This window comes from Punica granatum, chromosome 4, assembly GCF_007655135.1.
Source record: "Punica granatum isolate Tunisia-2019 chromosome 4, ASM765513v2, whole genome shotgun sequence".
Lineage (NCBI taxonomy): Eukaryota > Viridiplantae > Streptophyta > Magnoliopsida > Myrtales > Lythraceae > Punica > Punica granatum.
This window is the reverse complement of record NC_045130.1, coordinates 37,954,695-38,070,777: the sequence shown is the minus strand read 5'-3', so window position 1 is coordinate 38,070,777 and position 116,083 is coordinate 37,954,695. Positions and strand designations below refer to the sequence as shown.

Sequence of the window (116,083 nt, the reverse complement as noted above, 5' to 3'; positions counted from 1 at the left end):
AACTTATATGCCTAGTCCTCATCTTACCTTTAAATTACCAGCAGAGATAGGATTTGCGACCATATAATTCTTTTCTTTCGGTAGTTTGGGAGGCCGAAACCTTGAGTATAAGAAAAATAGTTAAGCTATACAATGACAGGATATGGAGACTCTAGTGACATCACTTAAAAAGAGTGTTTCAATACCAGTCGGAGACTAGTTATAGATGTGCGTGTGCGACCATATTTCTTTAGCAAGTGAACATGTGAAAAATAGTATGCTTGAGTTTCCTCCTCTAGGTAACAAAGCTCACACAAAGAAGAGTCTTACAAGGACCCCCATTTGCTTAATCTTGATTCGTTTGCTACACCGATCCAAATTTATCTACTTAATAAAAGCTATGTAGTATTTTATTTATACTAGATCCATTAGAACGTGTTAGATGGTTTGCATTACATTGCATATACATATATGTTTACAGTACACGTGCTAGTATTCGGAAGCCTAATGAACCACTATTAATTCAGGTATAATCGGAGTGACCCACTAAGAAGTAAAGCTCTTTCAATTTGAATTTTTTTTCATTCACAAGATTCAAAACTGAGATTTTACTTAAATAAAATAAGCGCTAAATTGTTTAAACTAATTTACATTGATTACATTACATATAGTGTCCGCTTTGGTGGTTATGATGTTGAATGGAAGTCAACTTTTGAGCAAGTTTTATGGATTCGAGCGAGTTCGAATTCGAGTTATCAGTGAAGTAGCTCCAAAAAACCTGACTCGCTCGGATCGATTCTCTCTTTGGATTTGGATGGGTTTTTGGATCCTTGACCCGGCAAAGTTGGTTCCTCGACTTCTATCTTCCCAACCTCCACTGGACCCGACCCGTGATAAGTTCCAACTGTCAGTTGGTATGGGCCGGCCTGGTGGGACACTTCAACTTGGGCCGACAACAGTGTGGCCCAATTCAACTCATAGCCCAGCTCGCCCAGTATAGTCATACTTAATCGTCCCATAGGCGCCACAGGGCAGCTCTCTCGCACGTACCATGGACTCCCTCAAAGTCCAGTTCATCTCCTCCACCGACTCGCCGGAGTTCGCTCACCTGACGCGGGCCCTGACTCAGTACTCCATCATCGGACTCGACGCCGAGTGGAAGCCCACCCGCTCCTCCCAGCTCTCCATCTTCCCCACCGTCTCCCTCCTCCAGCTCGCATGCCGTCTGAGCCACGGACTGGAGGGTTCGGCCGAGTCTGATGACTCACCGGTCTTCCTGCTCGATCTGTCCTCCATTCCTCTGCCTTCAATCTGGGAGATTCTGAGAGACGTGTTCACCTCGCCGGACATTCTGAAGCTCGGATTTCAATTCAAGCAGGACCTGAAGTACCTCTCCTCCACATTTTGCGCGCAGGGATGTGATCCAGGCTTTGACAGGGTAAGTAATTCGACCGTTTGGAGCTCCGCTTCCTCTGATAGAAAGGAATTTAAGCTGAGGAAGGCAGTGGCACAAGGCGTCGGCCTGGAACCAAGAGGTCCTGGTTCGACTGTTTTTGTTTAGCCTTATTTCTTTATGTACCTCATTTATTACCGAAAGAAAGGAATTTAAGCTGAATTTCGCTCTCATATGATAATAATTTGGTGGACTCATTTGCACTAAAAGGGTAACGTTATCTGCAAATGTCGAGGAATTTCCTGTTTAGGCATCACGGTCATTTGTCTCTTTTCTCAATTTGCGATAGCGTCTGGTGTTACCATGTTTAGAAAAGCTCGACATTTCTTTTTAGTATAAGTACTAACTGACTAAATTTCGTCGAGGACATATCGGCATTTGATGGTTGCAGCTTATCGGAAGATTCAGAACATTTGCACCATACTTCCATCAGCTCCGCGAATGTGCATTGTGTCGTGCAAGTTCGGTTATTTATGGACAGTTAATGTGTTGGACGATAATTTTTAGCTATTGCTGATTGAGTTTATGGGCATGAATTCCTTACTGACAGGCGGTAAATAGGAATGCAGATATCATGCTTTTTGCTGAGTGGTTGTGACTTGTCTCACACGAAGTCTCTCAGCTAGTTTATTTATTCAAATACTCGAGTTTATATGTGAATAACTATGTTGGTGAATTTTGGAATTGAGATGTTAATGAAAATGATGCTGAATAGGTGGAGCCCTATATGGATATTATGAGTATCTACAGTTTTCTGCAACAAAAGCGTGTGGGAAGGAAGTTGCATAAAGATACAAAGAGTCTGGCAACTATCTGTGAAGAAATTTTGGGCTTTTCACTTTCCAAGGTACGGCTCTTGTACAATCACCTGTTTGGTTTACTGCCAGTAGGAAATTGGGGGAACTTGTTGCCATGAATTTATCATAATAAATTGATAATGTAATTGAATTTTCTAGGAACTTCAATGTAGTGACTGGTCACAGTGCCCCCTTACAGAAGAGCAGAAAGCATATGCAGCCAGAGATGCCCACTGCTTACTCCAAATATTCCACGTCTTTAAGACCAGGGTTGCTGGTGAAGGTTGTTCTGCTCGAACTGCCAAATCTCCTGTAAAGCATCTTTCCTTAACTATCACTGCGAAGTAGATTTTCATGCACTTGAATTTTATAAGGGCTTAAGAAACCTGCAAATTTTTAATACTTATGGTGGTGCAATTTGTGAATGCATTGTTCTCTCCAGTAACATTGGACTGATAGCCGATTGATATTCATGTGCTGGATGTGGTAAACATTTTGTGCATTTCTTAGACCTTTTTAAGGCTCTGACTCTACAGAATTTTACAAACTTAAGTTAGCAAATTTGTTTTCATTTTTAATCTCGTGAATACCCTTTCTTAGCTCACACCTTATTAAGCTGGTTCTTGTGCTTAATTTCTGGTTGGTGTATTGTAGACATGAAATTTTTTTGTTCATTTTAAAGGTGTGGGAATGGAAATTATGAATGGTTATTGCACTCTATGATTTTCTTAAGAAGTTTGTTCTTGCCATTACAGGCCAATGTTTGAATGGTGACACCACAGTCTATTCACACATAAGTCGTGGGTTGAAAGAGCTTCTTCAGGTCCCTGACAAAGATAGTACGATCTTAACAAACAAATTTGTTGAAGCTTTACGTATAGTTCAAGCTGCCTCAACATCTGAATATCCTCATAGAGTAGCTGTGGTAAATGGAGCAGTTCCAAGGTCATCCTGTACAAACACCAGGCCCATGGATGAGTCCCTCTTGAGAATTGTAAGGAAGTATGGAGATAAGATTTTGCTGAATGAATCTGATAGGAAACCTAAACCCTTCGGAAAGAAAGGCAAGAAACGGTCTTCGGTGGTTACAATCAGCAAAGAAAAGCGGGAAACTTCTGATGAGTGGGAAGGGCCTCCTCCATGGGATTTGGCGGTTGGTGGTGATGGTTGTCCTAAGTTTCTCTGTGATGTGATGGTACGCATCTCTTTTCCTTATGACTAACCTTCAATTATGATAATCAGCAGCTGGTCATTTATTGCCGAGGGACTGCAGTAGAACGGATAATTCATAATTTATCATAGCTAACCTAACGTGGTTGTTCATAGGTTGAAGGTCTGGCAAAACATTTGCGCTGTGTTGGCATAGATGCTGCAATCCCCTATTTGAAAAAGCCGGAACCACGGTGTGTTTCTTAAGTGTCTTCAGGGGATTGCCCTTTTGTTTCTCCACACGCACTTATTTACTATTCAGTTCATGGGTTGCAGGGACCTGATTGGTCAAGCACAGAGAGAAAACAGAGTTCTCCTTACAAGAGACGCAAAACTTCTGAGACATGAATATTTGTTGAAAAATCAAATTTACCGGATCAAGAGTCTCCTGAAAAATGAGCAGCTGATAGAGGTAAATACTAAGCAATTATTGCAAATTTTCATGTGAAGCTGAAAAATCTATTGAGCAGGGTCAACAATGTCCTCGTCATGTGGAATGTGCAAATGATGCCATAAATTTTGTGATTTTAGTATGAATGTGTTTTGTTGTCTAAATTCTTACTGTGAGGTTTAGACTCCTTGATGAGAGCCTGATGAGGAAGTATTTCTGCAGGTAATAGAAACTTTTCAGTTACAAATATGTGAGGATCAGCTGATGTCAAGGTGCACAAAATGCAATGGAAGGTTCATACAGAAGCCTCTTACAATGGAGGAGGCTGTTGAAGCTGCAAAAGGTTTTCAAAAAATTCCGAACTGCCTCTTCGACAAGAATTTAGAGTTTTGGCAGTGCATGGACTGCAATCAACTGTACTGGGAGGTAGGATGTACATCTCCATCTCTCTGTTTCCTGATCTGAATTTCCATGAAATTCCTGCACCGCTACTGGCTTATCGCGAAATCATCTCACGCCTCCCATCGGTTCATTTCTTAATTACGAGTTTGCTTCCCGGTTCTGAATATACTTCTCATTTAAGTTTGACACGGTATTTTTAGTCTGGTGTAGCAATGAAAGTTTTGAGATGTGAAACAGAGCATTATCGATACATTTTGTTGTTCGGTTTCGGACCGGCACTAAATTTTCTCCTTGGATGAACTTCTGGCAGGGCACACAGTACCACAATGCGGTTCAGAAGTTCATCGATGTCTGCAAGTTGAATGAGTAATGTGTCTCCATTCTATTTCGATCTCTGTTGTCATCATAATTAGGTACATATATAGACATATACCCAGACCGTCCTTTGACGGGCATTGGATATGTTCTGCAGTGATGTCTTATATTCGAATGGATATTCTTTGGAGTCTCTCTTCTGGTTGAAGGAGCTTTTATCCATCTCGTCTAAACACCGAATCAAATTCTGAGTTCTCTGTGTCCCACCCAGGCCTCTGACATGTTATGTTCCAACTCTTCCGCGTGGGGCCGTTGTAGCACAAAGCTCTAATGCCATTCGACCGTGGCTGCTGATATCATCCAGTAGTTCGATTCCTCGTCTTTATAAGAGGTGATGAAAGCTTAGACGGTCACGTCATTCAAACTTTGAATGATTTACCCGACTGTGCTGGAAATTCCAACCGATGATGAATTAGGGGGCGTTTGGTTTCAGAGTTAAAGTAACTTTGATTTTGATTTTGATTTTGATTGTGAAAAAAAGACAAATGAGATGGTATTATAAATTTGACTTGAGAAACGTGGGTTTTTGTTGTGCAGTGGATAGAGTTAAAATCAAAATCATGATTCTAAAATCTGATCATGAAACCAAACAGGCCCTTAGATCCTGTTTGACTCTGCATCTTCTCGAAAACCCTTGTGATACTGTCGAGCACCTTCTCGGTGCCCGACTTCGAATAGGTTATCTTTGTCGTTGTGCCGTTGTTGCTATATTGGCATAAAAGCTGATTCAAGTTGGCAGCGCACCATTTCTATATCGACATAGAAGCCGAGTCAAGTCGACATGGCATGCAGCACGTGACCAAGAGTACAAGGCGACGTCGAGACGGTGTGGAAATACAAGTGGGTGTTTGTGAATGATGGGCCCCTGCGATCCATTACTCTCTTTCTGGGACCATCAACTTGAGTGGGCCAACCCAAGGCGGTCCATGAATCCTCATCGTGAATTATCCTACGGTGCGGATGAAAAGTCTATCCTCAATTCCCGTGGAAACGATCGCACCGTATGACTGCTATTCCTGGTCTGGTGGGGCCGAGCCTCGACCGTTGGTTCTTCTTTGGAGTCAGGTAACCATATTCTTCCGTTTGACGTCAGCGACGCGTCTCGCTATCGACTGGAACACAGGCAGACATCAATTCATGCGGGGTGGGTCCCCACGTGGGGTTGGGGCCTGTCGGCCTCTGCCGTGAAGCGCAACGCTCGAGCCGGCTTATGATTTTCGAGCCGCCGCCGCCGTCACTGCACGATGGGAATTCTGGCGGCAAATATAGAGAGGCCCGACCACCGGCCGAGTACGTAAAATAAAAGAGGCGAGCAAAACATTAAACAAAAATACTGATTATTATTATTATAAAAAATTAGTAAATTCAAACAATTAAATGCGTTGGAATGGAAATACGTCTGCAAACGTTGAATTAAGTATTGCACTTTCGTAAACAAGAATATATTCGTATGACTTTGTGATATGCGCTGTGTCCGTCTGATCGACTTATTATCAAGTGTGTGACAGCAGGATCCGAGCCTTACGACCATGAGAACAATTTCGTGGGTCGCACCGTCAAAAAATATATATTTTACAAGTGCGGGTAGGTGCTTGCTAGTCGAGGTGGTCAAATATATATGCTTCAGAAAATGGCCATTCAGATACTTTTAGAAAATATATGAAACATTCTTCCATTTATCATTTCTTTAGTCGTTTGATCTTCTTGTGTTGGCTGAGAAGGAAGCGTCTTCCTCCTCTTTCTTCTTCTTTACTTTCCGACTCGAATAAATTTATATTCATAATTATTATTACAACGTTCGAAAAAAATATACAACATAATGCTAGTAGATAAATTTATGTTTGTTTCATAAAATAATATATTAATTTCTCTGCAAGATAAGATGATAATAATAATAGTATAATAGTAATATAGTGGACTGACAAACAGGGCGACTGCCACTTTCACACAGCAACAAAGCGCCAAAGTTCGGTTCACTTTAGTAATGGTGGTGGCGTGGGAACAGAACATCTCAACTCTACTTGAATCCTCTTTCATTCTCCTTCCTCTTTCTCTATCTTGTGATAAAATATCATAAAGAAATAAACATAGTTCATCATAATTTCATGAAAAAAAAATTATAATATTTCATACTCATATATATATATATATATATCATCAGTATATCGATTCTGGAGATGAGACAATTCATGAACTATCTGGGTTCGACTATATGAAAATTCGAATTTGGCTTGATTTCATCGAGCTTGAGATGAATTTAAGTTGAACTCGTCAGTCCGTCGACCGAGCCGATCTCAACAGTGTCAGCTCAAGAAGTTCGCAAGCTTAATGGAACTTTTATTACATGTTTATAATTATCGATTCTATTTCGAATCTAAATGAGTTAGATCCCATCTGAACTTGTACGAAGTTCGAGCATGGTTGAGTCGGAGCTTTTTTACTTCACTGGTCAAATCCTCGTTGAGCTCGAGCTCGAGTCTTTTTTTGTAACAAGCCAACCTCAAGTTTAGATATTCAGACTTGAGCGAGCTCGAGCCTAAGCCGGAGCTCATGAGCGAATGATTGAGCGGAACTTGAGTCTCTCATATTCGGGCTCGTCTCACTTTTACCCTTGATTCCCATCCGACTCTGGTCCGTTTTATTTTGCAATCTGATTTTAAGATTTTAACTTTACTTACTACATAACAAAAATCAATAACATAATTATTACTTTTTTATTTTTCTTCAAATTTTTTAACCATTCAATTCAATTTTTAATAATAAATTATCTCAACTATTCATTATTATTTTTTTCACAATTCAATAATATAATTATTACTTTTTTTTCAATTATTCATTACTTTTTCACCCATTCTCTCATAATTCAACATCACAATCATTACAAACCAATTAAAATCAAAACTCAACTCCACTTAACTCTAAAATCAAGCACACTAGAGTTCATTTTTCATTACCTTATTGTCGAGTTGCTCAAATTACATGATGTATCATATCCTCATCTCAAATAATTGTACCAAATCGATGAAGTAGATCCCATAATTATTATCTTTAGTGGTAAGAAGAGATAATATAATATAATTATAATAATTTTATAAGTGAAATTGATTATTTAATTTTTCGAGGAGAAGGAATGAAAAAGAAATTTCTTGTTCACTTCCTAGTTCCTATAGTTCTCTCGCTCTCTCCCTCTCTGTGCTGATTAGAATAAGAATAATAGTAATAGGATTAAAAAAACCCCACTCAGAGGGTCAGTGGGATTCGCAATGTAAAGGGAACAGCCACACAATTAAATAAGAAAAAGAAAATTGGAGTGATTTGGGTGAATGAGCATTGACAATCCCAAAATGATACTGATAGGATATGTACAGTACAGGGCAGAACCCTCTCCTTCCCTAATCTCTCCCCCTATAGTAAATGGACATGGACATTCTGGGAGTACGCACACATGACATGTTAGAATAATTGATTAGACTCTGAGGTCCACCTTTAGTCATAATTACTGGGGGAAAGTATTATATGATGGATGTATATTTCATTTTCTTTGAGGTGATCATGATCCTCCATGAAAACCCACCTTGAAAATTCATATATTCATCATATGGAAGATCAATTAAATGTAGATGCACCCAATACAGGGTTTGTCGAAACCCTAGGTTTTCGGGAATCTCTCTGTTTCTATCTCACTGTCAAGATGTTTGAGTTGGTCCAAAGCTAAGATGTTCATAAACAAATTTCATGAGCTTGGGGGTATAAGTGCCAAGACCTAGTGGAAATATTAATTTTCTTTACATGATCACGAGTCTATGAAAATCCATCAATAAATTTATATATGCAGATACAAATATCTATCCGACCTTTATCGGAATTTTATTTTATTTTTGGTTACAAGAATTTCTTTATTTCTATAGTACCGGCGATATGATGTTCGAGTCGATCCCGGAGCAACTTGTTAAGAGAACATTTTTCATGAGCTTGGGGTATGCGTACGGTGATTCCCAAGAATTTGTGAACCCTTCATCACCATCACCATGTGGAGCATGAAGCGTATATACTATATACACATGAAATGGCAATCAAAGGCTCCAACAGTAGTGTTGTTGGACAGAAATACCCCTTATGCCTCATTGCCTTCTCTCTCTCTCTCTCTCTCTCTCTCTCTCTCAGCTCAAATAACATATCTTTTCCAAGGGGGTCTGTGTGTAACTGTGTATACGCAGAAATTTTGCTTTAAGAACAGCAGCAAGGAGAGGTGGACAGCTTCTTCTTTTTCTCTCCTCTCCCTCAAAGACTTTGCACAAACAAGGCCTTTTCACCTCTCTCTCTCTCCCTCTCTCCCTGTGCTTTATTCTCTCTCTCTCTCTCTCTCTCAATTAATCCATGGATTATGCATCTCAGTGGCCTCAGGTATATATATAGAAACTTGAACTTTGTAATTATTTCTCCTTTTTTTCCTTTCCCTTGGAGATAAGCTTTTGCTTTGATGCTAAAGTTGAAAGGGTGTTTTTTTCACCTTTCTTTTCCCCATATGAGATGATGATGTCTCAAGCAAAGCTTACCCCTCCCCACTAAAATGTTCTTTTGAACCTTTGTTGCTTGTCTTTTGACAGATCTCTCTCTCCCCCCGCTCTCTCTCTCTCATTCTCTTTGGTTTTGAATAAAAGTTTGCAAAACTTTTCCCTTTTCACCCTTTTCCCTTTTGTTTCTTGTAATCCTCGAAGTGTAAAAAGCAGCTTTCTGCTTTGTTTGCCTCTGCCTTGTTTGTTTCCCAATTCTTTCCCATCTTCCCTTCTCTGTCTTGCTTTCCTTTACCTTCCCTTGAAGATGATGATGATGATGATGATGATGTAGTTATATATATATGTGTGTGGGTTTCCTCACTTTTTTTTTTGTTGGTGGTACCAATTTTTTCTTTTTTTTTTTGGTAGGGTAATATTAATGGGGTTGTTAGTAGTAAGGCCATGTTGGAGTTGGAGAGCTTATCATCAGTGCCATCTTCATCGAGGGAAGCCCTAGAGGAGAGGGCAATTAGGGCACAGAAGGGACAACAGCAGCAGCTGCAGAAAGAGGCTAACTTGAACTGCCCAAGGTGCAACTCAACCAACACCAAGTTCTGTTACTACAACAACTACAGCCTCTCCCAGCCCAGGTACTTCTGCAAGACTTGTAGGAGGTATTGGACCCAAGGTGGGTCCCTCAGGAATGTCCCTGTGGGTGGAGGTTCAAGGAAGAACAAGAGAACATCATCATCATCACCATCATCATCCAAGAAGAATATTATGATGATCACTAACAATCATCCCAATAATCTGAGTACCCCACCAATTAGTGGCTTGATCCAATCTGACCCTCAAAACCCTAGTTCAGTCCAAGGCCATGATCTCAACCTAGCCTATGATGGAAACCTACCAATGCTTCCTCAAAACCCTAGCTTCATCACTTCAAGTGAACTGACTTTGGGCAATTTCATGGCTCTTACTGTCCCTCCTCCGGGCTCGGCAGATCCGATCGGCAACGTTTACTCATCGGGTGGGTTGTTTAGCTCCTTGCCAGAATTGAAGCCAACCCTTCATTACTTCTCTCTTGGTAGTGACAACAATAATGGGTTTGGGAGTGGAATTGCTGGGAATAATAATGGTGAAAGTGCTCCAGAGAGTGCCAATGCAAGAAGTGGTGATGATGATGGTGATGGGTTAATTTATGATCAGCGTGATCATAATAGTAGAGGGCAAGAGGATCATTCTTCAAGTGGGTATAATTGGAATAACAGTGGGATGTTTGGTGGAGGAGGTGGATCATGGCAACTATAGCCGTGCTTTTGCATGTGTGACAATCAATCGTATTTTAACTGTACGTAACATGACGTACCGTAGTCATATCGGTAATTCTCTGAAAGTATTGGTTATACCGTTATTATGGTTCTTCGTCGTGCTCTTGCGGAGGAGCTTCGTGCCTTTACTCTTTCTTTCTCCTTTTGTTTTCTTAATTTATTTTTCCTTTCCTTTTTCAATGAATTGATAGGAGTGTGGCTTGTTAGAATTTGGTGGAGGAAGACTAACAAGTAGAAAAAGGAATGCGCTTTCGCTTTTGCGCTAATTTTTCATTTTTCACCTCTATAATGAATTTCTTGTTTGCCTAATTTCTCTAATGTATCATACATATATATATATATATAGAGAGAGAGAGAAAGACAGAAAGAGAGAGAGAGAGAGTTCTTTATGCATGACCAATGGTTGTGAATCTTAGAAAGGGGTTCCTTTTTTCGTGTTGGATTGGATATGGCACGTGGGAATGTATATCATGCATGATTGAAATAAAAAGACTGATTTTTTCGCTATATCAGTTCTGTACCCAATGTGTGTAATTGGGTCCCTCAAGATAATAATCAGCTCGAAATGTATGTTGTACGGACTTCCTGTCATCATCGACTGTCTCTAAGGTATAATGGGAATGTTGTCTCCTTGATTGAGATTTGAAGGGATGGAGGGAGGGAATCTCTCCAATTTGTGTCCTTTAGATAGGATGGGGGGTTTGGTGGATTTTATGGTAAAAAATCGAAGTGACACCATAGGGGATGGACTATTAGAATTATTACAATTATAATTGGCAACAATAATTCTTCTCTCTCGTCTCCCAAAGTGGGCTGTCAATACTTTTACCGCAAAAACTCCTCCTCTCTCTCTCCTCTCTCACATATCACATCTCCTTTTATGTTACCAAACATAGGGTTCAGAATATGTCTGGTCCAATCAACACCCATCTGTGTGTCGAAGATTCTCTTTGTTGTTCCATTTGAACAGTCTCACATTCCTTACTATGGAGGAACAGTTATTCGATTTATAAACAAATAAATAAATGTATAATTTGTAAATGATGTGAGGAGGTATAAAAATGAACGGGTGATGAGTTGGGCAAATGGCAAAAGGGAATAATAATCAAGGACCATGGAGAGATGGAGATGAGGGTCCTTTGAGCCTCACGTGGCCTCCCACTTTATGATAGCCAGTAAAGCTCAAATTAAGATAATTCTGATTATGTAAAGGATATTTTAATGGTGTTTAGTTCAATTATATGTAATTAATTGAAATAATTATATGTATATATGTAATTGTGGGCTTTGGTATACGTATATATACTTGTACTTAGTACGCACGCAGAAATTATACATGCATCGCATGACCCCTTATGCTTTAATAAAGATATATATATAATATATATGTACATATTAAGTAAATACTATCATAAAAGGACAAGAAAAGCAAATGAAACTTTTTTCTTTGGTAGAATGACTTTCATTCTATCAACCAAAAAAAAAAAAGACACTTACTCTTTTAACGTTCCGTATGAATGGGAATATAAAATTGATAATTATCATATTATGAAGAAGTTGTGGATAAATCAGGGGGTTTAATCACTATAATTGTCACTTTTTTTTTATAACTCTCTTCGACTGTCTCTCTCTCTCTTCCCCTCTGATCAACTCGACATTTCCCTTCTATATTTTTTTTCCATTAATTAATATATTTGATTAGCAGAAAAAAGGGACTTGGTGCAATTACACGTGTCCAGACCTAAGAACCAAATGGTTATGAGTTCGAATATTACCAGTAGATATACATGTTCTCCTTTATTTAAAATTTTTATTTTATTGTATTAGATCTATGAGCTCCTTTATTATTGAAAAAAATATTTTTAATTAACAAAACTATGTTATATCTTCTTTTTTTAAAATAAGATTATCATATAATCATCAATATTGTAGATGTAATATTGGCTCTGCTAAAAACTTAACATTTATGTAATTACGCGCTTAGTACGGATACAACTCTAAAATCCTAAAACGAATATAAAAAAGATGTTTATGTAACAGTGCACGTAATGGGGGTACATCAGTACGGCTATAGTATATAGAAATACAGAAAGGGTTTTGATTCTTTTCATAGATTTTGTTTCCTTCCCTTCCCTTCATGAAACTCCCATTTGTCCCTTTTTTATTGCTTGGCTACTACGTATCGTGCGGACACTACTCTAATATGTATATTGTGCAACCTATGTTGGGCGATTATATATTGGCAGCCTATAGTGGGATTAGGAGGGTTTCAATTGTTCATGCCAAAGTTACGAATGCAGAGGGGGGTATCCGCTGCGGCCCTATAAAAGGCATTACTATTGTTGGGGTTAGGGATGTACTCAACCAAACAATAACGCAGCGATTAATCTTCCTTCCCTTCTAGTGTAATCGAGATAGGAACTAATCAAATCAACCAACAAGCAGTAAAGTAAAACAACACCAAGAATTTTACGTGGAAAACCCCAATGTGGGGAAAAACCACGGGACCAACTCCGAATCAACGATCCACTATGAAGGTTATACAATGTCTTTCATCAAGGGTAAACCCTTTGATCACCAAACTCAAGAGAAACACTCTCTTGGATCACCCAAATACTAAATTCGTCACCCACACCGGGTGGTTCACAAAATCAGCTGAAACAGCACCTACAGAGCTCGAATAGAAATTCTGACCGTTCAGAAGTTAGCCCCACGTGTTGTGAAGCTGCTGTCAAAATTTCGTCCCAATCGGAGTTCGTTTGATGTCCCGATCGAGGTTTGATCTCCAGCTGCGCGCTGCCCCTACTCTTCGAATTCTGCTGTCTGCTCTTCCCTGGTTTTTGTGCTGCTATGCTGCTGCACTTCTGCCGCTCTACTCTAATCTGCAGCTGTTCTGCTGCTATTTATACCTCAGCTGATTTGCTGAAACAAAAAACCCTAATAAAATGGGTTCTTGGGCTTATTAAGGCCCGATAAAAGCCCAATACAATTTGAGCCCAACTTCCTCCAAATTGGAGGGATACCCAACAAACTCCCCCTCCCGACTATTTGGAGGCTTCAAGCATACCGGCTATACTTCGGCAAACATGAAGTTTCTCCCTAGCGAGAGGTTTTGTCATCATATCAGCTCCATTCTCATCAGTGTGTACTTTGTCTAGCTTCACCAGCTTAGACTCCAACACATCTCTAATCCAATGAAACTTGATATCGATATGCTTCGACCTCGAATGGAAAGTGGGATTCTTGCAAAGATGAATGGCGCTTTGACTATCACAGTGTAGAACATACCTTTCTTGCTTCAAGCTCAACTCCTGCAAAAACTTTTGCAACCACAACATCTCCTTGCAACCTTCGGTCACCGCAATGTATTCGGCTTCCGTTGTAGACAAAGCGATGCACTTTTGAAGCCTTGATTGCCATGAGATAGCTCCCCCTGCAAAAGTCATCAAGTATCCCGAAGTGGATTTCCGGGAATCGATATCTCCTGCCATATCTGCATCCGTGTAGCCCACTAACTCCGGCTTACCAGTGCCAAAGTGTAAACACCTTGGATGTTCCTCTGAGATACCTCAGGATCCATTTAACCGCATTACAATGCTCTTTCCCCGGATTGGAGAGAAAACGACTTACCACACCAACAGAATGAGCGATATCTGGTCTTGTACAGACCATGGCATACATCAAACTTCCTACAGCTGATGAGTAAGGAACTTTCTTCATCTCTTCTTTCTCCTTCTCACTTGTAGGACATTGCTTCGAGCTAAGTTTGAAATGAGAAGCAAGTGGTGATGAAACTGGTTTAGCATTACCCATGTTGAACCGATCCAAATCTTCTTCGATGTACTTCTCTTGAGAAAGCCAAAGTTTTCCACTTGATCTGTCACGAGAAATATGCATCCCAAGGATCTGCTTTGCCGGTCCCAATCCTTCATGGCAAAGGACTTGCTGAGCTCTTTCTTCAACTCTGCAATCTTGCTCATATCATGACCGACAAGCAACATATCATCCACATATAACAGTAAAATGATAAAATCACCATCCGAGAATTGTTTCACGAACACACAATGATCTGAAGTTGTCCGTGTGTAGCCATGGCTCAACATGAAAGAGTCGAACTTTTTGTACCACTGCCGAGGTGCTTGCTTAAGCCCATACAAGCTCTTTCTCAGCCTGCACACCAAATGCTCCTTACCTTTAACTCGGAATCCTTCAGGCTGCTCCATATATATTTCTTCCTCCAAGTCACCATGTAGGAAAACTGTTTTTACATCGAGCTGCTCGATCTCCAAATTTAGACTAGCTGCCAGTGCGAGAACAACTCGGATCGATGACATCTTGACAACAGGCGAGAAGATCTCCTCGAAGTCAACTCCTTTCTTCTGGTTGAAACCTTTCACTACCAGTCGAGCTTTGTATCGAGGTCGCGAGTTCTCTGTCTTCAACCTGTAGACCCATTTGTTCTTCAATGCTCTCTTACCTTGCGGTAGCTTCACTAGGTCATACGTGTGATTTTCAGACAAGGAGTTCATCTCCTCATTCATCGCCTTCAACCAGTGCTCCTTGTACTCATGTGCCACAGCTTCATCATAGCACTCAGGTTCTCCCCCGTCAGTCAGTAGCACATACTCATGAGGCGGATATCTTGTAGATGGTTGTCTTATTCTATCAGATTGTCTAGGTAGATCTGCAGGCTCTAACTGTAACCGCGAGCCTGTATCATCCGTAGTCACATCATCATCTACCTGAGGAATCTCACCCCCAATCGTGGTTTCTTCATACTCACCAGGTACCTCTTCCACTGGATGCTCTACATCAACCGGTACAGGAATAGAGATCTCGTGAGGATTGCCTACACTGGCCTTCTCTAACTTTTGCAAATCCTCGATTGTCTGGTCCTCAAAGAAGACACACATCCCTGCTCCTGATGATCTTCTTGCTATCAGGGTCCCAAAGCCTGTACCCGAACTCTTCATGTGCATAACCCAAGAAGATGCACTGTTTTGCCTTGGCATCAAGTTTTGATCTTTCATCTCGAGGAATGTGAACAGATGCCCTGCACCCGAATACTCTGAGATGCTTGTATGATACTTTCTTGCCGGTCCACACTGCTGGGGTACATCTCCATCAAGTGCAACTGACGGTGTAAGATTAATAAGATCAACCGCTGACCTCATTGCCCTCGCCCCAGAAAGGCTTAGACAGTTTCGCTTGAGAAAGCATACAACGAACTCTCTCAACAATTGTGCGGTTCATTCTCTCTGCAAGCCCGTTCTGCTGTGGTGTCTTCGGTACCGTCTTCTCAAGTTTGATACCGTGAGTCCTGCAATAGTTCTCGAAAGGACCCCTATACTCACCACCATTATCAGCTCTGACACATTTCAGTTTCATGCCTGTTTCTCTTTCCACTGCTACATGGAAGTTCTTGAAAATCTCAGTCACCTGATCTTTAGTTCTCATAGGGTAAGCCCAAACTTTCCTGGTGTGATCATCTATAAATGTCACAAAATAGAGAGCACCACCAAGAGATCTATCCGACATAAAACAAACATCTGTATGCACAAGATCAAGTATATGATGGCATCTAGAGGGACGACTTCTGACAAAAGAAACTCTCCTCTGCTTACCAGCTAAACAGTGATCACAAGTGCTCAAGTGCATACCTTTAACGGGCAAAGACTGCTTTCTAGCAAGAATTTGAATACCTTCTCGCTGATATGTCCGAGTCTCCTGTGCCATAGCTCGATAGGATAATCCTCAGCAACATTAATTTGACCGGAATTGTGTATGGCACGCAGCCTGTAGAGAGTGTCGGTCTTCTGACCCCGTGCCACAATCAACGAACCCTTGGAGAGCTTCCATCTCCCATTGCTGAATTCATTACTGTAGCCTTCATCATCAAGTTGACCCGTCGAGATTAGGTTAAGGCGAATTTCTGGAACATGCCTCACCTTCTTCAAAAACAACTTGCAGCCAAGCTCGGTCTCTAGACAGAATCACCAATACCGACAATCTTGCATGATTGTCCATTCCCCATTCTCACATAACCATAGTCCCCGGTAGTGTAAGATGAAAAGAAATCCCGATGAGGAGTGACATGAAACGAGGCACCTGTATCTGCAACCCAGGTAGAGTCCTGACATGTGAAATTCACATAAGCTTCATCACAAATGATGTAGGTCTCTCCATCACATGCCACTGCTGTAGTGCCTTCTTCCTTCTTGCTCTCACCGTTGCCATTCTGATTTTTCTTCAGAGCTCTACACTCCCTTTTGTAGTGTCCCTCTTTTCCACAGTGATAGCAAGTGACCACTTTCCTCGTCTTCGACTTTGATCTACCCCTCGATTTGCCACGTGAGTTACTATGCTTGGAAGAGAAATTTCTGCTTTGACTTCTCCCCCGTTGTTCAGTAACCAAAGCTTCAGACTGAATGGAAATCCCCGAGCCTTTCCTTCTAGTCTCCTCATTAAATAAACTGTCTGTCACCGTGGCCAACAATAGCTTCCCGTTTGGCGCAGAATTGCTTAATGCAACCACGAGTGTGTCCCAATTATCCGGTAGAGTCCCTAAAAGTAGACAAGCCTGCAACTCATCGGGTAATATTATCTCCAGGTTCGTCAACTGGTTAATAATATCCTGGAAATTACTCATGTGCGCAGCCATATCACCTCCATCCTGAAAACGAAGATGAACAAGCTTCTTCACGAGGAATGCCTTATTTTGCGGTGTCTTCCTCGCATAGAGATTTGTCAATTTATCCCACAAAGCTTTTGCATTTGTCTCCTGAGCAACATGATGATAAATACTATTGTCTATCCACTGCCGAATCAAACCAATAGTCTTCCGATTTGTGCGTTCCCAAGCCTTGTCATCCTTATCTTTGGGTTTCGCGGAATCCCCTTCAATGGGATCGTACAAATCCCTGCAAAATAGAAGATCCTCCATCCGAGACTTCCATATAGAGTAGTTGGTTGCATTCAACTTGAACATAGATCCTGTAGATTCCTCCATCTCGAAAACACCGAAAAACTCAAACTTCTCTAACCCGAAGCTCTGATACCACTTGTTGGGGTTAGGGATGTACTCAACCAACAATAACGCAGCGATTAATCTTCCTTCCCTTCTAGTGTATCGAGATAGGAACTAATCAAATCAACCAACAAGCAGTAAAGTAAAACAACACCAAGAATTTACGTGGAAACCCCAATGTGGGGAAAACCACGGGACCAACTCCGAATCAACGATCCACTATGAAGGTTATACAATGTCTTTCATCAAGGGTAAACCCTTGGATCACCAAACTCAAGAGAAACACTTTCTTGGATCACCCAAATACTAAATTCGTCACCCACACCGGGTGGTTCACAAAATCAGCTGAAACAGCACCTACAGAGCTCGAATAGAAATTCTGACCGTTCAGAAGTTAGCCCCACGTGTTGTGAAGCTGCTGTCAAAATTTCGTCCCAATCGGAGTTCGTTTGATGTCCCGATCGAGGTTTGATCTCCAGCTGCGCGCTGCCCCTACTCTTCGAATTCTGCTGTCTGCTCTTCCCTGGTTTTGTGCTGCTATGCTGCTGCACTTCTGCCGCTCTACTCTAATCTGCAGTTGTTCTGCTGCTATTTATACCTCAGCTGATTTGCTGAAACAAAAAACCCTAATAAAATGGGTTCTTGGGCTTATTAAGGCCCGATAAAAGCCCAATACAATTTGAGCCCAACTTCCTCCAAATTGGAGGGATACCCAACAACTATATCGATTGAGAGTACACAATGCGAGATTGATTTCACTCATATCGGTATTTGATGCATTGCGGAACCAGATGTGTCGTGATAATCCGAGACCATGTGATGTGAATGAGCCGAAAATAGCTGAAGAACTTGTATAGTTCATCTGGTTCGTGTGAGAACTTCTCATATGCCACTGACAAGCATTGTTCTTTCTGCGGCCCTCTACTGGGCCCACTTTGCAATTTCTCAAACTGGACGGTGGAATAATCAATGGATCTAAATTCAAATTATTGTTGGCTTGAAATGGAGAGGTTCATCAATTCTACTGAGCAACTGTACTAGAATTGATGTATTAACCTGTATGAAATTTGAGCTGTTTCGACAAGGCCGATGCATAAGGTCTACTTCGAGAGATCGGCCTTAGTATACATGACAAGAGTTTGCATTGCGCTCCTATCGTGTAGCATAGAGTTGGTCATTTAAGGACACGAAATCTCGATTAGTCTGAATCTCGACTATTGACTCAATGTTATAACATACTATGATGCCGCTATCTCTTCCAAGCATTTTAATTTTATTAATTATTAATTAGCAAAGATATAATTCCAGGATTCTTTCTGGGACTTGGGAGCGAGTGGAGAAATTCTCCACTCGCAGCTTTCTTTTTCTTTTTTTAGATTTTTATTTTTAAAATTTCACATTTTCTTTATTGTATTTTAATTCGGCCTGAATAAAGTATTAGGTAATATGTTCAACCCGTTATTATTGGTAATCTTATCGATGCGTTAGACTAAATAAATTGATCATTATAGTCGAATCAATCTGTGTTTGAGTTGGGTCGGTCAAATTTAAAAATATTAAAAAAGTGTAACTTTTGGACCTATCGGATCATTTGACGTAACGTGTCGACTGGATCACATGAAACCTTATTAGGGTTGGATCTGAACACGCTAAAAAGGTGTAACGCGTCGACCTTATGATCAGAACTTTTGGCATAACGCGCGATCGGATTACGTGGGACCTTATTCGGATTGGATTTGAAAACTCTAAAAAAGGGGAGAAATTTTACAAAATGAAAATTTAAAAATGAAAAAAAGGGATTACAATCAAATCATTTGGCGTAAAATGTCGATCGGATTATGCGGTACCTTATTCGGGCTACATTTGAAAACATTAAAAAAGCATAAAGTTTCGACCCAACGATCGAATTATTTGGCGTAACGCGTCGACTGAATTGCGTGAAACCTTATTGATGTCAGGTATGAAATCACTAAAAATACGTAATATGTTGACATTACGATGGATCTTTTGGCAGATCGAATTATGAGGTACATTAGATCGTAGTGTTTTCAAATCCAACCAGAATAAGATATCGGATAATATGATCGACCCGTTAAGGAAGTTGATCCGGTTGTTACAGTAGGACCACTTATTTCCAAAAAAATACTTCTTCTCTTATTTTTATTTTCAAAAAATCAAAATAAATTTGGTATTACAAGTATTAGATATATATAAATTAGGATATATGCAATGTTTTCGTTTTCTGAATTTTAGGTTGTGAGTGGAGAACTTTTTATCTCTTATGTGTCTTCTTCTTTTTATTTTATTTTATTTTAATTTCTTCCTTTTGTCTAGTGGTTTTAAGCCCTTGGACAATGTAGCGATATAACTTGGTTGACCCGTCATATTTAGACTAATTTTTTTGTTTTTCAAATCACTTCTTATGTATATTTTTTCTATTACGTGCAATTCCTTTTCCTTTTTTTTTTTATGAAAATAATGTCACTTATGAAAATAAACATTTAGCATTTACAAGTAAATATAACGTCATGTTTTTCGTCGATATGATGTGCAAGCTTTTCTCCCCTTTTTTCTATGACTACTATAGGATTAGACACCATGCATTTTATATTATTCTCCTTATCTATATTACCTTCCTAAAGAGTTACATGCATGCCTTATACATTGTTTTTCTTTACAATTTTTTTTCTTTTTATTGTATCTTTTTTAAGAAAGAATACTATTTATGCACATCATTTTTTGAATTACAAATAATAATTTTTTCTTCCTTTTTCCATACTCGAAGACCCAAAAAATGAAAATTAATTTCGCTGTTAATTTATTTTTCATAAATTTATAAAATGTGAGCGTTTTCATTTTCTTAAAGTACATCATGTTCTATTTTACTTAATATTGAGTCGACCCATTTAGCGCATTCAAGACATAGTCCGTGAAATAAAAATAATAATATCATATATGATAATATGAATTACATATGCAATTGAGTTATAAGTTAAAACTCACATTTAAAAATTAAGACGAAAACATTGACATATAAGAAGAATGGGTTCCATCATCTATTAACTCAGGATTTTAAGTTGAACATTTTGACAGATTATCCCTCATTAAATCGCTTATATAAAAATATATGGAATAAACTTAATTGAATTGGCGTGATAAATTATAATAAATAGAAAGGTCTCACATCAATAAAAAAAGTCAATAAAAAGAATGATTTAATAAGGATCATGACATTAAATATATTGAAAAAGTTTCATAAATTTGAATAAGTCTGTATAAAAAGAACATATTTAAAGATAATATAAAATTATAGATATAATTTTGTTTTTTATCGTCTAAATATATAATTAGTAAAATCTTTGTTACCGTTTAAAAAAAAAGACTCACAATAAAGCACGGGTTGTACAAAGTACCACATTATGTTTTGGTCATTTTTATATTTATTGTTTCAAATATGTGAATTTATAGGGTTAATAACAAAATAAAGTACAAACTGTTCACATTTTAATAATTCTAGTACGAACTTTTTCCTTAATCTAAAATGCACAAACTTTCAATTTGATAACAAATCTAGCACGACGTCAAATTTTTCGTTAATTTGGATGAAATCGAGACCACAGAGGGCGCCAACGATCCCAATCAGAGGGAGGCCGCCGGTGACCCCATTCGGGATGGATGGGTGGGGAGGGGTGATGGCCGTTGTCATGGCTACTTTCGCCGGAATCGGGAGAATCCTTGGGTTCTCCCGATTCCGGAGGGTGGAGGCCCGTGATGAGATGCCTGTCTTCTTTGGGCCCGACATTCGACATTCATTGCATGAGAGAGCAGAAACGCTCTGCCAGTTCTCCCCTAAAGAACAGCATTGAAGAGAACACAAAGATTGAAAACCTCAAATTGGAATGCAAGATTCTATTAAGTAGATGATCTGCCCTGTTTCTATTGTCCCGATAAACTAAGTTCATCTGGTCCCAATTAAATTTTCTCAAACAATCAACAGTTGCCCCAAAACAAATGCAATTTCTCTTCATCCTCAGATCATTACGACATGTTTCGTGTCCCAACCTAACCTCGAATGCCATGGAACACCGTTGTTCATGACTCATGCTTTCTAAGCATCTATTTGAGCTATTCCTCTTACCGAACACAAACCAGAGCTCGAACATTGTCTACAACAAAAGAGCATCAACTATTTACTGAAAAAGATATGTCCTTACTTGCAATGGCAGTGTTCCTAAGCCAAAGAATTTAATCAGTTTCCGAACTACTAACTGAAAAACTGAGAAAGATGTCTTCAGTTGCAATAACAGTGTTTCTAAGCCAAAGATTTTAATCGAATCGGTGTCAAACCCATAATGCCCTGCCCGATCACCCCGTTCCACGATCTAGTGTATACAATCTCGACAAACACGAAGCTCAAAGAAGCAATCTTGATACACTTGCATTGCAGACCAATCAACAAGGAGTTGAAAGACCAACCTGGAATGTCTTCAGACAAACAGGGTTTCGACAGTTAAAAGCAGCCGTATACCCGAGGCCGGACGAGCTCCGCCATCAACCGAGCGAACGTTCGAGCTGCCGACTCATTCATCCGACCCTGCAGCGGGCTGTGAAAGAAATGCAGAGATTTCCTGGGACCAACGACCCCGATCGATCGTCAAGAAATCAACAGAGTCAACCCATGAAGAAAAGAAACCATTACGGCCCAAAAGTCAGCACTAAACGCAAGAGGATTTCTCGTGCAAGAATACTCAGAAGTAGGTCTGCCGAGATTGAGTGAAGAAATTGAGCAAAATGGACAGCGACGGATTCGGCATCAATCAAGAAATGAAGAATTCAATTGCGTCAGAGTGTTGATTCGTTGCTTCATTTCATCTCTCAGAGAGAGAGAGAGAGAGAGAGAGACCTGAGCAGTGAGAGTGGCGTATGGTCTTAGCCGAAACGATGACGGGAATCACAATCATCCATAATAATCCATTAACATGAGCGGAATAGTATCGATATTGAAGTTTCGCATTAATTTAATTTTTCCTCAATCTTGTCATTGACTTAAAATATCGATAAGTTGAATTGTGAGCTCAATGGTCTATTAGTCTTTTAGTAAAATGTACGATATTTGCGAGGCTCATACGAAGAAATGTCCAAAATACAACATCCGGTTCGGTTTGATTTCCTTTCGATTTTTAACTCGAAAAACCAAAAATCACACCACATCCGGAAATTTTAAGATAAACTGCACCATAACCAAACTATGTTTCCGAATATTGGGTTTTTGAGATTGGTCTTCGATTCGATTTTTTCAATTTTCCGGATGATTGGTTGAACGGTGTCAGGCCGGCCCATAGTGGACTAGACTCTTCTTTCAGGCCCACGCACCGGCATTGCTTCATTCTTTAGATTTGGTTCGCGTTATTATACCAATCAAATATCAAGAATTTCGCTTCATCTGTGTATACATTCAATTATATTACCGTTCAATGTACAAATATAGTTTTCAGTTTCAGTGCATTTCGTCGAGAACAAATCGTCAACATAAGACTCGGAGCCACGAATTAAGTCTCCACCTCATCTGCGTGGGAGCTACTTAGACGGTGCAGTGCCACGAACAACCTATGTTGCTTGTTCATACATATCATACTTGTTCCTTTTAATTATAAATTTGGGATTCAAGCATCGTGGATGATAAAAATTCTTGATTGGGAGAATCAATCCAATAACGTTGTCGTATAAACTAGTTTCTCCTTTTTCTTATCTTATATTATTTTATATTTGTCATCTTTCCATTATTGACAACCAGTTTCTGTCTAGCTAATTAAGAGCTGGAACAACGGATCTTCCTTATCCTTATATTGTTCAAAGGTCGTCGTCAACCATCATACATATATACCATCGGAGCCATTGATGAAAGCTTCAATTATTTGGCTTCACCTTAATTTGATCTTCTCCTCTCTCTGCCTTAGAGGTCTGCAGTTTCGGTTCTAATGGCGGAATTCTTGGGCAATCCTTTCTTCAGCTGCAGAAACTGCCGGAACCCTCTCGCCCTCCGGGAGGACCTCCTTAACAAAAATTTCCTGGTTAGCGATTGATATACTCATAACACTCGCTCATTTATGCTGCGAAGTATCGATCGGGAAAGATGATCTTACCTATATACCACTTCTCTTGTTCTTCCTTCTCATAAGTAATTCCCCGATAAGTAGATTTTGAGTGAATCAATTCAATGAGCTGACATATCCTCGGATCTACGGATTTTTTTTATAAATAGTTGCAAACACGTTGAATCAGGCGAAAACCGGTCAAGCTTACTTGTTCACGAATGTGGTGAACATAGCGCTCGGAAGGAAAGAGGACAGACAGTTGATCACCGGGAAGTTTGCGATTGCGACCATCTATTGCAGCAACTGCGGAGTGGAACTCGGATGGAAGTACCTGGCTGCTTACGACGTGAAGCAAAAGTACAAGGAAGGAAGGTTCATAATCGAGAGGTCCAAGATTGTCAAAGAGTATTGATGGACAACCTAGTTCCCCGTATTCTGGCATCACTCGGTCTCGCCTATGTATATTCATCTTTGTTCGTCCCCGACAGTAATACGGCCGCGAGTGGACTTTATTTCTCATTTTCGGCACGTCTCGTGTGTATGCAATCTTCACTTTATATACATCGATTTCTTTCAAACCGGCCATGAGCTGTCTTTTGCTGCTCTCGAGGCTGACTAAGCAGATTCTTGCTCTCGAGGCTTCGTGCGATTCAGCTGTCCCGTTTAGCTTTGCAACTCGTTTTAACTTGTACTTTGATATTAGCTTGATCAATGGTGAAGTGAAATAGACGGCTGATCATTTTCCATGCTTGACTCTGCCTCTCTAGCTTCATTTGGCTGATCATCTTTGTGTCTCTGCTGAAACAATTGATAATGTTGTCTGCTTCGCGAAGGGTGTCCCTGGGGTTGACTTTGATGTATGGCTTCTGATGAAAATATTTTGCATGTAGTCCCAACATGGTCTCCGCATGATAGCATTCCGTTACGTAAATTCTGATTTTCATTTATTACGCATTCGCCACACGGTGGCGTTTCGTAACGTAAATTCTGATTCTGGTTTGTTAGGTATGCTAGCAAGCCTATAATCATGTTGTTTGCATATGATTTGGTGATGATATGATATAGTATGTTCGAAAAGAGATTTCCAAGATAAGTTAACTGAAAAAGATGTACCAACACGGGATTCTCGGAAAGTCATTGATCGTATTTATTTCGTTAATTCTCCAAGCTCGTCCTCGTCTTAGGATTCGGACACGTGTTGGCTGGTCGTCTCGATAGTAGTCTATGCAGTTCTCTAAATGATCCCAGCATTAACATTGACGTCTCTGTAATTTTTTTTTCTTCATTTCGAAATATTCGACCTTTTTCCATTAAGATACGGTAATTTCATACAACAATCTTCGACCAATTTATCTATTAAATGCTTTCCCCTCTGCTTTATGGATGGAAAGATCTTCCTCTCATTGCTTTTTGCATTTAATTATATTAGCATTTATACACCAATTTAATGGAACGAAGCAACTGAATGGAACTAAGATTTCTGATCTGTGATTGGTAATGTTTGACTGAGAATCTAATTTGGTAGCCTTAAATAATGCAGATTTGTTGTTAATTTGATAACTGATATTGTGCTTTTAATGGTTATTACCTGACTTGAAGTTCTTGCATAGTGGTGATCTTTAAGTGTTGGAACTTTTGGCAGTCTTCAATATATATACACACAGCATTTTTCAAACAGACGATAATAGTCGGTATGATGGAGTAAACCTTCACTGTGGTTCGGGATGATTCGTGACATGCTTGACGAATCTATCCAATCTATGTCCTTCCTCATCACCATAGTTGCTTACTGTGATGAACTGCTTTGCTATTGAAGAGTAGACTGTCACTTGTATTTTCTACTCTAAAATAGTATCACATCGTGATCTTGGTCTTATGCCAAGCATTCTCAAACTAATTTATGCGTGTTTTGCTTAGTTGATACATTGTGGTCGTGATGTGACTAGTTCTTAGTTGATACAATGATGCGATTCATTGTTGTTGAAGTTACCTTGTGAATGTGAACACTATAACTTAGGTCCTTTCATCTGTCATGGAATCACTTGGACTAGTGAGAATGATACACAATACTCCAAAAGACAAAAGATATCTAACTTATACTCGTAGAAGGAAGGATTGTATCTTCAATCGACTCATGTGACCCTGAATGTGGTTGATCCTTAGCAACAGTTGCCATTGGCTGCAACCTGTTCATAGTTTGATTCTTGCTGTTGAAAGAATCACCAATTGTGAAATCTAAAGATCGCCGATCTGCAACATATCATGTATTTCCATTTTGGTCCACGTTATAAATTATTTTGCTATCTTTGCACTCATGTGTAATAATGAACTTCTCCTTCCCCCTTTACCTTTTAATTCTTGTAGATGACGACAATGATCTACCGCTATAAATTCCCAGAATTAGAATCGTTCGTGGAGGAGAATTGGATGGAACCGAAAGTACAGAATCTGTTGGAGCATCCTCTACTCGTTACCTGCCTAGCAATGTAAGTCATCACACTTTGTTTATATGCGTCCAAAGTTAACAACATCGACTTAATCTGATTCGCAATTATCTTTTTTTCCCAGCAGCCTTCATCTTATGGCTAAGGGCAGTATGGAATACCTGTAAGTGGAGGAGGCTTTCTTGATCGTCCTAATTATAATAATCATCCTGTGATTGCCCTTGCTGGTCCACACCCAACTGCAGCAGTGCAGGAAAGGATTTTGAATCTCGAAGGTCAAAGGGTTGACCTTTCCGTTGTTCCTTCCCAACGCAACTCTACATTAATTGTGGAGGGATTGCCTGTGAACTGTAATTGTACCATTGATAGAAAATGGGGAGCAAACAAAGACCATTTCTTATTAATACGTCCAGCCCGCTATGATGGAAGCCCAGCCCGGCCCGTTGTTTGGAAGGAAAAGTCCATTTGTTATTATATATTACGTACTACATCAAGTCCAAATGTTCCTCTCTTGTCCCCAGAGTCCCAAATAAAATTACCAACATTCACATCCGTTACGGTAAGCAACGTAGGCAAGGTGCGCAACTATAGCAATGTAAACTCTCTACCAATGCAGTTCTATAATGTAAAAAGATTAATGCAATTGAGTTTCGGACTCTAAATTCACCACAAAAAAAATAAAGAATAAGTGAATATATATTCACCAAGTATAATTTTTCCCGCGTTGATCGACATCTTCGTCACTAGTTATAAATTTATGCGAACCATGTTGGGTGATTTCCTCGTTTTCTTTATATATGTGTTTGCACTACCCAATAGGAAATTAAATCTCACACCATTAACGAATCTTAGGGTACGTAAATTGCACAATTGGCACGATATGGATGTACTATAAAAATTAAAAACCCTACTAATCATGTACTAAAAGTTTTAAAGTTGAAATAATGTCATACAAAACCCTCAATTTTCACCTAACGGCATCGATAATTGGATTGCTGACATATCTCCCACGTGGCTATGTGACATTTTAAGTTTGAGGGCGTGCTTCTTACATGACCGTGGTTATGTGATAGACATGTCAAGTATGAGGGCGTGCCTCTTACGTGATCGATGACTTGACATTTTTTAAATTAAAAATAAAATCATGGCCTACGAGTTCCTATGAGATTACATGTAAACACGACCTTAACCTCCACTGAAGATTTTCCCATATGCAATTCTAACCGCATACAGTACGTATGTTTACAATTGCTGCGGGCCAGAAAGGGCTCTACGAGCCCCTTGGTGCCATTAATATCAAAGTCTGACCTGGAGGACCAACATGGAAAATCATTCTATATATACCAACCACAAGATAGATGAACAGCCAAGACTTAATCAGTGCAATAAGTTAATGAATATGCGTGGGAACATTGAGAAAACATAGTAAATCAATGGTTCTATAGTTTATATGAAGAAGACGACACAATAAAATGTTTCCTGGCGATGTCCCTTCCGATTCATTGTATGATTCTTTATTTTGGTCACTGCCCACAGCCCTGCGGAACAAGATTCATTCCTTAGTATGTAGATAATTCATGCAGCATCCATGAAGAAATGAACGGTAAAGGATTAATAAAATGGAAATAAAACAAAAAAAACGAGCGATAAATCAGTCGAAGCAACCGCATGAATCAGCGTTTTTCCCTAATGGGGGAGCTTGGGTCGGTGTAATCGAACTTATAACCTTCAAAAGATGAGCAAGACTATTAATGCAGTGGGAGTGACCCGTCTCCAGGTGAATTAACAATGCATAAACTCGAGAAAGCCATCTTGTTCGATATAGTTATAAATCGAAAGTTCTGCCAGCAAAAAAAAAAAATTGGAAAAGGGCAGAACCTAAGTTTAAAGGTGCAATTTAATTGCTTTTGCCTCGACGAAATTTAGACACATTTTACATGTTTGATCATCCAAGTAACAAAAACATATAGCAACAACAGCTTGTGAACAAATATCGATCGCACAAAGAGGAATCTATGATGTGCCTGAAAACAACTCTACCGACGAAGAACTCTTATATAAATGCCCATGAAGATAATACACTTTTAGCATCCACTCTTACATAACACAAGAATATATGGAAAAAGAATAGACTGGCAAAGCTTACCTTGTACTACGTCGATTGCCTTAGTTGCCTGGTCTTGGACATGTGAACTCCACAAAGCAGAGCACAGTCCGATCTTTCTTGGGCTGTAATGATTCATATAGAATCAATTTATCGGTATGTGATAGCAAAGATTGCCCAAAACAACAATGAACTTACGGGTTTTGGCTCCTTGCTCACAAGTCTGACATCCTTAAAGCCAATAAACGAACGAAAGATATCTAAATTCCTAGGTAAAGGAGAGAAACCTGGACAAGGGGTATGATGAAACATGATATGTAGGGAGGAAAAGGATACGAGAAACCTTCACGTTTGGTACACTTCACAGGCAATCCCTCCACAATTAATGTAGAGTTGCTTTGGGGAGGAACAACGGAAAGGTCAACCCTTTGACCTTTGAGATTCAAAGTCCTTTTTCCGGTGTTATTTAGGGCAATCTAGTGCAACGCCTCAAGGTCAATGAATATGATGGCAAGGGATTAGGCAGGCAGAACTCCCCTCCTACATATGAACTCCTTTCCACCCAGTCACCTTCAAGCACAACATCGTCTTTCTTCCATTTCTCCTGCACAATGGCGGACAACTAAGGAGAACAGGGGCAAGGTCGAGACTCCTCAGTCCTCCCTTCTAAAAAAAAAAATTCTTTGAATGAGAAAAAAATTGTTTCTTTTGGTTGGTATTTCCTCATCAAATGAAAAAAAATTCAAATCGTTCTTTTCATTGTGTAATGCGTCGTAGCAGCATGAGTTGCTACGATAAGAGTGGAATGCAATCTCTGTTTAGCACAACTCTTGAATTTCAAAGCTCTGCTAGATCATCAAAAGACCAAACATCGTAATTGAAAGTTTATTTGCAAAAATTGTGGCATCCATTTCCGCTACAGGCCAGAGCTGCACGCACACGAAGTGGATCACAACCGCCACCGTGTTAGTAGATCATCTGATACAAATCCTTTCATCCCTTAATGTTATTTCAAACTAAATGATATTCAATGAAGAAGATTAAATGATATCCATGTAGACCGGCAGGAACTAACTCAGCCCATATAAAGAACAAGATTGAAGGAAAGAATTATTAATGAAGAAGATTGAAGTTGAAGAGTTAATTAGGTATTTTCTTTATAACTTAGAGTAAAGCTAGGTCTGCTTTTTAAAAATCATGTCGATTGGTTAACATCGAAAAACACCAAGATCAAGTTAGTTTGGATGATGCTAGATTGAAGTTGTAACGGAGTTCATGAATTTGACGGGCTAATCTATGGTTTGTTTAGGCTCTGGTATTTTCTTCTTATGAATATATATGCGCGCGCGCGCGTGTGTCTTATGCTCAACTCATCAATAAACTTAGTGAGTGAAGAATGATAGTTTGATCAGTCTGAAACAAATGGTTTTATCAATTGCTCCAGGTTCCCGACTGTTATCTACATGGTAACTTCCTAGTTGCTGGAAATGGTTCATCGCTTCGGGCTATTTGCAATCTTATACAATAGAACTAGATGGTGGTTATGCAACATACGTATCGGGAGAGTAATGTGTGTTGATTGGCTTTCGAACAATGCATTCTCCTTCTCTGTTATATTAGAATCCTCGCGATCTTCTCGGTGTTTTGCCATCGAGTGATTTATCTAAAATCTCCACGCCTCGTTTTTGACCAAAAAGAAGGAAAAAAAATGCAACAATTAGGCCCATTAGTTGGCATTATGAGCTTATTACAGCCCATGTCAAAGCAGCTGCCCAGACCAGACCAACCCAAATCGGATATGTCCCGCGAAACCTCTGCTTCTTATCACAATAAATATATATGTATCTACATACATATTAAGTATGTGCATTATGAGACTTTATTTAGTGTAATTTAACAATCTTATCACAATATACATATTAAGTAAGTGTATATATATATATATATATATATGTCAGTCTCTCCCTCCTCACTCATTCTTCTCCCACTTCATTTAATTATTTCTCGTTGCATCTCCGGCACCGTCACTGGAATGCCGCCTCCATAGCATTCAGCAAACCAAGGAACATATAGGCGGTTTTGGGTCACCGTTCAACCCCGTCTATATCTCCTCTGCCATTACTTTTTCCTTTTTGCTATTTTTGCCTCTCCCTCCTCTATCACTTTGTTTCAAACTCTCTCGCTCAAAGTCAGTGTCTCTGTCAGTGAAGATCATGGCAAGAGATAAGGCAGGCAACACTCGCCTCATGCATAAGAACTCATTTCCACCCAATCACCTTCAAGCACAACATCGTCTTGCTTCCATTTCTCCTACACAATGGTGGACAACCAAGGAGAACATGGGTAAGGTCGAGACTCCTCAGTCCTCTCTCTCTCTTTTTTTAAAATTTTTCTTTGAATGAGAAAAAATTTATTTATTTTGGTTGGTATTTCCTCACAGAATGAAAAAAAATTAAAATCGTTCTTTTTCATGTGTAATGCACGCAGCAGCAAGAGTTGGTGCAATAAGAGTGGAATGCCATCTCTATTCAGCACAACTCTTGAATCTCAAAGCTCTGCTAGATCATCAAAAGATCAAACACCGTAATTGAAAGTTTATTTGCAAAAATTGTGGCATCCATTTCCGCTACAGGCCAGAGCTGCACGCACACGAAGTGGATCACAACCGCCACCATGTTAGTAGATCATCTGATACAAATCCTTTCATCCCTTAATGTTATTTCAAACTAAATGATATTCAATGAAGAATATTAAATGATATCCATGTAGATTGGCAGGAACTAACTCAACCCATATGAATAAGAAGATTGAAGGAAGGAATTACTAATGAAGAAGATTGAAGGAAAGAATTACTAATGAAGAAGATTGAAGTTGAAGAGTTAATTAGGTATTTTCTTTATAATTTAGAGTAAAGCTAGGTCTGCTTTTTAAAAATCATGTCGATTGGTTAACATCGAAAAACACAAAGATCAAGTTAGTTTGGATGATGCTAGATTGAAGTTGTAAAGGAGTTCATGAATTTGACGGGCTAATCTATGGTTTGTTTAGGCTCTGGTATTTTCTTCTTATGAATATATATGTGCGCGCGCGCGCGCGTCTTATGCTCAACTCATTAATAAACTGAGTGAGTGAAGAATGATAGTTTGATCAGTCTGAAACAAAAGGTTTTATCAATTGCTCCAGGTTCCCGACTGTTATCTACACGGTAACTTCCTAGTTGCTAGAAATGGTTCATCGCTTCGAGCCATTTGCAATCTTATATAGCAGAACTAGATGGTGGTTATGCAACATATGTATGTGTGTTGATTGGCTTTCGAACAATGCATTCTCCTTCTCTATTATATTAGAATCCTCGCGATCTTCTCGGTATTTTACCATCGAGTAATTTATCTAAAATCTCCACGCCTTGTTTTTGCTCGAAAAGAAGGAAAAAGATGCAACGATTAGGCCCATTAGTTGGCACTATGAGCTTATTACAGCCCATCTCAAAGCAGCTGCCCAGACCAGACCAACCCATATCGGATATGTCCCACGAAACCTCTGCTTCTTATCACAATAAATATATATGTATCTACATATATATTAAGTTTGTGCATTATAAGACTTTATTTAGTATAATTTAACATTCTTATCACAATATACATATTAAGTATGTATATACATATATGTCAGTCTCTCCCTCCTCACTCGTTCTTCTCCCACTTCCTTTAATTTTTTCTCGTTGCATCTCCAGCATCGTCGCTTGAATGCCGCCTCCACAACATTCAACGAACCAAGGAATATATAGGCGGTTTTGGGTCACCGTTCAACCCCGTCTACATCTCCTCTGCCATTACTTTTTCCTTTTTGCTATTTTTGCCTCTCCCTCCTCTGTCTCTTTGTTTCAAACTCTCTCGCTCAAAGTTAGTGTCTCTGTCAGTGAATATGATGGCAAGAGATAAGGCAGGTAGCACTCGCCTCATGCATAAGAACTCATTTCCACCCAATCACCTTCAAGCACAACATCGTCTTGCTTCCATTTCTCCTACACAATGGTGGACAACCAAGGAGAACATGGGCAAGGTCGAGACTCCTCAGTCCTCTCTCTTTTTAAAAAAAAAATTTCTTTGAATGAGAAAAATATTATTTCTTTTGGTTGGTATTTCCTCACAGAATGAAAAAATATTAAAATCATTATTTTTCATGTGTAATGCACCGCAGCAGCAAGAGTTGGTGCAATAAGAGTGGAATGCCATCTCTGTTCAGCACAACTCTTGAATCTCAAAGCTATGCTAGATCATCAAAAGACCAAACACCATAATTGAAAGTTTATTTGCAAAAATTGTGGCATCCATTTCCGCTACAGGCCAGAGCTGCACGCACACGAAGTGGATCACAACCGCCACCGTGTTCGTAGATCATCTGATACAAATCCTTTCATCCCTTAATGTTATTTCAAACTAAATGATATTCAATGAAGAATATTAAAAGATATCCATGTAGATTGGCAGAAACTAACTCAACCCATATGAAGAAGAAGATTGAAGGAAAGAATTACTAATGAAGAAGATTGAAGTTGAAGAGTTAATTAGGTATTTTCTTTATAACTTAGAGTAAAGCTAGGTTTGCTTTTTAAAAATCATGTCAATTGGTTAACATCGAAGAACACAAAGATCAAGTGAGTTTGGATGATGCTAGATTGAAGTTGTAACGGAGTTCATGAATTTGATGGGCTAATCTATGGTTTGTTTAGGCTCTGGTATTTTCTTCTTATGAATAATATGTGTGCGTGTGCGTGTGTCTTATGCTCAACTCATCACTAAACTGAGTGAGTGAAGAATGATAGTTTGATCAATCTGAAACAAAAGGTTTTAGTAATTGCTCCAGGTTCCCGACTGTTATCTACACGATGACTTCGTAGTTGCTGGAAATGGTTCATTGCTTCGGGTCATTTGCAATCTTATACAACAAAATCGGATGGTGGTCATGCAACATACGTATCGGAAGAGTAATATGTGCATATTGGCTTTCGAACAATGCATTCTCCTTCTCTGTTAGATTAAAATCCTTGTGATCTTCTTGGTGTTTTGCTATTGAGTGATTTGTCTAGAATCTTAGCGCCTTGTTTTTACCCGAAAAGAAGGGAAAAAATGCAACGATTAAGCCCATTAGTTGGCATTATGAGCTTATTACAACCGATGTCAAAGCAGCTGCCCAGACCAGACCCACCCAGATTGAATATGTCCCACGAAACCTCTGCTTCTTATCACAATAAATATATGTATCTACATGCATATTAAGTATGCGCATTATGACACTTTATTTAGTGTAATTTAATATTCTTATCATAATATACATATTAAATATGTATATACATGCATATTAAGTATGTATATACATATATATCGGTCTTTCCCTCCTCGCTCACTCTTCTCCTACTTCCTTTAATTATTTCTCGTCCCATTTCCAGTACCGTCACTGGAATGTTGCCTCCACAGTGTTCAACGAACCAAGGAACACATAGGGGATTTTTGGGTCATCGTCCAACCCCGTCTACATCTTCTTTGCCATTACTTTTTCCTTTTTGCTATTTTTGCCTCTCCTTCCTTTGTCTCTCTGTTTCAAACTCTCTCGCTCAAGGTTAGTGTCTCAGTGAATATGATGGCAAGGGATAAGGCAGGCAGCACTTACCTCATGCATATGAACTCCTTTCCACCCAATCACCTTCAAGCACAACATCGTCTTGCTTCCATTTCTCCTGCACAATGGTGGACAACCAAGGAGAACAGGGGCAAGGTCGAGACTCCTCGGTCCTCTCTCTTCTTCTTCTTTTGTTTTTAAAATTTTTCTTTAAATGAGAAAAAAATTGTTTCTTTTGGTTGGTATTTCCTCACATAATGAAAAAAAATTAAAATTGTTCTTTTTCATGTGTAATGCGCTGCAGCAGTAGGAGTTAATGCGATAAGAGTGGAATGCAATCTCTGTTCAGCGCAACTCTTGAATCTCAAAGCTCTATCGAATCCTCAAAAGGCCGAACACCGTAATTGTTAGTTTATTTGTGAAAATTGTGGCACCGTTTCCGCTACAGGCTAGAGCTGCACACACATAAAAGTGTATCACAACTACCACCGTGATAGTAAATCATTTGATACAAATCCTTTCATCCATTAACGTGATTCCAAACTAAATGATATTCAATGAAGAAGATTAAATGATATTCATGCAGGTCAACAAGAACTAACTCAACCCATATGAAGAAGAAGATTGAAGGAAAGAATTACTAATAAAGAAGATTGAAGTTGAAGAGTTAATTAAGTATTTTCTTTATAACTTAGAATAAAGCTAAGTCTGCTTTTCAAAAATCATGTCGACTTATTAACATCAAAGAACACAAAGATCAAGTTAGTTTGGATGATGCTAGATTGAAGTTGAAACGGAGTTCATGAATTTGACGGGCTAATCTTTTTTTTTCCCATTATGTGAGGAAATACCAACCAAAAGAAATAATTTTTTTCTCATTCAAAGAAAAGAAAACGAAAAGACTGAGGAGTCTCTACCTTGCCCCAGTTCTACTTGGTTGTCCGCCATTGTGCTGGAGAAATGGAAGCAAAATGATGTTGTGCTTGAAGGTGTCTGGGTGGAAAGAAGTTCATATGCAGGAGGGGAGTGGTGCCTGCCTTATCCTTTTCCATCATATTCACTGACAGGGACACTAACCTTGAGTGAGAGAGTTTGAAACAGAGAGACAGAAGAGGGAGAGGAAAAAATAGCAAAAAGAAAAAAGTAATGGCAGAGGAGATGTAGACGGGTTGGACGGCCCTTAATGGGCCGACTTGGCCCGATTGGATTAATCGAGGTCGAATTGGGCTTTCGCATATCAGGATTCATCACACCAAAAAATGTTAAATGAAATGGACCATAAATTGTGAACAATTAATTAATTTATTTATTAAGAGATCTTATTCCACCGAAAAATATTAAGAGACCTTATCATCCTTAGGAGTTGCGCTAGATTGCCCTAAATAAGACAAAAAGGAAAGAATAAATTACTCAATTTAGTTCGAAGAACCATTTAAGTCCACAACTAATAAAACTGGGCAAATATTTGGTGAATATATGTATACGTATTCACTCATTTCTTTTTTCCTTTTAGAACGGTATAGGTGGGTTGCTATAATTGCGCTCCTTTGCATTGGCTACCAGGTGGGTGGATATTGGTAATTTCATTTTCTTTCTATAACACCACTTCTATCCGAAAATCTAGTGAGACCTAATTAATCCAAATTCGAGTACGGTGGACCACCCATTAAGTTGGAGTTGTGCAGGCCCGCTATTTCGTTTGAGACAGTTTGGAGTACTTGGGCTTTTTGAAGATATTATTAATAAATGGGTTCCCTTTGGATTAATGGACTGGAATGTGTTGGTTGTGTTGGCCCACTATATAAACGCAGAACCAGAATTAATAATGCACGCCGTGGTTAAAGATAAACGGGCAATTTGGTGAATATATATTCACTAATTTCTGCTCATAAAAAATATATATATATATATATATATATTTCACTAATTTCTTTTTTCTTGTTGATCTGCATGTTGCTATAGTTCTGCGGCTTATATACGTTGCTTACTGACAGGACAGGTCAATGTTGGAAATTTTACGAAGAACCGAATAAGGCCAAAACATCTGGTTAATTTTTTCCTTATATGAATCTTTGATGTCTTCAAGTTTAGACGGGCTTCATCCCGATAGCGTTGAGGCAGAGCAATGCGGACAGGCTGCATCATCGGAAGGAATTGAACATGACCCATCGGCCCATAGGCACGGCCCTCCGGTTTTCGGAGTCAATATGTATAGGATATTCCTGGAATCATACATAAGGCTTGCAAAGGCAGCCTAAGGATCATCGGAAATAGTCCGGGAAACCATGCACATCTTTTGTTATAAAAAAAAGAGAAAATACAGGGCATGTCTGGAATCGTTAGATTAGGAAAAGCCTATTTCTTTTTTAGGACTTTCCACGGTCCGATAATTTTGGAATTCCTTATTATACAGTCTAATATCATAACGAAAAAAAAATAATCTCTTGAAAAGTAAATACTATGCTCTTTTATACGACGATTTTATGCTAGGTTAAATGAGATTTTATGCTTAAATCATAAGGTTAACTATCATACTTTGGTAAGTCTGCTCTTATCGATTCATCTCATGATTCTCATCAAAGATGCTAATTTTTCTTCGGCGATCTTATCTATCATATTGTGTTAATAGTAATCTCGTACACATAGCTGTCACATTTCGAGGAAAAAGCTTCCCAGCCATTGTTAATCGATAATTCCGATTGAAAGAGTTGCAATCGTTCTATCTTTTTTTCTTCTTTTATTTGGGCCACTAGCTAAAGTGGAAAAAGCTTTTGACTGATTCAGCCGAAAAGAAGTACTTGGATCAAGCCCTCCACCTTGTCTCTTTTTTTTTTCTTTTTCTTTTTTTAAGTATCAACCATAGTATCAAGAAATTCTATTTTACTCCGACTAATCCAGTCGAATTAGGTCGGTCCACTAATAGGTAAAATTCTCACAGCGTAAATTTTTTACATTTACAAGGACTCGAACCCGAAATATTACTTAAGCGAAATAAGCGTCGAACCGCTTGAACCAATCCATATTTGTTGTCCAACTAGTCATTTACTTCATAGTTTGTAATCCTTTATACACACATATACATATATATGTATATTCTGGTGTGTCGGAGAGTAGTATTCCTTTTCTGGTCCATCTTAGCCACTTCCCCTGCCCATTTAGGAAAGTTTCAATATTCTAGCCAAAAACTTCATTCGAGATAAAAACTTCATTTTATCGGAGTCTTCACTAAGCTGAACGTGAATCTTTGATCTCTTCGTACGGGGTGTAACCCTGATAGCTTTGAGGAAGTGCGATGCAAAGGGGCTATCGGGGACGTCGCTAAGCTAAACATTCCTATACTCTATTGTCGATTTTTAGATAGTTCAATTGATGGGGTACCGAAGTTGAAAATGGCTCATTTTCGAGAGGACTCGAACATGATTTTTGGAGTCGATGCATGGTGCATGAGTTATTGAACTGGATAGACACCAAGAAGAAACAATCGAAACAAAACTCACTAACGACTTGCAGTGCGTTTGATTTCAGAGTTAAAATTTTGAATTTGTAACTTTAATTTTAATTGTCGAAAAAGAAAAAAAATGTAGGACCTATGAACCCCATCAGTTTTATTGTGTAGTGTATTGGGTAGTGTATGAGATTGTATATTGAATAATATATGAGGCTCACCAGTTTGACTTTGGAAAAGTATATTTTGTTCTATAGTGTATTGAGTTAAAATTAAAGTTAAAATTAAAATTTTAAACCGCGACTCCAAAACCAAACGGAGCGTTAGACGTCCTGTGTTATTGATGCTGGGCGAGGTGGAGATGAAGACTTAAGTGGACCCAAAATGGAATCCAACTTCAAGGATATATATATTTTAAAATAAATATCAATGATGTGCCCCATACTTTCTTACTTGTTCGTTTTTAATTTTTTTGATGTGGATCCTAGTATCTGAAAGTTCAATTGGGTCCCGACTAATTCAATCAAATCGAATCGATATATTAACGGGAAAAACTCTCCTAGCGTGAATTTTCTACGTTCACAATAACTCGAGTTCATATGAAAATACCTGCGAGCTTATGATGTAATGCAAAAGGACAAGGAAGGTTGGTTCATAATCGAGAGGTCCAAGATCGTCAAAGAGTATTGTTGATGGATAACCTCTAGGTATCCGGGTATCACCTGCTCTCACCTATGTATGTTCATCTCCGAAAAAAAACCCATGATGTCACGTATCTATGCTAGTCTTCGGCGATATTATGGCCAGAGTGGATATTATTTCTTATTCTCAAATGTTATCGATGTTTGCTTTTATTTATACATTTAATTTCTTTCAAACCGAGCTCTTGGGTGGATGCATGGTGGATGACTCATTTTCAAAAGGAATGGAACGTGACCTACTCGTAGGTAGCAGTCCTCCGAGTTATGGGTCAATGCATGGTGGATGAGTTGTCGAACTGGGTGGACACCAACGAAGATAAAATCAAAACAAAACTCACTAACGACGTTAGGCCGAGATGTAAGACTTGAGTGGACCCAAAATGGAGTCCAACTTCTAGTAGATATTTAAATTGAAATATATATCAGTGCCCCGCCCCAACACCACGTTACTTGTTCTTGTTTGTTCATTAAATTTGTAAAACTGCTGGATCAATTTATTTATAATTTTTATAATATAATAACTTATCTTTTCTAATTGAAGCCCTGCATGCTTCAAGCTTCAACCCATGTTAATAGAAGCCTGAAAGCCATGATTTGGTGGCCAATCAAAGCCTTATATCTTATTAATTATATTATATCATGAAAATAAGCAAATACACTTTTTTTTTCCTTTATCTTTCCTTCTTCTTTTTTTCCTTGCCTGCAAGGCTATATTGCGAAGTAAACTTCAACTCAAAAACTCGAACTATCAAGTCGTGAGACTCAATTTCATATAAACCTCCCTAATTTTCCTTTCATTGCTGATGTGGGATTGCATTTCCCATTGACATTTTTATATGGACCCAAGCCTATGTAAGCCTATTGGATTTTCAATATGGTATCGAAGCCTAAGTTATGCATATGTGCACCCATGCGTTTATGCGCACCCATACCACCCCAAGCCCAATACGTCCAATAGCAACCAAAAGAGCGCATCGTGTTAATTCCCCTCGCCCGAGCACGGAAGATGAGCTTGACTCGAAGTCAGTTATTGAGGGCGGGTGTTTAAGGGCATGTGACAACGTATAGGTAGAAATAAACCACACATTACACGTGAAGGCGGATGTTGAGGAGTAAAATGGGATAAATCACACATTGAAAAAGAAAAAGAAAATCCATTGATTAATATATGGTTTGGGTACCACAACTTATCAGTTTGAAATTTTAAGTGGAACCGAGTCTGAACTCGTATGAGTCCAATTGAAAATCAATAATTACAAACGCTTTAGAACGATCATTGCACCACATAGCCTCTAATATATTGAAATACATTGATAAAATCCTTCTATTTTAGTTAATCAGTTAGGTTTTACCTAACTGGATGTACATGAGGAAACTTCTTTGCCTACTTATCTCGAAATATGATTTAATTAATCATAACATGTACTAAAATAAATTTGTGTGCATGAAAAATTGAAGAACTCCAGTGATAATAATATTTTTCAAAGTTTATGTGCGATACATCCACCATTTATAACGTATAATAATAATATAATATAGATAACACATCATATTTATATTTATAAAAAAAGTATTATTTGATTTGATTTTTGAAAAGTAAATATATAGCACATGATACCTATGTAAATATGATTTAATTTATTTTTCAAAAAGTAAATATGATCTCATGTGATTCGTTTCATCTAAATCTTTATTTTTCAAAAATGAAAAAATAATGACCGGTCTTATAAATCTATAACTATATATTTTTTAGAAAATTTTAAAATTCGTTTTCTAAAAAAAGCTCAAAACCCGAGAAAATAAGGACCGACCTCACAAATCTATATTATATTAATATGTTTTAAAAATTTTAAATATTAGAAATTTGTTCCTAGAAAAGCTCAAATAACCGAAAAAATAATGATCGTCACAATCTATATTTATATATTTTAAAAAATATTAAAAATATTTTTGAAAGAAATCTCAAAATTGATAAAATAATGAATACTCCAACAAATTTATATTAATATATTTTAAAAACTTTAAAAATTATTTTTTAAAAGAAAGGTAAAAAATCGAGAAATTTCATTAAATAACCGAGTATTGTGGGATCTCGTAACTCGTTGGGCTCCATATCTCTGCTTTATATTATATTATTATTATATATAGTAAATATATATATATATATATATATATGTAGATATGTGCATACGTGGACCTAGATTCATTCACTAATGATTCAGCTGATTAATTAGTCTGTCCGCTGGAGTACGGGGACAGTGCATGGGGCACCCTGTCAAAACTTGTAGTTAATGGCCACGAAGAAGTGAGTGGGATTATCTTTGCATGAACATGTAGTGGGGACCACCCCCCACTTGTGCTATTTTCTCTGCTAAGACAAATAATTTACACACATATGTTAATGATTTAATTGATCTTAGAAAATGCAATATCATGTTCCTGGAACAATATCACATACATTTATCCTGTGTGTTTATTCGATATCGCTCCTTTTTACCGCTAGATCAATTTTAAAAAGGTAAAATTCAAATTAATCCAAAGGCTCCCATTGGCCTTCGCGTCAAGGACCAAATAAATTTCCCCATCTATGTGAGTTAGATTTATCTTGTAATTTTGTTTTAATTATAATTTAATGAGATAATATCTTTTAATTTGATTTTGCTGGCAATTCATGTACTCAATCATACATTCACACGCGATGACGAGGAGGAAAGCTGTAGACCAAACATAATAGCCAAATAAATTCAATATATCATTATGTGACCCGCCCATACGTGAGTATAGAAAACTTTAAAAGGAATTTTAATAAATTAATCACATCATCGAAATATTTCATACATTAAATAGCGTCTGCATATATAGATATTCGGAGAAAAACATTCAAAATAACTTACAATAATTAAGTACCATGCATTATGCAAAATAAATAAGACAGATTTCAAAAGTCCATGATTTATTAAACGATATTATAAAAAAGAAAAACCTCAAGTTCGAGAATTCGATTATGTCATCCACATATAATATATTTATTTATTTACTTAGGGTCCAAAGACCTCAAGAATTAGAGTCAAAGGTATCACCATAAATCATATAGTAATGATTCTGTTTTTTGTACTTAATGAAGTATAATTATCCCCCACAAATTCATAATGATAATGACATGAGTGGAAGGAAATTGAGTTGCGAATGACTGAATCTGAGAGAAAGAGAGCTGAGTTCGCCATTAATGCGTTGAGTGAATCTAATCACGTTCTCTTGCATTATTCAATACATACATACATACATACATACATACGTACGTACATATACATATACACACACGAACCAGATTATCATCAAGCCAAGAAGATCTAAGCTGAACAAACAACCGCCATTGGCGCCTCTGATTTAGAATCTTCAACAGATTCTTCAAGAGGAGCAGTATCCCAACTGCAACAACATCCCCCATTTAACTCCTCTAATCCTCTTCTTCTTCTTCTTCTTCTTCCCCAACTGCAGTACTCTCCATCGGGCCGACATTTGCTTCTCAATCTTGCCCCGGAAACAGGAGATCGAAGTTACAGAGCAGCTTTCCGATGGCGGCAGCTGCTGCAGCGGAGGACATCTTCGAGGTGGAGGGCAAGAAGGTGGAGGAAGAGGACGACGACGATGTGTGCCCCGTCAAGCAGGTCGATCTGACCGTCCCTAAGACGGACGACCCCACCCTGCCCGCGGTCACGTTCAGGACGTGGGTCCTGGGGGTCGGAGCGTGCGTCGTCCTCTCCTTCGTCAACCAGTTCTTCTGGTACCGGAAGCAGCCTCTCATTGTCACCTCGATCTCAGCCCAGATCGCCGTCGTCCCGCTCGGCCACCTCATGGCTCGGGCGCTCCCCACCAGGGCCTTCTTCGAGGGCACACCCTTGGAGTTCTCATTGAACCCCGGCCCCTTCAACGTCAAGGAGCACGTGCTGATCACCATCTTCGCCAACTCGGGGGCTGGCACGGTCTACGCCACTCACATACTGAGTTCCGTGAAGCTGTACTTCAAGAGGGAGCTCACTATCCTCCCTGCCTTCCTTGTCATGCTGACCACTCAGGTTCGTTTCATCGAATTCCCCGGCATTTCAGTTTCTCGATACAGATCGAGATGAGTTATAGGTAGCAAATATTATTTCTGAACTATCTTGGGACAAATTGATTGGAGGGAAAGTTTCGTAGTTTCCGGATTTGGCTAGCTATTCCGGCAAAATGCATAATCTGTATAGTAATAATGTGACCGATTGCAAAAACTGACCTGGCTGATGTTCGGTCTCGGTAGGTTCTTGGGTATGGCTGGGCCGGGATATACCGAAGATATCTCGTGGAGCCGGGCGAAATGTGGTGGCCCTACGATCTGGTTCAAGTCTCTCTTTTCAGGTAGTTAGCCTTACAAAATAAGAAAGATTGAAATCTTTTTCTATCTTGTCGTTATAGATTGATGATGTTTTATATTCATGTAGGGCTTTACATGAGAAGGAGCCAAGGCCGAAAGGTGGCTTCACCAGGAACCAGTTCTTCCTCATAGTCCTCGCCACGAGCTTCGCGTACTGCGTCTTCCCGGGATACATGTTCTTGATGCTAACTTCCATGTCTTGGGTCTGTTGGCTCGCCCCCAAGTCTGTGTTCATCCAGCAGTTGGGGTCAGGCCTATCGGGCCTTGGAATTGGCGCCTTTGCGATCGACTGGTCCACCATCTCGTCCTATCTGGGGAGCCCGCTCGCTAGCCCATGGTTTGCAACAGCCAATGTGGCGGTGGGCTTCGTCCTGGTGATGTACGTGATGACGCCCTTATCGTACTGGTTCGACATCTACAATGCCAAGACATTCCCGATTTTCTCAAACGACCTCTTCATGTCCAACGGGTCCTCATACGACATTCTCAGCATCACGAACTCCAAGTTTCACCTCGATAGGGAAGCCTATGCAAGGAATGGGCCCGTGCACATGAGCACCTTCTTTGCCATGACTTACGGGCTCGGGTTTGCCACCCTCCCTGCAGTCATAGTCCATGTGCTGCTCTTCAACGGAAGGTAATCACGATGCACATTGTTTTTTTTTTTTTTTTTATGTCTACAATGCCAAGACCTACCCGCATTCGAACTTTCGAAACATTCAAAAAAATCCAGTTCTGCCGATAGTTGTGAGCTTTGTGGTACGATTTGCACTTACAGGGAGCTGTGGCAACAAGCCAAAGGCGCCTTCGGAGGGAATCGGAAAATGGACGTCCACACTAGACTAATGAAGAAGTACAAGTCAGTCCCGACATGGTGGTTTATTGCCCTCCTTCTTGTGACCATCGCCTGCATAATCTTTACCTGTGAACACTACAAAGAATCCCTTCAGTTGCCTTGGTGGGCCGTGCTGTTAGCCTGTGGCATCGCTTTCTTCTATACCTTACCCATCGGTATCATCTATGCCACCACGAACCAGGTAACCCCCCAATCCTGATATGATTGTGGCGTTGTCGTCTCCTCTCTTCTGCTTCTTGTTTTGATACTACTAGTCCTTAAGCCCGGTGTTAAAACGTCATATATATTTTGTGGATATTGTGTTTGCAACAGCAACCAGGTCTGAATGTCATCACAGAGTACATCATTGGATATATATACCCGGAGCGGCCCGTCGCAAATATGTGCTTCAAGGTCTATGGGTACATTAGTATGTATCAGGCCACGACCTTCTTGCAGGACTTCAAGCTCGGCCATTACATGAAGATTCCACCGAGATCAATGTTTATGGCACAGGTCGATACTTCATTCTCTTTTAGTCTCTCATGTCCCTTTCTCTCAATCAAAGATCTAAAAAGCTCTTAATTGGGGATTAATCGCAGGTCGTGGGGACGGTTATATCAGTAGTAGTATACACCGCGACGGCCTGGTGGCTCATGGAGTCTATTCCTCACCTCTGTGACACGACCCTCCTGCCCAAGGACAGCCCGTGGACATGCCCAATGGACCGGGTATTCTTCGATGCGTCGGTCATATGGGGCCTCGTGGGGCCCAGGAGGATATTTGGAGACCTCGGCGAGTACGGGAAAGTGAACTTATTTTTCGCCGGTGGGGCTGTTGCACCTTTCCTGGTCTGGCTCGCTCACAAGGCCTTCCCGAAAAAGACATGGATCAGACTAATAAACATGCCTGTGTTGCTAGGCGCCACTGCTATGATGCCGCCTGCCACGGCCGTGAACTTCACAACTTGGATCATTGTAGGGTTCATGTCTGGGTTCCTGCTGTTCAGGTACAGGCCCGAGTTGTGGAAGCGGTACAACTACGTCCTCTCTGGGGGCCTCGACGCTGGGACCGCTTTCATGACAGTACTGTTGTTTCTGTCTCTCCAGTCGCAGGGTTTCGGACTCGACTGGTGGGGTAACAATCCCGAAGGATGCCCCTTAGCTTCTTGCCCAACCGCTAAAGGAGTCGTGATCGACGGATGCCCCGTAGTAACTTGAATATGAAAGATGCACCTTCGTTTTATAGTTTAGTTTTTGCTTAAATGTTTAGGTGTCATGATCTGTATATATATTCTCTAGGATTTCATTGAAAAAAAAACTTATTTTTGTCTCTGCTCATAATTCAATGAATGTGCATTGAATCAAATCTAGTGAAACACTATAAAGATACAAGATAGAATTGGGATACCTACAGCGAAACTAATTGAATTGCTATACGCAAAAGAATTTTTCTTCTGTATAACTGTCGAGACTAACTAAAAGAAGGATGATTGATCTTGCAGAACATCTAATTGGGCAAGTACCCTAGCAGCCATTGATTTCATCCCGCTCTCGTCCTTCTGAGTGATCTCGACTAAGGCCATGTGGGCCAAAACCCCAAACTTTTGCCGGATCTCGGCCAACCCAAACAGTCTATGCAGAGCCCTCAAAGACTTGTCCTGCAGCCTTGGAGAAGAGGAACTCAATAACTTTATAATGGGAGCTATCCCTTTTGCTTCAGCTAGCACCTTACTTCCCCTCAGCAATGCGTCCCCATCGATAAGAGTCAAGAGTGCTTCAAGAGAAGCTTCACAGACTCCAGGGTCGGTGGCTTCTAGCAGCCTGACTAGATGCTCGAGAGCGTGGGCCTCAATGAGACAGAATGAGGACTCAACTGAGCAGATACCCCTGTGGGCCGGGCAAAAAGCCTCGGGGGGCGCCCGGCAGCAACCCCCAAGAAGCCCGGCTCTCTTAACATGCCTGCTAAGTGCGAAGGAACTCTTGGACAACTGTTTCAGCGAGATGGCTGAGGATTTTTTCATCAACCTTGTCCCACTTACAAGGAACTTCACAAGGACAGGGATAATGCCAATATCAGCCACTCTCTTCTGGAATTCCGGGTTCTCAGGGGCTGTGAAACGACAGAGGGCCCCAAGGGAATTCTCCACAACCCGCCTCTTGTTCGAGTCATTTCGATTCTCATCGGAAAGGAAATTCACAATGACGTTGAGAGCCTCAGCATCCAGAAGCCACTTGGTTATCTCGGGATCTCTGGGGAGGTTGGAGATTATGCCCATAGCTGAAGCAACCTCGTCCACATCAGCTGAAGATTCTGTTATTCTGAGCAAGCTCTCCACACATCTCTGGTCCGCGTGCTCCGAAAAGCTGGCATCATCGCCGTCTTCCATCAAACAACAGAACAGCTTCACAGCATTTGCCCGAACCGTAAGGTTGGGGGCCTCGCAGAACTGGACTAATAATTGGATGGCAGAGAGCTGAGAGATGAACGAAATGGAACGAAATTAAATTAACCAAAAGCGATTTACTTTCTTGCCAAGATTAATATCAAAAGAGGAGAAAGAACAGATACCTGTCTTAACTTTTTCCTCGTGTCAGTACCGAACGGAGATTGGCACATAGCGTGAAAGGCCCGGAGGATGTTCCCTTGTATATTGGGCCCCGTCAGGGATATCAACGAGAAAAGCTTGAAGATATCATCCTCTGATTCCAACAATGGGACGACATCAGACTGATCAGGTTCTCCTCCCTCAAGCATGGTCGACTGGGCAAGGTGCATGATGGTTGCTGCCACATGTTCCCTTAAGGTGGGCGATGGTAGGCTGTGACGGTAGAGAAGTTCGAGCAGTGGGCCCATGGCTCCTTCCTTGATCATCTGCAGTCCGTTCCGTGGTATGCTTGATAGGCACTGGAGGCACTTCACGGAGACTTGCTTCATGTCTAAATTATTTTGAGAGAGCAAATGTAGAAGTGGGCCAAATGCCCCAAGCTCAAAGAGGGACAGCTTCTGGCGCTCGGTTAGCTCGATTTCAGATAGAGTCTTGGCCATGGCCATCTTAGTATCGTCCGCTCCTGCATCAGTATGCAAGTTAGCAATGTGAAAGAATATTAATTAGTGCCCCTCACCTATGAACTGCAAACAGCTTAAGGTCCAATACATGGAAATTCAGTAATTGGATGACAAATAAAGCTCTTTAGGACTCTAATCCATTAATTTTTCAATGACTGCAATCAGTTACTCTAAAGGCTCGATGATACAAATGAAGATATGGACCATATGTTCTATGGTAATATATTAGATGATGGTATTTAACTAGCAAGCCTCGGTGAAGATATTCGACCAACAAAATTTGACCAACTATAGAGGATAAACATGGTATTGATAAGATGCATTGTTTAAACACAAAGAACAATCAAGTATACTAATAGCTCTGAATTGAATTGGCAGATTTTGTGGGACAAAGTTCGAGATCACTTAAGCCGATTGAATTCTAAATAGATAGATCAATTTATATCTTTGTTTAATGGATGATGTCAAACTCCGCAATGTATTACCTGAAGTGAGTAGATGCAGCAATGGTTTAAAGTAGTTAGCATTTGCCATGTGCACCACGTTCTGATTTTGGGAAGCGAGAATCTCCAAAAGGCATCGAGCATCTTCAGAGACCTCATTATCCTCTTTCTTTGATAGCGTTACCAGTGAAAAAATGCAACCTCGGACATCCCCCATAGTCTCCCGTGCTGCAGTACACTTCGATAGTTCCAGAAGCAACTGCACTGCTAATTTACTTTCCCGCATGTGCCGTGAGAGAGACCGAACAATACATCCGAGAGCATTCTCTACAGCACAGATCTTCTCCTACATATATAATTTAAAGAAAATAAAATAAATCAGTGACAGGTCAAAATTAGAGGAAATCATCAATATTTCTGAAATTAAAAGCTGGCTTCTCTCGATCCTATATAGGAAAAGTTATTATGCCAATACATTTTCTCTCTCTCTCTCTCTCTCTCTCGAAAGGTAATGAAGTTATTATGCTAATACTGCAGGTTGGTCAAGCATGAAGGTGAAGGAGCGGACAGAAATATGGCAGGCCATCTGAGGTTCGACCCCCCGAGGCCTCTTTCAGAGTCTTTTGGAGTGTTGATTGGCCTAAGGTTAGATCCCTTGAATACCCTTGTTTCCCCGAGGGACAAAAAAAAAAAGAACAAATACTATGCGGATACCTTATTCTCGTTACTGTCTTTAGCAAGAATATGAAGCATGGTCAGGGCATGCCTCCTGACATCGGCATTTTTTGAGCTGAGAATTCTGACAAGAACTGATTCATAATTCTCAAGAGCAACCCATTCTCTGTGCTGTTCTTTGTCTAGGCAAAGCTCTTCGAGCTGTTCAAGGCACTGAATCACCTCCTTCTCATCATCCAAGCTGAGTTTAGGCTTAATTGAAGCAATCATGATCATTGTATTGCGATCCTTCCATTCCTCAATCGACTGCCTCAGGTTCTTATTCGGACGAAGGACTGTGTTCTCAATTGGTATTTGAGTCAAGGGACAGGTATTGTTCCCGAGGGCAAACCACTTCTCAATTGCCTGCCTCTCAAAAGTCATACCAGAGGATGTTTCCACGGGATCCACCATCACATCAAGCGTGATTGGGCAGTAGAATGAGCAGAGTGGTTCCAAAGGTTGTCCCCTGACAAAGTTCCTGGTCTCCAAATACTTCCTCTCCTTGTCTGCATGAGACATCACAACATCAGCCTTCTCAAGCAATGCGATGATCTGCTCCATCTGAAGCTGCTCAGCCCTGTCCTTTCTCACCTCAACATCCTGTATCTCCTTCCTGAACTCTTCAAACTCCTTCCTTATAGCCAAGTTCTCATGATCAATCCCAATTGCCTCGGCTATTTGAGCCATTAGATCATTTGCATAGGCCCTGTCCATTCTCCTCTCTCGAATTCCTGACTCAATTTTTAAAAGGATCTCTTCTTCTGATAACGCTGCAGAGTACTCGGCTTCGAGCATTTTCTTACAGAGACTGTCAATTTTTTCTCGAATTCCAAGTGACACATCTAACGAGGCCAAAGGTAAGAGGCTCAGAGCCTGAGCAATCTCCCTCGTGCTTCTTTCTATGGACTCGACAATTTGTCTACAATGAACTAAGAGATATACCTTGTTTCTTCTGCTGCAATCTCTAGCAAGCCCCTTAGATGCCTTTACTTCTCGATCGAGGATCTCTATGGCATTCTTCAAGCTTTCAGAACAATCTAGATCATGCCGCAACAGCTCTTTCAACATAAGCCCCGTGTTTTCTAAGTAGACCGAGAATCTCCTGAAGTTCTCCTTCTGTATAAGGACTTCTGTAGCTGCATGAGCGGTTTCATATATAGCGACTATAACATGAGAGAGTAACTCAGAGGCAGGAGCAAGTGAGGCGCTGAGAATCACATCCTTGACCATTCTTCCGCTTGAGACAGGATTGTTTAATCTAGAAGTTGGAAATCCTTTTAAGCGCTCATTAAACTATTAGTAGCAGGTAAGTAGCTATCATACACCAGATGACCTGAAACCAATGAAAATCAAACAATTAAGACCGACTTTGAGGACGAATCACTTCTTTAAAAAGAAACCACGGAAACAATCAGTAATACCCTCTAACCAACAACAAGATGATTTACCACCACCCTTTGAAATATAGTACGATTCTTCGGTCGAAAATCAATTCTTTTTATGGCTTTTGCTCTGGAATCGCCGCACGGTGCGAAACTTAATGATTCCAGTTCATCAGAGTTTAAAATATCAGGCAATTGATTATAGGACAGGAACAAACTACTTGCCGACATCGTCAGTGCTGTACCTATAATCACAAAACTGTTCCAGAAATCGGAAAACACACGAGACGTTTATGGTTGCAGAGCTAAGACTTGCATCAAACATGTCCCAGAGAGGTCACATTAACGATTTTGAATTTTCCATGCAGGAAAACAAAAAACACGGAGAGAGAGCGAGCAGAAACTCAATTCAGCTTCAATCCGACGGAGCAAGAGCAAACTCTGAGCTCGACAAAGCTGAAACTTCCATAGTGATCGAACCGAGTAGAGATTTCACGTAAAATCTGGGCAGATTGACTTACCTGTTGGTGCTAGTCAACAAGCGGCTTCGTTAAGGTCAACGTTCGAGCTTTTCCGGGAGAATTGCGGGTCGATTTCCCGGGAGAATCGAAGAGAGACGATTCAGCGGTGAGCTGTCGGAGAAATGATCCTCCGAAGAAAATGCTTCACTGGCCGTCTCCTTCTTCTCCTTCTTCGTAAGTTCCTCTCTGAGTCTCACTCGGTTCAGTCAGAGAAGGAAGCAGTCAAAGAATGGAGTTCGAATAAATATAAAATAAATAAATGAATGTAAATTAATTAATTAATTAAAATTAAATAAATAAGCTCCGGCTCATTGAATTTTCTAAAAACTTATTTTTGCAATTATTATAATTCTAACTACAAATAAATACTATAATTCAGGTTTCCCTTTCAAATTACAAGATGTGATCCATTATTACACGAACATATGTATACGAGTCGGATTGTACAACCCTCCATAATGCGTCACGTGTTTCAGTCTTGGAAATGCCACTTCTATCGCCCCATGAATTAAAGGGATTGTAGAGCCACTGACAACATAACCAACAGGGGCAAATCGGAAGAAGCTAGTTACTAGAAACTAGACATTATGTATATGTCGATAATCATCATTATTGTTTGAACAAAATTATAATGTCAGGACCAAAATTTCAGATAATGGTCCCTAAACCACTACTTTAGGGTCACGAGGGTTAAGCAATTCGTCTTTAGATTAATGTAATATTCAAAAAAATAAAATAAAAAATCTAACATATATCAAATTGTATTATTTCTAGTTGTTTGTTTGATTGGTGTGTGTTAGTTAACTATCCGCTTCAGCGGTCCCGGGAAATTTTTGGCGCCAGGTAACGGTAAAAGCATCAGACTCAAAAAAAAAAAAAAAAAAAGGGGTAAAAGCGTGCTTGGTCATTCTTGGGCTGGGGCTTCCTTAATGGGCTAATATACGGCCCGATAGCTTTTCAAGCCCAATTGATATCCTCTTATTTCTTTCGACCATTGATTAATTTACATCTTTACGTTTTTCTTGAGCAGACGCATCACATTTTTTGCCCAAAGAACAAAATTGTGTGCAAATACAAAGCAAACGGAAAGGCATTCAAGCCCTGGACTCTCGAAGTATAGTCTCTCGGCGGACTTGCTTGGAAGAACACGACACTTTCGTCTTCACTTCTTTTTGTCTCGGGGAAGAGATCGTTCGATGATGAGTATGCTACACGAGCACATGAAGTCTATGGATGAATGGCTTACTATTATTAAATATATCTCTCGATTTTCAGATCCCGAGTACAGGATTGAGATTTAGCAAAAGGTCAGATCTGCTTCTTCAGCATCAATCGGGTTAGAGACCACGTGATCGATATACGAAATAATGCATAAGACTGAGGATCACATATATTTTTCCTTTATGCAGAGCTTGAGCTCACACTCACAGATCTGATGAACCAATTAAGGTTTCAAAATATAGTTGTATTTACTGAACTACTAATTAATCAAACCGCACTTCGACTAACTAAAAGAATAGTTTAAACTTATCACACCAATAAGAAGGCATGGAGATTTTAGGATTGATCAGAGTCAGGTTTTGTTTGAGAAATATAAAACCAACTTGGAAAAGTACTGATTATGTGTGTGTGTGTGTATATATATATATATATATATATGGCATCTGCAGCATATATAATTTGCATGAATGGATTTTCAAAATGATTGAAGAGTGATATTGGGGAATAGAAGGATAAAATCAAACAATACAGAAATTTAACGATTCACACCGTCGTATTTTTCGGTCCGGACTTCGATCAAACCATACCTGGAGCCTGGAGGGAAGGGAATGCGTGTACTGACTGGTTTGTACGGGCTATCCTTGGAGCTCTTTTTGGGACTTCATCACTGCTATTCTCCGCTCGAAGGCCTTCAGAATCTTTCTTTCCTCGATATTATTGGGGTTGCCTTTACCCAGCTTTTGTTTGGTTTAATATTTCTTTCAAGCTCAGGCTCCCATGTTCACAGGGAAAAAAAAGAGAGAGACACAGATGTATTGGATAATTTCCCCCTGTGTATATAAAAGACAAGTACCTAATATACATAGATCCAGTGCGTAGATTAATAATATGTGGATTCAAATATACCTTAAGAATTGTATATATTGATTGAATATATATACGCACACATATACTATACAAAAAATTGTGTTCAAACCCCAGAATTTTAGCATAAGTTAGCAAATCTAAGATTGTACGAAACGTATAACACAATATTGAACACACTTAACCCGCAGAATAATCAAAATCTGACAATTAACACAAGGAGGAAGAGACTTAAATTGACCCAAGTGAGATTCAAGGAGCCTGTTCGAGTTCGAGTTCCCGTTCCAGTCACAGGGACAAAGTCATTGTACGGATGACTGACTGTTCAAAGAAAAGCATACAAGAGTGATATTGATTCGGCTCATCTCTCATTCTCAAGGAGACCTCCGAAGATCGGGAAAGATGAGCCGAACCAACATCACGCCATGTCTACTTCTCCGAAGATATAGGGCGAAGCTTCCGAAAGAGAGACATTGTTGTTTCTTGTCCTCTCCCTCTCTCTTATAACTTAAGGGCAACTAAAGCTTCTTCTGAGAGTTATGGTGTTTCTGCAACTCAAAAGAGCCTTCTTCCCCTTTTATAGTGGAAAACGAGGGTTTCTCTGCAGATATCTCTAGCTACTGTGCATGTATGGCCTCATCGGTGTCTAACTGGCTGAAATATATTTTCCGATTACAAGGAAAAGCATGATTATATTATAAAGAAATAAAAATAAAAAAAGCTAATAAAGAGAGGACACGGATAGTTTTATGATGAGAACCGAGACTCGAACGTTACAATCTAAAGGACTACATAAAGGTAATACACATATCAAAACTCATGATTTGATATCTCTTCATTTTCTATACATATATATATATAAATATAAAAACAAATATAATTTGTCGTGGAATTAAAAATTGCAATGTATTAGGGATTATTGCCCCTCGATTTTCCACTTGTTCTATGAAAATTGCATTACATTTTTTCTAGCTTTGGTATTATGCCACGTGAAGAGGTTGTACAACTCCGGAGGACAATAATGACGAGAAAAGAAAATTAACCAAGAAAGGGAAAGAGAAATATTGTTTGTATAGGCTTTGACGTTTGAGATAGGTACTCGATGAAAATTACTGAATGATTTCAAAATTGGTTTAAATATTAACACACTAATTTAAAACATCTCAGATGGAAATAAATAATTGACTATTTGTAAGATTAAAATATAAAGAAAAAAGAAGTAATTTTCACATTCACCAATTAACATGCTTAGAAAAATTATGTTTGCAGCGACCAAATTTGATACAAACTATAGTCTAAAAGTTCTCACCGCATACTTTACAAGACCAATTATGGAAGTGTGTTCATGAAAATTTAAACCTCCCACCGTACTCCCATATAAATTATGAATTCTATTATAGTTATATCATGGATAAATGCTACATGCAAGGTCATGTCTATGTAAAGCTTGGAATAGTTTCTGGAGCTTAAAAATCGATGGGTTCAAGTGATAATTAGTTTTGACTAATAAATTGAAGATATTTGGTGTTTTCACCCGGAATAAAAAAAAAAAAAGAACTCTTGGTGAATCGCGTTACAGACTTAAATTATATATGGAAACGTGCTTAATTCTTTTCGGTTACTAAACGCGCTTACTTTTATTTGAAAAATATGTAGCTTTTAATCTGTTTTTAGTAAAAGTTGAAATAGTGGTGAAGGAAATGCCCATGGTCTTCCACATATAATTTCAGCCCCTACAATAATTTGATTAAGATATTGGGACACGTAGAATGGGGACCATGCATAAAGTCGAGGATATGGATAATATTATTATTTATTGGAAAACAGTGTCTGCCATTTCTAATCTAGCTTTGTGATATATATATTGATTTCTCGTACATTATATATGTATATATATATATAAGTATGTATGTATCTTCACTCATCAAACCCTAGGGAAAATCTAAGGCCTCAAATCTATGAAAAGAGATTGAAGAATCTTCTTTTGTAACCACAGCAATTCTTAGATTCTTTTTCTACTTTAGCATTGGTTCATGAAATACCATTGATTAATCACCGTTTGGAAAAGGCAAAGTACAGACATTTTTTCCCAGGGAGATAACAAAAAAAAAAGTCAAATATGCGGTATTGATGTCTCAATAATAATAATATTGCTAAAGACTGAAGATTAAAGGAAAGAAATATAGGAATGAGGTTCTCATAAAAAGAAAATGATTGATACAACTTCACAAGCTAATTCTTTGAATATTTATAGATTATTAAAGAGGGTGTAGTCAAATAACAAAGGTTTTCAATTGATAATAAAATACCTTTATATTCGATATTTATTATAAGACTATTAGCATCCCTTAATTAATTATTAGAATTTCTATTATATTGTATTAGATTGATGAAGTCCCTTTATCTTTTGTGATGAGAAAAAAAAAACCTTAAATTTATGTTCGGTCACTCAATATCCTTAAATTTTATGTTTTGCCATTTAATTATAGGCCTTTTTTTCCTTAAAATTTAATAATGTGTCTTAATTTTGTTAATGATGTCAAATCGCGTATTGATCATTTAAATATTTTCTTCTTTTGCATGGTATCAATATCGAAGCCAGCTAATTGTCATGACTAACAAACCTTGTACAAATAATATATATGTCATGCCTTTTTTTCTTGTAATACGTAGTATATATAAACTAATAGGGTTCTCAGTGCAATGTACGGGAAAATTAATAAATAAAATCGTGCACAGTATATATATGATGGAAAACATATATTACTTGTTTCATAATTAAATTCTACTTCAATTTGATACAATCAATCACTATAAAATATTTAAAAAAATTGACAATTTAATATCCTTATTAAAAATACATTATGTATTCTTCAATCAATTGTTATTATGCTATTATATTATATTATATTATTATCTTCTAATATTATTATTACTACTTACTTCATGGTTAAGTAATGTCTATATTTATCTTAATTTATTCGCATTTTATAAAATAAAATTTAAAAAAACCTCGAGAGTATGAAAAACGAACGCAATCTTCGCGAGAACTTTTGAAATGCTTCCAGTTTATATATATATAGATAGATATTTATGTCATGTACGTCTTCTTCTTACCTTTTTGCTATTAATTAAAAATATATTGCACATTTCCTGCCGGAATATTTAAAAATAATATATGCATGTAACTAATATATTATAAGTTTAGTGTTAAAATGTATTTAGCAAAAAAAAAAAGAAAGTTTAGCATTAAAATGTGCTTACATTAATTTCATTGGGTATAAAGATTTTTGAGAAATTTCATCAAAAATCATGAACTTTCATAAAAAATTCTTAAATCTAGCATCAACTTTTTTTCCTCAAATCTAGTAGCAACTTGTCAACATAAATCCAAATTTAACATCCGTCCACAAGTCCGTCGATTTTGCTGATATGGCAAGGTAACAGCGGGTGATGTGGTTAATGATTTTTAAGCTCCAATAAAATAATGACATGCGGATGTGTGCTCCCACTCGCTTTTTTAAGAAGACCTCAATATTTCTTATTTTAAAAATTTGGCCCCACAGCCTTCATCTCCTTCTTCTTCCATACTTCCCTGTCTCTCTCTTTCGACCAAAAGACAGCACACCGCACACCTCACCAGCAATATCACCCTTTCCCTTTTGTCCATCACCAATCCAACATCTCCTTTTCTTTCACTCCTTCCTTTCACCTCTCACACATGTTGGGAAGGGATGTGCTCAACCAAACAACAACGCAGCGATTAATCTTCATCCCCTACTAGTGTAATCGAGATAGGAACTAATCAAATCAATCAACAAACAATAAAGAAAAGAACATCAAGAATTTTACGTGGAAAATTCCGATGTGGGAAAAAATCACGGAACCAACTCCGAATCAACGATCCACTATGAATAAAGGTTATACAATGTCTTTCATCAAGCCCTTGAATCACCAAACTCAAGAGAAACACTCTCTTAGATCACCCAAACACTAAATTTTTCACCCACACCGGGTGGTTCACAAAGTCAGCTGAAACAGCACCTACAGAGCTCGAATAGAAATTCTGATCGTTCAGAACTTAGCTCCACACGTCGTGAAGCCTCTGTCAAAATTTCGTCCCAATCGGAGTTCGTTTACCCATTCAATTGAGGTTTGATCTCCAGCTACATGCTGCCCTCTGTAATCCGAATTTCAGCTTTGTTCCTCTCTATTACGTACTGCCTTTTGCTGATCTGATATCCTATTAGTTGTCGCCTCTTACCCAGTTAATTTAGCTGAAAATTAACCCTAACAATAGTGGGTCCTTGAACCTATTAAAATCCGATAAAAATCCAATACAATTTGAGTCAAACTTCCTCCAAATTGAAGGGATACCCAACAATACCTTCCTCTCACCTCTCACGGCTACTGCCATCCCATCCTCTCACCTCTCACGGCTACTGCCATCCCATCCTCTCTCTTTCACGCCCTCTTCACCTCCCTCACCCTATGCCTCCTTCATCGACACCACCATCATCATCTCATTGATTTTCAGCTCCATCCTCTCCCTCCCTTTCTCATCTCCTCTCTTTTTCCACATCCTCTGCCACCTCCATAATCGCCAGCCACCATCATCTCTTTTACACCATCACCATCCTCGACTCCCTCTCCTCCAGTCCTCTGCCTTCATCACCAACCATCATCATCACCACAGCTCCTTGCTCTCAACACCATCACAGCCCCTCCATCCTTCCATCTCTTCCTCCTCTACTCGTAACTCCCTTCTTCATCTCCAGTACCATCACCATCTTCAACACCTTCACTCCGCAACCATCATCAACCTCTACTATTATCATCTATCGCCCTCCTCTCAGCTCCTTTCCTCTCCCGGCTCCAACACACAAACCGGCCCTTCCTTCTCCACTCTATCTCCATCATCAACACCAACTTCATCTTCTTCTTCTATCATCTGCCTCCTTTCACCACCGACAGCCATCTCCTTCTTTTTCTCCTCCTCCCTACTACGTCACCTCCTCAGCCATCAAGACCATCACATCCTTCTCTTCTTTCCTTTAATGCCATCAACACCACCACCCATCACCTAGCTCCTCTCCTCAAGTCCTCGAGCTTCCTTTGCTGCTCCTTCTCCTCTCTTTCATCTGCCCAATACTGCCATCGTCGTGCTCCATCTCTTCTCCTTTGTCTGTTGATCTGCCGCTGTTGTCCCCTCCTCGAAGTTCCTCGAGTCCATCCAATGTCGTCCTTTTCCCATAGTTGCAGCTTCCTGTGCTGTCGTTTACTCCTTCTTCAAGCTCCGAAAGTCGCTGTTGCGCCACTACTGCTGCCTCTACTCCTTTTGCCGCTTCTGGTTTGCCGCCTCTCCACGAGCTCCCGAGCTTAATAGCCACAGGTCTTTCCTCCGTCCTCTGCTGCCTAGTTGTCGTCACACTTCCTCAAGCTCCTACAACCCATCTAGGGGCTTCCCCACCAACCCTCGACCCCACTGCCGACGTTTCTTCCTTCTCCTTCTCCCTTCCCTTTTGGCCACAGCTCCACAGGTGGGCCAAATTTCAAAAATAAGAAATCTTAGGGTCATTTAAAAAAAAAAAAGAGTGAGACCACAAGTCCACGTTTCCTTGTTTTATTATAACTTAAAAATCGTTAGCCGCGTCACCCGCCGTTACCTTGTCATGTCAGCAAAATTGACGAACTTGTAAACAGATGTTAGATTTTGACTAACGTCAACAAGTTTTGCTGGATTTTTTTAGGGAGCAAGTTGTTAGATTTGGGAATTTGATGAAAGTTCATGATTTTTGATGAAAATTTCCCAAAGATTATCCTTCGACATAACATTTCCAAGAATGTACTTAGGAGCGAATCAAAAGACTAAATTCTAGTAACCATCAGGTGAGTGTTAACCGTGTCAGGCCTTTACCACTTGCGGAGAATTGGACATATACATGATAAGATTACATGGTATAGAGTTACATAAAAAGTTGAAATTTAGCAGATTCAGCGTCGTTGCTTGCGAAGCTTCTGATATATTGAAGTGGTACAACATTGTTGTTTGCTCAAATTAGCCCCCATTATTTGTCGCTAATGGGAGATATTAAAACATCAATTAACTAGTGATTAATTATACAAAAGCAGAGGACAGATTCCTAATTATCATGTCAGGAAAAGACTGTCCGTTTTAGGATTTTATCAATTTTTTAGCAATAATAAAAAGTTCTTATCAGCCGAATAAAAAAGGACATAGGCTTTAGCAATTAGCACACAGAGAGGAGGGGTTAGCCTTAGCCGTTAGCCCAAATCGTTAGAAACCTACTCATATGTAGTGAGAGATCCGAGATTTTGGTCAAAGGCGACAGTTCCTTGCAGTTGGGGGTTCCATGATATTGAATTTTCATTTGGATTTATACGGGCACGAACTCATATTCATTTAAAAGTTAAAATTGATAAGTAGTGGTACGCACTGCTCTCACGTGCAATGTGTGATCATTTTCCTACACGTTGTCACGTACCCTCAACAATTGACCTCGAGCTAGGCTCATCTTCCATACTCGGGTAGTGAGGGGCTAACACGAGGCGCTCTTTTGAGCACACTCGGACACACTGGGCCTAACGTGGTATGAGTGCATGAGCATACGCGCATGGACACGCGGAAGTATAACTTGCTATGATATAATATTGAATTTCCATTAGGGATTATATGGGCTCGAGCCCATATCCATTTAAAAGTTCAAATTGATAAATGTGGTATCCAATGCATATATTAACCCATGAATTTTTTTTTTCGGTGTGAGAATTTTTATTCAATTTCACTCCTCAACGCATGGGAAGGTAAATAATTCATCAAGCAAGGAGTCTGAGATCGGTAATTGATTAAAAATTAATACGTATGAATCAAAATTTTTGTTTTTAGATTTACTTTGCATCTGATATCTGTCCTGTGCTCTATGAGACCATCAGATATTCCAAATTTATTAATTTGAGATTGATCCACAATGCGCATCGATTGTCTCTAACCATGAAGTGATTCCTTGTAAAGCCCCCAACTCATTAGAAAGGCAACATAAATAAATGAAGGTTTCATAAAAATTAACGAGAGAGAAAAAAATGGGCTTAATATGGTTTTCTTTAAATTACACTCCAGATTACTCGCGCATACCACGAGTACAATTTAAAAGTAAATTTTTAAAAAATTCTTCTATTTGCTAGCTTTCAATATTAATTTCATCACCGATTTGTTATATTCGTTTATTTCCTAAGCTAAAACCTTAATCATATACATGATATCCTTTATTATACAAAAATAATTATAAAACCCTTATAATTTTGATTAAAAAAAAAAGAACCCCGTTTTTGGAGAAAGAAAAGGAACGCCACGTTCTTTTTTTTTTTTAATATGGTTGTTTGATTAATGGGAGAGAGAAGCAAATTAAATAGAGACATGAGAGAGATAGCAGGTGATTATTTTTCAAAATTGCTCTTGTGGTCCTAATTAAATGCCATTATTAATTGAAGAATAGGAAGTATGGGCATTTTGGCAATGGAGATTCTATAGTAATTGGCTTTAAAAAAAAAAGAATTTTAGTAATTATTTTCTTTTTTAACCATCAGATCTTAATATATTAAATCTGAACTGTACACATATCTATACTTTTATTACATGAAGATTATCCTCATATTACTATCTTTTATATGTTCGGCCACACATCTTTTCGGCGATATTTGGTCACACCCAAGAATAAATTGATCTCGGTTCGTATGACTTCCGGACCAAATCGGCAAGTTAAATACAACAAAAGATTTATGAAAAAAAAAAAAGATTATGGTTTTCAAAAATAGAAAAAAAATACATATCAATTAAAAAGTAAAACAAAACGAAACCATTTCAATACTATGACGCAAATCATCATCATCAAAATTTAGAAAGAAGCCGGCAAATGATCGTCATCATCAACACTTCGTGACTCGACCTTATTCTCCTTTCAATTTCAATTTCCTTTGATGACTACATGTATGTGTGCGTGAAGTTTGGAGCAATTCCAACTTAACTTTTACTCGTGTCAATCAGAATTATATATATATATATATGCGCGCGTATGTATAAATAATAAATAAATAATAAAAGAAAAGGCCAAATCGAGATTGATCTCATTGCAAATAGAGGGACGGGGCAGCGGGGTTCCATCGCTGGCCCCTGTAGCAACCTTGACAGGGGCTGTGCGAGCCAACGATGGAGACCCACCCCCCTGGTCTCTCCCTCTCTCTCTCTCTCTTCAATTACGTGCCAATCGTTAAGTGCATTTTTTACTTAATTATATAGTTTTCATTTTCTTTTGAATTAAACAAACAAGTCGAATGAAATTAAATGTTGAAAATTTAATTTAAACGCTCAATTGGAGTAATCGAACACCAAGTAAGTTCGGCAAACAAAACACCAAACTAAATGTTGGGCTTAGATAGAGGCGAACTGGTCCATCGAGGAGGCCCAAGCTAGGGCCGTTTTCCACACACATAAAGCCTCCCCGTTCTTTCAGAAATGGGCCTTGAGATACAGTCGGCCCACCGAGAAATATACGGCGTATATTGGTTCTCTCCCCTTCCTCAAATGAAACTTCTATTTCTATACGACCTCCCCTTTCCCACGTAAATAAATATAAACATTATTTCACTTTTCGCAGTAAAAAGGACAAGCACACGTGGCATGTCTGAAAACATCGACGACACCCCTGGACTGCGGAGAGATTGCTCACTCGCGCTGCTTTTCCGACACGTGTCCACTCCGCCTCCGAGACCGCGCATGTACCCACCCCCCAGTATAAGCTACTCGAGAGAGTTGATAATATCCTCTCTCTCCCTCTCTCTCTCTCTCTCTGTTTTGCTCTATCACTCGCTACGCCGTCGAAGAAGTTTGTCGGAAGAAGGGACCGGAGGAATTGGATTGGAGCTGCCAAGGGAGCGAGGAGGTCGATGGAGAGTTTGCCCGTGGAGCTCTGCCTCAAGATATTCTGCTGCTTGGATCACCAGGACCTCGCTGCTGCTCTCCAAGGTCTGAGCTTTGTCTGAGCTTTGCCTCGCTTTCTTCACTCCATAAAATGTGAAATTTCGTCTTTGGATCTGATGAGAGATTGGAATAGAGTTGTCTTGATTCATTTTGAATTCTCTGCCTTCGATGACTCGTGTTGTGATTATGGGTGAAAATATTGAATTTTGCAATTGATGGTGTTTTGATGCGTCTGCTGATCCTACTGTCGAGTGGGTTAGTTTGTTTAATATTGTGCTGTGATGAGGGGTGGAATTCGATGCTCTCTGTGGCCTGCTGTCTCTTATACGCGGGAGCAAGCTCAGAGATAAAATCGAAGATCTAAACTGGAGGATTCCGTCCTCGGCAGGGTGTTTGCCTTTGACTTTAGATCTCTTGCTTGATTAGATTATGCTGCAAGAACTTAAGAAATGCAAAGGGTTGAGGGTTAAGTGTTGCCAATCCTTCCAGGCAACAGCGAAATTGGATGATTGATTGTGCGATGGGATCTCATAGTTATGGAGGCATATATGGTAATCACTCCGAGATGGTGTTTTTTCCTTTGACCAAAAAAAAAAAAAAAAACAGAGAGAGAGAGAGAGAGATGGTGTTTCTTTCGCCCAGGAAAGTGAAGAGCATGGTTAGCAATTTGGGTGTTTATTCTTCAAAAATCAGGTCTTTACCCTTCTAAGTGTAGGCAATTTGATTCCTTAGCTAGCAGGATCATAGATTGTGAACCGAAACATTAACTTTTCCGGGAAATGAAATAAATTGAATGGCTAATTCTTATCCTTAGATTTTGAGAATTCATTCACTTGGCGTAGTCTGTTTCGATTTTGCTGCTCTGACTGTGTGGCAAGATGGACCTAGAATGTTACTCTTACTCTCTCTAGACTCAAACATCTCTATGTATCTCTTTTGATCTTTGCTATTTGGTAACAACTATAATTGTTAAAAAGGGTGATGTTGAGATTGTTTCAGTGCTAATATTTACATGCATAAGTAATGCCTAAGCGCATCAAAGCCCGTTTAAGAATCAAAAGTATTATGTCATCGAAGTCTGCAGGAAGTGGAAGGTCTTGGCTTCAGATGGTGCCTTGTGGTCTAATCTATTCAGGGAGAGATGGGGAGAGGATCGGGCTATTTCACATGCCCCTGCCGGCTCAGAATCATGGAAAGATGCGTACGAGGTGCAGGACCGACGGGACCGTGTAGGACAGTGAGTCTCTTTTCTCTTTTGCTTTGATTCTTTGTTTAAAATTCTGGGTATGTCCTCGCTGTTTTCGGACCCATGGGAAACATTTGTAACTGTTAGGGGGTTGAAGATAATCCGAGAAGGGGAAAACTACTACCTTGTTTGCCAAGGCAAAATCCAGCGCTACTTGGGCTCGAGGACACAGAAGAGAAGAGTAATGAACTGGCCATCAAGAAATCTGAATGGAGAAGGCCCCACGCCAGAAGAGATCTCGTCCCGAGGGATTCTGGACAGGATCATCTTCTTCATCGGGGACTTGGAAGTGGCCTCATCAGAAGCCAAAGCTGCCAAACGTAGTCGGGTGCTGTAAATGTTAGTTTGGTATTCCTTAGGCCATAAAATTCGATGCATCACATTTTGCGTGTTTCACATGGAATGCATGGATGTGAAATAATTATGGCCTCGTGTAAAAGGGTTTGTAGAACTTAAAATTTGTATGTATTCACTTTCATTCGACATGTGTTCCTTTTCTGTTGTCCACTGAAAAGGTAAACAGTACAAAAAGCATTTCATGGTCAAGGCAAATCAATATTCAAGCAGATATTAGTTACAGGAAAATATTAGTCCCAGGACAAGGCGGCAAATCGATCTCATCATCGCACCAAACTATGTATATATCTTATAAGAGTAATACAGAGGCATAGACGCAACAATGATGAAACCATCTTCCACTGGTAAAGCTGATGAAAATAAAGAATGATAATAATGGAATTACATAAAAACTTTGGATGCATATAGTCAGTTTCCTACCGAGATATTATAGCTGGAAAAAAGATCGAATCCAAATGGTACTAATTTCTTCGCACTATATGGTTTCCAGAAGATTATTAAAACAGGCAAGAAAAAATAAACCCAATTTTAAAAGAGAAAAATTTCCTTTAATTTTTTGACTTGAGGGAGACCCAAAGCTTCCAACAGCCCTCCCCCCAGCATTTGTTTGCTCGGCAAGGAAAGATCACTGGCTCCATCTTCCACATATTTCTCGAAGTTCCATCAAATGTAAACCCCTTTATAAACAGCTATAAATTCGGCACAGATGATAGTTACTCCGTAAGAAATGAACTATTCGCAAGATTCCAGGAGTCCTCCGGTTCTTCCCGTACCGGAATCGATCAAATGTTCAGTGGCTCCATCTCCGGGTCCCTTTCCTTCAGTTCCCTGCCTTCTGTCTCTGTGATAACAAACATAACCTCTGTCAGAAGAATTACAACAAAATGCACTAGAAGGATAGTAAAAACACAAGACCAAGATGGAAACCGTATTAAAGACAAAAAGTTATAGCAAGATCGGTGAGGATCCTACTCACTTGGCTTGTCAGAGATCACCATGAGGCGCCTCTGCAAGAGCGAGGCCACAAAGAGGAAGATGGAACACATGCCAAACATGACGGTGATGGGGAATGCGTCAACCTATAAGAGTAACATAAACCACATCTCTGTCAGAAAGGAGAGAAGCATAGCAGAAGATTTCTATGAGCGCGCCATGTCCTTGTTTAGGACAATTTGTATAGTGGGACACAGTCGAGTATGGAACATACATTGTACAGGACGATGCAGACAAAGATGTTAAGAGGGATCCGGAAAAAGTTCATAATGGTGCTCCTTGCTTCCTCTGGGATGTACTGGGACCTCATCTTCATGATGGATGGCCAGAAGATGCCAACACAAGCCTCAAAGGTACAGAACCCAAGCAGCTGGAGACAGCCCGAGAATGATATGCCCCCACCTCTGACCTTAGAAGGAGTTACCAGGAACTATTCCAAATTAACAAACTCGGATCAGTATGGATCACTACTAGAGAGAGAGTAACATAGAAAAGGGTTTCAATTGGAAAAACGACATACGCTGGTCATAATTGGAAGCAGCAGAGCGGCAGATGAGATGACGAAAACAATCTGCATGTAGCTCTCAACTCTTGGTGTTGACCGGGCCATCAAGCGAGAGGCAAGGGAGCTACCCAGCATAGAAGCCAGCATGAATGTAGCGAAAATGAACCCATGGGGAATCTCCTCATCATTTGGACTCAGAGCGGGTGTCCAAAGAAAGACAAAAGTGTACATTGAGCCTTCAAAAAGGGACTGTATAGCACCAAGCAGCGCAATTTTCTCATCTGGAAAATTTAATAAGTAAACTTCAGGATATGGATAACTAATAAGTATAATGACGACAGAATCACTTGGGCAAAAAAAATCCTGACATAACTTGCTCCTGCAATCATGATCACTAATTCATGATAAGACGGGAGAAAGTTGTTAAACCTAGCTCCCCAGAAGCTACCTCACATGGAAAACTTTCTAGTGCACCAAATGATTAGCCCCAAACATCAGATTGCATGAGCAAAGGAAATTCTCTCAACACAGATTACAAGTTTGCATAGAATGATACAAGATAACATGTCTCTACCTGAAGCAATTGCAGTAGCAGCGCCCTTAAATTGAGTAAGCAAGTCCTTGCTCTCTGAAGGATCTCCATAATTTTCTGTCCATGATGACATGATAATAGCCATGCCAATTGCTAGGAAGCAAGCAGCAGCATCAAAGGGGGCCACTGGACCAAGAGCAAATGAATCTACAAGTAGATTTCCAAACAGTCCAGAGACAATGGCGACAAGACCATTGCCAAGAAATATTGCTTTCGAAAATGTTATTGATAACCACTGTTGCTCGAAGCCCCTCTGCAAATACGGCAGCAAAAGATAAGCATTAACATCCAGGTATGCTCCCAGTATCAGTATCAGCTTCTGACCAGGCAGTCAGATTGGCCACAAAACGAAAATGTTGTCTAGGATTGGAACATCTTATCCATGTTATGAACTCTACTCAGTGGTCTCCAATTCATGTAAAAGCCAATTTCACATAACAAAGATTGATGTTTACACTTTTTTCACACCACGTGTAGAGTAAAATAAATTATCCGCAACCTGTGATTGAGCCAAAAACAAGAGCACTTCAGAACTGTAGCTTGTTTTCAATATGAATGACGTATTGTCTTTATAGTTCGAGTTCGCATGGTAATAATTTGGCATGTCGTGAACTAATGGGGTGCTGGGCTCACTCCTCACAATTTAATACCAACAAGGATTCATCTAAATTTTATATTTAACGAGTGCAATAGTTCTCACCTTGTTGTGCTCAGCAACAAGCCACGACTCAAATGCCGAGAACAGAAGAGATGTGGCAATACCTCCCAAGACACGGCCCAGCATCAGGACTTTGTATTGAGAGGAGTGTTTAGTGATGCAACTCAGTGTGTAAGTGATACAATAAGTCACACAAGCCCTTTTCCGACCCCTGATTGCAAGCAGAGAATATTCATTTAATGACGATATCCACCAAAAGAAGAGAAACTAGGCAGAAGGCAGGTATCAAGACTAACTGTTTGTCTGCCAGAGATCCCACAATTGTCCCAAACAGCATGGAGGATCCAAACCCAGCAATGAAGAGCTGCCCTATCTCGCCCTTCCCGAATCCGTACTGACTGTACAGGTAGTATACATACGGACCCTGCAACCAATCGCCGGCTTTTTCCCAAAAAAAAAAAATGATCCACATTAGATGAATAATACATAAACATACGTAAACTACATCGACACGGTCACTGAAACTGTGGAAACCAAATTCCATTTGCACAAGAAGATTTTCAAACTTCAGAAAAGAGACGTATACCAGCAGTGAATATGACTAGAATATGAGCAAAATGCCGCATTACATATCTCGAGTATTCGTCACAATCAAAGAATGCTTCAATTCTGAGCAACAAAACATCTTCACATCAATGCATTCAACTCCAGCCATCACAAAGAGTAGTGCAGATCCAAACTTATATCATATTCAGCTCATATAGGAACGAGCACAAATCATAACTTTACGTTCCAACGATGGATAAATCCACTAATGCATTGGATCCCGACGAGAATTAATCGGAATGCATCAGATCCACATGGAATACCTAATCCCCGAACTCATACACCACATTCTCGGCAGGGATCGAGCGAGATCTAACGAATTAGAGGGTGATAACAAGCGGGGGGAGCTCAGATCCAGTGTGGTTACCCATCATGAGAGAGTAGACGAGGAGGTAGTTGTTCTTGAAGGAATTGAAGGCGGGGGAGGTGTTGATGCGGTCCTTGTTGTTCTTGCTGAGCTCGAGGGCCGCCACCACGGCGCCGAGGGCCCCGAAAGCCAAGTAGTAGAACAGCTCCATTGCTGCCTGCCGAGGGGAAGGAAATGCAGAGTGGGAGTGAAGCTCAGCTCTCCTTCTTTTGTCCGATTCCCTACTCTCTCTCTCTCTCTCTCTCTCTCACTCTCTCGACACAGAGAGGTAACGTAGAGAGATAAAGGGCGAGAGCGATACATAGATGCAGAATGGGAAGAGAGCTGTTATCCCCTGCAAGCCATTCTACCTCGCAACCTACTCCGAGCTTTGACTTTTGTCGCTGTTGGACCTTGGGGCCCACGGCGGACGTTGGATTCGTAAAGGCACGACTTTCCCGCGGGGCCCGGCAACATGAGATCAGCAGAGAAGTGCCCCGCAGCGGATCCCAGCCCGAAGACGCGGTTTCTGATCTGCTGGGGGAGGTGAAGCTCATTTTACCTAAGGTGGACACGTGGCGAGATCTGGGGCTGTGAGTGGGATGATCGGGTGTCGGTTGCTCGCTCCTGGCGTCGGTACACTAACGGCACGTCTTCGGATGACGTCGTCCTTCCCGCTACTCCGGCAGACGTTGGCCCCACTAAGAGGCTGTGTTCGCGCCGTACGATTGATTGCAATAAAAAAAGAAGGCCGCATTATGGTTGGCAACAATTTCAACACAAAAAGGCATTTGAACTTGTACCCAATGCAAACCATTGTCGACAACGAAGCTTTTGTCAGCCCACAATATCCTAAGTACACGTTAATGTTGCTCATAGATGCTTCAAGCTATGGTCCATAGCATACAGCAGAAAATCAATAAATATCCAACAAAACACGAGGCCGTGAACAAGTCGGCACAGGTAGCTCAGTACGTCTTGCCATCCGCCACGCGCCAAAGGATGGTGCAATGGTTGAACCGCTCTCTGCTGCAAGAACTCTCCGAGGGACACCGCGTGCGTGAGCCACCGTGCATGGCATGCACCCATTCCCATGTGAGGGCGAGAGGTCCATGGGGATCCGAGATTAAAGCTCGGTTATCTAAAAGAGAGAGAGAGAGAGAGAGAGAGAGATTAATTAAAATCTATCAGAGCCCCCATTGATTTGATCCTTCATAATACAAAGTCAAGGAGACAGCGAAGCATCCAAAACAAAGTTAGTTTTCTACAATAAGCTAGTTATCTCATCACAAAACATCTCAAATATCGTATCGAGTCACATATATAGATGTCATATGATTGGTTGGTACATGATCCTATCAAGAGAAAGGGCAGATCAAAAACGAAATATTGCCCTACCTCAGCAAAACCTGAAAGCCCCTACTAAATGGCTATTGAATAGAATATTAGAAAGAGATTGGTTTCCTACAGTTCGGACGAGAACTGCAGGAAGAGATAACTTATCAGGATAATCCCGCTACAATTTTCTACAGAAGCTCAGGCTTTGAAGTTTAGAATTCATGGGTCCTGTGATTCGGGTTGAAGGTTCATCACTTGGGAAAGAACAAGCCTAGAGAGCTCCTGAATGGCCGCTTGTACCGGGTAATCGTCAGGGTCTCTAATCGTCGGCCAGTTCGCAGACCGAGAGGTCAAACCCGAGTACTCGCCCGCCGCGACCCGTGTTTTCTTCGAGGTGGTAAGGACTCTCTCCAAATCCGCTTGAGATAACGGCCTCGGAGGCTGAAAAAAGAAAATTAATTATCTCAGATCAAAGGTGGTCAGTGGTCATCAACAGCTTAACTAACATAAGCTTAATAGACCAACTTTTGGCAAGACATTCATTCAATATCTGGACTGAAATGCGCAGCAGGGCAGATACGGTACAATAGCATCAAAGAAGAATACATGAGATGAGATCCCTAACATAATGACTTTAATATTCTAAAAAATGTCACTGATTTATGAACGGAAGTAACATGAAATGATTCTATGGTGATGGGAGTCAATAAATGGAGGAGTAATTATAGGATTAGGAAAAGGAAAAGAAATATGTGAGTTCAGTCAGTCATTGAAGGAGCACATGGAACAATGGTAAGTCTATCTAGTTGATTACTGTTTTCCATTTTCTTTTTCTTGAAAAATGGAGATGCAATTAATGTGGGACTCTTCATTGGTGGCCCGTTTGATTTCGCAATCTGATTTTAAGATTTTAACTTTAATTTTAACTATATTCACTACAAAAAGTCAACAACACAATTATTACTTTTTCATTTTTCTTCAATTTTTTTAACCATTCAATTCAATTTTTAATAATAAATTCTCTCAACTATTCATTACTTTTTCTACAATTCAACAATACAATTATTACTTTTTTTCAACTATTCAGTACTTTTTTCACACTTTTTCTCATAATTTATCGTCACAATCATTACAAACTAATTAAAATCAAAACTCAACTCATCTCTACTCTAAAACCAAACACACTAGTATGTTTTCTGGGACCTCCAATGGATACTTCAAGTGACCATTTACTGATAGGGGATCTTGTGCCCACAACTGAACGATCCTAGCACAGGATTGTACATAAAATGGTTGTCTGAATTATAAGTTGGTTCTTCAAAAAACCTGAAGAGGTATATGTACACAAGCATTTTTCAAACGAGTAAACTAGGAACCTCTTTGAGCCTAAGGTTCTGGTCCTGCTTAAGCTATCAAAGTCTCTATTAGGACAATCAGAAGTGGTAGAAGTTGACAAATCCCAAAACATTGACAAACACAAAACAAAAAGATCGTGCACATATCGGCAATAGAAGAACTCACCCGAGACCGCTGCCCCTTCTTCTCATCCTCTAGTAGGTCTCTGATGGGAAAATAGGCTGCTTTCTTGCAAAGCTCCAAAATGTCAGAGCCAGTGTACCCTTCGCACAAGCTAGCCAAGTAGTCGAAATCGATATCGTCTTCAACCCTCTCACCCTTCAAAATCACCTTCAGTATCGCAGCTCTCTCCCTTTGATCAGGCATCCCAATCTCAAAGGCTTGAGAAAAACGGCGTAGTATTGCTTCATCGAGTTCTGAAGGCCTATTAGTTGCGGCAAGAACCATTACCCGTGCACTCTCTGCAGCACATCATAGAGGAAAGAGCTCTAGCTGAATTCATGTTGATGAAAGAAACCTCCCATACTTATGGAAGAACGTGCACATTTCACAAACATTGCAGTGTATGGAGAAAAAGAACTCACGGTCTGTGGTGAAACCATCCCATAAGGCCATAAACTCGGTCTTCATGTTTGTCAATGCCTCGTGATCAGAAGTTTTTCGTTGACCCAAAAAACTATCTACTTCATCAATAAATATTATTGCTGGCTGAAGTTTGTATGCCAGGCTAAATACAGCAGAAACTGCAGAATATCGTAATCAGCGCACATTCAAAAACCATTGTAAATACAAATATCATAACATAATTGAGGGACCAGATATAATTTCACGCCCACATACTCCAGTCTTCGGCAAGAACTGTATACCGAGAAGCATCATGAAAGGACTCACTCACCGAGCTTCTGTGCATCTCCAAACCATTTGCTCATCAAATTTGATATCCTCACATTAATGAAAACAGCCCCAGATTCCTTTGCAATAGCCTTGGCAAGCATGGTCTTCCCAGTACCGGGAGGTCCATACAACAGGACGCCTTTCTGTGGACTGAGGAGTTTCCCGTGGGAGAACAAGTCAGGCCTCCTGAGCGGAAGAATCACCAGCTCGAAAAGAGCTTGCTTGACGGTTTCTAGTCCTCCGATGGATTCAAATTCGACATCGATGTGATCAGGATTGACAACATCACATGCTATCACATCCTGCAATTGATTAGAAAGCAAAAGGTCAAAAGAGTCCCAACTAAATCAGTGCAAGACTCGAGCTTGTGAAGTTCAAATCCAGTTTCCGATGTTTCCTTACCTCGTAAGGGTTGGTGTTGACGAGAGGGCGGCCGAGGCGTTTGGCAATCTCCTTCTTGTGCTCCAGAGCTTTCTTGGATGACTCACGGTTGGGGTCGAGATGCCGGAGCCCGGCGAACAGGACGAGGCAGCTAAGGGCGGCGCTGGCCGCGTACAGCACCAGCTCCTGCAGGAACCTCGTCTGTGAAGATTCTCCCATGGTCGCTTCCGGCACTGTCCTCGGTCGGATTCTAACTGATCGTTAGGGTTTGGGAAAGCAGAGAAGTTACGTAGGATTGGGATTCTTGCAGGGGAAGGCAGGAGGGGGAAGGGGGAAGGTCCTGGGCCTTCCGGTTGGGCTTCACTTCCCTCTTTGGGCTTCGTGGGCCAAAAGTGGCAGTGTCTCATGCTGGCCCAATCTGAGGATCCGGACTATTTCCGGCCCATCACCGTGGGCCTTCTCGAGACTCCAGTAGCCGTAACATTGGCAAGAAATTCTTTAGTAATCTCCCGTTGCAATATGGGATGCGAACAAATGGGAGAAAACTATCAATGTCATCCTTTTATTTTTCTCGAGTCACCATTATAGTCCATTATCAATTTTTGCGACCAATTTGGCCCAAACATTGTGGTTCCGTCTATCAATTTCATTCTCGCCGTCAATGTCGCTAACGAATGTTTGATGTGGCTACCTTGTTGGAGAAAAGACGTCAAAAAATTATTTTTTAATCAGAATTTTCAAAACAAAATCATTTTTGCCAATTTTTTTTTTAAAAAAAATTTAACGGATGAAGGGTAGACTAGCTGAGGCCTCCTCAGCTAGCCACGACCCCTTCAGTCGAGGTTGTCGGATGTTCCTCTTGCCTCCGGTGATCTCAACCTTGAGGGGCTAGTGGTCGGCTGGGGAGGCCCCAGCCGATCATTCCCCCTTCCTGAGTCTCTCTATTTTACTCTTTCAATGAGGGTTGACTGAAAGAATAGCTGCAGCAACTCATTGGAGAGGAGGAAACTACTCAGATGGGCTTGTGGCTAAGCTGCTACGATGGAGGAACACCGAAAAGGGACTGAACAGGCGACCTGAAGCTGGTTACTGCTCCCAAGTAAAGGAAATTAAGGCTAGTTGTTAGAGCTGGACATGAGGCTGAACCAAGAGTGACTTCGAAGTTCGTGATATAGCTAATCGGATAAGGAGATGAAACTGAGCTCATGTACTCCTGGGATCGTCACAGTTGCGAGAGGGGAGCTCACGAAGGTGCTTGAGGATGTAGTCGGAGCTCGATAAGAGGAACGTAGAGGCAGAACTGCCTCGGAGTTGCGGAGTCCGCTGCGGCAGCGATGTACTAGGTGGAACCGAACCTGGCGGCTGAGATTTAGACAGAAAGTAACCGAGGGAGAGAGAGAGTGGGAGGAAGGCTTGATCGGAGCCCCACTGAGAGATGGAAGGAGGTCGTCAAGATGGTCGCCGAGGTGATGAGCCCGTGCCGGAGACACCATTGGAGCTCAAGTGGCGGCAGAAGCTTCCTAGGAAGAAGATAGGGAGCTAGGGTTCCTTTTCCCACTTTCCCTCAACGTAAAAGAAATAGAAAAAAATAATAATGGTAATAATTATTATTTTTCAAAAATTATCAAAACGACGTCGTTTTAGGGAGTCATATTTAAAAAAAAAAATTTGATATCGTTTTGTCCAATAAGATAGCCACATCAGACATCGTTAGTGGTATCGACGGTAAAGACCAAATTGATAGAAGGAACCTAAGTGGTGATTCGGTTAAAATAAAGGGATGACAGTGATAATTTTCTAAACAAATGAAAATGCTAGCAGATGCAAGAAGACCACGACAAGCACACAAATATTGGGGATAATGTTTCCTGGTCGCATTATCTTGTTAAAGAACCGCTTCAATTTTCTCTGCGACGGTGTGGCATGACCAAAACTAGCTACACACATCGAAAGCACGCATGCCGAGTTATGGGGATTCCCTGGCATACGGCATTATAGAGTGTTGTGTGTTATCTTAAAGGCAAGTAAATATTAGGCAGTTACAGACAGTAATGTAGTCATCTTAAATGATCATAGCCATCATCGTTTATAAGAAAGATGAGGGATTCACCGAGCTTTCGATAAAGAATAGCTTTTGGATATCCTTACTCTCTTAGCAAATAAACATAGTATCTGTCAAAAATTGATCACTGGACGAATCAGCCACCAAATTCCACTTTCCACGGCCGATTGTTGTTTATAGTATGCGCACGTAGTTTCCTACTCTTCTTCAGTTTTTTTTATGAGTACGTAGTTTTCCACTTCAACACCACGTGTAGATGGTCAATCATGCTCTACTACATAAATATGTATTGTTGTTTGACTTTAAAAAAATAATAATAATTTTCTTGCTGGAACCGTGATTTACTTCATCACGGGGTCCGGTGCCGCAGGGCGCATACGAACCGTAATGATCTAAAAACCACTACTTAAAGCCGCGATGGAGTAGTAAGTGTATTTTTTGCTTTTATAGGTACAATCTCATCCGGTATTGATAAAATTTACGAATAGGGCGTATCACAATAATCTATTGGATTTTTTTCCCGATTAATTTTCTACTGCCACGACGAGTCTCATCGACTGCGAGTATTTATTGGCCGGCATTACTGTATACATCAAGATGCAATTAGTAGTAGCTTCGTGCGATATAGCCACTATAAGTCTACTCTACATGGTTTGTGCGTATTTATTAACTACATATTAAAAAAAAAAAAAGGCTCGTGCGTACAAAATTACGCTATAAAACTAAAAGTGAAAATGAAAACGAGAAAACAAAGGAAAACGTTTTTTAATCTAGAAAACCGGTTTTCCGGAAAACAGCATCCCTCACCCGCCTCAAGTCCCTACCTTTCAGCGTCCGACCCGCGCCTTCAAACACCGAAAACGCCGTCGTCGCGTGCGACTGAGCCACAATCTCGTGCGGCGGCACTATCTTCTCCTGCGTGCACCCCAAGTCCCCTTCCTCGTCCCCAAACTCCCCGGATATCCGGCCACCAGGGCCCTCCTCCTTCCACTTAGGCCAGACGGGGACGTTCACCGGAGCCGACATCCTGGTCGGCCCGGTCATCACCCCCCGACCCGGCGGGGACTGGTGGGGGATCGGCCTAGCGCCGGAGACGGCAGACAGGGCTGGGTTGATGGCGGGCCGCTGCCGGACTAGGGACGGGTTGCCGGAGATGATTGTGGGGGAGTTCGGGGTCCGGGGGGAGACAACCGGGTCCATGTCGGAGGACCAGACAACGTCGGATTCTTGGAACTCGAAAGGGTCGGCTACGGACTCGGGCTGCTTGAAATGGCCGAGGTATCGGATCGGCGGAGGGCGGGCAGCGGCCTTGAGCTTCAGCCCTTCCATGGCGGTCGGAATCTTCCCAATATCGAGGAATAGGAAATATGCAGAGCTCGAGCTTGAAGTGAGAAGATACTAGAATCTAATTATTTTTTTTTCTTTTTTGCTTCTTTTGTGAGGGGAAATTATTATTGATTTTATGTTGAAAAATATGGTGTGGTGTAAATTATCAGATGATTTGGTGCCACACACTTTAGAGTTTAGACATTACATCCACATATTTTTTTTAAGTGTACCTTTTATTAATCAACACCAAAAAACGGTTACAGAAAAAAATGCCCAATCAAAAATTACAAGAACGGAACAAATGGTTTATCCATCGAGCAAACTACAAAGGATAATAGAAAAAAAAAATAAGAGAAGATGAGATACAACATTAGTTCACTATCTTGAAACCATAAGCTCCGATCACTATATGCTAATAATATGTCATCATTGACCCTGATAGTAATAAGGAACGAGGACATCCTAAATCCACAATGAAATTCCACTCCGTAATAAGGTGGGGTAGTTAATGTGTGTCAGGCCGATATCCGAGCGCAAGATCTACCAACAACCACTACCAATAGACGTAGTCAGTCTACCAATCCCTACGTAATCAAACCAAGGAAGCTCAAGGCCCCTTGATCGGTTCAGATCAACGATCGCCGCAACCCAATCCCTAAGTGGACAAATCAAGAAAGCTTGAGGCTCCTTGATCGGTTCAGACCAGTGCTCACAACAAGGGAGCTGTAACCTACAATAACCAATAAAAAAAGAGCAAGCCACAAATGGTGGGTTTTTTTAGGCAGGAGGTAGGACTAATAGACTGATAGTGTGATCGTGTGTCGAGGTGGGCGAGGATACTATTGTCGGGAGGAGATGGGGAGCTAAGACAAGAATCCGTCGCCTGAGAGAAGGGTGAACAAACCGATCGAGCAGAGAGGTCGGGTTGGAGAGGTGCGACCACTGTGCCGCTGCTCTTGTTTTGACTCGCCACCAAAACGGGATAAGACATATCAGATTTGGGCTACATCCACATGTATTAGCCACAAGCTTTGGTTTGCTTTGGTATATGGTTTGGCATACATGTTTTATGGATGATGATATCTTTTAAGTGCAATAGGACTAGTTCGATGTGAACATTGTTTTGACAATATTTTTAGTATTTTAATGAATCTCTCAAAAAATGCTACTACTGTTAAATCTTTTGAGTACAACAAAATAAAATTTTGCCCAGAAATGCAATGATTTAAAATGAAATCGATTAAACAAGTCCTCATTACTCTAAATTAATAGAGTAATGATGTATTGCCTTCCACATTTAAGTTCTAACTATCACTTTACAGGTCTTGTTCTTTTTGAGTTTATAATAACCGAAAATCGATTAGTGGGTATAAAAAGCATAATCATTGACAATTTGTTGCTATGTAAGTTCTCATTTGATTCAAGTATTTAGTCAAGCTATATAAGGAAACATCCACCGAAGTACGCATAAAATAGATAAGGAATTACACTTGCATTTTCCAAAAATTAACAATTAATTCACGAAAGTGGTTATTATATATATCTAATTTAGGATGATTTTATTAAGTTATTCAAAATTTTGACTTACTAATAAAGAAATGGAATGCAGCTTTTGGCCTAAGATCACGCAATTTCTATTCAAGCCACCTAAAGCAGAAAAAGTAGCTCAGAGCTTAATACTACTTTCCAATGACGCCCTCCCGACCCCAATTCTCCCACCCTATTCTAAGGCGAAATATTAAGGGGGCGTTTGATTTTAAAGTTAAAGTAATTTTGATTTTGATTTTAATTTTGATTGTGGAAAAAGACAAATGAGATGGTATTATAAATTTGACTTGGGAAACGTGTGTTTTTGTTTTGTAGTGAGTAGAGTTAAAATCAAAATCATGATTCTAAAATTTAACCCTAAAACCAAACAGGCCCTAAATAATCCGTCCTAGAAAAGGAATTAGTAAGTAAGAGCCGGCAGAATTTATGTAGTCGAGCGAAATTTTGATCCATTATTCTCGTAAATAGGAGTAGTTTGATGTATTCTCGACAATTAAATTACTAATATTGTACATTCCCTACAAGGTGAGAATCTCCACCTTCTTACTCCCATTATGCTAATCTACATTACTATTGGAAGTGAGAATATGAGAGTGACAATGTGAACAGTTATGATTTAACCAAAGATGAGAATCTTGAATCAACCGAAAAAAAAAAGATGAGAATCTTGAGGGTCTAGGAAATTTAAATCAATTTTTCTAAAAATTCGTATATTTATCTACGTACCAAACGTTACCTTAAATTGTTTTCTCGTTGTTCATTGTAATTGGTTCGGTACTTTGACATGTTTTTGTTTTTCTATTTTTTTTGGCTGAATAATTTAGCACGTTATTTAAAATACAATCATTGACGAATTGTTGACGAATCTAGTAGTTTTAAACATATAAAGCCGTAGTAAGATCCAGTAGCTCATGGCAATTTCATTATCACGATATTAATTATATCATAGTTAACGTACAACCTGTGTTAGCATTGATATTCCGTTTTAAACATCTAAAAATGATTACCATTATGTTGCATAGTTTGAGGGTAAAAAAGAACACTATATCCGTATCATTCGATCCAATTTGTACCGGTTCGACTTCTCTGAGAAGAGACTCATTTTAACGGAATATGAACCTCATGCACTTATTAATTCAGCTTGAACACTCAATCAGTAGGAGCATCTAATCTCATTTATAGAGCCACGTAAATCATTTTATGCTCACCATAGCTATTCACTGTGTGTGTGTCTTCCATCACGATCTGGAATTCTAAGAGCATGCGATATTATCCTTCACGAGTCTTGCTATATGTGCTATTAGTAATCAACTAAAAAAATCCTCCTAATTCAAAATCACATCCACAAATAGTATGTGTTATAATTTACTTAATATTCTAAATGTAAGTAAAATTTTAAGTTAGACGGATTTTTCGATATGTCAGATATTTTTAATTTTTTTTTGCTGTGATACATTGATATTGAAAAGACCAACCGGACCCTAATTAATTTAGTTTAAACCCGGTCAACCCACTAAATGGGCAAAATTCTCCCAATTACGAATTTTTTTCATTCAGAAAATTCGAATCCGAAACTTTTATCAAATGAGAATAAGCGTAGAATCGTTTGACCAGCTTTTATGGATCGCATTTTTTTATTTTTCTTTGAGAGTAAAATGCACTTTGCCCCCCGACCTACGAGGAGAGTTTGGGTTTGCCCCCTGACCTTTAAATTTTTGCAGAACACCTCATGACCTTATCGAAAAATAAGCAAGATGCCCCATCGACCAATTTTCGATCAAAATTCCGATAAAAAAACATATGCCACTCACATGTCAAAATAAAAGGATAAAATTATCTCCATAAAATAATTATGTGGGTAAAAAAAAGAGAGAGCATCTAAACCAGAGGAATTAAGGCGTCAATCTCCCACTCGTGCCTTCTCCCACGATGAGCAAAGAAGCCTATACCATCTCCGGCCGCGGCAACCCATCATTCTCACCGACGAGCAAAAGAGCCTGCAGAGTCAACCATCTCCATGAACCCACCCCGTGCAGCATGCAGCCTTCTCCTCAAGTAATTGCAACCCATCTCCCAGTGGTGACGATCTCCTACCAAGCTCCAGCGTAAACAGTGGCGACCCATCTCATCGACTAGACTTCACTGCAGACCCATCTCCTCGACCCATCTTTCTCATCATGTGGGACTGGGCATTCTTTTGCAAGAATACCTCCAACTCGAGGATCCTCTTGACTTCTTTCGGCCAGAAAGCCACCTTGTAAGGCTTTTTATGGCAAGGATCCTTCTGGAAAGTGATCGCTTTATTTCCATACATGTTCTCACTCTTTTCCTTATTACCATCCGCCTCGGCATTCATACCTATAACAAGCGGCTCATTGTTGATGACAATTTCTTCTTTTCCAGTAATACCAAAGCAAGAATTCCCAGAACATTCAGAATCTAAAAACCGAGCTTTCCCTTCTCGATTTTCTTTAGGGATGATCATTGGGATTGATTTGCTTTTATTGTGTCCATTTTGAGTACTCTGCAGGCTTTTTTGCTCATCAGCAAGAAGGATGGGTCGCCGCGGCCAGAGATCGTGCAGGCTTCTTTGCTCACTGGGTGAAAAGACGCGGGTGAGAGATCGACGCCCTAATTCCTATGGTTCATATGATTTTTTTTTTCTAGGTAATTATTTTATGGAGATAATTTTACCATTTTATTTTGATATGTGAGTGACATATGCTCTTCTTTGGCTGGAATTTTGATCAGAAATTGATTGAGGGGCATCTTGCTTATTTTTCAGTAAGGTCGGGAGGTGTTCTGTAAAAATTTGAAGGTCGGGGAGAAAATTCAAACATTTTCGTTGGTCGTAGATAAAGTGCATTTAACTTATTTTTTTCATATAAACGTTACAATGGAACTTGAGGGGCATTTTGGTAATTTGGACAAGCTTTCAGCATATAAATGCAGGATCCTCGAGGGCAGCAGAGTACACCACGGATTTGACCGGCCGTGATAATATCGAGAGAGAGACAGCAGAAGCAGAGACATTTGCATTCTCTCTCTCTCTCTCTCTGTGCGCGTGGTGGTAGGTGATGAGATTCTCTTTTCTGTTCGATTCTGATTTGGGATCTCTTTTGCTCTCATAGTCCTAATTGGAAGCTCGTTTGATGAGTTCTGATCCCAAATTCCTGTGATTTTTCCCTTTTTGAGCTGATGATTTCGGTGGTGTGGTGATCAGTCACAGCCAGTCAGCGATGGCGTCGGACAAGAAGCTGTTCGCTTTCGAGGAGGTCGAGAAGCACAACAAGACCAAGGATTGCTGGCTCATCATCTCCGGCAAGGTTAGATCCCTTGCTCCTCTCGCCAATTGGGTGGCCGAGCTATTATCCGCCCTCTCGATTTCCTCGAGCTTGAGCTGATTCTTCACTTGCTTAATCCCTAAATTGATTCGCCATAGACGAAGCATTAGCTGATTTCTGTTTACTGGGAGTGCTTTGATTGAAAGAGCTGTGATGAAATTGAACGCATTCGGAATTGAATTTGATTTTGAATGAATAGGCATATCTGTGCTGGGTAGAACCCCCTGAAGCTTTTGATCGATCACTTCGAAGTTATGGTAAAACAAAATCATGGCAGTATGCTTCAAGTAGTGATTTCCTGTACCCAGAGTCCTAAAAAATCGACAAAATTTGCAACTGGGCAATGATGAATTGTTATGAATAATGGAAGCAGAGAAGAGATCTTCAGAATTTTGTTTTCTGATGTGATTGGAGGACTAGGGTGAACACTTGTTTGGTATTCTTTTTCGTGTCCCCTTGTCTGGAAACTCTATCTGTTAAAAGATTAAAAAAAGTGGACTGTAGAGATGATTCGTTCTTTTTTGGCAAGTCGGCAACTAAGATGAGGTGAAAATCAATATGCCTAGCGAGGAACGGAAAGATAAATACGAAAGATGGAAGCATAAACATTTTCACGGCATACTTTCTGCAACCAAATGCATCCTGCCCCATCCGCTGTTGAGATTATTTATTAATATCATTGTTGTCATTGTTAAATGGTATTTAACTGGTGAAATGGTATGATATGGTTGCAGGTATATGATGTAACACCTTTCATGGATGATCATCCTGGAGGAGATGAGGTCTTGCTCTCAGCTACTGGTAATCTATAACCTAACTCATTCCTTCCTTTTCCAAAGAATGAGTGAATGTTTGCTCAGGCGGCGTGCATCTTAGCTTAAGTTATACCATAAAAGCCGCGTACCGAGAGCTACCTACTTCATCTTTACTCTTGTAATTGTTGTAAAAATTGCAGGGAAAGATGCCACAAACGACTTTGAAGATGTCGGGCACAGTGACTCTGCTCGGGAGATGATGGAAAAGTATTATATTGGCGAGATCGATGCATCAACTGTCCCAGCAAAACGGAATTATATTCCACCCCAACAAGCCCCTTACAACCCCGACAAAACCCCGGAGTTCCTCATCAAGATCTTGCAGTTCCTCGTGCCTATTATGATCCTGGGTTTGGCTGTGGTGGTTCGACACTACACCAAGAAAGAATAGTGATTCATTTTGCCTGCCTACCTCGATGAGTAGAAAAATTGTCGTGCCCGCCTGAATTGTGCCTGGTAGCTATTTAAAAAACATCATAGGTTCCTTTTCCTCAAGTCATAAGACGCTCTTTGCATGATGTAAACTTGGGTCATGCCTTATTCGGGACTTCTTTTGTCAGGACCGTCTATTGTGCCCTTTACTTGTGAGTTTTCGCAATTCTTGCTTGAACTTTTGTGGAGATCTTTTATCTTCGTAGTCTATATAAATCCAATTGGGCAACGTGATCGAGCAGTTCTTTGTCTTTCCATGTTTGTGCTAGTCATCATCTTTGTACGTGTGAAACTGTCTTTCATGTCAATCTTTGGGCGCTGCTGACTAACCACTTGGTGGTATTCTATAAAATTTGATTTATGACTCTCTCGAATTTGACTTGATCATCTCTCAAATTCGACTCCCCCGCTTCTCACCGCACGGTCAAAAATAGTCAAATAAGGCAAGCAAATCCAGCATGGGGTTATCCTATTAAAACACGTGATAACCCCATGATGGTGACTTTTGGATTAAATTTCAGGCGTTTCTTAGGCCAAGTCAACCGTGTTAGGTCTATTGAGGATTACCAGCTGGTTTGAATGTCAGTTATATTTCCAGCTATAAACGTCAAATATTAATCTTAGTAATAATAATTCCTGCAGGTGATTTAATTAATATAACAAGACCAAGACTTACTACCAGTCAGTATTAATTTCTCCTCCCAACTGAAGTAATTCCAACAGGCATGGACATAGTAAAGAATAACACCATTCCTTTGAATCGTCGATCTCTAGTCCAAGATACAACAGAGCAGAGAAGTGATACTAATCGAAACTGCCACGAGAGTTTGAGAAAATAAACCATCCTTTCCATTCTTAGAGAAAGCTCGAGTAATTACATCTCGATGCTGACCCTTCCAACCGAGATGAATTACAGGACCAAGGATATAAACAGATTCTTGAAACATTGTTTAGTCTCAATTGCTCGGAAACCCAAAGAAGAAAAAGGAAAACAGGGGACCAGTATATGTGTTAAAACAGTTCCTACTTGCCTCGACTGCCTTCATAGTTCTACCGAGCAAATATTCTGTACGGTATACAGAAGGGATTGTATTCCATAGCCGATAATAAACTGGTATTCTCTGCTCAATGCCGCCTCCACCGCTACTACGAACCTTAAACGAGAGCTGTGAGCAGACAGAGCAGTGTTTTGTCGAGATGAGGGTCTCTTGTGAAGAGATTTCAAGATCTCCCACAATTGAGACCACTCCGGAAATAAATTAGCAAAAATTAATTGTTTTCTTGCCTTCTCAGCACAAAAGATATCAGAGAGACGACTCTATCTTGTCGTGGAGGGTGACTACCAAGTCATGAGCATCGTCTAGAAGCTTCCACACATCGAGCTGCCCAGCCATGCTATTGCACTCCCTCAATATCTCCTCCATGCTGTTATACCTCTCTATGATAAGCTTCCTCCTCTGCAACACCGAAGCTGCAATAGCATACAGCAGCAAATCGTCGGTGGGCGGGGCTCGCTGTCTTATACGGCTCCAGGCAGACTTCCCAATCCCGGCTCTGATAGCTGCCTGATCAGCCCACATGACCTCCCACAGGCACATGGTTTGCTCGAAAGTGAGCTCCCTCCTAAAGAGGACCACCACCATCCTATAAACAAAGAAGCAATCCTCCGCTTGTAGCTTCTGTAAGTGACGGTAGAGATGCGAGTCCTTGAACTTGATGATCATGGAGACAATCTTAAGCTGCTTCCTGATACCCACCTCATCAAGCCTAAAGTTATGACGAGCCTTCCTCATGAAGCCCACGAAGCACCAGAAGGCCTCATGGTCCTCTGTTATGATGGCGATTATTGGGGAGAGCAAATCGCTCATCCCCTGGCAGTATCCAATTTCTGGGTCGTACAGCGCATAGGCTTCGAGAATCGCTACTAGCCTGGCCGCATGGAAGATTCTATGTGGTTCCAGATGATCATAGTCCCTCAACCCAACAGCCTCAGCAGAACGGCGGGCCCGATTCTCTGATACTGTAGCCTGGCAATAGGAGTATGGGATCCATTCAGTGTTTGCCCGGACCGCATCTACACGAATGATCCGCTGCCACGTGGCGAAGTCTTCAGTGGTTCTAACTGGCGACTGAATTCCAGTCTTTGTGGAAGGAGAAATCTCCTCATTGGTCGGTACATCTGACTCGTCATCTTCCCTGCTGAGAAAGAGCCATTACAGATTTTAGGAACTTATTTTATACACAACATTAAGAAATATTTCACTTTTTCAACTATTTTAGTTTTAATAGTCAAATTAGCATACTCTTATTTTCAATTTTTGGTTCCACGCTTGTGCTAATATCTCAGTCAGCCTCCACTGAGTTCCCTCACTCCAGAGGTTTTTATGACTGCGCCGGTTAGTGTTACATTACCTGCCGTCTGAAGCAGGTGAAGCTCTTATCACTTCAGCATCGTCAGAGGAGTCTGTCTCCGAAGAGTCGGTGTTCAGGGTTGAACCACCAGCATTCGTAATCCTTCTCGAGCTATTGTCTCCTTCCAACAGCATGCTACTAGAATCATCCACCGTCCCATCGTCTGGGGTCCTTTCTCCACTCGAAAGAGATTCTCTCGCACTCTCCACTTCTTCAGAACTAGGAGAATGCACGTCTTGGATAAGCTTCCCACTTAATTGCTTGCTGCTATATGTCCGATCATATTGTTTCAACAGCCGCCGACATTGCCTGCGGAGTTTTTCATATTCCTTTCTGCACATAATAATAGGACGCCATTATGCACACTCATTCCTATAGTCGCTTTCCTGCTTCCCACTGTATGACTAGATCTATATAAGCAATCCCAATGATCTAATGCAAGGTAGTTAAACTACTTATAACAGCAATGATGAAGATATCAGTTTCATAGGTTAGACAAGAAGTACCTGTTTTGAGTCCTTATTGCATCTCTTTCCTCTTTGGAACTCTTCAAGTCGTACCTGTTGGATTGGACAAGATTAACCAAAAACTGCCTACAGTAATTCTAGCCACTAATTAATTATCTATTTCTTTCTATCTGTTCAGTAGGCAGCCAGTTGCTGATTTCGAGAGAACGCAACACGATTCTAAGTACAACAACAAGTACAACCCCAATAGCAACAGTAGATTAATGAACAATGTAGGTGCCTCAGAAAAATGCTCTACATTACTCCCCCTCCCCAACAGTCACCAAGGGGAAAAAAAAAAACAACACAAGCGCGCGCACACACACACACGAGCGCGCGTGTGTAAACTCAAGTCTCAATGGAAAATATTTGCCCAAGATTTGAGACCCTCCAATGAATCACAGGTACCCCCAAAATAAATAAATAAAAAGTTTTGACGTATTACAAGTAACTAGATTAACAGAGAGCAAGATATCATGAAAATAGAAAATCCTTACACGCCAAGAAGATATGGCCAAACCTCTGCCCTTATACTTGGATGAATGCCCTACAGTACCCATAAAAAAGGGGGCATGTGAAAAATCAAGTCAATGGTTCAGAGAAAATAAATGCAGCTCAAGATTAGAATGATGAAACCATATCGGGCAAAAGGACAACGTACTCCACTACGGACTTTCTTGAGAAACTTAATTCCACCATCCCGGAGTCTCCCTTCAGGTGTAAACAAAGTTCTCCATTGCTGGGGTGAGAGTACATTCTTCCTTTTACGGCGAGACCATGGTGATTTAAGACGGCCCCTGAATTCAAAAACCACAATTTGTCAAGAACGGATTAGCAAGTCACATATATGGATAACGAAACAAAGAAAAAATTAGCAGAAGCAGTGGATTAAAGTTATCAGCAGCGAAGAAGGAACCATCAATGGCCGGACTTTTTATTTATAATTAATTACATTATTCTTAGCCTGTTAAGATACACTATGCATGCTCCACCAGACTTCATCTAGAGTTGCATATTTGACACAGTATTTCAGCTAGATATCCACTCGGTCATCAGCATCCGGGTCCTAGTCCTGATCTAAGTCCACATTAACTAGCGGACGACCTCTTTCAGATCCATCATCAAGTACCATCATCCCAAAAAGAACGAACATTACGAGTATCCCATAAAAAAAAGTTGAGGAAATAAGCAATCACAGCTCAAAATAAATTCAAAAAAGAACAAACACACGAATCCAGTTTTAGCCAGACAGATCACGCAATCACGAACAAGAAACCCAAACTCAATCTGGTAACTGAGCAACGTCCTACTGCCAAAGCAACTGAGTAACCCCAGAGGTTACCTAACCCAGCTAAGAAGAAGACCTTTACCCAGTCAAACTTGGTGAATTGAACTACTGTTTAAGCTCAACCAACAAAGAGGACGAAGTAAAGCCGACAAATTTGAGGCAAATTAGAAGTGAAGGAACTGGTTTGCTCCAAGCTTGAGACTGAAGGTCCTACGGCGGCCAAGATCTGAACTAAAGAACCGGAGATTGAAAGCAGTGAGGAAGTTTTAGAGGGAGAGAGAGACTCACCGATCAAAGGAAGAAGAACAGGAAGCTGGTGAAGAATTAGCGACGACAAAGAGGACCGAACGCAAATGAATCCACGACGAGGAAGACGACGACGAAGACGGAGAGGACGAATTCGAAGACGAAGTGTGACTCCGCTTTAGAGCTTTCATCTAACACACTACAACCGATACAGGAGGACCAGAACACGCCCGGACCTCTACAGCTCGCTAGGGTTCTTCCCCACAGTAAAACCGTCCCAGTCTCTCCTCTCCTCTCGCTACTGAATCAATCGGGTTTTCTTTTTTCTGTCTTTACCTACTGGCGGCAGAGTAGAGCACGGCGGCTAGAACCGCAAGGCCGGCCAAGGCAGTGAATGCCACCGCGAGGGCGGGAGACCGAGCCGCCGTCTTCGACCAGAGCCCTCCGCCACTGCCGCCGAAGAGGAGCTGGTGGATTCTGGCCGCCGGTGGTGGCAGCATCGGGGGGAGAAATCACCAGCGGTTCTCCCTCGTCGTCCGTGCCGGCGGCGGAATAACCGTCCTCCGCAAAAAATCTGGTCACTTCCCGGCCCAATTGAAACACAACTCCTCCCTCCCTCCCTCCCTCTCTCTCTCTCTCTCCAGGTTCAGTCTACTTTCTTCTTCTTCGTCGACTTTCTCTCTCTTCAATGGAAGTCTCTCTTTCCCTTTGTCTGTTCTGTAGAGAGAGAGAGAGAGAGAGAGACTGCGAGTAGGTGCGATGAGGAGCGAAAACGATCGAGAGATTATTCCCTGCGACGACGGTTTACGTTTACGATAGGAAAGTAAGCAAAAACGGCAGCGTTCTCGCTTCGGTGTACTCGGCGCTACGCCCGGGTGCATGGGAGCACGTGGGTCGTACCGGGCTTTGAGCTGGGACCCACGAGACAGTCACCTGAGAGTTGGCTCACTGCACCCGCTTCAGCTTTCTGACCAACTAAACGCCTGGCAATTACCGGCGACGCCACGTTAACGTGCACTACAATTTATTGTTGGATAGTACTCTCTCTTTTATTCTTTTCCCCCCAAAAGAGTACATATAGAAATTGGAATTTTCTTTTTGACTAATAATCCCATGAAAATATTATTTTAGTCAAATTTACAATAAATAATAAACATACGATCAGGATTGATTGATTCAAATAATTTTACACTTATTCCTCTAAAATCTCGGGTTCAATTTTTGTTAATTAGAAAAATTCTCGTTGGGAGAACTTTACTCCTTTAGATGACCGACTCGATTCGAATTGGATTAGTCGGGACTAAATAAACTTTTAAATATTATGGTATTCATAAAAAAATAATAAACATGTAAAATAGTCAAGAGAAATTTTTATTTTTATGTACGAAGAAAAAGAAGAGGTTACTTTTGATCCCTACAATTTTTTTGTTTAAATATAATATATATATATATCAAATAGTCCTAAAATAATATAACGATATACGTTATATATCCTCGTTCTGATAAATTCTAATAAAAATTTAATATGACTTTTGGAAATTTGTATACAATGAAGTTTTTATCAAGAACTTCTTTCACCCCCCCCCCCCCCCCCCCCAATCAATTCCTTTGTGCAAAAGAAAGAAAAGGGCTCAGTCCATCAATACACGGGCTCGTGACATGTGCTCGGTAAAAGAAGTAAAACATAATTTCAAGGCTACTAGCAAACAACAAAAGAAACGAACTAGTATTTTGTTTCAGGTCATCCGAAGCATCCCAATTTTGGGACCAAAACATTTAAAACTTTCTTTTTTTTTTCGGTGTACTCCCCTTTGTTATTTAGAAAAATAAAAAACAATCGACTTAATTCCAATTGGTCACCGTAATTTGGACGCGACATCAAAATGCATCCTCAATGGAGCAAATTATCAATTTAGTCCTCCAACCACCTTTATCGTGGGGAGGTGGGGGCCAACAAGTATGTATAACATCGGGAGAGTTACTAAATGGCGATTAAAGGTTGAGGATGAATTGATGGCGATTTCAAAAGTTAAGGATCAATAGTTTACTCTAAATCATATCTTGGCTCCACCCCTCAAATTTAGAACGTATAAAATAGTTGCCGAGATACAAATGGTACAAATTTCTAGAAGTTTTTTTTTTTTTAATTGGTTGTCCTCAAAAGATTGTTGGGCTGACGGTAGATTTGTTAGATGCAGTATATGCTCGAATTTTTGGTCTTAGCATACTAAAGTGGAAATGGATTTATCGATGCAAATTCTTTATTGTTTATGTGTTTGAGCCCTTTATGAGCTAATTAATATATATTTTTCTGTCATTTTCAACCCAGACTGAATCTGCATGTCTAAAGCATGTATTTAAGTGCGTTGATCCATGATCGAAAAGTTAGAATGCATCTGGCCGAGTTCCATCTATAAACTCACTGAGTTAGAGTTGCAATGGAATATTAGGACAGACTCCTATATCTCAAGTGGCACATATGGAGAATACTTAATTTGCAGGGTGCATTTTAAAATATATCAATATACTGAAATTAAATCCTTTCCCTTTTTCTTTTGGTTGGATAAGATTTTTTTTTTATTATTATTAAGAGATTAGTTATCCCATTTTCGTGAAAGTAGGCTCATCAAGACTCCGTCAATTAACTTATCCGAATTCTTAAATAGCATCGAAAAATAATTAAGCTTGCATTTTGGTTTTCGAATTGGATAAGTGATCCACTCAACTTGATTTTGTGCAATAATGTAAATGTCGATAAATATGTTAATGTATAAGAATATATATATATATATATATATATGTGTATATTAATGTGAAAGTAGATATGAAATTTCTTATTAAAAAATTAAAAATTATTAGTAAAAAAATATAAGTGACAAAATTATTATCAAATAGTAAAAAAATAAAATAATAATGATTATATTGTTAAATTTACAAATAATGGGTTAAAAAAAGCAATCAAGAGAAATTTTTCGCGCGTTTCTAGACTCGGTAAGCCGTCAAATTAGAATTCATTAATTAAGAGGTTTACGGACACCGAAGATCATTCCTTGAAGGGACGGAAGAAGCTCAATCGCATTGATATATTCGGCCTTGGGAATTACGTCAAACGCATGTAACTTCTTTTTAGGTAAAAATGGTTGATGGTTGATTATTCACACATCGCAAGGGGTCAACAAAGTTAGGCGAGGTTGTTTTCATCAGTGACGGGAAAACAGGAAAAGGGGAAGGCAAAGAAACAGAAAAAAAGTGTTTTCACATTCAATTAGAAAAGGAAAAAGACGAAACAAAAATATCTTTATAGCCACTATATGTAGTAATGCTTAGTGTTTGCTCAAGAAGAAGGCAATCTGTTCCCACTTTTTTTTTTTTTTAGTAGGTAGTAGAATGTGATCTTATCATATCATGTATTAAAACGGATAAGATCTTCGTAAGTCTAGGCTCCACGTAGATTTCATAGAATCAAAGTTCGGTCGTATCTATGAAATTGGATTGGCATAGGTCACGTTTGTGTTGGAAAAAATTCATACGCCTACTTTAGACTCGGATCTATTTGCAATTTAAAAGCTTCAATTGATAGATTGTTTCTTATAAATTTATGAATTTCCTCTCAACTTTTTCATGTGATATTACCTCTAATATCCGTCCTCATCATTCTTTATATAAGAGGGAAATCGCCCCAACAGTTTGATATCTGGCCGAGTCATGCTTGGTCTGAATCAGATCATGCCCGAGGAAAGTTATGATTGCTATTGCTATACAAAAATCGATTTTATGAGTTTCTTGTACAGTGATATCATATGCACTGACAATGCAGTTGATGAAAACACTAATAAAAAAAAACCAAAATGAAACCCGGAAACCCCGAACTCGAAAGTACCGGAGTTTCGTGGTTTTGGTTCGATTGGAGACGCATCATGATTTTGGTGGACAAGAGAGATGATGAGACGAGCCTAGTCAATGTGCTCTTTTTTACATGCTTCGGGCCCATTAGAACACAGTCAACAATTCTATGTGCCCCATAATGCATTCCCCTCACCCCGAAACTATCTTTTTCTTTCCAATCGAGCCCACTACAATTAATCACGATCACAACACCACGAAAGAATAAAAGCTCGAAAGCAACCCGAGCTTTCATTATCCGCTCGACACGAGGCAATGGTCTTATGTTGCCCTCAACTACCATCAAATCAGAATGCCACTAAGGTACTTTCATTTTATCATGATAGATTGGGAAAGGAAAAAAAAAAAAAGAAAAAGAGAGGCTATATTTGTTCGCGAGAGTAAAACTTGTAGGACAACATATTTCCGATATCAAGGCTTCATAAATATACAACTTTCTGCCATTTGCTTATGACCGTTGTAAATACTATCGTAAATCGACCAAAAAAACATCCTTTTAAAAATTAGAATAAATGAGTGATTGAAAATTTTCTTAAAATAAGAAAATTTTATATATGGAAATTAATGCATGAATTTGAAAAATGTGTCCTAGAAAATTTCATATTATTCGATTATATTTTTATTTTTCCCCCAGAGGTTTTTGCCCATGGGCCCAGGATTACCGGCCCAGGGGTGTGTAAAACCCGCTCGACTTCGGGCAACGGGCCCAAAAGTGGCCCATTCTCCGACGAGGATACCGTAACCCAGAAACCAAACAGTCGACTTCGCAAAGCCCTACTTCTCTCGTCGTCTCCATATAAATGGGGCGCAACTGCCGGACCCTATGAGCTTAGACAGCTTCCCGCCGACAAGTGAGAGCCGAGACGAAGAGAGGCAGTGAAGATGCAGATCTTCGTGAAAACCCTAACCGGGAAGACCATAACCCTCGAGGTCGAGTCGAGCGATACTATTGACAATGTCAAGGCGAAGATTCAGGACAAGGAAGGTAGGGTTTGCTCCGTCCGTGATCGAACGGTCGAGTTGATTTTGTCATGTACTTTTGCCGATTAGTTTGCGATCAGATGCTGAGGCTTTCGGTGTGAATGTTGCAGGCATTCCGCCGGACCAGCAGAGGCTGATCTTCGCCGGGAAGCAGCTGGAGGATGGCCGTACTCTCGCTGACTACAACATTCAGAAAGGTTAGTGGCTTGATAGTATCTTCTATCGTCGCTGCATTTTCCGCTCTATCTGTTTTCAGCTGAAGTTGTATGTGATCAGTGATGCTTGGAGGCTTAGAGTATTGTAATTGAAACTCGTTAGCTCTTGTTGCTGCAATTTGTGCTCCTTCCATTTCTTGCTGAATTTCTGTGCCAAGAGTGATTCATGGAGTCTCGAAATGTGGAAATTGAGCTTGTGAAAGATCATCCACTCGATTGATCCTTGTGAAAAGCTAGTCATTCCACCATTGATTTTTGTAATTTGTTATAATCGAAAAAAGTAGTAACCAAATGGGACTGGCTGATATTAATTAATATAGAAATAGTTTGAGAGGGGCAATGAAGGTTCAGAATTTTTATTAAAATTCTTTCTTCGAGTCATTGCTTTACCCGGCTCCTTCGAATCCATGGCTGACTGTTGACAGGCATACCTTGAGAATTTTAAGCAATTTGTATCAAATTGAAGCGGTATAAGTGGTGTTGCTTTTGCGTTGGTCTCATTTATTAGAATTTGCAGTTAGAGCATCATAAACTACTTGAAAGTTGAAATGTCTTGGCATTGAGATTAAACGTTTTGGTTCCTGCAGAGTCGACCCTGCACTTGGTCCTCAGGCTCCGTGGTGGCATTATCGAGCCCTCATTGATGGCTCTGGCCAGAAAATACAACCAGGACAAGATGATCTGCCGCAAGTGAGTATTTTATTACACTATGGAATGCATTTGCAACGTCCTCATATTCTGAGAAGCTGCAATTTGATTACTGGTTTTGCTTGATTCTAATGGATATGTCTATCAGTTATCACAATTCATTATTCCCAAGATTTGACTTTAAAATCTGCCCAATGGCATATCTGTTCTAAACATATGGCTATTTCTCTAAGCTCTAGTTAACAGTTTCACTTAATCGGTTGAGGAATCTGTTTCTATACTTGTTCTGGCACTGCTAAAATGCTGAATGATGTTGCAGGTGCTATGCTCGCTTGCACCCTCGTGCTGTGAACTGCAGGAAGAAGAAATGTGGACACAGCAATCAGGTGAGGTTATTTCTTCGGAGTTGCTATCAGTAATTGGTTGGTAGTCAGTGAATAGTTGAGGTACCCCTTTAACACGAATACGTTGTGTCACTGGTTACAGCTGAGGCCAAAGAAGAAGATCAAGTAAGCTGCTTATGTTGAAGAGCTGGTGCATCTGGTTATATTGTTTGACTGTTTCGTGCACGGAGAACTCAACTAGAAATCTACTAGGAATACCAACTCTCAGAGCTTCTACTGATTTGTGGGTTCTTCCTTTTGGTTGTTTATGAGACTGAGCACTTTGGAAGTTCAAAATTTTCTACTAGTTCCGACATTTTTTTGCAATATGATCAACTCTTATCTCTTCTGTTTGTACATCATCGTTCAAGTTCCATTTATCATTAAATCTCGGGGTTTGTTGGTCGCCTGGAAAACTCGAGTTAGATTCAGAGAAGAGATCTGGAGAATATCACGATGATCACTCTATCTTGTCTGAAAGATGTTCTGGATCATTTTCGTAGGAGACTCCCTTGCAGCAGATTCCAGTTGGAGCAATTCATCGTTGCTGAGGCGCCAACTCAAAGCACCCAAGTTTTCCTGTACTTGCTTGACTGTCTTGACTCCGGGTATTGGGATTGCTCGCTTGCAGATGCACCAATTCAAAGCGACCTGGAAAAATACCGAGTGATCGAAAGATGAATCAATCGGATCGAGCAAATAATGCCATGATACAAATAGGATGGAGCAGATAAATCACATGGATCAAATAACGCCATGATATGAATCGGACGGAGCAAATAAAGCCATATGCAATATGACGATGAATATGTTTAAGAGTTGACTTGAGTACCTGTGGGATAGTTTTTTGCCGCCTCCTCGCAATCTCCTCAAGGGAACTCAGCAAAGGCTTTAATCCGGGAAGGATCTGCCTGAAAAGCAAGGCACTGCAAGAAATTCCAGTTTGGTGTGTGATGATCGAACTAACGGTACGCCCATATCCGTCGTGCTGGCATTGGTATGAGAATTGCATAAGAAAAGTTAACTGCCAGCAGATCTAATTACCGTGGTCCACTCGGTAAGTTTGAGGGCGAATACTTCCCCGTCAGCATTCCGAGGCCAAGAGGGCTATATGCAATCAAACGAATACCCAGAGAATCGCAGATGCTCTTTATTTCGAACTGATCTTCTCCCATACTGATCAGCGAAAACTGCACCTGAAGTAGCCATTGTAGGAAATACAAGGATCCTCAGCATTAACCTTGGCGGCCAGAAATACAACTCTCTGATGAGACATTTCTAGGTAAGTACCTGAGCAGAAGAAAGGGGAACTCCCCGTGCTTGAAGGTAATCGTGTATCTTCACAAGCTGCTTTGGTCCGTAATTGCTCACCCCGACCGCCCGAACTAAACCCTGCATTGTAAGTTTCTGTTAGCTGAAACCTGACTTCGAAGGCCAATGCTACGAACTTCCAGGTCACTAGTGAGAGCATTCTGCAATTGGGCAAAGTAAAGCATAATGACCTTCTCGTACATCGCCACTAAACCGTCCCAAAGAGCTAGCTCCTGTAGAGGTGCGTAATTCACAGTCGACCAGTGTAACTGCCCGATCCCAATTTTCTCGATCTGAAGTCTCTCCAGTGAGCCCCTGAAGATGATAGAACTAATTCATTTGAGCTTTCTTCTCGCCAGGCGATCGAAAAGAAGACTGAGGTTTCAGAACTCGGATCAAGAAAGGGCAAAAAAGCGGCCAGACAATAGAAAGGAAGAGCATCGGGTTGTACATGGGAGTTTGAAAGTGAGGATAATATACTTGCAGGCGTTTACGAACTGCCCGGGTGTGAGGCGCCAGGGATATGCTGCAAACTTCGTAGCGATCACGATCTCATCCCGAACCTTTTGTTTCCCTGCAAATGAAAGCTCTAAGTGAGACGTTTCATGCATGCACTGAAATGATCGCGATGCTGAGCTTTCCGGAGCTCTTTGTCCAGTTCAAGAACGCCCCCTATCTCCCAACTTTCCCAATTTGTTTACTTTCATTACATTCAATAGCAAAAAACAGGATCAAACTCTCCAGCTGCTAATTCTCAAACACGTACGACATACCCACCTTCAGCATCTCTTATGAACTTCCCGAGAAGCTTTTCGCTCTGCCCGTTAAGCTTCCCAGTCCCGTAAGAATCAGCAGTATCGAAAAGGTTATTCCCATTCTCCACAGCCAAGTCGAACACTTCTTGAAGCTCGGAGTCCATCGACTCCTGATAACCCCACAGAAGCTGGTTCCCCCATGCCCATGTCCCGAACCCCATTGGCGATACGCTCATCGGGCCTATCTTCACCTGCAGATTTCCCACTAAAAACCTTCACATTGCTTCCAGATATTGAAGGGTGTCAAAGCCTTCACCAGTGCTCTGATATGAAGAGATTACGACAATTCGTCCTGAACTTAAACTCCATAGATTGCCAGAGGCCCAGAATTCCAAAAACTAACGATATTTCTACCTGGGTATTGGCAATATTCAATATATATACATTATATGTGTCTTATGGAAAGGAAAATTTTACCTTTTCCCATGGCCAAAAAAGTGGGGGCTTGAGGGACTTGAAAAGCGAGGGCTGAGAAGAGGCCTCAGCCTGAGGGCTGAAGCGGCTGAAGTAAGCCGTGAGATTGCAGCTTGCGAGCGCCATCAACGCCCAGACCACCACCTCCCTTCCTTCTTCTTCTGCTACCGCTCTCTGCTCTACTCTGAACAGAGCTGAAAGGAACGTGGAAGAAGATGATGACGACAACGTCTGAGGTGGTCATTCGTGTGGTTGGGAATCTTTCGCTCTATGGAGGGAAAATAATTGAGCTTGGGCCCATGCATAATTTTTTGTTGCCCATTTCAACTTTTTCTGGGCCGACCCCGACAATATTTTCTGACACCAAAGTGATGAACGTGCTGAAGTTTTGTCGGCTGAAACATTTCATACGGCCCAAAGCGAGTACGAGGGACGAACAAAGGGTTGGCCGAGCCCATGCCCCAGTAGAAGATGAATAAGAAAATAGAAAAAAAAGCATCGTCATAGCAAGAATTTGCACACAAAAACCTCGATACGATGACACATATGAATGGTAACATAAATGTAGCTCCTGCTAAGACAACAGCGCAATATTTTCTGGGAAAACGAAGCTTGAGTATTAAATCTACTTGATATCGAGGCCGGTTTGGTACCTGAACTATGTTTGCTATGCAAATTGAGTCCCTTCCGACATTTACAGTTGTTAGGAGTCTCGAACCCCGCCATCACCGGCATGACACATTTCTGTGCGGATGAAGAACTGATCCATCTACCTTCTTATATCCATAATAATAGGCAAAGGAAATCCTCCAATATATTATGTCCTTACATCCAACTCACCATAAGTCGATGCCCGAATCAACCTCTCGCTTCCTAACTCCGGGTATCCACCAATCGAATGTTAGACGAAAATCCCGATTTCATACGAAAAGAAACATACTGGAAGAGGAATGGGTGTAAGGAAATTTTAATGGTGCTCTAGCACCAAAGCTATCTCATATACATACATATTTACACTCCCAAGCTCTCTTTTTGGCTAAGGAGATACTTTTACAGTCCCAAGCTCTCACGCCACAGAGGGAGAACCTCAATTCACAAAGATAACAGGATTATCAATCAAACAGCTGATCATTGTTTTCTGTTTTCCTCTGTTTTCTCCATTTTCCGAGCAGATTTCTCTTCTTTCTCCGACAAATATTAAAAACAGAAAACAAACCCACCAGACGGACCAAAGAAAACCCTTCTTTCAAGTCCAGAAGTTCCACCATGCTGTACTGCTCAGCGAGTAGTCCGAGTTGCTGTTCGAGTCGAACGACAGTAACCCAAGCGAGCCATCTTCCTCTTCCTCGAGCTCTTCTTCCTTCATGTTCAGGAGCTTGAACCCATCCGCCATGGAGATCCCGGTCGCACCATCACGTGACCTGCACCCGATGGATCCATTCCCTTCGAGATCTTCCTCGTTTGTGCACATGGGATCGGGCCCTCTGTTGCAGTATTCATCGACTGAGTTGTCTTGTGTGCAGTATTCTTTTGAAGCACCGCAGCTGCCTCTATCTGCATTCCGGTCGCCGGATATTGTTTTCCCTACCATGTCCCTTAACCTTTGCACCTGTTGACAGAGCAAAACAGTTATCGGTATGATCGATGATTAATAAGGAAACTGGTCTGAATTCAAGAACGATCTATTTCAAGAATTTAGAATGACGCTTTTGTAATCATATTGCAAGCATGAGGCAATAGGGAAATCTTCGCAACTAATCGGAGTTAAAAACTCGAAAACTTAATTCCATAATGTCTATTCATTACCTCGGCTTGCAAATTCTGTTTCTCCTTCTGTAGAGCCTCATACTCGGCGGCTAAATTATCGTAACTAGCTTTCAGAACACCGTAGTCTTGCTCAACTCGCTTTGACTTCCACCGAGCCCTCCGGTTCTGGAACCATATCGCTACTTGTCGGGGCTGCAGCCCGAGCTCTGCGGCTATCTCCACCTTCTTCCTTGGCTCGGGTTTCGTCTCGGACTCAAACATGGTCTCGAGAGACTTGACCTGCTCGTCAGAGAACCCTTTCTTGCGGCTTCCCTTGCCCTTCTTCTTCTTGATCTTCATCCAGTTCGGCGGGAGCTCCCCAGTGGTGGCGAAGAACCTGAGCTTCCTCTGTTCTGTATCCTCTGTTCTATCCATCGCTCTGTTTGCTGTTCTTTTATAATGAAAAATAGAGGTAATTAATAGGTCTTCCTATTTATATAGAAACCATGGAGGGAAGGATTTCCATGTGTTAATCCTTCCAATCCCCGTAGGCCAAAGTCAATGATCGAAATAGATTAGTCTCAGTCAATAGGTTTATAATATCATTTTAATAAAGTTGACGTTGAATCGATTTCAATTTCACTTACCAAAAAAAAAAAAGAGCTTGCCCTAAGAAAATAATAACATAAATATATTGGTAGGTTACCTAGGATGATCTCGTACGCCTGGGTGTACCTCTTTAGATGTAATATTAGTACTTCTCATCAGATATCGTGTATGTTTAGTGAAACAAACCTGAAAATCTGTCGTACACGTTGGGTTATCGGGTTAGGACTCGAGAGGAAGTATCTAATATATTCTAATATATATATATATATATATGATTGCTTTTGTGAGTGTGATTGAGACGTGTGACTGCTTTGTTTATCTAAACCAAGAGGGGATCAACATCATGTTGGAGTATCTTAATCCCAATATTCCTCTAATTCACTGTGGACATTTCTCTCCATTACCTTTTCTTGCTTTCTATTCACAGGCCAAGAAGTATGAAATATGAAGGTTATCATCAGCTGAAAAAAAAAAAAAAAAAGCTAATCGAAACATTTCAGACATAGTTATTCCATCGAAACACGTTAAGCATACCGATACTATATTTTCAAAATTAGACCTCGATTCTTGAATCATTTACGCGTACTTTTTCATTTGGGATGTAGGGCTCCCGAGCGAAGCTAGTTGCTCAAGAAAAAGCTTTAAAGTGTCTATGGCCTTTGGGTGCATTTTGAAAAGCTCTAACACAAGCCCAAGTTGTCTTCCAAGGATGTCGTTCGAATGAGGATAAAGTTAACGTTGCAAATTTTCCAATTTTCGGATCGCCTAATAACGACAAATTAATCAATATTATGTGTCGAGTCTCCAAAGTTGAAATCAATTGAAAAGGAATTAGGCGTTGTAATTATGACCAATCATACCCGGCTGGGTCTTCGAGGAAAGCTACTCCCAATTTGCCATTTTGGTTTCCAATGATGCGATTACGGCTACGCGTGTTGGTCAAAACTTAGTCTTTGGGTGATGTTAGCTTAATCCCTTGCAATTTTGAATATGTTTCGGAATTAACATTGTTTATCGTAGCTCGTAATCATACGCTTACATGATGCCGTTATAGATATCGACGAAGAACTTTTGTTAACTCTTTAGTTTAAAAATTTTCATACTCGGATTCTATCTTCTTACAAGTTATGATTACTTTTTCTTTCGATACGTTCTCCTCTTAAATCATTTTGTGCCTTTCATTACGGACCCTTTTGTTATAGTCAAAGTTCGTCCACATTGGTTCTTCTCCAATGAAGAGGACAATATGAACCTGTATTATTTTGCCAAATGTGTATAAAATAATACAAATCCCTCGAAGCTCGGAGGAATCACGTCGAGACACTCAATATGCAAGGGACCCTGACTAAATTATTCTGATTTAAGATCGCTCAATTATGGTACGACAAAGATGAATGAATATCTTGATAATTTTCTAGAGACGTACGTAAAGGTCACTTACATACACGGAGGAGGGGCCATATGGAGGAGTACGTGGGTGGCATGTCCATATCGAAGGCTGGCAAGGTGTCGACCAAACCGCAGGGCTTTATGTCGTTTTAGCAAAGCTTAGGATGCCCTTTGGGATTAGTCCCAGTCACAGTTCTACACGTAAACAATTGGCTCCACCCCTTTTCCTTTTCCCATTTATTTATTCATTTATTTTTGCTTTAAATTCCACTTGGTCAATAATTATTATTTTCGACATATATTTTAATATCTAGAAATTCAACGAGTTCCGATTAATAATTCGAGCCCTATCAATTTACTTAAAAGTAAAAGTTATTGTTACTGCACTACGTTCCCTTTTATCATTATTAATAAATAATAAATAAATATTAAGAATAAGATCACGAGTTATCATCAATCTATTGACTAGAACTTGTCACAATTCAAGAATTAACTTGGCCTTATTTCGTAAGATATTTTCAATAAATTTTAAATTTATATGTTATAGGAAAAGTTGGTTCCCTGAAAAATCAATTCATTGTTGAATTATGTCCGATTAATTTAGTAAATAAATAAATAAAGATCTGAGTCCGGCAAGAAAGTCCAATTTCATCCAGAGACGCACTTTTTTGAAATTGTTGTTTTCGCCTACCATCTGTTGAATGAAAGGATAAGTGCTTTTGAAAAACATCGTTCTCCCATTACATTACTTCCAAATTATGAGAAGGTGATAGATAGATAGGAACACTCATTATCCCCGACTTTGTTCCGAGCGAAAAAGAAGCCGTCGTAGATATATTCACAAGCTCGGTTTTAGGGTAGGACTTGTCTTGTGACCCATAATTTTGATACGACGCGCGATCGCCGAGTCCCAGAAGACCCAGTGTTACTGATACCTCGAATCCATCCAACATCAATTTACTAGTACTGAGAAGAGCTCGAGTCTGGTTTTTTTTTTTTTTCTTTTTCAATGGAGACGGGACAAAAGTTCTAAATATAAATTAAGGGGTAATTACATTGGTAGTCCAAAAAGTTTCACTAATGTATCAAGTTGGTCCAAAAAGTTTTTTTTGCTACTTAATGGTACAAAATGTTTTAAAAGTGTAACATGATAGTACAAACCGTTATCTCACCATTGACACCGTCAAGCGAAGCTGACGTGGCCGACACGTGGCTCTGATATGTTTTTAGGAGTTGGTAGAACGTTACATGATGATTCAAACTCTTTTGAAGTTGTCACTTAATGGTTCAAAATATTTTACATATGTAACATAATGGTACAAAATATTTCTTTAATTAACTTAAAGGTCCACCCATGTGTCAATGGCGAGATGACAACGTCAATGGCGAGATAACAGTTTGTACTATCATGTTACAACTTTGAAATATTTTATACCATCAAGTAGCAAAAAAAACTTTTTGGACCAACTTGATACATTAGTGAAACTTTTTTGACCACCAGTGTAATTATTCCATAAATTAAATATGAACGAGACGAGGTATGGAGGCCCTTGAAATATCACCAAATAGAAGTGGTAAGATCCCATTAGGAGCTGAATGGATAACATAAGTGCTCAAAGGGAAGTCGATCGCCCTCCTAGCAAGTCAGTCCACGCATGAGTTTTCCTCCCGATAAGTGTGTTGAATACAAATTTCTCACGTTCGCCGGCAGAGTTTTTTAATACGTTGGAGTAGGGCTTGGAACGTGGGTGCACAACTACCTTCTCCGAAGATAAAATTGAGCACCATTGAAGAGTCCAACTCAAGTATCACTTTTCCGAAAACCTGAATTTCGAACCAGGTTTAAACCCGTAAGAACTCCCCATAATTCCGCCATCGTGTCAGAAGTGATTCCAATATTTTGCACAGAGCCGGTCACTCAATCACCACTGTCATTGTGTATTAAGTCGCCAGCCCCTGCTATTCATGGATTCCTACAAGCGGAGCCATCGGTGTTTTACTTGAAAAAATTTTCAGGTGAGCTCGAGTACGACGTTGAATACAAATAGTTGCATAGTTGAACCCAAGATAGCCAAGTTAAAAAAATTCCAAAGTTTATGTGAAATTACTCGAAAGAGTTGTCCATATATAATTAGGTTAGAAATCGAAACTCTTTTTTTTTTTTTCCTTTTGTTTTCCCCCCTTCTCCTCGAAATATAAGTTCGCAATGGAGTTCTTGCTAATGATGCGGATCGATGTTCTTCTTTTCTTTCCCTTTTCTTTCCGCGAGAAAGGGGGTGGAAGACATTTTTGCCATTGGGCATTACCAAATCAACTGCTCCTGAAAACGAAAGCACGAATTTTCTTGAACGGCCATTATTTCCATTTCTTTTTTTTCCTTTTAGGTAAAGCGTGTGTGACGTCAAGCACACATTTGGTTCAATAATAAATCCGAATTTATCAAATTATTACCGATCATTTGCCAAGCACCACGAGGCCATCAATTCATGATAACTTGGTGGGCCGATCAGATGCACTAAAATGTCAATCAAATGTCTGTTCCGTCAACACGAAATTTTGTAATCACTTTCCTAAGTCGTTACCTACGTCGGGTGTCCCGATATGTCCCAAAGGATCGTCCGGCTTATGCTACTTGAGTAATATGATTTGACAGGTATTGCTTGATCGTTTTGCTTTATTGTGAAGGGGGATGTATTAAGCTCGCCTGTTCCATCTGGTCGAGAATCTCGAGCATATATATATATATATATATATAATGCAGTCTCAAGCTATTATCCGTTCAAAAATTATTCTCAAAATAATAATAATAATAATCTCTCATTGTACGACGCAGTGAGAAAAAATGAATAATGCGCTTCTGATCGAGAACGCGTGCCCCTCCTAACTTGTTATTTTAATAGCTTGGCAATTGATTTGTGAGTATGTGATTGGTTCTCTGCTCGATCGAGAAGAAATATCTCCAACTCATATAAATAAATAAATATATATAAATATATTATTAAAAGAAAGGAGAAGAAATATCTCCAAGCTTTAGAAATCCATAAGGTTTTGCTGGGCCTTTGACTTCTTGAGTGCAATTTCATAGGCCCATTCGAAGGCAATAGGCCCAAACGAGTGTCCAATGAGGCCCAAAATTGAAAGGGCGATTCATATGTATGCTTCCCCCGTAAACAATTCCGAAAACTTTCAACTTCTTGAGATGTAACGAATTACGTACAAGCAATTTCCCAATCCGAGGCACTTCAATCCAAGAATATCGTACGAAAAAACTTAGTTCATCGGCATCGATTAGTCTGTAGTAGGAAAATTGTAATGATTTAACACGTGGAAAGAATCGAGATAAGTGAATGATATATCTCTGCAAAGGGATTCAAAATTTTTATTATCGAAACGGTTTTACGAGAAGTCCATGTAATATCGGGAGCCTGAGGATACTATACTAACTTGACTTCAAGTTATGCTGTTCTAAAATACTAGAGAGAGCTCGAGCGAAATGAACTATATCCGTAACTTATTATGGCGTTTCAAATATTGAAAAGAAAATCGAAAAAGAGACGGAGAAGTTCAATATACATAATTACACATAAACGAGTATGTTGTATCAAATCAAAGCAAACAGCTGTGGATCACTTTAGTCCGCGGTTGTCTCCCGACAATTTGGGGCTGTCGATGAACAATTGAACACGTACGAAATAAGCTAATAGGCGCAATTGAAGGATCCCATCTGACCAATCCTATTGATCCGATATCTTATTTGGGACAGCTAGGATCCGTGGGCCCACATTGTCCATCAAAGGGCCCACTCGTCCTTCGGCTCTGTTGGACCCACAATCGGGACTTTCAAGTTCCAACCCATCAACAGCTCTTTCCTTGGGGCCAAAATTTCCGTCCCATTCCACTAATGAAGGAAGTGCTGCTAATCGATGACAAATTGTGGCATCCCTATTGGCGTTTGGATTCAGAATTAAAGTTATTTTGATTTTGATTGTGAAAAAAGACAAATGAGATGTGATTATAAATTTGACTTGGGAAACGTGTATTTTTATTGTGTAGCGTGTTGAGTTAAAGTTAAAGTTTAAATTAAATTTCCCTCAATCCAAACAGGACGTTAGCAACTGCCCGCGCCTTGAAGTGACCTTTCCGGTCAGCCAAAACGTTACTAATATCTGCTATGGTCAAGTGTCATTATTCGATATGAATAAATGTTATTCAACTGTCTGATATAAATTTTTTTTTTGTGCAGCAAGAAAACACAACAATTAAGATCTAGAATGGGACAATTGAACCAGTAGTTGTGGACGCCGTGACAATCCATTCGAAATATTAGTACCTGCTCTCTAATCCCATTCGTTAATGATACGTGTAAGTATTATGGTATTGGGTTGTGCGGCTCTTTTATGTGAATCATTATTATCAGTAACTCTCTTAGTCATTACATTTCGAAAAGTTCTAAAGATTTGTAATAAAAATAACGGATCCATTGCGTTAAAAGATTTTTTTTCGATAAGTAAAATAATACAATGGCGTTAAAAGATTATTGCCACTCCATCAGTCGTAAGTATGGATACTACAACACACATATACGTATACATGTACATATACATATACATATACATATGCATATACGTACGGAGACATATACATACATGCACATACTTATATAAACGATAAATCACAAGCAGTTCTCTGTTCGTAAGAGAATTATACTAAAGAATTAAAGATCACTATATAAGTGCTAATCGAACATATCGTTATTGGAGCAAATCGGAATTGCCTTTCTTCTCCATGACTCCCCAAAATCTTGAAAAAGAAGACGTCTCTTTTGGAAAGTGGAGACGGAACTTCAGGTTTTATTGGAGGGAATTTTTCTTTTTGCCTTTTTGGCTAAGTAATAGCGGAGAGAAATTAAAAGATAAGAAAAGGGAAAAGCAACTCTTTTTATTAATTGATTAATTATTGCACATGCATATGAGCACTTGTTCCCTTCCCTTTGACAAAATTGATGGTAGGGAAAGGGCCGCTTTGAACCGTTCCCATTATGTTGGCCATCTAACGGCTATGATTCCACATTTTGGTTAATCTAATCTTAGCCTTCGTAGCGCGGCAATGAACCTGTCCCCGACTTTCTTGACCATTCCATTTCCACACCCTTCTGGGTTTCGGGACGAATATCTATTCGTATCCAACTCACAGACTTCTATTTACGAACCACATATACATATACATGTGGAAGAAAAAGTTACTGGTTAAAAAATTGATTCTTTTGGATAATACCTTATTTCATCGTGGTTCGCATAGAGCGTTGAATTTCCAATGTGGTTACTGGTTAGAGAGCTGCGACCAAAATCGAACATCGGATTGGTATTTCACTTGAAGGCCCGCTTGTGTAATTGGTTTGATCTTTTCTACAGTCGGTTTGCTCTTTCGCAAGCAGAAAGAAACGAGCAGTATTCAAGCCGCAACATCCGGTGGGGTCCGTGGCCTGAAATGAACAAGAAGAGGTCAAGGGTAATTTTGGAGTAAACTAACAAATTGTCCTTAAAAGAGATCGATGTTGCATCAAATATGATCTTAAAAAAATCTTTATATTAATTTTGATATTGACATATTAAATGTACCTCATATTACCCATCTCGTTCGCCTGCCATTAAAAACTCGACGGAACTCTTTGATGGAATAGACAATATGATATACATATAATAGGTCAAAGTCAAAATTAATGTAAAAAAGTAAAAAATAATGTCATATCAGATGTTTCCGTCTACTATTGGACAACAGACATACGGAAATGATCATACACTTAATTTGTCAAGATCTAATTTAATTTTAAATTTTTTTTAGATGTGATTCGATGTAACATCCGAACGATTAGTTTATTTTATATAATACTTAGCGCGTCCATCGAAATCTAAGTATCTAAGCAAAGTGGTCCCCACCTCTAATGATTGTTCCTCTACTCGGTTCAGGCGCCGCTAATATAATATTATTACAATTATTAAGAAAAAAATTATATAATAATTAAGAAGAAATTATATAAGAAACAGCGCAGTAAATTTCTAGCAGGACGTTTCTTTTACAATTTTATAGCTGCTGGATGCTGACGTGGCGTGTTGGTTCCTTGTTCTGTATTGTATTCAGATGATGATCGGGTCAAAGATGCTGCCAATGGTCAAAGCTATCGCAAGTTAAATATGTTAAATGTGGTTGTTTTCAATTTTGTTGTTAATTAATGAAGGTGGAGAAGTTGTTGAGAAATGCTACTGAGCATCCTGAATTTTCTCGAGAGATTTCCCAGTGTTTGGAGCTTAAAATCCTATCTACATGTCAATAAGGAGGGTTAGTTTAGGTTATTTGAAGCCTATTTTCACATTAAATAAAATCTCCTATTCAAATCTTCTTATCTCCTCATCTTATAAATAAAAAAATTTATGATTGAAAATTAACCGACCGATCTAACCACTCAAATTGAATTAATAAAGATTCATTAAATTTATGAATTGCAAAGTGCATTGAAAACAAAAATAAAAATCCTATCAACATAGTTTATGTGCTTTGTTTCTGATCAAGGGGAATTAATGGCATGTTAAAATTCATTTACATACGATAACTAAGAATTAATATTCATTTCTGGTGTATTTGATTCTTCTACGGTTTAACATAGTCATATGATTGTGCTAAAACCCTCATCAATATCCTCCTAATTAATTACAATTCATAAGCATCCATAATACATTAGTCTTATTTCTTATGAGCTCTATAGAGAACCCTTAAGCTCAAGGAATTCTCCCTCCATAAGATCATACTTTCTCTTTTCCTCTGGAGATTTTATCAACATTTATGAACATTTATTAAATATCAGTGTATATATATTATAGAGGATTTTTAAAAGAACTTAGCATTTTTTACCGTCAAATATGCATCTGCACGATAGATTCTTGATTCTGTTATATACGTTTCTAATAAATTTATAGAATTGATCATGTTTGGATATTTACTTCCTTTATATCTTGGAATGAAAATCTTACAAGATCAATTAGTTATGAATTAGATATGTTCGTTAATAATTTGTTGGGATATTCCGGATTAAGAAGATTGTCATTAATCAATAATCGACAAAAGATCCTCAATGAGAATTACACGAATTTTCCTTATAATAATAAAGGTTTTTACCAAGTCGATCCCCTTTTGATATTTACTTCCTTGATAATAAATTCTCTCTCTCTTCCTTTTTTTTTTCCGAATGGATTCTGTCTCTGTTTTTTTTAATGCATAGAATATTTCCGATATTTACCCAAAAAATAATAATAAATATATAGCATTTTGTAACTAATCCCAGCAGTAAAAATTCTTTGTAAATAAATTTGGAAATTTCACACGATCCTTATCTTATCTTGAAAGTCAATATATAAACCCACCTGAGGAAACTATTCCCCCGGCTCCTCTCTCACCTTCTTTCTCTCGCCAAAAAAGCCCTACTTTGACTTTGAGTATAATCCAAGAAAACCCTAGAACTTACCTCCCCCATCCATCTCCTAATTGACCTCTCCCCTAATTCCTTACATATATATAACCCTCCCTTCCCTTCACGTATACCCTCTCATCTCATCAATCCTCCATCCCAATCCATATATGTGTGGTTTGTCGTTGCATTCGACTTACGATGAGCAACATCCCTAGGTCTTTAACCGACTCGTCCTTCACCCTCTTCAAGCTCGCGATCTCAGCCTCCGACCCGTGGCCTTTCTCTCTCGTCTTCTTATAATATCCGGTTCCCGACCCTCCTCGCCTCCTGATAACTTGATCTAGTCTAGAGAGGTCTCTTTTTGGCTGCTGCCGGATAAGTGTACAGTCCTTTTTGCGTCGCGTGCAGCAACATACAATGGGGCTCGACAAGAACCACCCGAGCTTTCACTTCTTCCATCTGCCGCATCTCCACTTTCACCACCACAACCACCCCCACCACGAGAAGAAGGAGCTGAAGGACATCCCGAAAGGGTGCATGGCAGTCCTGGTGGGACAAGGAGAGGAGCAGAAGAGGTTCGTGATCCCGGTCGACTATATCAATCACCGGCTCTTCGTGCAGCTGCTTAAGGAGGCCGAGGAAGAGTTCGGGTTCGATCAGAAGGGGCCCATCACGATCCCGTGCCATGTGGAGGAGTTCCGGAGCATCCAGGACTCGATCAACAGGGAGAATCTAGCCCTCGACCACCACCACCACCACCACCACCATCACCACCACGGCCATGGCCGGTGTTTTAGGGTTTGAATCCGATGATGGGTCATGAAGCCTTCTTTCTTCTACCAGGATCTTAATTTCTTAATTTTTTTTAGGGTTCTTTAAGATTTGTTTAGTATTATTAGTTAGGGTTGTATAGGTCTTTTTCTTTTTGGGTCAATTGTTTTAGAAGTTTAATTTTTCTAGCTGTTGGCTTGATTGACGTAAGCGATCGCTAAGGTTGTTGATGATATGTCGACGAAAATTTAATGTTGGGTTTTCTTGATTTCTGGGTTTTTTTTTCTTTTTTTTTAATGAGAAAGAAAATACACAAATTAATTGTATATTTTGCAGTGCTTTCCTAAAAAGAATATTCCTTACCTTTGCTTCCATCTCACGATTCATAATTGATTAGGGAATAGGAGAAAAAGAGGGATACATTAACCAATTGGTTTTTGTTTCTTTCTCCTCTAATGATAAACCAAATTACATTTTTCTTTTGAAAAGTGAGAAAAAGTAGAATAGGAATAAATACATCCCCACCTAAATAGGTTCTTTTCTTTTTCTTTTTTAATTTATTTTCCTTTAGTTATCTTCAAAAATATTTGGGCAACAAATATGTGGACGCAACCCATAGGGACCCCACTTGCTAATATCAAATTGCCAACTCTCTTGAAATTGTGTGCAACTTTTGTCTCTCCCTTTTCTTTTTCTTGGTGCCTTTCTCCCATTTAGATAGTTCAATTTACATGACATCACATGAATAGACCCCCATATATATATAAATCGGTGTTATGATCAACTTGGACACAACCTTATTGATCAAGATATTTCGATTCCGAAACGAATAACATTTATTGATCGTTTGGTTGATATGATGAACTCCGCTAGCAAAAATTTTATGCCCAGAAAACTGGGGCCTACTTAACTTGGAGAACATGGGGACTTGCTTCTATTTTAACCCTAATGCTCGTTTAAGAAAAACATATAAATGTGTCACTAGGTCGTTGAAAAAGTCTTACTAACCGAAGATTTCTCCATCTTCCTTAATTATATAAACATATATGATATGTGTGTGTATACATTTATGTGAACACATATATAGTTTTTTTTCACGGGAGCCCTTACGTATGTATAGCTTCACTGATTGTAAAGGTCAAACATCCAGCCTAGATCCATTTGGCAATGCCCAATGCATATACGTTATCCGTCACTTTAATTAGGAGGAAACCAAGCAAAACGTAAGGGAAATTTTCAATCGTGTTCCGCTATAAACATTGCCTGACATCGCTCCAGTGCGACAATCAGTACAGTCTCGTCAATTCGTATATTGATTAAACGAGAAGTTTTAATGCGATATTGTGACAATTCAATCTCGAAGTCTTTTCAAAGTCGACCGCTTATGAAAGCATTTAACTAGAAATCAATAGAGATATATATAGAAACAACTGTTGAACGGGTCGATCGGCTCCGCAAGGATGGCCACCCCGCGCGATGCGTGGGGACAGACGTAACACATAACCTGGGGGCCCGGTCGTAAGGTTATCCACCTGGTGGGCTCGTCTTGGCCCAAATGTGGTGGGTTTGGGCTCTTCATAGCATGGGCCCGATATGATAATTTAGCTCATGGGCCGAAGTGATCATGAAAAAGCCCGCGAGACTTCACGGCCTTATCCGTAATTGCAAGTTAACCCCTCAAGTCTCTCAAATTTTCAGATGAACGCCCTTGTCTGGTCTGGCTCTTCGTCACTCCCTCACTCAGTACATCTCTGTCGACTCTCGTCCCTCTCGCATCAAAAAGCTGTCCCTTTTTCCTCCACCTTAGCTCAAGACTTCAGTCCGGCGAACGATCTCCAACCAACCGTTGGGTCAGATCTCTCGGGTTGCTCTTCTTCTTCTTCTTCTTCTTCTTCTTCTTCTTTGTGCAGCGACGGAAAAGCTATGGAGCTACTGAGGAGCTCGTGCCTGTGATTGGATGGAGGACGCCGCCGCTCGGGTCGGCGACCTTCCAATTCCGAGCACTAGGAGGAAATTGCGCGCCATTTCAGGGCACGTGGTTCTGAACTCCGGGAATGAGGTAAGTTCGCGGGAAACTGGTTTCTGGCGAAATGTGGACGATTCGTGGAAAATTCACCGGGGTCTGGAGTTCATGAGGCGCTTTGGCTCATTCAATGTCGAAAAAGTTGGATTTTTATTTTGTTTTCTCGCGGTTCAAGTAGATTGAAATTCTGGTATTGATTGGAGGATTTTGCTGATTTTTATCGGCTCCAAGTGAATTGCTGAAACTCTACCACTGCTGGCCTTCATCTAATTGACTGCGACTTGATGATTTCGATGTATTGAACTCAGTTTGTGAAAGCTGAAGTGGAATTGGAAAAGCTTGCGTTCCAGAGAGAGATCAAAAGCAATCAATAATTTACTCATGCACGTAATTCCATCAGCTGTACATTATCCATCATTAGCCCCATTGCCGTTGCATGTATTCGTTAACCGTAATTTGGTTGACATATTGTGTGCAACTATCAGTCGCGGTAATTGCAATTCATGTCTTTCCAAACTAAAGTTGTCTGCTTTATAGAAGATGTAAAGTGTGTATTAGCACAATTTTTTATTGTCGACAGGGCAAACGATGTGTACTTAGCTTCTTTCTATGTTTCTATCCTTATATTTGTCCCCTTGTCCCGTTTCCTTTTCCAATGGCTTCTTGCATTATAATATCGGAACTGTTTACTTGTACAGGAGTTGGAGCAGTCATTTGGGTTTCAATCAGATGAGAGATCTATATATGAGGTAAAGGATTTGGATTTAGGATTTAGTGTCGGTTTTAATCAACAACCAAATTGATGGTTATCTTCTGTATGGTTTTGTTTTCCAGCAAGACCAAGAGCCACCTGAAATGTTGCAAGAACGCCTTCAGGTGGTTGCAAGGCAGAGAGAGCAAATGCAGCAGATGGAGATTGAGATTAGATCTCAGATAATTGCGAGAGCTGGGATCGCAGATATTAAGAAGAGCTTTGATGCTAAAGTCCACGAGCTCGCAAAAGTATGTAACAGGTTGCATATTTTCACCACTAGAAGCTAGAAGCTAAGCTTTTGTCAGAATGCATAATCTGTTGAAAACTTGATTTAGGACTTCCATTGTAGACCTTATTCAGAGTGAAATTGAAATTTTTTTTTTTCATCCGGACTGTACACATTTTGAGTATAGTTTTGATGAGAAAAAAGAAATTTCATGTAATATGGGGATGGTGTTGCTGGAAAATTATAATGTAGTACCATGCTTTGAATTTGCTGTAGTTATGGTTTTCTATGCCTGAAGTTCGTTCTCGTAGATAAATTTATATTGATGCTGGTATTGTCCGTTCATTGATTGTGGATTCTCCATTTTTGTTCTTTTGTTTTTTTTTTCTTTCTTGGTATTGTCTGTTCATTGATTGTGGATTCTCTTTGTTTCGTTTTTTGTTTCTTAAATTGCATTTGATCAAACAATATAAATGTCCTGTCGTATTAGTTCGTCCGAAGAAAATTTCTTCGAGATCATCCAGCAGCATGTCTTTCCATACCATGCAGGTCCCCGGGTCTTGATCTATCTCCCTCAGATAATAGTTTATTTCATGTTGCAGAAGCAGTTCCATGAGAAGGAACTCAGCGAGATTATAGACTTGCAAAGGACGGTGGAAGAAAAAGATAGGCAGCTCATTACAGTCAAAAGAGACAATGAGGCTAAACGGAGACAGATTATGGAGTTGCAGGAACAGGTAGGCTTGCTGCTCGGAGCTGTCACCTTGGAGGCTTGTGAGAAAAAAATTGGGTACAATTAACGAGGACTGCGATGAATCTTTCGATCTTATTGTCTAAATTCTTTGATAGTAGTATTATCCTCTTTCAGTACAGAGTAGCTCAAGAAACTATTATGTCCAAGGATGAGCAATTGAGGGAAGCCCAAGAGTGGCTCTCTCGTATTCAGGCGATAGATGCTTCTCAATTGTCAACACTACAGATTGAGTTGCGAGAACATGCAGCCCGTTCTCGAGAAATCAATGGCCTGCAGTCCCCCACTATCCAACAATCTGAATTGCGAGAGGAGATGGAACAGCAACCGGTACGAACTTAGATTTTCTTTGTATTACTTCAAGTAAAAATATTCATCAATTCATTCTGAACATTTTTCACGTCCTCTTTTTGTTGGGCGGGTTATGCATTATGTCTTCTAATCCTCTGGAAGATTTGGGTTTGTGTGGAATCTGGACAGACACATTCGACTTACTTTCCCTTTGGTAGACGATCGAATAAAGAGCTAAATCACTTGCCCAGAAAAAGAAATGGACTTGTATCTGCTAAGCTAAAGTTTTTAATATTGTGTGGAACAGGTTGGATTCTTTTTTCAACTGAATTCAGATCTTAGCAAATTGCATCCATTTGGGCCCTATTTTGGTTCCACTGCATTTCTCATCTTTCCTTCCTTATCCAATTCTTGCTATCATATGCAGGTATTGCCCCAAATCTCGTTCCCCATGGAGTCTCAGAGAGGGAAGACACCAATTCATGACGAATGTCTTGTGAATCCAATGGCTGAAAATGAGGACCGAGAGGATGGGTTAGATTGCAATCACTTCGGTGACCTTGGTGATGATGGCCATCATCTCTGCAGAGATCTTACATACAAAGACATAACTAAGGCAGATGTCATAGGCATGGTGTTCGATTCTTATGAAGCAGCAGAAAATTTCTATAAGAGATATGCTCTTGCCATAGGGTTTAGTGTGCGGAAACAGGACTTGAGGCGGAAGACGAACGGTGTCGTGGTCATGCACAAGTGGGTTTGTAACCGGGAAGGGAGGCGGAGACAGAAGTTCTTGGAACTGGAAAACAGGCAGAGGAAATCGAGGCCCATAACCCGCGTGGGCTGCCCTGCCACCTTTCAGATCCATATGGACAATGCTGGTAAGTGGATTGTGAAGCAGGCCATTTTAGAGCACAACCACGAACTCGCCTCGCCGCTGGACACATGCTTCCTCACCGATAGAGCTCATATCAAGAGGGAGAAGAGGTCGAGAAGCTCATAAAATTCAGAATTTGTCGGCGAATGGATCATCCTGTGTACTGTTAGGTAGCGTTCGGGCAAGGCGTTCTTGTCATCTCGAGGGAGTCTTGAGGCGAAGAGCGATTCTAGGCTAATTATTAGATTAGAATCATGTAAAACTTCTTCCCATTGAAATTATCTTCAACTGTGTATATACTATATTAGTATGCTCTTATATTGAGGGTCTTAAATGGAAAGGGTTGATAAGTTTGAAGAATTGACTGCACAAAAGAAGAAGTGTAGTCCCTTTTCCAGAATAAAATTATCTAAACAAGGGCCCAGCCCATCAAATCAATCATCTCTAGATGTACACTGTGCATTGCAGATCTTTTCCGGGGGTAAAATATAAATGTATATATTAAAGAAAAGGAAAACGGGGAGAATATCTTGCGTTGTGTTGTGTTCCCTTGGCGGTGGCAGCTTGGGAATCGCCAGACAGGCAAACAAATCTATACGGCCATCAATGATCAAGCCATCAACTGGCCCATACCCGTCCTTCCTCCATTCCTTTATTTTTTATTTTTTTTATTTTTTACTAACTCAAGGTGTTTAGGTTTCATCCGATTAATCTCGAGAATCCGTGAATTCTGACGATGCACGGAACGAGTAATCATATCAAAAGTATTCTGGTGGCTCCAAGAGATTTCGAATCCAGAATCGGATGAATATTGTAACTTCTTCTTAATTAGTAGGCTAAAGTCTTAAAGTTATCACTTTATTTTGTTTGATGTGTATTCTGATATGTCGAAATTCTTTAACTCTCTACTAATTCAGATTTTGACAAATGGATCCACTCGATCCGTCAAGTTTGCTTTTTTTTTTTTCTCTTTTCCTTTTCTTTTAACATTGTTCTATTAATTATAATAGCAACTAATATAATTTATATAAATCTCTTTAGAATACTTTGAGTTACTTGGGTTTTTCCAGCATACACATCCCGAATAATTATCAAACTGAATGGTTTTGATTAACGATCCAGTACGGATTTTCTCTAGCTTGTGCATCATGAGTAACTGTTGGACTGGATGAATTCGAATTCCATGACACATGACCAATGCCGTGTAATACTCCGAAATATGGTAGGCTAACGCTTTTATTTTTTCTTGCTATATTGTTAGGTCGAAGAAACATATATTCATTGCTAGGCTGAACCATGTGGTCCATTGCCGGATTAAATGAACTTGTGGATGTCTTTTGTGTTTTGTTTCCATGATTATTGCAGGCCTATACATAAATATAATATCATAGGTATATAATGTATACCTATATATTGTAGGCCGCATTATATTATACGTATGGCAGGGGGACCATGACCATAATGTTCTTTGCTTGAAATTTCCATGTACATGTACATTGAACTTGCAAATATATGCTATCTAGGTGTGACTAGTCTCTTAAATTAAAACCGACTTGAACTCTTCATTTCAATTTTCTGTCGTCCTTTCTTCTTACGAGGATTACCACTGACGGACTTGTTAATTTACAAGAAGCCCCCATTTAAGTCTTGCGAGTACGTGCGGTCCTCCTACACACCATAGGCTTACGATAATTATTAACTTCATCGAAAATAACACGCGTAAATTGTGAAAGTTGAGAATAAGCTAAATAATAGTAGACATATGTATCGGCACATACGCAACATACTGCAATTATTCACCCGTATAACTCGGGTATTTGTTATCTATGAGTAGTATGGTAATTTTTAGCTAAACTTATCCCCAAAAAAAAAAAGAAAAAAAGAAGAAGTTAGATTTTTTAGGAGGATTTTATCATTTTTCCAATTCCGAAATTATGAAAAAGATGGAGGAGGGCGGATTGTGGTGAAGGATAGTAGTTGGGGTTTATTTGTTAGGAGTGAGTGATGGGGACATTCCAATTTTCTTTCCAATCACAGCTGTCTTCCCACCCCCTTTTTTTTTTTTTTTTTTTTTTTACCTCGCTAGTAGTCACCACCCTCTTCCTTCAACATCTCATCAATGCCTCCTCTGCCCTATGTAATTTCCTACCCACCCTTAAAATGGAATACATCGAAACATCTTGTCTCATCTTTGTTTTGGCCACTATAATTTGGTTCTAACAAAGGGTGTCACTTACACATCAAAAAATGTAATTTCATGAATTGATATCGAGAGTAATACGGTGACACTTATCTTCTTAGGGGAATTAAAGAGTTTTGAGTTGCTTTCGATAAGACTTCTCGTGCCTTTATTTTCCTCCCATTTTTTCTTGACTAGGCCAATGGACCTTGTAATAGGAGCAAAAAGAAAACTTATGTATATGTTAAACTTTTTTTAAAAAAAAGACTATTAAATATAGTGCCTTTCGTTCATTTTTTGCTTCATCGAACTCTTAAATGCAAACTGCATGTCCACATATAGATTCCATAAAGTTTACGAACATTGCTTTTGTTCAATTCCTCTCCTTCCTAGTACCAAAAAATCGGGTGTCGTCTTATAATTGGTGCTCGTCAACAAAACTGAGGAGGAGAGGCAAACAACTGTGTCAGCCCATTACATTAGAGTCCGGAGTTAAATTAGCTTCTTCCTACGTACTTCGAGAGCACATTTTACATGCTCCGAAAAAGGTAGAGCTAAAACATTCGAATAATTGGCCTTGGACTTCGACTTCGGCATCGGACGTCGGACAATGAGCGTTGGCTGCTCAAATTTCACTTTCCAATGAGCACGCGGTACATCGGACAACATCGGCGCGAACAAGCTGCTATCACGGAGGGTAAATGTACACATACATGTATCTGTCCAACTCCAACCAAATCAAGATCGAATCGAATCAAAATGAACTCTTCGAAAAAGTCAAAAGAGAGAACTATAGTGATGTATATATCGTCTAAGGGGCTAGTAATCCTTTTAGCTCGAGCAATTAAACGACCGTTATATCGCCCAATCAGAATCAATGCTGACCTATCCATCCATATGTCCTCTCTCTCCTCTCCCTCTCTCCCTGCTTCCCCCTTCCCTTGCATTATTATTATCCCATTATTAATTTTCTTGTTCTCTCACGCTCGTGTCCCGTTGACGTCTCGATACTTCTCCATTGGGGGAAGAAGCCATTCCACGCGCGATAGCTGCACGTGGAGTGCACTGTCACTGCAGATTGCGGGCATGGAGGCTGATGCTTTTCCCTGAACGAGCGTGGCGGGGACGAGGAGGTGGGAAGGTGGGATTGACTGCTTCATAGCTGTAAGGCTGTAATATGCTTTAAGGGGTTTTGTCCAAGTCATGCATTTGGGTGATATTTTTTTCGATTACAAAAGATAGTCATCACACGCAGTAATAAAAGATAAATTCTATCAAAAGGTAGTGCGGTGCGATGACGCACGTTCTCGCTTGATAATCTAGAGATCGCATGTTCGATATCTAGCGAGACTACTCGTGCTTCTTTATTAGTTATTTAAGATTTATCTTTCATTGTACTAAGTCTTTGACCTCATTTGTAATCGAAAAAAATAAATTCTAAATAATTAATAAAGGAGTACGAATAATCTTACTAGATATCGAATCTGCGAGATCTAAATTAACAAACGATAACGTGCGTTGCTACGTTACTCTATCTTTTGATGATTTGGGAGGGCCTTTAGTGGCTAGTAGCAGTGGTGGTCCCTACCAGTGGATTGGAACTTGGAAGGGAACGGCATTTTATTGATTTATATATACACACTATTAAATGGCTGTTTTAATGCCAAAAAATCTTATTATTTATTGCTTCACCCAAACGCAACTTCACCCAAATTACTGATGACTTAGTTTTTTATCCTTTTTTTCCCTAAATAACTTGGCTTGTGTTTGGTTTTTAAATTAGGATTCAACTCAACTCTATTTTAGATAATGATAAAAGATAAAAAAAACAATTATTTTAAGTGCTGACAAATATATGAATTGATGAAAATATATATGTTGTTCTAAAGATGTTCAAACAATATTAAAATAACGGAAAATAAAAATAACGATGCCAAATATCGGTGGTAAAACTCTCAAACAAAGGAAACATCTATGGACAGAGTATGAGTATTCATTAGATCGAAAAATCAAATATTAAAACCGAGATATCGCTCATGTTGCAAGCCCTCTCACTGACCGAATCTCACAGAGAAGAGTCTTTCTTAACCTCTCAATTAGGGGCCTAAACGAGTCGAGCTCGAGTCCTCGTCTGTGCCAACAAGCCGAGCTCAAGCTTGACTACGTAGGCTCGCACGAGCCCGGGCCCGAGCTCGAGCCCACAAGTTGACAGGCAAGCCGAGCTTGAGCTTGCTATATTCGGGTTCGACTCAGCTTATTTACACCCCTCCTCTCAATTCTCTTACCTTTCTCACTTTAAAACCCTAGAGTTGTGGAGAAAATATTCCCGAGATAATTCTCAAAAAGATCTTACCCAACACTCACCGTCCCTCGCAATGTTATACACTTGAGTACAAGACCTATTCCCTATATACAGATACAAGACCCCTCATATCTTAAAGATATCTCAAATCCCTCCAGAATAATCTTCCCATATATATATTTCTCCCTTTTAAATAATATAAAGATATTCTAAAAGTATTCATAATATTTCATAGGAATATTTCACTCTCCATATATTTAAAAGATACAACCTAATTTCTAGAAAATAGAAAATATATCACCTTACCCTCGTCGGCACCTACCGGGTCTTCGATTCTTTAGGTCTTTCGGGTCTAATACGAGACATCTCCAACAATATCTGTGTGTGTGTGTGTAGGTTGAAATTTTATTGTTAAAAAATTAATTATAAAAATAGTTATGAAAAAATATATTATCAAATGAGTAAAAAATACAAAAGTAATAATTATAGTATGGAGTTTATAGAAAATAGAGTTGAGTTGAGTATAGTAACATTGCGTTTGATAAAGAAGTTAAAGTTGATTTAATTTAATTTAAGGAGATGAAGATAAAAGTATGTAAGAGAAATAGAAGAATAAAATAAAAAAAGTAATGATTATGTTATTGAATTGATGAATAAATATTAAAATTGAGGAAAAAATATTAAATAGTTGCAATAATTTAATATTAAAAATTAATTTAAATAATATATAAGAAAAAGCATGAGAGAGAATTAAAAAAAGATAAAAAAGTATTGATGTACCGTTAAATTGATGAAAATAAAATTAAATGAAGTTAAACTAAATTATTTTTATTACCGAACAACGGACAAAATTTAAATTAAAAAACTAAACATAGCCTTAGAATTCTTCTCAACCCGTCAATATATATTGTATTTTTACATCATGGATGGACTTCCATTTTTCTATAATCGTGGAAGGGCATTATATATGATATCTGATGATATTATATTCTATTGAAAATTGTTTTTTAATTATAAAAGGAAGGATGTCCCGATTCGTGGAAACGGGGGAAGAATGCTTGAAAATGCCGCAGAGATAGTCTTCTTTTCGGGAATATCCAACAATACATATAATATATATATATATATATTTCATTTATATTATGTAAAATATTATTTGAAAAGAGTTCAAACTAATATAACAAGTTACGGCGTTGTGCTTCTCTTGCATGGCAGAAGATGATAGAAAAAGCCCACATGTCATAATTATGATGAGAGAGAGAGTCTGTGGGTTGGATTTTGGTGGTCGTGAGGGGTATTTCTGTCATGTAGCGTTGGGGTGCGAATGTTGGAATCATGGAAGCAAATCAGAGGCTGATAATGGCGGCAACAATGCTCCCACCCACCTCTTCGCCATTTTCTTTTTCTTTTTCTTTTTTAACGTAGTTTTGTTCCATCGTTTCACTGGACATCGGGTAAATATTGTGCGAGAATTACTTATTCATTTAAATATGCACCGCATAACTAAGATATTCAAAAATGAGAAATTGATCCCATAATAGATATACAGGTTCTTAATTACAAATATTTGGATTGGGTGTTAATCATTAACGATGACTGAGTAATATTAATTGAATATTTTTAGTCCTGGATATCGACTTCTAAGCTTACGTGGGAACGGGCACTTCAATTGAGTGCACTTGTATATCCTTTCACTGTAACCATAACATGACTGAATAGATAAATAACGAGTCTTTTGGTATCCGATTATGATTTTATTATTTTATATCACCTTTTCATGTAGTGGAAGTGGACATCCTTATAAATTGTTGGTTTACACTCCATCTAGCCTTTGTTGACGTGGCTCCTCATCTTTTCACTAAATTCCTTACGTAATAAGGACTGGTCATCTTAAATTCACATATCAATCAAAGTGAAAACAGGCCCACCATGCTCCACAGCCGTCATAAGTTAAAATTACATATTTGAGCCAGTTGTTCGACAGAACGCGGTCATGAGCTGTTAGCTTCATACGGTCAAAGAAACGGTAACGACATGCTCCTCTAAAAGATTAGGTGTGTCCTTGACATTGCGGAAGACAAACGATCGATGGTTATCATATGAGGGTGTTATGTTATTTTATTTCAAATAATCGAAAGAAACAAAAGTTTATCACAAAATTCATTGCATGCGTGTGAAAGTTGAAAATGTTTATGGATATGAATCATATGATGCACATTGGACACTTAGGTAAAAATGTATATTTCCTGGCATTATCTTTACCACACGTACTTTTCTACGTCTATAATTTTTTTCTAGTGAATCTCAATGATTCATTCATAACATATAAAATTACATGACAAGAGTACAAGGTGAAAATATTGAAAAAACAAAAGTTTTACAAGATCTAAATCAGATTCTCCCAGACATATTATACCGAAGAAACAGAGGTGGAAAGCAAAAGTAGTAGCTAT

The 116,083-nt window shown here is 39.7% G+C and overlaps 16 protein-coding genes and 1 long non-coding RNA gene across 25 annotated transcripts; 9 read left to right on the top strand and 8 right to left on the bottom strand.

Annotated features, from left to right (window-relative positions):
- The first annotated feature begins 1,019 nt into the window (after positions 1-1,019).
- On the top strand, positions 1,020-5,123 carry LOC116205844. 2 transcript variants are annotated; one of them, XM_031538519.1, is made up of 9 exons: positions 1,020-1,417; positions 2,148-2,279; positions 2,389-2,512; positions 2,985-3,424; positions 3,556-3,632; positions 3,715-3,850; positions 4,052-4,255; positions 4,542-4,597; positions 4,818-5,123. In XM_031538519.1, the coding sequence occupies exons 1-9, from the start codon at positions 1,031-1,033 to the stop codon at positions 4,939-4,941; spliced, it is 1,680 nt and encodes a 559-aa protein (XP_031394379.1). In that variant the 5' UTR covers positions 1,020-1,030; the 3' UTR covers positions 4,942-5,123. The 2 variants fall into 2 exon arrangements, with proteins under 2 accessions (XP_031394379.1, XP_031394380.1); XM_031538520.1 differs by lacking the exon at positions 4,818-5,123 and adding an exon at positions 4,704-4,812.
- A 3,559-nt stretch (positions 5,124-8,682) lies between these two features.
- Positions 8,683-10,940, top strand: LOC116206200 (dof zinc finger protein DOF4.6-like). Its single transcript, XM_031539009.1, has 2 exons — positions 8,683-9,010; positions 9,532-10,940. Exons 1-2 carry the CDS (start codon positions 8,984-8,986, stop codon positions 10,411-10,413), a joined length of 909 nt encoding a protein of 302 aa, XP_031394869.1. The 5' UTR covers positions 8,683-8,983; the 3' UTR covers positions 10,414-10,940.
- A 9,920-nt stretch (positions 10,941-20,860) lies between these two features.
- On the bottom strand, positions 20,861-22,427 carry LOC116202877. The gene is made up of 2 exons (XR_004156162.1): positions 21,937-22,427; positions 20,861-21,309 (listed from the first exon to the last, which is right to left on the bottom strand). It is a non-coding gene; the product is annotated as an uncharacterized LOC116202877 (long non-coding RNA).
- An 821-nt stretch (positions 22,428-23,248) lies between these two features.
- Positions 23,249-24,305, top strand: LOC116202514 (protein yippee-like At4g27740). The gene is made up of 2 exons (XM_031534090.1): positions 23,249-23,531; positions 23,743-24,305. The coding sequence occupies exons 1-2, from the start codon at positions 23,439-23,441 to the stop codon at positions 23,965-23,967; spliced, it is 318 nt and encodes a 105-aa protein (XP_031389950.1). The 5' UTR covers positions 23,249-23,438; the 3' UTR covers positions 23,968-24,305.
- A 16,806-nt stretch (positions 24,306-41,111) lies between these two features.
- On the top strand, positions 41,112-44,482 carry LOC116203508 (oligopeptide transporter 6-like). The gene is made up of 6 exons (XM_031535255.1): positions 41,112-41,944; positions 42,166-42,263; positions 42,347-42,916; positions 43,058-43,316; positions 43,448-43,630; positions 43,717-44,482. Exons 1-6 carry the CDS (start codon positions 41,444-41,446, stop codon positions 44,332-44,334), a joined length of 2,229 nt encoding a protein of 742 aa, XP_031391115.1. The 5' UTR covers positions 41,112-41,443; the 3' UTR covers positions 44,335-44,482.
- On the bottom strand, positions 44,423-50,093 carry LOC116203507 (U-box domain-containing protein 44-like). Its single transcript, XM_031535254.1, has 5 exons — positions 49,247-50,093; positions 47,341-48,676; positions 46,669-46,972; positions 45,686-46,185; positions 44,423-45,590 (listed from the first exon to the last, which is right to left on the bottom strand). The coding sequence occupies exons 2-5, from the start codon at positions 48,571-48,573 to the stop codon at positions 44,592-44,594; spliced, it is 3,036 nt and encodes a 1,011-aa protein (XP_031391114.1). The 5' UTR covers positions 48,574-48,676; positions 49,247-50,093; the 3' UTR covers positions 44,423-44,591.
- A 10,057-nt stretch (positions 50,094-60,150) lies between these two features.
- Positions 60,151-62,118, top strand: LOC116202484 (F-box/WD repeat-containing protein 7-like). Its single transcript, XM_031534055.1, has 3 exons — positions 60,151-60,371; positions 61,404-61,563; positions 61,660-62,118. The coding sequence occupies exons 1-3, from the start codon at positions 60,293-60,295 to the stop codon at positions 61,907-61,909; spliced, it is 489 nt and encodes a 162-aa protein (XP_031389915.1). The 5' UTR covers positions 60,151-60,292; the 3' UTR covers positions 61,910-62,118.
- Positions 62,119-62,189: 71 nt separating this feature from the next.
- Positions 62,190-65,929, bottom strand: LOC116202482 (molybdate-anion transporter). Its single transcript, XM_031534052.1, has 8 exons — positions 65,651-65,929; positions 64,974-65,118; positions 64,720-64,888; positions 64,002-64,272; positions 63,443-63,708; positions 63,137-63,352; positions 62,906-63,008; positions 62,190-62,770 (listed from the first exon to the last, which is right to left on the bottom strand). Exons 1-8 carry the CDS (start codon positions 65,799-65,801, stop codon positions 62,712-62,714), a joined length of 1,380 nt encoding a protein of 459 aa, XP_031389912.1. The 5' UTR covers positions 65,802-65,929; the 3' UTR covers positions 62,190-62,711.
- Positions 65,930-66,445: 516 nt separating this feature from the next.
- On the bottom strand, positions 66,446-69,890 carry LOC116202483 (ATPase family AAA domain-containing protein 1). Of its 2 annotated transcripts, XM_031534054.1 has the most exons (6): positions 69,620-69,890; positions 69,219-69,519; positions 68,908-69,066; positions 68,489-68,784; positions 67,268-67,408; positions 66,446-66,770 (listed from the first exon to the last, which is right to left on the bottom strand). In XM_031534054.1, exons 1-6 carry the CDS (start codon positions 69,815-69,817, stop codon positions 66,756-66,758), a joined length of 1,110 nt encoding a protein of 369 aa, XP_031389914.1. In that variant the 5' UTR covers positions 69,818-69,890; the 3' UTR covers positions 66,446-66,755. The 2 variants fall into 2 exon arrangements, with proteins under 2 accessions (XP_031389914.1, XP_031389913.1); XM_031534053.1 differs by lacking the exon at positions 66,446-66,770 and having other exon boundaries at positions 66,815-67,408; positions 69,620-69,889.
- Positions 69,891-72,206: 2,316 nt separating this feature from the next.
- On the bottom strand, positions 72,207-73,147 carry LOC116204537. The gene has a single exon (XM_031536675.1). The coding sequence runs from the start codon at positions 72,987-72,989 to the stop codon at positions 72,426-72,428; it is 564 nt and encodes a 187-aa protein (XP_031392535.1). The 5' UTR covers positions 72,990-73,147; the 3' UTR covers positions 72,207-72,425.
- A 4,324-nt stretch (positions 73,148-77,471) lies between these two features.
- Positions 77,472-79,411, top strand: LOC116204538 (cytochrome b5). Of its 2 annotated transcripts, none has more exons than XM_031536676.1 (4): positions 77,472-77,607; positions 77,761-77,863; positions 78,616-78,682; positions 78,837-79,411. In XM_031536676.1, exons 2-4 carry the CDS (start codon positions 77,777-77,779, stop codon positions 79,085-79,087), a joined length of 405 nt encoding a protein of 134 aa, XP_031392536.1. In that variant the 5' UTR covers positions 77,472-77,607; positions 77,761-77,776; the 3' UTR covers positions 79,088-79,411. The 2 variants fall into 2 exon arrangements, with proteins under 2 accessions (XP_031392536.1, XP_031392537.1); XM_031536677.1 differs by having other exon boundaries at positions 77,504-77,611.
- A 543-nt stretch (positions 79,412-79,954) lies between these two features.
- Positions 79,955-84,228, bottom strand: LOC116204534 (GTPase-activating protein gyp7-like). 4 transcript variants are annotated; one of them, XM_031536669.1, is made up of 6 exons: positions 83,917-84,228; positions 82,708-82,843; positions 82,544-82,593; positions 82,047-82,100; positions 81,541-81,873; positions 79,955-81,324 (listed from the first exon to the last, which is right to left on the bottom strand). In XM_031536669.1, exons 1-6 carry the CDS (start codon positions 84,078-84,080, stop codon positions 80,433-80,435), a joined length of 1,629 nt encoding a protein of 542 aa, XP_031392529.1. In that variant the 5' UTR covers positions 84,081-84,228; the 3' UTR covers positions 79,955-80,432. The 4 variants fall into 4 exon arrangements, with proteins under 4 accessions (XP_031392529.1, XP_031392528.1, XP_031392530.1 ...); XM_031536668.1 differs by having other exon boundaries at positions 79,955-81,327; positions 83,917-84,226; XM_031536670.1 differs by having other exon boundaries at positions 79,955-81,327; positions 83,623-84,055.
- Positions 84,229-88,268: 4,040 nt separating this feature from the next.
- LOC116204539 (ubiquitin-60S ribosomal protein L40) lies at positions 88,269-90,067 on the top strand. Its single transcript, XM_031536678.1, has 5 exons — positions 88,269-88,468; positions 88,575-88,661; positions 89,267-89,369; positions 89,647-89,713; positions 89,814-90,067. Exons 1-5 carry the CDS (start codon positions 88,366-88,368, stop codon positions 89,838-89,840), a joined length of 387 nt encoding a protein of 128 aa, XP_031392538.1. The 5' UTR covers positions 88,269-88,365; the 3' UTR covers positions 89,841-90,067.
- Positions 90,001-93,046, bottom strand: LOC116204535 (pyridoxal reductase, chloroplastic). 2 transcript variants are annotated; one of them, XM_031536672.1, is made up of 9 exons: positions 92,904-93,038; positions 92,254-92,444; positions 91,799-92,027; positions 91,502-91,595; positions 91,213-91,336; positions 91,001-91,102; positions 90,755-90,906; positions 90,543-90,636; positions 90,001-90,361 (listed from the first exon to the last, which is right to left on the bottom strand). In XM_031536672.1, the coding sequence occupies exons 1-9, from the start codon at positions 92,983-92,985 to the stop codon at positions 90,176-90,178; spliced, it is 1,254 nt and encodes a 417-aa protein (XP_031392532.1). In that variant the 5' UTR covers positions 92,986-93,038; the 3' UTR covers positions 90,001-90,175. The 2 variants fall into 2 exon arrangements, with proteins under 2 accessions (XP_031392532.1, XP_031392533.1); XM_031536673.1 differs by having other exon boundaries at positions 90,176-90,361; positions 92,254-92,645; positions 92,904-93,046.
- A 122-nt stretch (positions 93,047-93,168) lies between these two features.
- Positions 93,169-94,776, bottom strand: LOC116204536 (homeobox-leucine zipper protein ATHB-12-like). The gene is made up of 3 exons (XM_031536674.1): positions 94,703-94,776; positions 94,057-94,447; positions 93,169-93,859 (listed from the first exon to the last, which is right to left on the bottom strand). Exons 1-3 carry the CDS (start codon positions 94,759-94,761, stop codon positions 93,497-93,499), a joined length of 813 nt encoding a protein of 270 aa, XP_031392534.1. The 5' UTR covers positions 94,762-94,776; the 3' UTR covers positions 93,169-93,496.
- An 8,677-nt stretch (positions 94,777-103,453) lies between these two features.
- LOC116206349 (auxin-responsive protein SAUR32-like) lies at positions 103,454-104,555 on the top strand. The gene has a single exon (XM_031539194.1). The coding sequence runs from the start codon at positions 103,874-103,876 to the stop codon at positions 104,258-104,260; it is 387 nt and encodes a 128-aa protein (XP_031395054.1). The 5' UTR covers positions 103,454-103,873; the 3' UTR covers positions 104,261-104,555.
- A 1,397-nt stretch (positions 104,556-105,952) lies between these two features.
- On the top strand, positions 105,953-109,518 carry LOC116205806. 2 transcript variants are annotated; one of them, XM_031538464.1, is made up of 6 exons: positions 105,953-106,286; positions 106,949-106,999; positions 107,085-107,252; positions 107,833-107,967; positions 108,099-108,311; positions 108,700-109,518. In XM_031538464.1, the coding sequence occupies exons 1-6, from the start codon at positions 106,185-106,187 to the stop codon at positions 109,273-109,275; spliced, it is 1,245 nt and encodes a 414-aa protein (XP_031394324.1). In that variant the 5' UTR covers positions 105,953-106,184; the 3' UTR covers positions 109,276-109,518. The 2 variants fall into 2 exon arrangements, with proteins under 2 accessions (XP_031394324.1, XP_031394325.1); XM_031538465.1 differs by having other exon boundaries at positions 105,954-106,633.
- The last annotated feature ends 6,565 nt before the right edge of the window (positions 109,519-116,083 follow it).

Excerpts from the sequence above, each read along its gene's own strand:
- LOC116204534 (XM_031536668.1), bottom strand. The coding sequence starts at position 84,080 with ATGCTGCCACCACCGGCGGCCAGAATCCACCAGCTCCTCTTCGGCGGC. Across the intron at positions 82,844-83,916 it reads CTCTACTCTGCCGCCAGTAG|GGGCCGTCTTAAATCACCAT; the intron begins GTAAAGACAGAA and ends TTTTGAATTCAG. Across the intron at positions 82,594-82,707 it reads TCAAGAAAGTCCGTAGTGGA|GGCATTCATCCAAGTATAAG; the intron begins GTACGTTGTCCT and ends TGGGTACTGTAG.
- LOC116205844 (XM_031538519.1), top strand. The coding sequence starts at position 1,031 with ATGGACTCCCTCAAAGTCCAGTTCATCTCCTCCACCGACTCGCCGGAG. Across the intron at positions 3,851-4,051 it reads AAAATGAGCAGCTGATAGAG|GTAATAGAAACTTTTCAGTT; the intron begins GTAAATACTAAG and ends GTATTTCTGCAG. Across the intron at positions 4,256-4,541 it reads GCAATCAACTGTACTGGGAG|GGCACACAGTACCACAATGC; the intron begins GTAGGATGTACA and ends AACTTCTGGCAG.
- LOC116203508 (XM_031535255.1), top strand. The coding sequence starts at position 41,444 with ATGGCGGCAGCTGCTGCAGCGGAGGACATCTTCGAGGTGGAGGGCAAG. Across the intron at positions 42,264-42,346 it reads GTTCAAGTCTCTCTTTTCAG|GGCTTTACATGAGAAGGAGC; the intron begins GTAGTTAGCCTT and ends ATATTCATGTAG. Across the intron at positions 43,317-43,447 it reads TCTATGCCACCACGAACCAG|CAACCAGGTCTGAATGTCAT; the intron begins GTAACCCCCCAA and ends TGTTTGCAACAG.
- LOC116206200 (XM_031539009.1), top strand. The coding sequence starts at position 8,984 with ATGGATTATGCATCTCAGTGGCCTCAG. Across the intron at positions 9,011-9,531 it reads ATGCATCTCAGTGGCCTCAG|GGTAATATTAATGGGGTTGT; the intron begins GTATATATATAG and ends TTTTTTTGGTAG.
- LOC116202482 (XM_031534052.1), bottom strand. The coding sequence starts at position 65,801 with ATGGAGCTGTTCTACTACTTGGCTTTCGGGGCCCTCGGCGCCGTGGTG. Across the intron at positions 64,273-64,719 it reads TTGTTGCTGAGCACAACAAG|AGGGGCTTCGAGCAACAGTG; the intron begins GTGAGAACTATT and ends CCGTATTTGCAG. Across the intron at positions 63,353-63,442 it reads TGCTTCCAATTATGACCAGC|TTCCTGGTAACTCCTTCTAA; the intron begins GTATGTCGTTTT and ends AATTTGGAATAG.
- LOC116205806 (XM_031538464.1), top strand. The coding sequence starts at position 106,185 with ATGGAGGACGCCGCCGCTCGGGTCGGCGACCTTCCAATTCCGAGCACT. Across the intron at positions 107,253-107,832 it reads AAGTCCACGAGCTCGCAAAA|AAGCAGTTCCATGAGAAGGA; the intron begins GTATGTAACAGG and ends TTCATGTTGCAG. Across the intron at positions 107,968-108,098 it reads TTATGGAGTTGCAGGAACAG|TACAGAGTAGCTCAAGAAAC; the intron begins GTAGGCTTGCTG and ends ATCCTCTTTCAG.
- LOC116204536 (XM_031536674.1), bottom strand. The coding sequence starts at position 94,761 with ATGAGAAGTACTAATATTACATCTAAAGAGGTACACCCAGGCGTACGA. Across the intron at positions 94,448-94,702 it reads GGCGTACGAGATCATCCTAG|AACAGCAAACAGAGCGATGG; the intron begins GTAACCTACCAA and ends TCATTATAAAAG. Across the intron at positions 93,860-94,056 it reads AACAGAATTTGCAAGCCGAG|GTGCAAAGGTTAAGGGACAT; the intron begins GTAATGAATAGA and ends CTCTGTCAACAG.
- LOC116204537 (XM_031536675.1), bottom strand. The coding sequence starts at position 72,989 with ATGGAAGGGCTGAAGCTCAAGGCCGCTGCCCGCCCTCCGCCGATCCGA.
- LOC116204538 (XM_031536676.1), top strand. The coding sequence starts at position 77,777 with ATGGCGTCGGACAAGAAGCTGTTCGCTTTCGAGGAGGTCGAGAAGCAC. Across the intron at positions 77,864-78,615 it reads GGCTCATCATCTCCGGCAAG|GTATATGATGTAACACCTTT; the intron begins GTTAGATCCCTT and ends ATATGGTTGCAG. Across the intron at positions 78,683-78,836 it reads GGTCTTGCTCTCAGCTACTG|GGAAAGATGCCACAAACGAC; the intron begins GTAATCTATAAC and ends TAAAAATTGCAG.
- LOC116202483 (XM_031534053.1), bottom strand. The coding sequence starts at position 69,817 with ATGGGAGAATCTTCACAGACGAGGTTCCTGCAGGAGCTGGTGCTGTAC. Across the intron at positions 69,520-69,619 it reads TCAACACCAACCCTTACGAG|GATGTGATAGCATGTGATGT; the intron begins GTAAGGAAACAT and ends AATCAATTGCAG. Across the intron at positions 68,785-68,907 it reads GGATGGTTTCACCACAGACC|AGAGTGCACGGGTAATGGTT; the intron begins GTGAGTTCTTTT and ends GATGTGCTGCAG.
- LOC116204539 (XM_031536678.1), top strand. The coding sequence starts at position 88,366 with ATGCAGATCTTCGTGAAAACCCTAACCGGGAAGACCATAACCCTCGAG. Across the intron at positions 88,469-88,574 it reads GAAGATTCAGGACAAGGAAG|GCATTCCGCCGGACCAGCAG; the intron begins GTAGGGTTTGCT and ends TGAATGTTGCAG. Across the intron at positions 89,714-89,813 it reads AATGTGGACACAGCAATCAG|CTGAGGCCAAAGAAGAAGAT; the intron begins GTGAGGTTATTT and ends CACTGGTTACAG.
- LOC116204535 (XM_031536672.1), bottom strand. The coding sequence starts at position 92,985 with ATGCCGGTGATGGCGGGGTTCGAGACTCCTAACAACTGTAAATGTCGG. Across the intron at positions 91,103-91,212 it reads TAGTGGCGATGTACGAGAAG|GGTTTAGTTCGGGCGGTCGG; the intron begins GTCATTATGCTT and ends CTTACAATGCAG. Across the intron at positions 90,362-90,542 it reads GGCAAAAAACTATCCCACAG|GTCGCTTTGAATTGGTGCAT; the intron begins GTACTCAAGTCA and ends GTATTTTTCCAG.
- LOC116202484 (XM_031534055.1), top strand. The coding sequence starts at position 60,293 with ATGGAGAGTTTGCCCGTGGAGCTCTGCCTCAAGATATTCTGCTGCTTG. Across the intron at positions 60,372-61,403 it reads CCTCGCTGCTGCTCTCCAAG|TCTGCAGGAAGTGGAAGGTC; the intron begins GTCTGAGCTTTG and ends ATGTCATCGAAG. Across the intron at positions 61,564-61,659 it reads CGACGGGACCGTGTAGGACA|GGGGTTGAAGATAATCCGAG; the intron begins GTGAGTCTCTTT and ends TGTAACTGTTAG.
- LOC116202514 (XM_031534090.1), top strand. The coding sequence starts at position 23,439 with ATGGCGGAATTCTTGGGCAATCCTTTCTTCAGCTGCAGAAACTGCCGG. Across the intron at positions 23,532-23,742 it reads TCCTTAACAAAAATTTCCTG|GCGAAAACCGGTCAAGCTTA; the intron begins GTTAGCGATTGA and ends ACGTTGAATCAG.
- LOC116206349 (XM_031539194.1), top strand. The coding sequence starts at position 103,874 with ATGGGGCTCGACAAGAACCACCCGAGCTTTCACTTCTTCCATCTGCCG.
- LOC116203507 (XM_031535254.1), bottom strand. The coding sequence starts at position 48,573 with ATGGTCAAGGATGTGATTCTCAGCGCCTCACTTGCTCCTGCCTCTGAG. Across the intron at positions 46,973-47,340 it reads AAGACAGTAACGAGAATAAG|GAGAAGATCTGTGCTGTAGA; the intron begins GTATCCGCATAG and ends TTATATATGTAG. Across the intron at positions 46,186-46,668 it reads GCTGCATCTACTCACTTCAG|GAGCGGACGATACTAAGATG; the intron begins GTAATACATTGC and ends ATACTGATGCAG.